This window comes from Urocitellus parryii, unplaced genomic scaffold (assembly GCF_045843805.1).
Source record: "Urocitellus parryii isolate mUroPar1 unplaced genomic scaffold, mUroPar1.hap1 Scaffold_107, whole genome shotgun sequence".
Taxonomy (NCBI): domain Eukaryota; kingdom Metazoa; phylum Chordata; class Mammalia; order Rodentia; family Sciuridae; genus Urocitellus; species Urocitellus parryii.
This window is the reverse complement of record NW_027551836.1, coordinates 203,854-323,764: the sequence shown is the minus strand read 5'-3', so window position 1 is coordinate 323,764 and position 119,911 is coordinate 203,854. Positions and strand designations below refer to the sequence as shown.

The following is a 119,911-nucleotide window of genomic DNA, read 5'->3' as shown; positions in this document are numbered from 1 at the left end:
ATGAATATAAATGACATACCACATCACAACTTATCACTACAATTTTAGGTAAGGCATATGAACCACCTATAATAAAGTTCTAAAACAAAATATTTTCCCTTTTAGTTTGAACTTAAGAGTGCAGGGTTGGATTAATTAGATTAATTAATAGTGTTTTCATAAGCTACTCCCATAACTAGCTCACAAATTATTTCCCTTGTAATTTTTATCTATTTCTTCATAATTATTTACTTATTTTCTACAATGTAATAAACACTTGAGGACCCAACACTCAATATAAGAAGTATACTATTGTTTGTGCTCCTGTTTGACTACTCAATAATAGGGTAGAACATAGACACCTATCACAGCCAGATCTTAGATAATAAAGGGAAGACTCTGCCTTTTGGGTTGTGAGGCTTTTATTTTTTTTTCATTATTTTATTTGCTCTTTTAAGGTATACATGATGTAGAGTGTATTTTAACAAATTATACATACATGGACTATAACATTCTAATTAGAATCCCATTCTTGTAGTTGTGCATGATGTGGAGTTACACTCGTCATGAATTCATAGGAACATAGGAAGCATAGGAGTTATGTTCATAGGAACATAGGAAACATAGGAACATAGGGAAGTTATGTTCAATTTGTTTTATTGTCTTTCCCATTCCTATCCCCCTTCCCCTGTGTCCAATCAGTGAAACTCCACCTCCCCCACCTGTACCTTTGGTCTATTTGAGACTGCCTTATTTCACTCATTATGATAGTTTCCAGTTCCACCCATTTACTGGCAAATGCCATAATTTAATTTTTCTTTAAGGCTCAGTAATATTCCATTGTGTACATGAACCAAATTTTCTTTATCCATTCATCTGTTGAAGGGCATCTAGGTGGGTTCAATATTTTTTATGGTTTTAAAGACCTGTTATTGGTCTTTTATTAGGTATACATGTTAAAAATATCTTTTTTTCACTTTATAACATGTATTTTTCACTTCTTTTAACAAATCTTCTCGTGATTAGCAAGTGGTCTTAATTTTAATATAGATAAACTCAATGATGTTTCTCCACTCATATTGACACATTTTGGATTTTAAGAAATCCTTCTCTACCTTAAGATGAGGAACAAATTCACCTTTATCTTTCACTAAAGTCTTGGCTTTTGAAATCAGTTCTTTGTTTGGAGTCGAATACTGTGGGTGAGGCAGAAATCCAATTATATTTTTTTTCCAATATAGACAACTAATTTATGGTATAATTTCTACTTCATCATCTCTAATCTCTAGGATTTAAGTCGAGTGCTCTACCTAGATGACATCCTCTCTCTACATAGACTACATTACTCTTTCCCTTGGATAAACACTCCATCATTACTCCTGTGGTCTGACATTTGGGTTCCTCAAAGTTCTTGGAGAAACTTAATCACCAGTGTGATGGTTTTAGATCTTGGGCCCAGGGGGTTGCCTTCTACCTTTTACCATGTGAGGAGATGGTGAGAAAGTAATATGTGGTCAGGAAATGGGCCCTCATCAGATACCAGACCTACTAGTGATTTGATCTTGGGTTTCCCAGGTTCTAACACTGGGGAGAAATAAATTTCTGTTGTTTATATACTATGTAGTCCATGATATTCTGTTATATTTTGCCCAAAGAAATTAAGAAAATTACTTTGAGGTAAGAGGGGTCACTCCTTGCCAAAGCTTGCTTTCTTATTTATTTATTTTTTATGTGTCTGAAGATCAGGAAGGATTGTTATATACTTTCATTCTTACATTTTTCTTAGTATTGAAACTATTTATTTCAATTTTCTTTAAGTCATCTCTCTCAAAGAAATTTGGGGAGATTACCCTTCATTGGACACTTACTTTTTGTCCCCAAAATTCTCCTTTGTGATCACAATCTGTGACTGCACATTAAGCCTGTTTTTCATCAAGGATAACCATTTCAAGGGTATATCTTTAAACAATGTAACCAGTCACCCTATTGATGGATCACAAATATGATGGTGGCATGATGTATCATTATATTGCTTGATGACACTATAGCTATAAAAGTTTGGGTAGTACACTCTATTATGTTTGCATAATGGTGAAATTGCCTCACAGTGAATTTCTCAAAATAGTATTCCTGTCGTTAAGTAATGAATGGTTGTGTGGGTTTTAGTGCTCTGCAAAATTGGGGAATGGGATATTTGCTCAAGACCAAAAAAGCTGCTGAGATGTTTTTGTCTGTATGTTATACTTGTCCCTGGGCAGTCCTCAGCAAATGCTGTGGTTTCAATGATGAAATCCAGCTCTGCTGTGGTTAGCAGTAATTCATGGTTTCTCCCCAGGAATAGGTTCATTCTCAAAAATAAATAGAAATACTACTTGATAAAGTTAGCATATAGTCCTGTTTCATTAAACATTTAAACCTTATAAATACTGGTCATTTGTAAAATCCAGGTCCATTCCTACCTATTTTTAAAAATATCATCTTATTCAGTAAGTTTTTTGAGAGAGTTTCCCAGAAACAGAACGGCAAGCTTTCATTTTTGTTTAACAGACTTTCAAAAGTGCCAAATAGAGTTGATCAAACTTTGGATAAGGAAGATGCTATAGAAACCCAGTAACATTGAAAACAAACAATTTTTTTCCTGAGTTTGAGAAGAAAAAAAAACCCACTCCACAGTATTTTCTTCAATTACTCTTTAGTATGTGTTTTTCCATCTGATTCTGCAAATCCATGTTGTTGATTTAGAGTCTGTGGTTAAATTAGAAGCTCAAACAAACAGTGCAGACCACTATAGCTACTTCATGGTGACATACCACGTACAAACATAGGCAGTTGCTTCCGTGCATTTCACTTGTAGATCCTTGCCAGAATTTCTAGTAGCATAGTGTGGCACATAAGTTTTCGAGGACATGTTCGAATGCATTTTGACACATTGTATAGAAATGGAACACAATTTCTCCTTCCTCTGGCTGAACACAGTGCAGAGTCACACTGGTAGTGTAATCATACATATATACAGGGTAATAATGTAATTTAATTCCACTGTCCTTCCCATCCCCACACCCATTGCTCTCCCCTCTCTCCCCTCTGCACAACTCAGAGTTCCTCCACTCACCCCTTCCTTATGGTTAGCAGCCATTTATCAGAGAAAACATTTGGTCCTTGGTTTTTTGGGCTTGGCTTATTCACTTAGCATGATATTCACCAGCTCCATCCATTTACCTGCAAATTTCATAATTCTTCTTTGAGGCTGAGTAATATTCCATTGTGTATATGTACCACATTTTTTTTATCCATTCATCTGTTGGAGCGCATCTAGGTTGGTTCCATAGTTTAGCTATTGTGAACTGAGCTACTGTAAACATTGATGTGTCTGAGTTACTGTAGTATGCTGGTTTTAAGTCCTTTGGGTATAGACTGAGGAGTAGGATAACTGGATCAAATGGTGGTTCCATTCCAAGTTTTTGAGCAATCTCCATACTGCTTTTCATAGTGGTTGCATCAATTTGCAATCCCACTAGCAATGTATGAGTGTACATTTTCCCCCACATCCTTGCCAACACTTATTGTTGCTTATATTCTTTTTTTATCCAATTAGTTATACATGACAGCAGAATGCATTTTGACTCATTTTATACAAGTGGAGTATAACTTTTCATTTCTCTGGTTATACATAATACTGTGTCACACCATTTGTGCAACCATACATGCACATAGGAAAATATGTCCATCTCATTACACCATCTTTTCCCACTCTTATATCCTCTCCTCTCCCCTCACTCCCCTCTGCCTAATCCAGAGTTCCTCCATTCTTCCCTTGCCCCTCACCCCGTCCCATTCTGGATTAGCATCCACATATCAGAGAAAACATTTGGCTTTTGTATTTTGGGGGATTGGCTTTTCACTATTGTTTCTTGTATTCTTGATAATTGTCATTCTGACTGGAATGAGATGAAATCTCGATGTAGTTTTGACTTGCATTTCTCTAAGTACTAGAAATGTTGAAATTTTCTTTATATATTTGTTGCCCATTCATATTTCCTCTTCTGTGAAGTGCCTGTTCAGGTCCTTGCCCATTTATTGATTGGGTTATTTTATTGTTGTTGTTGTTGTTGTTAAGTTTTTGAGTTCTTTATATATCATAAAGATTAGTGCTCTAAAGTGTGTGTGGTAAAGATTTTTTTCCCATTCTGTAAGCTCCTCTTTATGTTCTTGATTGTTTTATTTGATGAGAAGAAGCTTTTTAATTTGAGTCCATTCCATTTATTGATTTTTTTGGGGGGGGCTGGGGTAGGAGTTACTGGGGATTGAACTAGGAGTACTCAACCACTGAGCCACATCCCCAGCTCACTGAGTTGCTTAGCACTTTGCTTTTGCTGAGACTGGCTTTGAACTCAAAATCCTCCTGCCTTACCCTCCCAAACTGCTGGGATTACAGGCATGCACCATCACACCCAGATTATTTATTGACTGTTGATTTAGGAGTCTGGTTAAAAAAAGTCAGTTCCTAAGCCTATATGGTAGAGATTTGTTCCTACTTTTTCTTCTGTTAGGTGCAGGGTCTCTGTTTTAGTGCATAAGTATTTGATCCACTTTGAGTTTATTTTCTTGCAGGGTGAGAGAGAGGCTTAAATTCATTTTGCTACACATGGATTTCCATTTTCCCAGTACCATTTGTTGATTAGGTCATTTTTTTTCTGCAATATTTGTTTTTGGCACTGTTCTCTAGTTAAGATAACCATATTTATATGGGTTTGTCTCTGTATTTTCTATTCTGTAACATTTGTCTTCTTATCTATTTTTGTATAAATACCATGCCATTTTTGTTACTGTTGTTCTGTAGTATAGTTGAAGGTCTGGTATTGTGATGCCTCCTGCTTCACTCTTCTTGCTAAGGATTGCTTTGGCTATTCTGGGTCTCTTATTTTTCCAAATGATTGCTTTTTCTAGTTCTTTGAAGAATATCATTGGAATTTTAATAGGAATTGGATTAAATCTGTATAACAGTATTGGTAGTATGGCCATTTTGATAAGAGCATGGAAGATCTTTCCATCTTCTAAGGTCTTCTTCGATTTCTTTCTTTTGTGATCTGTAGTTTTCATTGTAGAGGCATTTTACCTCCTTCATTAGAATGATTCCCGTTTTTTTTTAGGCTATTGTTAATGGGGTAGTTTTCCTAATTTCTCTTTCAGAGGATTCATAACTGATGTGCAGAATTTGCATTTGATTTATGGGTGTTGATTTTATACCCTGCTACTTTGATGAATTCATTTATTAATTCAAAAAGTTATTTGGTGGAATTTTTTGGATCTTCTAAGTATAGAACCATGTCATTGGCAGATGGTAATAGTGTTGAGTTTTCCTTTTATTATTCACATGACTTAAACTTCTCTCACCTATCTGGTTGTTCTGGCTAGAGTTTCAAGGGATGTATTGAATAGAAGTGGTGAAAGTGGTGAAAGAGGGTATCCCTGTCTTGTTCCAGTTTTTAAAGGGAATGGTTTCAATTTTTCTTCATTTAGAATGTTGTTGGCCTTGGGCTTAGCATAGATAGATTTTATATTGTTGAGGTATGTTTCTACTAACCATAGATTTTCTAGTGTTTTGAACATGAAGAGGTGCAGCATTTTGCCAAATGCTTTTTCTACATCTATTGAGATGATAATATGATTCTTTTTTTAAAAAATGATGTGAATGATGTTTATTGATTTTCATATGTTTTCTTTAACCATACGATTTATTTTATTTTTTTTTAGTCATACATGACAACAGAATGTATTTTGACATATAATCCATACATGGAATGTACATACATCAATCATATTGTCTATTCTATTCTGCTGCCCTTCCTATCCCTCCTACTCCTCCCCTCCTCTTCCATCCTTTCTCTCTATCCAATCTAATGTGACACAATTATTTTTTTTCCTCATCACAATATCATATATGTATTCTGTATAACAATGAGCTTCTCCTTCCATCTTCCCTGCAACTCCCCTTCTACCTCTTTTTCCCTCCCACCTCTCTTCCCTCTTTAGTGATAGTCTTCTTCTCATGCTCTTCCGCCCTATCCCATTTTGAGTCACCCCCCTTATATCAAAGAAGACATTCAGCATTTGTTTTCTAGGGATTGGCTAACTTCACTTAGCATAATTTGCTCTAAAGCCATCCATTTGCCTGCAAATGCCATGATCTTGTTATTTTTAGTGCTGAGTAATCTTCCATTGTGAATAAATACCACATTTTTAAATCCATTCATCTATTGAAGGGCATTGAGGTTTTTTCCACATTCTAGCTATTGTGAATTGTGCTGCTATAAACATTGATGTGGCTATGTCCCTGTAGTATGCTCTTTTTAGGTCTTTTGGGTATAGTTCGAGAAGGGGAATAGCTGGGTCAAATGGTGGTTCCATTCCCAGCTTTCCAAGGAGTCTCCATACTGCTTTCCAAATTGGCTGCACCAATTTGCAGACCCACGAGCGAGTGTACCTTTTTCCCCCACATCCTCGCCAGCACTTATTGTTGTTTGACTTCTTATTGGAGTGAGATAGTATCTTAGAGTGGTTTTAATTTGCAATTCTCTGATTGCTAGAGATGATGAGCATTTTTTCATGTATTTGTTGATTGAATGTATATCCTCTTCTGTTCAAGTCCTTAGCCCATTTGTTGATTGGGTTATTTGCTTTTTTGTTATTTAACTTTATGAGTTCTTTGTATACTCTAGAGCTGTTTGAGGGGTAAATATTTGTTCCCAGGATGTAGGCTCCCTATTCACCTCACATATTATTTCTCTTGCTGAGAAAAACCTCTTAGTTTGAATTCATCCTATTGATTCTTGGTTTTAACTCTTGTGCTATAGGTGTCTTATTAAGAAATTTGGGGCCTGCCCCCATGTGATGAAGATTAGCGCCAACTTTATCTTCTATTAGACGTAGAGTCTCTGGTCTGATTCCTAGCTCCTTGGTCCATTTTGAGTTGACTTTTGTGCATGGTGAGAGAAAGGGATTCAATTTCATTTTGTTGCAAATGGATTTCCAGTTTTCCTAGCACCATTTGTTGAAGATGCTATCCTTTCTCCATTGCATGCTTTTAGCCCGTTTGTCTAATATAAGGTAGTTGTAATTTTGTGGATTTGTCTCTGTGTCCTCTATTTTGTACCATTGGTCTACCAGCCTGTTTTCATGCCAGTACCATGCTGTTTTTGTTACTATTGCTCTATAGTATAGTTTAAAATCTGGAATCGCAATACCACCAATTTCACTCTTCCTGCTTAGAATTACTTTAGCTATTCTGGGTCTCTTATTTTCCCAGATGAATTTCATGATTGCTTTTTCTATTTCTGCAAGGAATATCATTTTGATTTTTATTGGGAATTGCACTGAATCTGTAGTGTTTTTGGTGATATGGCCATCTTAATAATATTAATTCTACCAATCCACAAGGAAGGTAAATCCTTCCATTTTTTAAGGTCTTCTTCTGTTTCTTTGTTCAGGGTTCTGGAGTTTTAATTGTGTAGCTCTTTCACCTCTTTTGTTAAGCTGATTCCCAGTTGATTTATTTATTTATTTATTTATTTATTTATTTATTTATTTATTTATTTTTGAGGAGATTGTGAATGGAGTAGTTGTCCTCATTTCCGTTTCAGAGAATTTGTCACTGATATACAGGAATGCCTTTGATTTATTGGTATTGATTTTATATCCTGCCACTTTGCTGAATTCATTTACTAGTTCTAGAATTTTATTGGTTAGATTTTTCTGGGTCTGCTAGGTATAGGATCATGTCATCGGAAAATAGTGCGAATTTAAATTCTTCATTTTTTATATTTATGCATTTAATTTCTTTCATCTTTCTAATTGCTTTGTCTAGTGTTTCAAGAACTATGTGAATAGAAGTGGTGAGGGAGGGCATCCCTTTCTTGTTCCAGATTTTAAAGGGAATGCCTTCAATTTTTTTCCATTTAGAATGATGCTGGCCTGAGGCTTAGCAAATATAGCTTTTACCGTGTTGATGTAATTTCCTGTTATCCCTAATTTTTCTTGAGTTTTGAATATAAAGGGATGCTGTATTTTGTTGAATGCTTCTTCAGCATCTATCAAGATGATCATATGCTTCTTATCTTTAAATATGTTGATGTGGTGAATTATATTTATTGATTTCCATATATTCAACCAGCCTTGCATCCCAGGGATGAATCCCACTTGGTCATGGTGCATGATCTTTTTCATATGTTTTTGTATTTGATTTGCCAGTATTTTATTGAGTATTTTTGCATCTAAATTCATTAGGGATATTGGTCTGAAGTTTTCTTTCTTTGAAGTATCTTTATCTGGTTTTGGAATCAGGGTGATGTTGGACTCATAGAATGAATTTGGAAGTACTCCCTCTTTTTCTATCTCTTGAAATAGATTGTAGAGTATTGGTATTAGTTCTTGTTTAAAGTTCTTGTAAAACTCTGCTGTAAATCCGTCTGGTCCTGGGCTTTTCTTGGTTGGTAGTCTTTTGATGGCTTCTTCTATTTCCTCACTTGGTATTGGTCTGTTTAGGTTGTTTATATCATCCTGACTCAATCTGGGTAGCTCATATGCCTTAAGGAATTTATCAACGTCTTCACTATCTTCTATTTTATTAGAGTATAGGGTTTCAAAATAATTTCTAATTATCTTCTGTATTTCTGAAGTGTCTGTTGTGATGTTGCCTTTTTCATCCCATAAGCTAGTAATTTGGATTCTCTCTCTTCTTCTCTTTGTTAGTGTGGCTAGTGGTCTATCAATCGTATTTATTTTTTTCAAAGAACCAACTTTTAGTTTTGTCATTTTTTTCAATTGTTTGTTTTGTTTTGATTTCATTGATTTCAGCTCTGATTTTAATTATTTCTTTCTTTCTACTGTATTTGCTGCTGATTTGTTCTTCTTTCTCTAAGGCTTCGAGGTGTAATGTGAGGTTATTTTTTTGTTGGCTTTTCCTTCTTTTAAGGAATGAACTCCATGAAGTGAATTTTCCTCTTATTACTGCTTTCATAGTGTCCCAGAAATTTCGATATGCTGTGTCTGAGTTTTCATTTACCTGTAAGAATTTTTTAATTTCCACTTTGATGTCTTCTGTAACCCTTTGTTCATTCAGTCGCATATTGTTTATTCTCATGTTATGTAGGATTTTTTTCTTTCTTATTTTATTATTGATTTCCAATTTCATTCCATTATGATCAGATAAAGTGCATGGTAGTATCTCTACTCCTTTGTAATTGCTAAGATTTGCCCTGTGACATAATATATGGTCTATTTTTGAGAAGGATCCATGTGCTGCTGAGAAGAAAGTGTATCCACTTGATGTTGGGTTGTGTATTCTGTATATGTCAATTAAGTCTAAGTTATTTATTGTATTATTGAGTTCTATGGTTTCTAAATTCAACTTTTGTTTGGAAGATCTGTTCAGGGGTGAGAGAGGTGTGTTAAAATCTCCCATGATTATTGTGTTGTGGTCTATTTGACTCTTGAACTTGAGAAGAGTTTCTTTGATGAATGTAGCTGCACCATTGTTTGGGGCATATATATTAATGATTAATGAGCAGTATGTAGTGTCCTTGTTTATCCCTTTTGATTAACTTTGGCTTGAAGTCTATTTTATTTGATACAAGTATGGACACCCCTGCTTGCGTCCAAGGTCCATATGAGTGGTGTGATTTTTCCCAGCCTTTCATCTTCAGTCTGTGTATGTCTTTTCCTATCAGATGAGTCACCTGTAGGCAGCATATTGTTGGATCTTTTTTTTTTAAATCTAATTTACTACCCTGTGTCTTTTGATTGGTGCATTTAAGCCATTAACATTTAGGGTTATTATTGAGATATTGTTTGTACTTCCAGCCATATTTGGTTGTTTATGTTACTTAACATGATTTGTTTTTCCTCTTTGATTAGTTTTTCCTTTACTGTACTACCTCCTGCTGTTGGTTTTCATTGTTATTTTTCATTTCTTCTTCCTATAATGTTTTGCCAAGGATGTTTTGAAGAGCTGGTTTTCTAGCTGCAAATTCTTTTAACTTTTGTTTATCGTGGAAGATTTTTATTTCATCTTCAATCCTGAAGCTTAATTTCGCTGAATACATGATTTTTGGTTGGAACCCTTTTCCTTTCAGCATTTGAAATATGTTGTTCCAGGATCTTCTAGCTTTCAGTCTGTGTTGAAAGATCAGCCATTATCCTGATTAGTTTACCCCTAAATGTAATCTGTTTCCTGTATCTTGTGGCTTTTAAGATTCTCTCCTTATTCTGTATGTTGGACATCTTCATTATTATGTGTCTTGGTGTGGATCTTTTATGATTTTGTATATTTGGCGTCTTGTAAGCTTCTAGAATTTGGATTTCTTTTTCATTCTTTAAGTCTGTGAAGTTTTCTAGTATTATTTCATTGAATAGATTGCTCATTCCTTTGGTTTGGACCTCTATAAACTCTTGTATCCCAATAACTCTTAAGTTTGGTCTCTTTATGTTATCCCATAATTCTTGGATGTTCTGCTCATTATTTCTTAGCATTCTCACTGAGCTGTCTATGTTCTTTTCAAGTTGAAAAACTTTGTCTTCGTTGTCTGATGTTCTATCTTCTAAGTGTTCTACTCTGCTGGTAATATTCTCATTTGAGTTTTTAATTTGTTTTATTGTTTCTTGCATTTCCAGGATTTCTGTTTGTTTGTTTGTTTGTTTTTATATCCTCTATCTCCCTGTAGAATTGTTCTTTTGCTTCTTGGATTTGTTTATGTAATTCATTGTCAAAGTGGCCTTTTCTTGTCTGAATTTCTGTATGTCTTCCTTGAGACTCCAGATCATCTGAAGCATGTATATCCTGACTTTTTATCTGACATAACATCAGCTGCAGATATTACCTCATCTAATGTTGAATTGACCTGTATTGTTTGTGGTCTTTTCTTTCCTTGTCTTTTCATACTGCTCATGTTTCTTTCTAGCTTTGTGAAACTGGTATGTTAATGGTTTTCCCCTTATATATTTATATTGTTCTTGTATAGCTCCAAAATCCCTCTTTTGCAGAAATAGACAATGTTAACAGTTCCCAATATCAACAGTACATCATCTAAGCACAGGTTTTCATTATTAATACATTTATAGTTAGAATCTAAGTCTACAGATATTGGTTTCAATTATTATTTTAAAATATAGTCATTAGTTTCATAAAAGGCATACCATATCTGGTGGCATATAGAAAACTGAATTTCAGATGATGGATGATATACTTAGAGGGAAAGGAGTGAGGGTATGAGGTTAAACTAACTTAGCAACTTTGGAGAACTCTAACCAATATACTGGTAATTTATTGAAGAATTATAGACTCAACCTCCTATGTGTATTTAGATAGTTACCATATGTATAGTTAGTAAAAGTTAGGGGGTTGAAAGTGGGATAGAGGGAATATGAATGAAGGAAAGTAAAAAAATAACAAGGAAGAAATACAAAAAAGGAAAAAGAAAGTAAGAAAGGGGGAAAGGTGGGGCATATGCAATTCCTCTATATTATATCATTTTGGTGATTTGGTTGTTCATGCACAGTTCTTGGTTTCACCTATGTTGAGGTTGTGAAAGAGAGAGAAGAAAAGAGAGAGAAAAAAAAAGTCTCTCAGAACAGATACAGGTCTGGAACATGATTGAAGGTATTACCTTATCTAAAGAAAAAAAGTCAGAAGGGGTGGTGTCCAGAAGAAACAGAGATATACAAGCCAGAGAAGATAGGGTTCTGATTAGGTATGTAAACAACCATTTTTCCTAAGCAGATGCATCCTTATCATGGATGCAGAAACAATGATATCATTAAACATTTAAATCACCAGAATTAACTATGAGGCATCCAATTCTTTTCTTCTCAGGCTTTTGATAAGGTGACTTTCACATAGCTTTCATGGAAGGAGATAAGGTGCAACAGAAATACATATTTTTTTTATATATTTAAAAACATATACCCTGCATTATAGACTCATATTAGTATGAGTTATCATTCTGAATAAAATCTACTTTTTAAAATTGTTAAGGTTTAGTTTCTGGAGCAGCCAGGCTGAGGGTCAGAGCCTATATTTTATTGAGTTCATCAAAGTAAATTGTAAAGTGAGAGACATAAATGAACTGGCTAATATTTACTGGCCAAAAATCTACTTCGCTGCCTGTTTTGTCTCAAATGTCTTTATTAGGTAACTTTCTAATAAATGTCTTTATTAGAAACAAGAGTCTCTGAGAAGGGATGGTTGAATGGAAATGTATGGCAGAGGCTTAATGCATCAAATTGCCAGAACAGTCCTTTATACTTGTGTTGTATCTTACAGTTCTCTGAGCACTTCTATATATATCATCTCATTTGATCACTCGGTGATGGAAGCAAGGATTTCAGAACCCTGTTAACAAGTAGGGATGCTGTCATTTAGAGATTATGTGAGTTACAGGTGAGAAGTGCAGAGATAGAACTCTCTCCTACTTACCTGGTTGGTCTTTTCTCATTGGTCTGTTCTTTCTATTCTTCCTTAAGTACAGTGCTGATCATCAATGGATTTCAAAAAACTCATGAGCCTCCAAACAAACTTTTCCTCCACTAAAGTTGTTTTTATGGGATCTTTTAGTCATAGCAGCAAAAAGCTGACTAAAACAGATATACACACACGCGTTTGTAAATATTTGTGAAAATATGTAAAAGTATCAGGAAGACATAAAATTGTTTAATACTACCAAATCCCCCCACATATGTATTATACATGCATACTACATACAGCTGTCACAATTTGGATCTGGAATGTCCCCCAAAAAGCTCGTTGTTGAAAGCATGGTCCACAGTACAGCAAGTTTAGATAGAGGATATTCAGGAAATGATTGGATCACAAGGGCTTGAACCTCAGCAGGGGATTCATTTAAAAGATTAATAATGTGAATGGGCTGCTAGGTGGTAGTAGTAAGCAGGTGGTATGTGACTGAAGGAATAATACCCTTGGGGGATATATCTGATTTAGGCTCCCTCCCTCTCTCTCTGCTTCCTGGCTGCCTTGAGGTGAGAAACTTCCTTGCACCATTCCCTTCTGCTATTGGGTTTCCCTTGGAGCCAGCAGACCATGGGTTATAACTGTGAACACATAAGCAAAAATAAATTTTCTTTTCTCTATGTTGTGCTAGTCAGGTATTTTGGTCACAGCAACCAAAGCTGACTAGTATAACCATCATTGACACTGATATAACTTCTCTTATTTCCTATTTTCGTTTTATACAGTTCTCTTCCTGATTTTCATTTTCTTATCTTCGTGGTTTGGTTTCAAAGGAAGGGTCTTGGCTGCTAGCTCAGTCACTCAGTCACAGCCTCAGAACAATGTGTCTGGTTCTTTTGTTGCTCTGCTCAGATCTCTTCTACTTTCCTCTTTCCCAGCAAGAAAACATTTCATAGGGAGAGGAGACAAAGATCTTTCCCTGTTTCCCCCTCATGAGCTCTTTAGAGCTATTTATATATGTTAAGAAATTTCCAATGGAGAATCTGATTAAAAAATAACAAAATACACTTAGAATTTCCCCTCACATTTAAAAAGAGACTTTTGATTTGTATTTCTCTAATTACTAGAGATGTTGAACACTTTTTCATATATTTGTTGATTGAATGTATATCTTCTTCTGAGAAGTATCTGTTCAGAGCTTTAGCCAATTTATTGATTGGGTTGTTTTTTGGTATTAAGTTTTTTGAGTTCTTTAAATATCCTGGAGATCAGTACTCCCCAAATATAGGCTCTCTGTTCACCTCATTGATTGTTTCTTTTGCTAAGAAGCATTTTAGTTTGAGTCTATCCCATTTATTCATTCATGATTTTATTTCTTGTGCTTTAGGAGTCTTGTTAAGGAAGTCAGGGCCTAATTCAACATGATTAAGATTTGGGCCTACTTTTTCTTCTATTAGATGCAGAGTCTCTGGACTAATTCCTAGGTCCTTGATCCACTCTAAGTTGATTTTTGTACATGGTGAGAGATAGGGTTTATTTTCATTTTGATGCATATAGATTTCCAGTTCACCCAGCACCATTTGTGGAAGAGGCTATCCTTTCTCCAATGTATGTTTTTGGCACCTTTGTTTAGTATGAGATAATTGTGTGTTTGTCTCTGTGTCTTCTATTCTGTATCATTGGTCTACATGTCTATTGTGTTACTATACCATGTCATTTTTGTTACTATAGCTTTGTAGTATAATTTAAGTTCTTGTATTATGATGCCTCCTGCTTCATTCTTCTTGCTAATAATTGCTTTGGCTATTCATGGGGTTTCTTATTTTTTCAAATGAATTTCATGATAGCTTTTTCTATTTCTATAAGGAATGATGTTGGGATTTTAATTGGGATCACATTGAATCTGTATAGCCCTTTGAGTAGTATGACCATTTTGACACACCAGTCAGAAATGGCAATAATCAAGAATACACCAATAAATGTTGGTGAGGATGTGGGAAAAAAGGCACACACATACATTGCTGGTGGGACTGCAAATTGGTACAACCAATATGGAAAGCAGTATGGAGATTCTTTAGAAAACTTGGAATGGAACCAAAATTTGACCCAGTTGTCCTGCTCCTCATCTATAACCAAAGGTCTTAAAATCAGCATACTATAGTAACACAACCACAATATTTATAGCCACTCAATTCACAATAGCTAACTGTGGAAGTAACCTGGATACCCTTCTTTATCCTTCAATAGGTGAATGGATAAAGAAACTGTGGCGTATTTACACAATGGACTATTACTCAGAATTAAAAGAGAATAAAATTATGGCATTTGCAGGTAAATGGATGGAGTTAGAGAATATCATGCTAAGTGAAGTAAACCAATCTCAAAAAACCAAAGGCTGAATGTTCAAGTGAATGCTGATCCACAGTGGGAAGGAGGTAGGCATGGGGAAAATGGAGCAACTTTGATTGGGTAAAGGGGAGGGAGGGTAGAGAGGGTGCACAGGGGCAGGAAAGATGGTGCAATGAAATGGATATCATTCCTTTGGTATATGTATGACTGCACATATGGTGTGACGCTACATTGTGTACAAGCATAGAAATGTAAAATTGTGCTGCAATTGTGTACAATAAATCAAATTGAATTCTTCTGTTATATATACCTAATTAAATAAATTAGTTTAAAAAGAAGAGGTGCTTTTTTTTCAGATTTAGAAGGAAGAGTTTTCCCCTTCTATGTGTCCTTAGCAGTGGCAGACAGAAGACTTTGGTGTCTTCTCTTCTTGAGAAGTTTTGTAATATGTTCTTATAACCCAGGAGTCTCCTTATCTACTTAATTAGTTAAGTAGGTAATTAGTAGATGGATCCTTGGCAGATGGTTCTAAAACCATTTTGAAACAAAAACAGAAACATACTCTGTCATCACAGAAAGTTTAAAATGATATTGTTACTTAAAAGACAAGTAGTCAACTGGACAGTAACTAGAGTTTCCTAACATTCATCCTATACACAGCAGATGCATATTTCATTAAAACAAGCCTTCCTTTCCCTCCCCTCCCTCACCAAGGGAGTTTATAATAATCCTCTTATTAGAAACTATTACAGTAACATCTATTTTCCCTTGCCACATCCATTATAATTGCAACTAATCATCTATTCTCTTACTCTGCAAATATTTATGTGCATTGTATTAACATCTGCTTTGTATCAGGCATTGTTCTAGGCACCAAGGTTATAGCAGGAAACAGTATAAGTAAGGTCTCATCTCTCACAAAGATTTTTCCCACTTAGAAACATGAACAACAGATAAGTAAAAACAGTGATTTTAGGTAATGATAAAAGCCATAAAGAAAATAAAACAGGGTAGTGGGTCTCAGAGGTACAGCGCTTGCCTCACAGGTGTGAGGCACTGTGTTCGATTCTCAGCACCACATATAAATAAATGAATAAAATAAAGATCTATCAACAACTAAAAAAATTTCAAAAAAATAGAATGTATTTTAATGTATTAATGTAGTAGAAAGGGAAATGTGGTGGAGGTCTGTTGCATCCAAATGAACCTCACATTCTGTGGATTAGAAAATGACAATTTATGTTTCTGACAGTTCTTTGATTTGATGTGAATCACCTGGGTGAGTTTTCTGCTCCACATTGTGAAGACTGAGGTCATTCATAAAGCAGCAGTTTGGGAGCCTGGATGGCTTTGTCAGGTCCAACAAGACCTCTGCCTTTCTTGGATCTCAGTGTGTGGGCTCTTCACTCAGCAGTCTAGTCCAACATTTCAACAATCTTCACACTTTGCTGACAAGCATGGACAGAGCAAAAGTGGCCTTTCAGGCTTTTTAAAGCTCAGGTTCATAGCTAACACAGTGTCACCCCTACGACATTCTATTGGTCAAATAGAATGTTGTATTGGTCAAAGCACGCCACAGGCTATCTGGATTCAAAGAAGTACACACCAGCTTTTCATGGATGAAGCAACAAACAATTGAGGCTGTCCTGAATACATTAGAGGTTATTATTCATATATATGATTATTTTCTTAATGATCCCTTTCCTACTCTTTAAGCTCAAGGAGAGCCAGGGTAATATCTATTATTTCCTATTTCCAGAGCAGTGTCTAGCACTGGTGATAAAACTTAATGACACTGTCAATAAAAGTCAGGAAAGGATGAAGAAAGCAAATACTTGGTTCACATAGTGTCTCCTCCTCATCATCATCTAATGACCATGGAAGGCAGTGCTAGTTGATCATAGAATTCTTTCTCACTGAGCCCTGATAAGACTCCCAAATTCTGCTTGACACAGTGATCCAAGGAGTCTTTGCTAATGATTCCATGTATGATATTACCATGAAGAATAGTTCAAGAGAAGGCAGATGAGCTGGGTTTAGAAAGGTGTGCAGTATTTGTAAGTTAGAAAAAAGTACGGAGGTTGTTGCTGGCCTGTGTCATTCCTTCAGATAAATTAGAATAAGGTGTGTTCTTTGGCAGACGAATTTAAAACAAATACACAATGCTACCATTCTGGGTGGATTCATTCTCTTGGTTGTTTCTGGTTTTGTAAGCAGATAGCAATTTGAGTGTGAGGAGAAAAGAGAGACTTCCTCCAGACCTCAATAGCCCTGGTATAGAAAACATAGCCTTGCCCAATGTTCTTATGGATTACACAAATTCCCAGACACATTAGGCAACTTCAAAAGTGTGTTTGAATATGAACAATCACAATGAAATGACTTATACTTGTGATCTTCAATTGAACTCTAGAGCTCTTTTTTTTTTTTTGGTAAGCAATGGTCTTTCAGGTTGAAGATGGGTACCTCTGATTCTTTATTTTAGGATGAGTTGAACCTACCCTGTGATCAGCTGGGTTTACAATGATGACTGGTAAGCATCAACAATGATTATATTCCCTCCACTTCAAAACAACCAAGTAGAAAATGAAAGTGCCAGTCAACCAGATGTTTTGTCTACATCATGCATAACTATTAGTTAGACTAAATTGACTCTCTCTATCCCCTTTAATTGTCTTGCAAAAATTTAGAGGAAGCCCCAATCAATGGAAGGATCAGAAATCAAGATTTTTCTTTTTTCATGCCAATGAGATAAAATTAACCTGTTGATAGATTCTTTCACTTCTCAAGCAGATGTTGGGGCATTATATCCACAAGATGATATAAAAGATGTACACTTGCATGAGGATGCCTAGAACTCTCTATGTTCCAATATATTAGACAAAGCTTTGTAATACAAATTGTCCCCAAATTCTATTTTCTTCATATCTCAAACCTTATAATGCAATCCTGTAATCCTATAATGCATTATCTTTCAGAAGAAATCTTAGCTTGATATTCAAGATCCTCTTATTATCATCTCCCTCTTGTTCCACCACTCCCTTATGTCCTGTGTATTCTGACCAGTGAATCTCAGCTTTGGCACTATTGATATTTTTGGCTAGATAATTTCTCATTATAGGAGAACACTGTAGGAATTGCATAATGCTTAGCAACATCCTGGTTGCTGTGCCTTTCCTTTTATATTATACTCCAACCCTAATGCATGTGCTCCTTCCTCTTTGATAAGCTTTTTCTGAGAAGTGGTGGATAATATATTGGTATAGTATTTTTTCTTCCCACCAAGAACCAGAAGGGACATAGGAATAAGATTAAGGAGTGGGGAAAGGGTATAGACTCAGTATCAATGATTTGATTACAATATGTTAATAGGACAAAGGCTTCTTGTTTTACACCTAATGAGATAGTTCTAAGGTACATACTAGAAACAGAACAAACTGAATTCTTTGCTTTAGTTCTCTTCAAAATCTTATAAGGACCATTATCTGTTTTTTTTATAGTGGAGAAAACTGAGGCCTAAGTAATTTCAGTCGCTTTTCCACAATCTAGATAATAAAGAGAGGAGCCTGAATTCTAGGCAAGGCAGACTATATCCAAATACCCACTTCAAGCTATATTTAATTTCATAATGATTTAGGAGATGTTATCCTTGAGGCAGTTTACTTGGTTTCATCTTCCTGTTATTGAAGGATGGATCACCTGGGAGAAAAATCCGATTGAATTTCCATTTTCCTTGGGTCTTTCCAGGGTTCTCACTTGCCTTTAATGACTTTCTCAGGCCTTTCTCTTGAGGGTAAAACCTTGCAGGACTGAGCTCAGCCCAAACATGAAGGTTTGGGGAATGAGTTAGGAAAGTTTGTTCAGCTATTTTTGTAGAGGAAGGAGAAAGAATATAAAGTACCTTTTCTCCCATTCCCAAAATAACTTAGTATTTGAGCTTTCAAATTTGCATTTGGTTGGATCTTTATGAGAATGTCCAGAGTAGTAGGAAAGGACATGCATTCAAGACTTTTTCTTCCACTCCTGTACTGAACAGAATGCCATATATGAAGCACACTGCTTTCTGGGTGGTTGGTACACTTGGAACAGAAAGAGCTGAGGTGAACTTTGTATAAAATTCATCAACCATGATAGCCCTAAGATCTCATTTGCATCTTTTACGTGCCTTCCTCCTATGCCCATCTTCCCAGCAGGGTCTTCTCCAGGTTTGCTTCTTATTCTACAAAATATCTCAGTGCTGAGTTTAGACAAAGTACCCAACTAGGGTTTCATTCATTCCTCCATTCACATATATATATATATGTTGAATGCCTACAAAGGGGTAAACATGGCACTTAGCATTTTACCTGTATTAGTACATTTATTTACCCCAAGAACCTCAGGAGGTCGGTATCATCTTTATCAATTTATGTAAAAGGAACCCAAAATATGGTCAGATCAAATAAACATTCCTTGGGCATGGATGCGAGTGCAGAACTGAAATTCCACCTAGGGGTTTATCTATTGGCAAAGGCTGTGCTTTTAACTACAACAAATCCTTTCTTCCTGGCAAAAAGCTTACAGATCTGGGTTATTGTTTATGTTATATGAGGAAAAGTTGGAGGAACTAGGGATATTGAGCCTGGCCAAAGGAGCTACTGGATACTTGATTAACTTAGTCTGGAAAAGGCAGGGGTAGGGGCTGTGAGTCCATGAATGATGAAAGATAAGTGAAGAGTGATTTCATCTCAAACTATAAAAACACCAACAACCTCAACAAAATTAAAGAGATTGAAGAGGACACAAGTAAATGGAAAGATACCCCATGTTTGTGAATGGGAAGATTTATTATGTCCATACTACCCCCAAAAAATCCACAGATTGAGTACAATCCCTATAATAAAGCATCAATGACATTCTTTACAGAACTTGGAAAAAATTCCTAAAATTTGTGTGGAACCACAGCAAAACCTGAAACTTGAAAGCCATCTTGAGCAAAAAGAACAGTGCAGGAGGCAGTGTATTACTCAATTAAAAATGTACTAAAAAGCTTAGTAATGTCGGCAACACGTTATTGGCATAAAAACAGACACTTAGAGCACTTAGGACAGAAAGCCTAGACATAAACCTACGTATCAATAGTCAAGTCATTTTAGAAAATGGTGCAGAAAACATCTTACCTCCTGGAGATAGGATGGACTTTTTAACAAATGGTGCTGTGAATATTGGATATCCACATGCAGAAGGATGAAACTAGACCCCCATCGGTCAAAAGGTACAAAAGTCAACTTAAAATGAATTAAAGACTTAAATGTAAGAATGAAACTTCTAAAGAAAACAGGAGAAATGTTTTTGGACATTGGATTGGTTGTTTTGGGGTCTGGGGGTATAGCTCAGTTGGTAGAGTGCTTGCCTTGAATATACAAGTTGATAGAGGAGTGGTGGTTACTGGACTCTGGGGAGAATTATGGGGAAGGAGCTTGGGGAAAAGTTGATCAATGGGTACCAAGTTAGAGTTATACAGGAGTAAATACTTCTGGTATGCTAATGCAGAGTAGGGCAACTGAAGAGAACAAAAATGTACTATGAGTTTCAAAAAGGTATAAGAGAGGATTTTGATTTTTTTTCACCATAAAGAAATGACAAATGTTGGAGGAGATAATTATATTAAATTTATTTAAATATTATATAACATATATGTATCAAAACATTTCAATGTATTTAAATATTATATAACACATGTATGTATTAAAACATTTCACAATACCCCATAAATATGAAAACTTTTCGTATTTTTGTCAGTTATAAATTTGTAATAAAAATGTAAACAATTTCTTATAATTTGAACTTTCCAACACATGAAAGCAGTCTCTGAGAAGAAAAGGAGTGCTTCATAAATTAGGGAATTCATGTCCATGTGTTTGTGAATGGGAAGATTTATTATGTCCATACTATTATTGTTCTTGTGTAATCACATGACAGGGCAGTTGTGTTATAGGAAGGATCAGAAGGAACAAGGTCCACCTGGTCCTCTGTCTGGGTTTGTTGATTCTGTGACACATTTTCCCTGCCCCCCATCCCTCTCCTGTGATATTAGCGATCAAACCCAGGTACACTCTACCACTGAGCTACATCCCAGCAGACCCCCTTTTAACATTTTATTTTGAGACAGGGTCTGGCAACTTGACTCAGACTGGACTCAAACTTGCAATACTCCTGGCTCAGCCCCCCAAGATGCTTAGATTACAAGTATGTACCACTGCACCTGGCCTAATCCTTTTTTCTCCATATTTGTTATTGGTATATTATAGTAGTATATAATTGTGGGATTTGTTGTTATGTATACTGTATTTGTACATGCAATCAATAAAACAGCATAATTTGGTCAATATCATTTGACCTATTCTTTGTAGTAGGGATTTGTAAGAACTGGCATAAGTTTTTCTATCACTTTAGGCCTCAGCTTCTCCATTTGTTGAGGTAATTTCTAACTCTGATGTTCTCAGGTTAGGTAGCTAGCAGGGCCAAAACTGTAGCTAGGTATGTAATTACAAATATGGTCTTATTGCTATTTCAGCCTGTCAGAGGTTAACATAATGTTAAAATTTTCAGTTTCCCTCTCAAGTTGGTTTGCTCAATCCTGGAAACTTGAGTCACTTGCTAATTTTTTTCTTATTTCTTTCTCAGTTTAATTCAAAGTTTGTTTTATTTAGCTCCTGGAATTACTGACAGAAATTGTTTTTTATGTACTCCTGAACTCCTACTTGAAAGATGTTTGGGTCCTTCCGGAATTATGGTTCCATCATAGGGCAAAATGGACCAGATTAGGAGAGGCTAGTAGTGAGAGATGCAATTGTGGCAGGGAAGTAGATCAGGAAGAGCAATAAGGAAGAGTTGATATTCTAGACAGGTTGAGCAGCTTATAAGCAACACTTGAAAAGGATTGCTATGGCCTACCTGTGTTTAATATATGTAACATGCTTAGAAAGTATACCTGACACATATTAAATAGTATATTTTATTGTTCTTGTTTTATCTTCTGCATGACACATGATCATGCAGGTGTGTTATAGGAAGGATCAGAAGGAACAAAGTCCACCTGTACATAGTTGAGCAACTGTACATAGTAGATGTTCAGTGTCTGATGAATGAATAATTCTTTGGAAAAGTAGGTTTTTAAACAGTTATTTAAAGGCAAAAGTGGTAGTTCCATGTTTTGGTAATGGTAAGATTTTTACAGAGGAAATGGGAAAATCTGTAAACCCTGACATCCTGTTAATATTATGCTGTTTTTATGGACTGTATGTTCAGATTTTTCTCCACAATTCTTTTTTTTTTTTGGTTAAACTCTTGGAAATTGGGGGGTTTATGGAAAATGTGATTATGGGATAAGTATTTAACATTAGTATAACCTTTGCCAATTTTTATGCCTGAATAAATTTTTACTTGAGCCAAATAGTTAAAAATTGTTCTGTTTTTGAAGTTTTTAAGTGACTAAGATGCCATTAGTTTAGAAATGAAATATACTTTATTAGTTTCTTATATTTATAGCTAGTTATATGCACATACTACCATTCATTGGGTCAGATTGTCTGTTTTTGTCTTAAAGAGGGTACAGATTCAAATCTTTTCTGGGCATGTTAAAAAGACAATATGCCTTATCCTAAGTCCTCATTCAAATTAGCCAAGCCCTCTTCCTTTGCAGCCCAGGTAGAGGAGGAGGTACATTCAAGAATTGCCAAGGTGACTTTTCTTTTAAGAAATCTGCATGAATACAGGCAGATGTCTCAAGGTACTCTTAGTGAATACCACCATTTATATCAGTCCTGAAACAGGACTTGGATCAGCCCAATCATCTCTGGAAATCTCTTGCTGTGAACTACAGATTTCTACCAGGCAGCTAGGGGCAACAAATCTCATAACAGAAGTGACATAAAGAGTTTCATGTCACCCTAATGCTCTCCATAATGAGATCACTTAAAGACGGTCACCACAATTGAGGTCTGGCCTTTCATTTTATGGGAGAAAATAAAACTGGACATTTTTGTATTTGGATCTAATAAGTGGCTTTTGCTCAATAAATATTAGATATTAATATCCTTATTCTCTTTAACTCATAGGTTTTTGCTAGGTTTGGGGAGTTTTCTATTGTTGCAGTCTATATGCAGAAATTCCTAGTTTCTTCTATGTGTCTCACCCTGTGAAACAATGGTTAACATTTGGAAATGGAGAAAGAGCAAATTTTCTTACTGTTATTGCCTGATGTAGCATTCCCTGTCTTGCTCCAAATAGGGAGAACATGTTTGGGGAGTAAACATGTATGTAGGAACTACTCTGTGTGAATGGGAATGAACACATCTTTGGCTTCTGAGGAACCAGCTGAGAATGGGGAGGTGAAGACTGACTGATTCATAGGAAATACATGGAATATCTAAATTCAAAATATGATATTTCTCATTTCAACTTAAGAACACACAAAATATCTCTTCTTAAAAGAGAATTCTCTTGATGAGCTACATACTGCTACATAGTATGAAAATAGTGATATTTCTGCTACATATTATTGTCAGCCCTTGCCCCACGTGGGCTTATCCAATCCTCATAAGAACCTTGCACATTATGTGTCATATTTACTGCTGTGGGAGTGGAACTGAGACTGAGAGGTTACACAGTTTGATTGCATATCCCACCTAATAAATTGTAGAAGAGCAGTGTGAATTGGGTTCTGCCTGTATTTCCCACACTTCTAAAAGTGAAACCATACTGCAAAGAGAAGAGAGAACAAGAGAGAAAGATCTTGTTGGAGGCAAGGAGATGAGGAAACTGGAGCAGGACTGACATTTGATAGGTAAGTAAAAGTAAAATTCAGAGCAAAGCAAACCCACTAGGTTTTATGCACTTTATAATTTAATCTGTAGTAGAATTTGATGGAAAGAATCCATGGTTGACCCAGTATAGCTGCCAGCAAATAGTACATTTTGAAAACTGAGTGGAGTATTTCTGTTGCTTGGTCTTGGGATGAGAGTTGGGCAAAGATCAAAGCCAGAGAAGACATTCAGGAAACACATTTCTTTAACTGCCTACAGGAGGAAACTTTTCACAACTGGAAAATGCAAGTCATTACTGCCAGCCCTGGAACATGGAGACTTTACTTCATTAATCATAGCTGTCAGGTTCCTTTCCATAAACAGTAAGCTGTTGACATACAAAATATCTTCTGTTCTTCATACAAAAGCAAAAGGGTAGATAGTGAAATATATAGGACACCAAACTAAATGCTAGCTAGAGTCAAAATAGAAAGTTTCATGCCCAGACTGAACCCAAGGTAATGCAAAATTCTAAGGTCACTGGAAATCCTCAAGAGCACAGTTTTGTATTTAAATACAACTCAGGTAGATAAGCTCTTGTGAAAAAAAAAAAACGCAAAATAAATAGAGATACAGTGATGATGTTTGAGATAGTTGATAAAGGGAAGATGTCTAAACTTTTCTGCAATTATAGTTGTTTTCTGGTTATAGCCAAACATGTGAAAAATGCCTGTGGTTGTGTGCACATCTGCCCCTTTTGGGTTCTGTCTGTATGTTAACCCTTCAAGCAGGGAAGCCAGAGCTTCGAGTAGTGGGTCAGAATTGGAGCATAGATTCAGAGGGTCAGCTGGGGTCCACACATTACCTGGTTGCCGATGTCTTGGGGGGCACCAGAATCAGGAGGCACCACAGCTTTGTAGGTTCAAACAGCAATTCTTTATTCCGGATCTCACACCAGCCTCCACACGCGTTCAGGGGCAATTCCCAATATGTCCGTCCCCAAATCCTACTCCACGAGGCTTTTTCCAAATCCCGTTCTAATCTCACGAGAACTCAATGGGAACAAGCAGCAGGAACACCCTAATCCCAGCAGCCATAATCTTCAACCTCAACTTCCCTAAAACCCATATTCTTAAACCGGGAAACCCCTTAAACCGGGAACACCCTAAACCCAAGGACTGGGATACTTCCTCAAACCTGCAGGATACTTCCTCAAACCTGGATCCACCCTCGATCACCTTGAGCAGGGTCATCTTACTAAAGCATACATGCAATGTCCCATCGAATGTCCTAAGCAGCATGGGATACGCTGGCAAGGAGATTTTGATGCAGCGTACCTACTTGGTAATGGACCTCAGCACCTGGTATTATCAGAAAGAGCAGGTATATTCTTTTTTTTGTAAGAGAAAGAGAGGTAGAGAGAGAGAGAGAGAATTTTTTAATATTTATTTTTTTAGTTATCGGCAGGCACAACATCCCCGTTTTTATGTGGTGCTGAGGATCGAACCTGGGCCACACGCATGCCAGGCGAGCACACTAACGCTTGAGCCACATCCCCAGCCCCAGAGCAGGTATATTCTATGCCTGCCTATCCTGATCCTGATCCTCCTGATGAGAGGAAGGTGGTTTGGATTCAGAAGGAGAAAATACTAACATTAAATGCAAATGAGGAGGAAGAGATGGAATCCAGAGTTGGAGAATTAGGTCAGTTGTGAGAGCAGATGGGAAAGTGTTTTTCTGAGACAAAAAGGAAATGTTTGTACAGGATGAAGACAAGTTACTGCTGTCTTCAACACTACCCCCTTGCAGCCTCCATTCTCTGTAATTGATGTGGCCTAGTAACTACCAAAGTGCCTTTCTGCTTCTACTTTGTTGCCCTGCAGTCTGATCTCCTTTTATAGTAGTCTTTTTCTGTAAATCAGATCTTCCCTTTCTCTATTTAGATTCCCCATTGCCTTCCCCTAGAAACTGGGATAATTTCCAAATTTATTATTGTGGCCATTCAATTATTCTATTACCTAACCCTCAGTTCTCCTCTACTCAAAGTCTTTCACTGTTTTTCTGACTTGTTCTGCTATGGTCTCATTGCCTTTTTTCCTTTCTTTTCTTTTTCCCACATAAATTTTCCTCAGCTTGGAGAACTCTGCACTCACTATTCATTTACCAGGAACACTCTTTTGCTCTGACATTTACATTTTGGGCTTCTACTCAAGATTTAAGGTTCTTTTCAAATATCCTTCCTAGTTATTCAAAGAGGTCTTTTAAAACCACCTAATCTAAAATAGTACATAGCACTGCCTAGCATTATATTTTTGAGCTTGGAAAATCTGCCTGAATGAGAAAACATTATATGGAGTCTAGGAAGTACTGACAGAATAATTTACTAGCTGTAAACAAATATTAGGCCACTATCTCCCAGATGGTGAATTTTATGAATGGTCCTTGCCAATTCAGTATCTGTAAAAATTTTCTCATGGTCTAACATGACAATCCATGTGAAAGTGCTCAGAAAAAGTAAGATTTGACATGAAGCCAGCTGTTCCTAGGCAAAGAACCACAGAGTGGCACATGCAGGAATAAGGAATTTATAATTCCCAAAATAAAATCATGCTGAGAAAGAAAAATTTTCTCTGAGGTAACTTGGATTTGAAAATTTTTCAGTTAAGAAATTCATATAAGGGGCTGGAGTTGTGGCTCAGTGGTAGAACCCTCGCCTAGCACGTGCGAGGTGCTGGGTTCGATCCTCAGCATCATGTAACAATAAATAAAATAAAGATATTGTGTCCAACTACAACTAAAAAAATACTTTAAAAAAAGAAATTCATATAAGGGAAATTTTCATTTCATAGGTAATTTATCATAGATCCTAGAATAGAAAATGAGTTAACAAATGATGGGTTCAATCTCCTGCCTTAAGAAACTTGAGAAAGCACCGTTTACATGTTATTGTGGGGGTACAGGGATCAGACTACCTGTGCCAAGTGTGAAATCTTGGACAAATCACAACAAAACCCAATATTGTGTGTACTTATATTCTTTAAACATAAAAATATACTGTCTACCTGAAATGAAATCCTGGGAAGATTTTGTAAGATGACTTACAGAAAATGCTTTGAGTCATGCTTCTTCAATAAATGCTAGCTATTTTTCTCTTCATTTTGCAAACAAGTCACTGGATGTCAGAACATCTAAGATATTTGTTCAAAGTTGCACAGCTGATAGATTGTGGAAAAGATCTAGCACCCAGAACTTCTGACTCTTGAAGCCTCGTGGATACAACTAAGCTTTTTGAAAGGATTGTTGCTGTTAAGCATATTTAATGACTACAGTAAACATTGGCAACAAGCAATGTGTTCTTACCATATCATTTCTTTTTCCTAAAGAAAAAGATACACATAAAGATGCATGAATAGAGCAGAAAGAAAACAGATAGTGGGTGTGCGGCAGAAGGAGTTTGAGAGTATGAATGAGTTTGTTTTCTTTGTGCTCATTATCTTTTCCATGCTATCAACACCCAGAAGTTAAGGCTTTATATTCAGAAGAAAAGTTATTAAAAGATGAAAGACAACATGGACAGCAATACTGAAACTCCTATATCTCTTGAACGTGTGATTATGCCAAATCCTTATTTTACAGAACACTGATTTGCATTTTCCAAACAATTCTAAATTAGACTCCTTCTGAGCTCCCATAGAGGCTTGTCATTCTCCACCTTGCTGTCCTAAATCTTTGTTTAGGTTACACATCTATACAGCTTTCCTGGGTACCTTGTATGGTGGCACATAAAAATCTATTTGATGAATGGCATATCTACTGAGACCCTAACTTTAGAAATTGTATTCATTAAAGACCAGTCCAAATTAAAAATTACTAAATTGCTTTATAGTATCCAATTCCATATACTAGTGAATTATTGTTACATATTTTTGTATTCTATTTCTAATCAAAACTTTAGGCCTCTGAATGTTTTCCTTCTTATATTAAGCCTGTGTAAACCATACATTTAGTGTTCCTATTTTCTACCAAAATAATATTCCATATTAAGATGATTTTAATAATCATCCTCTGAAAAATGCCCTGAAGCTCTTTACACAAATTATTATTAAAGTAGTTTATACTCTAAGATTTAAGGCTTTGTCATAAAGTTTTGAGCCTGTTTTGCTAGCAGAATTATATACAGGTGTTTAAAAAACAATGGAAAATATGTGAACTGTTGAGCAACTTCTTTGTATTGCCATGCATAACATACCTGCAGACTTCTGGAGGATTCTGGTGAAATCCATGGGCCAGGCTTTGATCTTGCAGAGGCCAAAATAGTCTGTTGTCTTTCACCAACAGGCTCTAGATAGATAAATACCTACCAAATGCTTCCACACATGGTCAGATTGAGAGAGTGAGAATTAGTGGTGCAAAACAATGCATCTCACAAATTATCAATGAATTATTATATAAGCACAGAATCCAATCATCTTCTGATGAAAGACAGTTTTGGGCATCTGAACCAGAGAGATAGCATTTGGAACAGATGGCTAGAGGCCCCAGTGGACCCCTATCCTCTATATTCTTTTTTTATTTGATCACATGTCACTCTAAATAAGCATCAATGAAGTACATAAGACATTGCACAGTTTTAACCTTGTTGAAAGTGCCTAGGACTTCTGGGCCACTGCCAAAAAAATAATGACAATAATAAAAGCAGTAATAACAACTAACATTTATTGAGGATCCACTCTATCTTGGGCACTGTTATAAAAAAGTGCTTAAAATGTATTATTGTCTCTTATAAAATTCCTCATACAGTTTGCTATCAGAATTAAGGGAATTAACTCAGGCAAAGTTCTTAGCACTGGGCCTTACCACTATATTGACATACCAGTAAAAATTTGTTGTTACTGTGTTTGGTAATAATGTTCACAACAGAAACAATTGCTTTCGGCACCAAATAAAACACAGATAAAATCCCAAGGCGTTGTAACATCTCCAAATCACCTACGTCTGATGGAGATGAGCATCTGATGGAGATTAAGAGATCAACAAATATTTATGAAAACAGGTGAGAGCCCAAATTATATAGATGTGTTTGTGAGTAGATTTCTCATGGAAGAGAGCATGTGGTTTTGTTCAGACTCTAGATGTTTCATGATCTGAGAAGTAAAAGACCACTGCTATAATGGAGAATGTGTCACTGTCTGAGTAAGGAAGACTAATGAGAATAATGAGGAAGTGGAGAGGAAAGATCTCAGCGGGCAGGCTCTCCACCATCAGAGGGTTAGAAAAGCCTTGTGCTGCCAGCCTCTGGGCTGGCTATTCAGGGCAGGCCCAGCTCCCTCCCAGCACCATGAAGCTCCCATTTACCCTCTGAACTATTTACATAAGACTATGAGGGATTAATGACAACATACACATCTAGCCTTGAATGGAGTAATTTAATGCTGGATAGTTTTGCTCTGGTTTTGTAGGAATCATAAAAGGCTAGCACTGGAAAGAACCTCATACATAATCTATTTCAGGGTTTTCAAATTTGTAGCAGATGTGTGGCCATTCCCCTTCCTGCACCCAGGGAAGATATCCCTAATTGGGGACAGCATTCTTTACTTCTGTGCCTTTTGAATTCTTCTTAATATAATATTCTATGCAACTGTTACTGATTGATTGAATTAGCATATTCAAAGAAACCAATTTTTCAGCCCTATCACATGCCCAAAATCTTCATATTATAGTTGGGAAAGAAAAAAGATGGCATTTGATTTGTCTGTGGATTACATATGAGCACCTTGAAGTGATATGACAATTTTGAGACAGGAAAGGATGCTGTCTTCAATCTATGAACTGTAACTACCAAATATCTTTGTTCTTGCTGTTTTTTTTTCTTGATTTTTTTCCTCACAGAATAAAAAAAGGAAGCCCTTCTAAGTGATGATCATTGAACTCCTTCCCCCACAAAAATCTGCAAGGCAGCTAAAAGCCCTGAATGATGAAACAAAATTATAAATAAAAAGGATTTTAAGTTCTGTTCTATAAGTTGTTCTATTGTATTTAATTAAATAGGTAAGCAAAGGGTTCAGCCTCTAGTCACTTTCTCTTCTCTTTTGGTATCTCTGAGGAAGAACAGTCTAAGAAAGTCCTATACTTAAATCTAGGAGTCCTAGGGCTCTTAGAGCTAACTGAGTGGGGATCACTCAATTACCCTTTTGAGGCCTCAGTTTCCCCTACTGTAGTAGGAAGATATCGGAACTTCATAGAAATAGTTCAAAACTGGTCATAGAAACTGGTTTCCTCACATGAGAGAAAAATAAATGACTTTCTACTCAACAGATGAACAGGAACATTTATTTGTTTTCATGTGATTGTACGGATGTGTGCGTGACAGGGAGGGTTGGGGAGAGAAGCATATTTATGGTGATAGTGAGGATTGGCCAGAGGAAGATATGAAATAAAGTAAATTTTCATCTTTTAAAGCTGTTGATTAAATAACATAGACTCAGCTTTTAAATAATTAAGAATCTACTATGCTTCTAGCAAATTAAAATAAATGCTCCCTCTGCACGATAAGGGTAAATAAAGTATGAGCTTCTTTATGCATTATTCCAATTGAGTCTATGGGAGAAGTTGGAGAAAATGAGTTTTTTTTTTTTTTTAGTGTCTCAAAATCAGTAAAACTTTATTCACTTCCATTCTTTCACCATTAACAGAAAACGGCAGAAAGCAAAATATTTTCTGTTTACAAAGATAAATGGCCTCTTTACCCAGAGATCAAAACCTCAAATGACAATGGGGAAGATAAAAGCGCCCTCCCCCATATCCTCTGAGCTGACCCTTGTCATCTTAGACAAAGCCTTCAGTCCACTGACCAGGGACCCTGAATATGGCCAATTTAAGATGAGGGCCAAGAAATCAGACCAATGCATTCCCGTGATATAAAGTTGAACAGAAGCTACACCAAGGGTCAAATGCCTGTATTCTACAGGACACAGGAACCAGGCGGCTACTTATTAAAAAAAAAAAAAAAACAAGATTCATTTCAGGCACAACTTTTTTATTTATTAATTTTTTCTCATTTTGTTTTAAATCAGCAAAAGAAACTGGGTCCTAGAAGCTGCAGTGATCTAAGTAGCAGCAAGTTTGTGCATTCATCCTTTTTTGTTTGTTTAAATATGTTCAAATTACCACACTGCTGGCACACTTTAATTGTATGAAATTCTGCACCATATATACTAATTGTAGTAAAGTTATTTTCTCCCCATCTCAGGAAAAAAAAAATACTCTGGAAGACAATTTTCACTGAAATCTAACCAAACTTTGTTAAGTGGATTGTGACAAGATTATAAATGATATGAAAAATAACATTTTAACATTTGTCCATCAACTTAAGAAAATGGTTTGCCTATACAAATTTTTGTAGTTTTTAAAAGGTAATATATCCTACCCTCATATGGTCCTCAGAATTAAAGCATAATGAACAGGAAAGAAAAGGAAAAGATTGAAACTGAGTGCTAAGGCAGAACATCTTGCCAGAAGTAATGAAGGTAGAGTATATACTAAATATCAAGTGCAGAATTTCATAGGGCCAACAAGATAACAGTCTGTATTTTTCACTTACACAGGCGAAGTGGATTTTGCAATTACCAGTTGTGTAAAATGCACCAAATAAAGCTCCTATAATTGATACTATAAGGTGCCACCTTAAGTTTTCCAAGCTGCAACTGTGCATAGTTTTAAAATGGTTTCTTAAATTTATTTATTTTTTTAAACATAACACAAGGAAGGTGTTAAAACTGGTGTAATAGCTCAATAGAATAAGTATTCCAGATTTTGGGAGGGATGAAGAGGGAGATATTCAGAACCCTTCACCAGAATCCCCCCAACTTGATCATAGTGGGTTAATGATGTGCTTTATGGATGTGGTTAGTCAATGGCACCAGCTTGACAAATCTTTCTTTCTGCACCAAATCCCGTTGAGTTATCTGGTCCCCTTGGCTGAAGAAGAACCTTTAGGCGAGGAGTACTAGCATCATCCAGGGTGATGTTCTTCAAGAGACTGACCAACCGGTCAGGTCGAGGAGCTGCAACAGCCTTGGGGCCCTCACAGACTCCCCAAACATTACAGGCACTGCACTTGCCAGTACGCTGATTAAGAATCACTGAGAACTCCACTTCATCTCCTGCTTATAGCTCAATGCCATCTTGAACTTCTTTCACATGGAAAAAGAGCTTCTTGCTATCTCCTACTATGTAGTTAATGAAGCCAAACTGATCTTTCACACACTCTACTGTGGCCCTGCACAGGAGCGTGATGTTATAGGCCATAGTCTGTGCATTTTGGCCCAGGAACTTGACACTCTCCCCTTTCTGCAGGCAATCCCCTTTATTGGCCATTCCAACTATGCCAGATGGATACACCTCACCTTTCATATCCCCCTCATCCATGATCTCAATCATTCCTTGAGACTCAATCTGTGTTGGATCAACACTTCTGAGGGGGCGAATGACTTTACCAGAATAGATAGTGGGATCAGCTTCTTCAGAAATGCCATTCACTGAGTGAGTTTTGTTTACTTTTTCAGCACTGACTTTGTTGCCTTTGCCTTTTGACAAGCTGTATTCCACCATGTCCCCCAGCTCCAGGCTATCGACATCACCAGAGAACTCACTGTAATGGAAAAAGATTTCCTTATTATGATTGGCTGTTTCAATAAACCCAAAATTATCTTTCAGAGTTTCCACATAACCCAAAAGCCTTTTGTTGGAATTACGACCTAAAAGTCACACACAAGTTGCAATCTGATGTCCACTGAGAGCTTTCCAATGACATGAAAGTTTCCTGCATGTTATACAAGTCCTCTTAATTCTTTTCTATTTATGGAATCAGAATCCCAGATACCAATATCAGGCATTCCTGCTTAAAACTGAGAGACTCTGAGTAAACTACATTGATTTTTTTTTAATAATTGGTCCCTGTGTCTTCTCTTATTGTAAGATGAAAGATATTTATCTTACATGTCAGAAAGCTCAATACAAAAATATATTATTCTTACACAATTGGAGAAAAAATGCCAGTTAATCCACTGACAGGGGTTAACAAACAGAAATAACCAACTCAAAAAAAAAAACAACAACAACAACAACAACACCAAGCTGGGGTTGTAGCTCAACAGGAGAGCATTCACCTAGCACATGTGAGGCCCTAGGGTTGATCCATAGAACCACATAAAATAAATAAAATAAAGGTATTGTGTCCAGCTACAACAAAAATATAAATATTAAAAAACCCCACCAAACAAAGAAACAACAACAAAACGAAACAAACAAAAAACACCCATTCAATAACTGGGCAAAAGAACTAAACAGAAATTTCTTAAAAAAAACACAAATATCCAAAATATATATGAAAAACTCTTCTACATGTCTAGCAATTAGGTTAATGTGAATAAAAACTACACTAAAACTTTATCTTACTCCAGCCATAATGGTAATGATGAAGAACACAAACAGTGATACATACTGGTAAGAATGTATGGGAAAGGCACACTTGTACACTGCTGGTGGTACTACATACTAGTACAACAACTCTGGAAAACAGTTTGGAGATTTCCCAAAATCTAAGCAGGGAACCACAACAAGAACCAGCTATCTATGCATCAGTAAACAAGTACAATAAAATTCGCCTAGTATAGTAATTCAATCACATGAGTGTTTACAGTAGCACAATACACAATAGGTAAATTATGAAATCAACCCAGGTGCCTGTGATTAGATGAAAGGATTGAGAAATAGTGGTGCACATACATACAATAAAGTTTTACTCAGCCATAAAAATCAATTATGACATCATCTAAGTGAAATAAGTGAAACTAAGAAACTCAAAGGTCAAATGTTTCATATGTGGAAGCTAGAATTAAGTAAAGAAAAAGAAGGGAAGAACAGAATATCAAAAGATTTAGGGAATATCATTCAGTGTAGGAAAAGGAGATTGAGAGGCAGAGCGGGAATGGGAAAGGGAAAGGAATGAAGAAGGAATTCTTTAATATTAATGTTATATGCATATATAAATATACCACAGGGAATTGCAGCTTTATGTATAAGTAAAAAGAAACAATCAAATATAAATAAACAGACAAGTGAAAGGAAGTTCAGGAGAATAGGAGGAGGAGACTGGAGGAGGAGAAGTAGGACAGAATGGAAGAGAGGAAATCATAAATTCAACTGAAATTCCATGCATGTATGATTTTGTTGGGATGAACCCAACTACTATGTATAACTATAACCACTAATAAAAAATAATATTGAAAATGTATTCTCACTTGTAATGACAATCCTGTAACATAATGCTAATCTACTTTCCAAAATTCTTTTTACTTGCATTCCACGTTAATTGCTACTTAATGTTATTTATAATTTTAACCAAAATTCAGAAATTTTGTGATTCAACAAGATTCATGCTGATCTACACAGATTATTTTTAGCATCATGAAAGATACTAAATCATTTGCATTTTTAAGGAACAAAGCTGAATAGTAATACATAGTACAGCTCACAATATTCATGAGTTACTACTTCTAGCAATAATTTACTCAATTCTAGCAATGAGCGACCTAATCTGCCTTTCAAAAATTCCAATGAGAACATGATTTTTATAGGATATAGAAAGAAAATTACTTAAATATCAAATTCTCAATTCAAAAAATTAATCCCATTTGAAAGAGATTGATAATATATTATGTAGGCCATATTCTTGTATATCAGTAAAAATTACCATGAAAACTTTATCAAAATATATTATAAAATAGGAGCTATAACCTCATTTATACAGGAGAAGTAGGTGATCTGAGGGAATGCTGCAGTTGTCAATAGCAAACTAAAGAACATGTGTGCCCAGCATGTGGGAGGCAAACCCTGCACACCACACGACACGGTACTATGACTCAAGGAGGACCACATCAGGTTACTCACAGAAGCTTAAAATTCAGATTTCTACATGAGTCTCTTGAACTCTAGATGTGGACCCAATTCATGGAGGGATAACTCCTAAATATACACATGAGCTACAAAAGAAGGAGGAGGAATATGAGGAGACCTTCCAACATTTGTTACTATTCTAATCGAAAAATTACTGCTTATAATCAGTATTTGTTAACATAAATCACTGTTAATTTCAAAGAAACATTTCAAATATTTTGGAAATAATGATGATTGATGTTTATACCGTGTTTTGACTTCAATATCTGCGTTGATTGAAAGCAGTTTTGTTGTTACTGATGTGTTCCTATAAAAGATAGCATAGTGGAGAGGAGTTTCACACTTGTTGTGAACATTTGGATTGGCACCATGTTCTAGAAGAATAATTGCACATTCCTCTTCCTCATATTAAAAGGCCTGTTGGTTTTAACCAAAAAATAGATTATAAATTTGGAAAATCCAAGAAAAACATTTCACATGTTTTACTCATTAGTTATAACCAACTGGCATTAATCAATTTTTCTTCTAAGCATTGCATCAAATTAATTTTCTGCAAAACCATTGGCTACATCTGCCTTCATCAACGGTATGTTGTCATCACTGTCTCACAGGTCAACGTTGTATTTCATCTTCACTATAAAAGCCAGCACTGCTGGATTGCCACAGGCACAGGCATAATATAGAAGGGTTCTATGCAAGTAAGGAGGCTTTGTTAGGAATTCATAAGGCACCTTTTGAAATATCCAGCTATTAATGCAATTATAAACATTTAATAGTTCATAATTCCTCTATTTTCTTCTGAAGAAGGTACAATATTTACTAGCTGTCATTACTTAATAAACTAATGAATGATCGGCCTATGCCATTGACACTTTCTTTCATGTTTCTTGTTTCTGATATTGTTTGGGATTGTACCCTGGGGTACTCAACTACTGAGTCATATCCTAAGCACTTATTAATTTAGTTTTTAAAAAATTCTGATGCAGGGTTTCACTAAGTTGCCCACCCTGACCTTGTGCTTCCAATGCTCTAGCCTCAGCATCCTTACTCACTGGAATCATGGGTATGTTCCACTGTGCCTGGTTCCATTGATTTTACTTACTTTTGTCTCTTTATTTTCATAGTTCTGGGGATGGAACCCAGGACTGAAGCATTATGGGTAAAGAAGGGCTATACCATAGAACCACATCCCCAGAGCAGAGTGGCCCACTTGCCTAGAAAGAACATGGCCTTAAGATTTAGCTCATCTTCGGTTTGAGTTCTACTTTAGGCTCTGTGATGTACTAGTTATCCTACAGTCATACTCTCCCTCAGTTTCCTAAAAAACACAGGATTAAAATTAGTATCTCCCAGGGTCCTAATTTGATGCTTCATGGAGAATCTATTTAAAACATTTGAAGAGTTTCTAGAACAAGGAACAGCTCCATAATTGGTAGCTACTGGAATCAATACTATTGCTTTTATCAACTAAGAGTATTTCAATTATTAAATTAGTAGCATTATAGTGACTTTTGCAGATATCTTTTAAAAACTATGTATTTCAATGAGTCTTGGATGCTTTTTTCCCCTATCATTTTAATAACACTGACATTGGAATACCACTAAAAATTCAGGCTGCATTACAACTATAATTGGCAGCATTTAATTTTTTTCTTCTTACACAAAATAAAGAACCATCATAATCCATGGTGCCTTACCTTAACTGAAATGTAAGACAAACAATATATTTATGGCAGTTCTAATCACATGGATGACATTTAAATTAAATTCAGTTCTTAAAAGTACTATAGGTAAAGTAGGCTGAATAACAAGAGCAAAAGACCAAACTAAAAGTAAATACTTTCTTATTTTTCCCCAAGTAACTTAATCCCAAGGGAAAAAGAATCCAAATGAATTAGTATGGTTAAATTAATTCAGTGTTTACATACACAGGATATATGTGAATCAGGTGTTTTCAATGATTAGTATTTAATACTGTCTTAATTTTCCACAAGGGGAGTTGACAATTTCTTACCTCCATAAATGCTTGATGGAAAAGGAGGAAGAACTGTTTTACTTGAAACTGAGTCCTATCACTTCAGTTTTAATTAACTGGTCACATAAAGAAAGTTTTTGTGTAAGAGTTCTGTGAGATACTAGAGTATGTCAAATACAAAATAAGTAGCTGTGCAGTTTTTGAGCATAAAAAAAGTATTCAGTTTATGAGTACAAATGAATAGAATTAAAGAATAGATAAGTATAGTTGAGAACTTCAGTATTTTTAAGTGAAACTTTTATAAAGTAAAGCAATACTTTTGCAGTAGCAATAATATTTTATACTTGCTCTCTTCTATTTCCATCAGAATGCAACCAAAACAAAATTATTAACCTATAATTGCATATGTGAAATAAAATATGCATATATAAAAAGTGTATTGTAGTAATATCTACAATAGATGAAAGGCACTATAGGATGTTAATACAGAAATGTACTAGAAGAAAACAAATGCTTCTTCATGTTGGAAAAGGTGTTTAAGAAATAATAAATTGAAAAGAAGACTTCCTTTTTTTCTACCTCTCTTTTTAAAATCTATTATGTTGTTGATGATTACAATGTTGTTGTTGTTGCTGTTGTTGTGCTGAGGATTGAACCCTTACCCTTGATCTTGCTATGCAGGAGGTACTCTAACATTTGAGCTTCGTTTCCAACCCTGGAATTTAATTAAATCAAATAAAGTACTCTTTTACAGATGCTCAAGTTATGGTGATATATGAACATAGAAAATATATTTATTGTCCTTGGTAAGAGAAGAAATTTAAGTCTAACAAATGAGATAAATTTTTCAGCTACAATGATTTGAAGGTGAAGAGTAGTGCTATTGGGCTGTTGATTAAGGTTTGAGATGTTTAATACTCCTCGAATAGATGATTGGATGGTAACTTCTATGCAGCATTTAAAACTGTGCATGCCACTACCTAAAAATTCCATTTCACTCTTTGTACAGATATTTGAGTAATCTTTTTATCTTGTTCCAGTCACTTATCTTTTGGCAACTGGCAAACAAGTAATTTGTGAAAGTTAATAATGTATTTTGATACACAGAATGTCAAATTTTTGTTCATCGCAAACATTTTCTTAGTGTCATCATGACCCTAAAAGACTGCATGTAGAACTCAAAAATGTAATGATTTTTTTATTTGTTTCTTGTGAAATCAATAACCATAGGAAGAGCTCACATTTTGGGTCAGTGAATATTCCTATGCACAAACCACCAGCAGCACCTACCTTTGATACCATTAATCCCCTCAGAACAGGGTAGGGCAAGGTACTGTAGGACAGCTGCAGGTAGCTCTGTGCAGAATAGGCACCCTTGTGTGCTGCTCCCTTGGCACCAGTGACTGAGAGCCTACACTAACTGGATGCTCTCAACCAATGCCCTGCTATCCCTGCTTGAACAGATACAGAGTAATGCATAACTACAGGAAAGGGCAGTGGAATCAGCAATTATGGAATTTTGTGCAAAAAGCTTTTGGCAGATGCTTTTTTTAGTTTAGTCTGCCTAAAAATGGTGACAAAATTGAAAAAAAGCATGTTGTGTTTTGTGTTTTAGAAATTATGAGAGCTGCCTGTGAACTCTAGTGTCCTCTGTGGGGAGGTAACTAAAGTTAATAAAGCTATTTGCAGAAAATTCAGGGCTTGTCAACAACTGTTGTTATGAAGATGGTTGGATGATCAAGATGACAATGAGTTATCCTTAAGAATTTGATGAACTAGTGAGTAAAGCATGTGAGAAATAAGTAAAATCTTTATTTAGGGGTGGAAGACACATCCCTAAATATACCAGTGTGAAGCAGTTTTAAAAATTAAAAAAAAAATAAGAAAGAACATGGAGCCATCTTCCAACTTCAGAGTTCTTGTGAGGCCCTCAGGATACAACAGATAATAGATTGTATCTGAAAACTTTTCAATTCTTTTGAAAATGTGTACATTAAAAGATGCTGTGTGTATTAATTTATTTTTTAAAAATCAGTCACCCTATAAGGAAATTATAATTACTTGGGAAACCAGTTGAAGTTTTGGGTTTATTTAGCTGCCAATTAGAAGTCCTGGGTACTGAACTTCCAAGGTTTGCAGGTCCTGGATATTGAGCACTCCATAGGATATTAAAGTCAAACATCCTGGTGAAAGGAGAACTGGTCTCCCTTCTGCTCTGCCCCCACCGGCACAGCCTGGATGGTGCAGTCTTCCATTCCATCAGGACACTCTTCTAACCTACATAACTGACTCGCACTTTGGCCTCCAGGATTCATTCAAATTTGTGAAATGAGTAAATAGGTGCATGGAGACACTCAGGACCTCTCTGTTTCTCTAGGGCTTTCAGGTCAGGACCTCCACAAATGGCCCACACCAGCCAGTATTCCTGCTCAATCTCCCTTGATAAGCTTCTTCATTGGCAATAATAATTTTGGTAAGTCATTTTTTTAAAGAGATGAGCACTATACCCAGGTTCTCATACATGCTAAATACTCTATAACTAATCCATATACCCAACACCTCTGTCAATGCTTTTAAACAAAATAAGATTACTATAAAATGGTTTGGTGTTGGTGGGGGTTTGAGGAGGTGACAATTGGAGGAAGCCATAGATGGAAGACAGAGTTTGTGGTAGCAGGTGAAAGGCCTTGTGAGAACCACACTCCATGCTCTTCACACTGCTGAGGTTTTGGGAGACCTTTCTGTACCATGCCCATCAAAAAAGGAAACACTGCCAGCCTAGCCTCTTCAGAACTAAATACATAACATTAATCATATAGACTGCATAGACATATGTGGACTATTTAATCCATCAATAATGAATTCATTTGCTTCATCATGAAACAATGAACATTCGTTAAAATAGTTCATACTGCCAGGCATGGTGGAGCACTCCTGTAATCCCAGTGGTGCAGGAAGCTAAAAGAGAAGGATTGGGATGGGTATGTGGCTCAAGAGGTAGCGCGCTCGCCTGGCATGCGTGCGGCCCGGGTTCGATCCTCAGCACCACATACCAACAAAGATGTTGTGTCCGCCGAGAACTGGAAAATAAATATTAAAAATTCTCTCTCTCTCTCTCTCCTCTCTCACTCTCTGTTTAAAAAAAAAAAAAGAGAAGGATTGCAAGTTCAAAGCCAGCCTCAGCAATGGCAAGGTGCTAAGCAATTCAGTGAGAACCTGTATCTAAATAGGGCTGGGGATGTAGTTCAGTTGTCAAGTGCCACTGAGTTCAATCCCTGAAACCAAAAATCATATTTTTTGGTACAAGGTAAATACAAGAAATAGAGATAATTTTTTTGCACCCAATGAGATCCAAAAGAAAGAAATAGCAGGTTAATGATAAGATAAGATAAGAAACCATTTAATGCCTGGAGGCTAAAATATACAACTATGGATTAGGATTGAATTACATATAAAATCAGGGGAGAAAAAATTTCAGAAATAAATGAGAATAGAGATATAATACATCAAAATTGATTGTGTAATTAACAGCCATAAATAAATTACATACCTATATATCAATGGCAGGTGAACTGAAAGAGAAATTATGAAAACTATACCATTCACAATAGCCTAAGAAAACAATAAAATACTTGGGATTATATAGAACAAATGATTTGAAATATTTCTACAATTAAAACTACATAACACTGAAGAAAGAAATTACAGAAGACCATAAAAGATAGAAAATCTCCCATGTCCTTGAAAGGCAGAATTAATATTGTCAAATTAACCATGTGACCAAAAGTGCTATACGGATTCAATGCAATTCCTATAAAAATACCAATGACTTTTTGTAGAACTAGAAAAATCACCCATAAAATTCATTTGCAAATATTAGAGAACCAGAATAGCCAAAGCAGTCATTAGCAAGAAAAGTGATGCAGGAGGCATCACAATCCACAGGCCTTAAACTACACCACCAAGCCATGGTAACAAAAACAGCATGGTACTGGCACCAAAACAGACTCACAGAACAATAGTAAAGAATAGAATAAACAGTAAAAAACCCACATAAATACAGTTAACTAATACTAGAAGATGGGGCCAAAATATACACTGGAGAAAAGATACCATCTTCAATATATTGTGCTGGGAAAACTAGAAATACACATGTAGCAAAATAAAATTAAACCCCTACTTTTCATCCTACACAAAACTCAAAGTGGGTCAAGGACTTAGGCACTTGAACCCTAGAGACCCTGCAACTAACTGAAGAAAATGTAGGCCCAAATCTCCATCATGTCAGCTTAGGAACTTACTTTCTTAGCAAGACCCATAAACCACAAGATGTAAAATCAAGAATAAATAAATGGGATAGAATCAAAGAAGCAGATTTTAAACTTCTTCTCAGCATAAGAAACAATAATATGAAGAGAAAGCCTACTGAATGGGAGAAAATCTTTACCACATGCACCTCAGATACAACATTAATCTCCAGAATATATGAAGAACTAAAAAACCTTACAACAACAACAATAATAATAATAACAACAACAACAACAATGACCCAATCAATAAATGGACTAAGGATCTGAACAGAAACTGAGAAGAAGAAAAAATACAATCAACAAATATATGAAAAAATATTCATCTCTAGTAACTACAAAAATGCAAGTCAAATCTTCATTGAGATTTCATCTCACTCCAGTCAGAATGGCAATTATCAAGGATACAATCAACAATAAATGTTGGTGAGGATGTAGGGAAAAAGGTACAATCATACCTTGCTGGTGGGGAGGCAAATTTCCAAATTATCAGTATGGAAAACAGTATAAAGATTCCTCAGAAAACTTGAAATTTACCCAGTTATCCCTCTTTTCAGTTTATACCCAAAGGATTTAAAATCAGCATACTACAGTGGTGCAGCCACATCAATGTTATAGCCTAACAATGAAACTTAACTAAGTGCATTTCAACAGATGAATTAATAAAGAAAACGTGATATACTTACACAACCAGATATTACCCAGCCTTAAAGAAGAATTAAATTATGGCATTTGGAAGTAAATGAATGGAGCTGGAGAATACCATGCTAAACAAAATTAGCTAAGCCCAAAGAACCGAAGGCCAAATGTTTTCACTGATTTTTAGATGCTAATTGATAATAAGGCTTGGAGTGGGTAGGGAAGAACAGATATACTATCGACCAGGCAGAGGGGAGTGAAGGGAGGGGAAGAGGAATGGAGGTCGGAAGAATCGCAGGATGGATCTGATATAATCACCCTATGTGCATATATGACTACATGACCAGTGTGATTCTACATCATGTACAACCAGAAGAATGAGAAGTTATACACCATTTATGTATGATGTGTCAAAGTGCATTCCACTGCCATGTATAACTAAATAGAATGAATAAAAATGCTTTAGGTGCTCAGGAAAAAAAAGCACATATCAAATAACTGGAAAAGATTAAATGGTGTATCAAATATGAAAGCAGCATTAGAAATCACCTGATGAAATTCACCTATTTCATTGGAAACTTTTAAAAATTCTAACATATTCCCAACCAGAAGAAATAGAAAGTCAAATAATTTATCAAAATTATACTACATATAGAATTATATTAAAAATACTGTGATGCAGACATTTTTCAGGCTTAAAATTGGCACCCATGCTTCCCAAGGATAAAAGTGATGGGCATGGAGTCAAACTAAGGGAGTTCCCTCTATAGCCATCTGTTTACTTCTCTGGCTTAGTATCCTTAATCCTTAGAGCAAGTTATACTACTCCACCACAAAGATGAAAGATCAACCACAAGAATCACGGCAGGCACATGGAAGGAACACCAGAATTGGAGGTGAATGAGAAAGGAGGGCTGCTATTACTATTATCAATATGATGGATTAAAATTAGCTTCCCTGTGTGCCTAACGCTAGGAATCCAAAGAGAGATGAGATAATATGAAAGTTTATTAAATCATAAAAATGAAATTATGTCATTTGCAGAAAAATGGGTGGAGACCATAATATTAAACAAAATAAGTCAAACTCAGAAGGTCAAGGATCATATGCTTTCTCTCATATGTGCAAGCAAGAGAGGAAAAAGAAAAAGAATGGTGTGGGGGATGATCTCTGAAAAATCAAAGGGAGATAACTAGAGAAAAAGACCAAGGGGTGGGAGGTACGCAGGGAGGGCAGAAGTGCTGGGAAGCAATATTGGCCAAATTATATTGTTAAATTGTGTGCATGTATAAATATGTAACAAAAAATCTTGCTATGTACAATTATAATGCACAAATTAAAAAAACTGTAAAGAAAAATAAAAGCCACTGGCACTGATTATGTTTCAGCTAAAAAATGTATAATTATCTATAATCACTTTATGTCCCTCTGTCTCTTGGAAGCCATATTCCATACATATACATGTATCTATAAGTATTTCTGCATATATGTATATTACTAAATATATACATAGATAGATAGATAACAACACTCAAGACTCACAAAAGAACTTAACCTATTCATAAGCAGGATAAGCCTCTGGCCTTCTAAACATACATCCACTTAATTAAAGACAGTATGATTCATGCCCTTTATATAATGGCTTGTGGTTTTCTAACTTAAGTGCTTTTGAGTTGGGTCATTTATTTATTTTAACCCCATTTTGAAATCTCTACACATACATTCATATTTGAAAACAGAAAGGGATAGACATCCTTTCCAATCTTGAAAGTAAAAAATAAAATACCAAATAAAAATGCTATTATATATTTTCCAGCTTCCAAAATAGTTCTAAATGCAAAGTAGGTGCTAAAGAAGAATTTTCTGAATAACAAAGGAATAAGAATCAAAAATAGAAAACCAAAAAAGTAACCTTACCCTTATGTTTTATAAAGTCAAAATAAAACTACTTACTTACATATCATAATATAGAGTTATGGTAGCTTATAGTTATAGGTATCTAATTTTATGAACATTTACTCCCTGATGAAGAACATTTATGGTTTAAGGACAGATCATCCATTTCTACACCAATATCAATCATACTGCCAACCATAGGAAAGTTCATTACTGAATTCTCACTCTGTGCCATATGTTAATGGAGGACAAGGGAATTCCACTCCACTTTAATTCATATGCTCATATAATTTTAAGAGCTGTATTAAAATCATGTCACTCTACTACAATCATTTTTAAAATAATGGTTTATAAGTATGACGAAGGAGTGATTCAAAATCTTATTTTATTACATCTACCATAGAAATGTACCTTGATATTTGTGATTCAACTACATGATCAAATGTTTATATTGCCCATTAGGTAGAGTTATTCAGTTTTCCATACAAATCCATGCAACACTTACTTACTTCACCCTGTCAGGAAATAGATTTAGAGGTAAAAATATCTGTTTATTTAAAAACTGTGTAGTGACTACGACTCTCAAAATATCAGTGAAAAACATACTTATGATTTATCTTGAGAAAAATGTCACTTAATATTAAAATGATAATTGGAAGATAATAATTGGAACAGCTCAGTGAAATTTCCCACAAATGGTTAACAAGTCACAACATATAACCACCATTATAGCTGAGGAGGATATAAGTTGGTTCCAAAATGCATTTATAACTTGAAGCTTTTAATTTAAATTTTCCTTCTCTTCAAATCAAGTAGCCTGGCCTGAAGAACTCTCCAAATCATTTGAGATAAGCTTATGCATATTAAATAATAATATTTCCTGGAGGATCTAATGGATCAAATTTATAATCTCATTCAATTTTTAAAAATTTTACTTTGAAGAGAAACTCACATTGAAGCAAACTGGTATAAATGAAAATGTAAATCTTAATATATAAAATTGAGAAACATTAAGTTACACTTCAAAATAGACTTAAAGCCTAGAAAAGAATAAACTGAAAGAAAACAAAAGCTGAAAATTTAATTAAAAGTATCTCCTTCCCTGTTAATAATTATCTATTAATATGACTAATATATGAGAAAACAATTTTAAGAAGGAAAGTCTATTTTTGCTCACATTTTCAAAACTTTCAGTACATGTTTGGGAAAACCATTGTTTTGGGCTCAAGGTCAAGTAGAAAATCTTGGCAAAAGGTGAAGAAGAACATAGAAATTCAGACTAATGAAATTAAATTTTTTGATCAAATAGCACTAGAAAAAAATTAAACATTAAAAATAAGATAGACATTTACACACACGATCCATACAGAATCCCAAAGCAAAAAAAAAAAAAAAAAAGATTAAGATAAAAAGCAGCTCTGCAAGACATTATAATCAAAGGACCCAGCAATGAAAATAGGGAAAAATAGTAAAAGATACACAAGAAAAACATTAGGTCACATTTGTATAAATTTATATTTGTTTGTATAAATTTAATTATACTTATGTTTATAAGCCTCAGTTCAAACTTCTCATCTCAGACTCTAAAATCAAGGGGGGGGGGTTGGAATGAAATATTCCAAGCTTCGAAAGGAAACACTTTCCAACCAAGACTGCTATATCCAGAAAAGTTATGAATGGAATAAGAAATGACATGATCAATGAAATAATCCAGACACAGAATGCAAAGTGTTGAATGTTTTATCTCCTATGCAAAAGCTAGAGAGAAAAATGAAGAACAAATAGGGGATCACATGTAAATAGAAGATCACACAGTGATGAGCCACCTGACTGGTTACAAAGATGTAAGAGGGTAAAGCAGTAGCTACAAGATGAAATGTACTTTGGAATAAATAAAAATGCCCTGAAGCTTCCGAGAATTCTCTCTCAATGATGTCCAAAATTAAAAACAAAAGTCTATGTCCTAAAAAACATCAGATGATTTAAGTGCCAGAGGAAAGGTACATTGCATATGTATCAACCGAGGCTATGGAGAGAGTTCATTCATAAGTCCCCAGAAGCAGTACAGAGTGCAGTGAGTGAGTGGAGGGCTGCTGGCACACTTCAGAAGAATCCCATAACTCCTTACTTTCTTCATTTCAGTCATGGTTTTCCCATCTGTTGGTAGATTGTTGGGTTTTTACATTTCTATCCCAAGTACAATATCAATATCCATTTTGCTATCTTTGGTTTTGGTCTAATTCTGCAGTATGTCACAGCTTTTTTTTTTCCTCAAATAACCTCAAGTCCATGGTCAAAGGCTGGTTCTCCAATACAGATGCAGGGACACAATCAGCTCTGATCAGCTACTGATGCACCAGGACAAACAACATCATGTCTTGACCAGCAAGCAGTGCTGCAAGAACTTCCACATCTCCAAACAGAGCTACCAAAACAGGCACAAATTGATAATGGCTCATGAGCAGAAAGCCGATGTCACCATCAGCACAGTTGATGCCACGATATGCAATACTCACACACACAGTGATTACCTACCAGGTAATCATCATAAGACCTGTTTCTGGAAAATGGGGTGCATGGTGTTAGCCAAAGACCAATCAACAAACAATTCTACTTTTCCAAAAATACAAAGACCCCATCCATTCACAGCTTCTACTTCCTTGGTGAGAACAACTTCCTGTTCTCTCAAACTCAAACCTCAATATGTGAGTAAGTCAGACTAGCACTATGCATCCGTTTCTTAACAACACTTATCTTTGATACTGGTCTTTCCTTTTTCTCCTTCTCCTGTGACTATGAGAAGGTACACTTCACGGTGCTGATCAATGCATCCACAACCTCACTTGCTTCAGACATACAGCTGAGCTCTCAGAGAAGCAACCTGTGAAAATTTAGGGAGGTTTTTCCACTGATGCGGGGCCTACGCTGCACAGACTGTTAGAAGGTCCAGACACTATTCCCGCTCATGAAGTATCTCGCCTCTCAATTTCTGGGCCTCCCTGATCCAAGCTCAGAAGCCTGCGGCCAGCATTGATGGCTTCTTCTTCCCCTCAAGCAAAAACAGGAAAGAGGCTTTGCTCCTGGAGCTATAGGTCTCAACAAGATATAATCCTCCATTTTGGCATGCTGTGGATGTCCAGGGATTGGGGGTACAAAGTTCAACATGCTGGTATTTACACAGGACACCTGCATATTCAACTTTTCAGTGGCAAGGTAGTTCTTAAGATGGGTGAGCCTTAAAACAAATTGAATGGAACAGACAGCAAAGTTACTGAGTATTCAGCTTGCACAAATTGATGCCAAATGTCAGTGGAAAGACACTGTTTACTGGCAAAGGTAAAATAAACTTCAAAGTACCAGAAGAGATACAAAAAGTGCTTTGGGAAAGGTAAGCTTGTTTTGAATTATAGGACTCATTTGTATACAAAACAATGACACCCTACCAACCAGCAAGAATCCATTGGGGAAAAAGTTACAAGTTTGAAGGAGACTCCGCATTGAGAAAAAAAAAAAAAAGTGCCAAATGATTTTCAGAACCTGGATTTCATATTTGCTATTTTGATATGTTTGATAAGAAAAGAAGTTCCTCTCTAACCAATGCCCACAAGCAGTCACCATGAAACACCTCCCCCACCCTTCACTGACCCTACCTTACTCCCAGGTGCAGGGCCTACATCTTTAAGGACACACATCCCTACTGGGTATGTGTCCCCAAGCTTGGCATTCCCTAACCTCTGCAAAGATCACTCAGCCAATGCCCAGACTTAAACTGCTACTCCTCAGCCAGTAGCCCCTGTGCTGCCTCCCACTGCTTCCCCTCCCTGCACTCCCAACCCACACCAGCCTAACCCCAACATGAACCCTGTCCTGACAGGGCCCTGCATTCTACCTCTTCCACTTTCTGAAAGCTCCACTGCCTCCCACTCTCCTGTTGATCACTAATACATAGGCACACATCCCAGGGCTTCCAGGCAGCCAATACCCTGTATTGCATGTAGAAGGCAGGTGGTCCTCCCAGTAGCAATTTTCAGGAGCACACTTCTCCATCATGTAGGCCACAACTAACCCCCAGTTTTCATCATTCCCCTGGAGTCAAGCATGATCCATATCTGGGGTCTCTCTTCCATCCTCAAGCATTGGTGGTGGTGTCTGCCAAGTTTATGTTGAACCAGAGCCCACACTGCCTTGCTGCTCAAATGCAAACCAGTGCCTCCTAGCTTGCAGCAGGACCTCCAAGGGTCTCCCATCCACTGACTCATGGCCAGCCTCAGAATCTCTCTTGAGGACCTGCAAGATCACACTTGGTTTGAGTGTGAGACCTGATGTTTCTAGGGGTCATTCCCTTAGCATTGGAGCACCATTCTTCCCATTATACTTGGTGTCCCATACCATCAACACAACCTGTCATACACAAAAATGGAAATTAGAGTGAAACATTATCAGGAAATACTCTTCACAAGAAAACAGCTTACTGACTTGAGGCTTGGAAACATTCTCCTACTCAGCAAGCAAGTCCTGAAAACTAACAGGCCAAGGATTGTAGACAATAATGCTGCTATGTCCATACACCTCTAATACCAACCACAATGTTTTACTAAGCATTCAGAAAACAGGAATAAATTTATTAAAACTGAGCATGAACAGAATGACCTAAAATAACCCATGTTAATATTTAACTATTAAAAACATGTACAACTATGGTACATCTAAGTTTCTACTGCTCAAAATATAAACATTGTTTACAACAGAATGTCAGAAAAAACAAGAACTTCACTCCATAAATGACTTTTTTAAAGTTTATATACAGAAGGAAACTGGAAGCAAGAAAGACAGATAAGGAAAGGCAAGACAATGTCCTCCATTATTACTGTAGTAACAGATCAAAGGTAAACTAAAACAATTCCAGATTCTTCCACATAGGAAAGATACACACAAATCTCAATATATAGCTAATTTTTTTTCTCAACATATAATGCTTTTCTGTTCAGAAATACCTTGAAGTATCATACTGAAGAATCCTTTTTTCTTCCTACTTGAGAATGTCATGGTCCCCCTGAGGCTCAAAATAATTTTGAATACTTAATTGCACACTTGTGAATTCTATTTGGACTCAAAGTCAACTCATCACACATTTCAAAAAGCATCTCCTGTGGTCTTTCTAGATGTCTGTATAGACACTGGGGACCATGTTGACTAATACCACTAGACAGAGCTTCTCTACTTATTGGGAAAGACCAAATAAAATAAACATCAAGGAAGAAGTACACAAAATGTTTCTGGCAACATTAAGTTGTGCATGGACATGGAAATCTTTAGCATAAAAAAGATTGGTTTGATACCATTCAGTTGAACTGGGATGAACGACCAGTGAATAAGAAAATAACCACTCCTGAGGAAAATCAGGTGAAATACAGACCTGCACTGAAAACCTACAAGTTCTTCTTCAGAGGAAACAGTACCACTGGCAACTCATGTTCTGAACCTTGACTTCAAATGACACTGCTTGCGGTCACTTATTAATGAAAGAAATCTCTCTTCCATTCCAGTCCAAGTATGCTTCCCACACCCTTAAAGCCCCAAAGATACCCACCCCTCCTGGTTCCTAAGCTTGGCATGCTATCACCTCTGCAAATCTGCTCCCACCAACAAACACCCAGACTCCACATCATCTGCTCTGCAAGGAACCCCTGAACAGGCTCCAATTCTCTCCCCTCCCTGGTTTTCTTCTTACCCCAACTTTCCTCAGAAACATTGTGCTGGTCCCCTGAAACTTCTTTTGACAGGGAATGAAATGCCTTCTCCTCCCCCTGGTCACCCTAGAGCCTTCCCTACCTGCTTCTGAGTTGGGATGGAATTGGCAGGTGATGTCTTCCAGGACAGTACAGAAGTCTCCAGGTACAACAATCTAGCCTCTTGGGAATGCAACCCTGCTCACATGAAGCATTAAGTTTTTAATTCTTACTGAATCTGCTAAATCCCCACTCAGAATCTGCTAAAAGATCACCTCATGTTTTTCCATGAGCTCTTTTTGTCATTAACATTGTTCCTCTTCTATCCATAATAGAGTACATATTTATAAAGATTCATTTTCATGTAATTTCAAAAACTTTGTGGATTTTTTTTAAAAAATTAAAAGTTCTTCTAATCTATATTGTACATTTCATCATATGCTGGCCTGCTCAAGAATTGCCCTTTCATATTCAGTACTTTAGAGGTAAGTTTTGAAACAGGGTGGGATGGTATTCCATGTACATATATTTTTGTCAGTGTTTGACTATTTTAATTAACAATACATTACAAATAAAATAAGGACTGCTTCTGTGTAACAGTGGCCACCCTTATCCAGGTGCTGTGGTGAACACTTTTCAACTCATCTACTCAGTAGGCTGAGACAGGATATCTATACTTTGAGGCCAGTTTCAACAACTTACTGAGAAGACTGGCACAAAAAAAATGTTTTTAAAATTAAAAATATGTAAGTACATTTGTATGGTAAAGTGCCTCTGGATTTATTAACAAAACAGTGAGGAGGACATCTCCATTGGGAGCTGTCCTGGGAAGTTACTTCAACTTTCCTCCCTGTGCACCCCCCCAGTCACACCCTCTCTTCCACTCAGGTTTCTCAATTCTGGATAAAAGCTGTGGCTAACTGATTAAGATGTGAACTGCTGTATAATGTTTCATTAGATTTACAAAACCCAGAACATCTGTTGGTCCTCAGATAAAATCAGAATGTGTCATGCCTCATCTTAATCTTTAGTTATATGTCAACACAAGGCAAGTAAATTTCTGTGACTTTTAACATACAGAAATAAATTTGTCTATTCAAAGAAAGTACAGGTACTAGACCCAGAAAGTCAATCTCCATTGTGATGGTCCATTTAGAAATGAAAAAAAGAAGACACACCCTGGATGACCAAAATCCTGCTAAGAGAAACATTCTCTCCCTCTGCCTCACAATCCCATCTTTCTCTCCCTATAAAAACCTTTTGTGTCCCTGCGATTCCCAAGAGGGAACTATGAGAATGATATCACCCACACCCACACTGTGCTGGAACTTCAGTAAACCTAATTTCTTTCCCACTCATTCTCATTTTCTGACTACTGGTTTTCCATTGATGAGGAGCCTGGACCTGGGTCTGGTAACACCTGGAGTCTGCCAGTCTTCTCTATCACTGATGATGACTCCAAATTCTTAAAAAACAAAACAAAAAAACTCCCTTTTACATCATGGCTACAGGCTCCTGTTTCAACAAATGATTCTCTTGTATTTTCAGAGTAACCCTTTTTATACAGATAGTGCTTTGTGATGAAACACTGATTGTGGAGTGATTACACCCTGTAGCAACTCTTCAGGGTGATAGTGGTCAAAAGGTACACTAAGGCATGTTATTTACTTACAAAATGCTCACACACTATTTACTGAGTGTAAAGAATCATGAGCCCACATAGTTCTTGATGCACCACCTCCAGGGTGTAGAAGCAGACCATCTTTATCTTCTCCCAGAAGCAATAGATCATGATACCAACTAATCTGGAACCTCACACTTCAAAATGAACTCCCAAAATTCTTTATACTTCTATGAGGGTGCTATTTGCCAGCTGTTGGACAAAGGTCAGGTGCCTCCAGGACACAAGCTTTGTTTTCACCACATGATCTGAATGAAGGATGTTGGACAATTCAGATAATGGTATTTTAACCATCTCCTAAGCTCTTATCTTTTTATCTAGAATGCATGACATGTGCCTAAAACTTTTATTGACCTACCCCCTGATTGAGCTCAATTAAATTTAGTGATCATTTGGAAAGTTAATCAGCAGAGAAATTCACAGAAGGGACCTGTCTAGTTATAAACTTGTTACTTTGAAGCACAATAAAATCATTTCTAGATATAAGGTACAGGAACAAAGATCCTTTTTACTTACCTTTTCATATGCTTGTGGTCTTAAGAATTTTGCTTCTCTTATACTGTTCCTGTGTCTTTTTATCCATTTTCTTATTTAATTCTTTCTTCTGAAGTAAAAATGTAAATACAAGGAGGAATAAAGTAAGCACAACAAATAGTCATTTGTATTAATACATTTACATATATATAAATTGAAATGAGAATACAGGCTTATTTCTCACTGAGTTCTTTGAGCTTCTTTCACTGATTGTTCTAACACCCTTCAGCAACATCTGTCAACTTTTGAATGAACTAATTTGTTTTTTTTTATATGATCACAAGCAGAGCCTCTCCCTCTACCTCACCTACCACAAACATCTGCATTTAGAAAATCTGTGATGAATGCTAAACAATATTTTAAATTGTCAACATATAACACATGCTAAAAAATATTTTAAATTTTCAACATCTAACACTGGCAAAGAGGACATAATGTTAAATCATTATATTATCTGGGACAATGGGTTTTAATAAGAATGTCTTATATCTATTCAAACAAACTGAATTAATTAGATTGTTGGGCCTGTTACTGCAGCTTGGCTCAGGGAAAACACAGAAAACAGAGCAGAACTAGGTTTCTATCTATACTCTATGAATTACTGAAATGGGGATTTGGTTATAAAGCCTACATTTTGTGTACCTACATTTATGATTTTAAATAGGATTATCACTGCCTTTATGTCTTGAAAGTATTATGACTCTTTAAATGACCATGACACACATGTAAGTTTTATTTTGGTTTCCATGTATCATTTATCATTGAATTTCTTCAAGAGTTACATGAGTTGCCCATTTAGAAATATTTACAGCAAAGAAAACAATCAAGAGTGTGAAGAGAACCTACAATGGGAGAAAAATTGTTGCCACCTGCACATCAGGTTTAGCATTCATCTCCAGGATATATAAAGAAATAATAAAACTTAACACGGTAAAAACAAGTATTCCAATCACCAAATGGGCAAAGGAACTGAAGAGGAACATCAGAGAAGAAATGCAGATTACCAAAAATATATGAAATAATTGTTCAACATCACTACAAATTAGAGAATTGCAAATTAAAACTACACTGACATTCCGTTTCACTCCAGTTGAAATGGAAATTATCAAGAATACAAGTGATAATAAATGTTGGCAAAGATATGGGCAAAAGGTTCACTAATACATTGCTGGCGGGACTGCAAATTGGTGCAACCAATACTGGAAAGCATTATAAAGATTCCTCAGAAACCTTGTAATGGAACCACCATTTGACCAAGATATCCCACTTCTTAGTCTAAACCCAAAAGACATAAAATCAGCATAATAGACCCAATCTACCAAAGGCCAAATAATCTTTATGATATATGGGTACCTACAAATAATCAGGAGGGAGAGGGAAGAATACAAATTAATTGAATTAGACAAAGGGGAATAAAAGGAGGGTAGGGAAAATGGGTATATAAAAGACAGAATGTATCAAATATAACTTTCCTATGTTCATCTATAAATACACACACAGTGAAACCCCACATTATGTACAACCATAAGAATGGGATCCAAATTAGAAAAAGTTAAATGCTATACTCTATGTATATATAATATTTCCGAATTCACTCTGTCATTTATATAACTAAAAATAGTGAAGAAAAATAATTTAAAAATTCCATACTATAAACCTGCATAGGATGTTCAATGAAATTCTAGTACTATAAATTTAGAAGTGTAATATTATAACTTTGGGGATAATTGATGAGTAAATTTGAGCATTATTATTTTATGCATCTATTCCTGCTCTAAGATACTAAAAGAGGCAGCTACTAAAAGATATGAAGTCCTTTGTAGTACTCTGGGACCATTTCTGGGAAGCAGTCTCACGTCTACAGAGATGCAGGATGTACAGAACTATTCTTTCATGGGACAGGTGGACCCATACTACAGCTGCACTGTGACTACAACCTTGTGTGTTGCATGTACTTTTGGTGGGAGCACAACTTTACTGAGCTTCATATCCTAGTTTATTCAGTGTCAGTGATGCCTGTGTGTACCTTATAGTGCTGCCACAGGAAGTACAGGGAAGAGGGCATAGTAAGTGCTCAGTACATACTCTGAGTTGAATAGGCATGTCCTTCCCAGCACATCAACTTATTACCTCACCTGCAAATGAGGTTTTTGCATATGAAAATGTTATAAGAGGCTATAGTCAATAAGAGTAGGCTAAAATCTAATGACTCATGATCTTAGAAGAGTAAAATTTGGACAAGAATACCTGTACAGAGAGAACACCATGTAATAATGGTGATAGAAAAAGGACAGAAGAATCTACATGTCAAGGTATGCCAAGTATTTCCCACAACCACTGAAAGCTAGATGAGATAGGGAAAATTTCCCCACTAGACATTTCAGAGTAAGTACATTATTATATTCCAGTTTGGACTCCTAGACTTTGGTACAATAAATTTATTTTTAATATACCCAGCAAGTATTATTTTTCAGAATAGTCCTAGGAACCCAAATGGACACATATGTTTGGCTCCTCCTTGACACTAGAGGGGTTACTCCCAGACTGGTAGCTTCTTTTCGTCAAACGGGAAAAGAGGAATCCCAATGTGGTCAGCAACATCCTGTGTCCACAAAGTCCTGGATAAAATATCATGAAAACTCAGTTTGGAATTCTAAGAGCAAATCATAATCTGAAATTCACATGGAAATCAACAATCCAAAAGATGAGATTCTAAAAACTGATATGTAAACAGTGCTTGAAGTACAGATGTAGGGCTTGCAGTCTTCAGGTAAAAGATCTTCAAATGAGGAAGGCCCATGACACTGGAGGATCCTAAGTTCCCCATTTTAACATGGACATATGCAGGTGTAATCTAAGTAGGAGCTACAGATTTTTCTGTAGGGCAGGGAAAGAAGGTGAAGACTGGACCCAAGGAGGACCATATGTCACCTTCATTGCCCCTGAAATTTCTAGACGACTAGGAATATCAGTTGAAAGTTTTAGACCATGAACATTAGCAAACCCTGGAGGCTTGTAAGAAATACAGATGCTCAGGCCCACCCCTGGCACCTGAGTCAGACACTCTGAGTTGAGGACCAGAAGTCTGAGTTTGAGTGAGCTCTCCAAGTGACTTTGATGCACCCTATTTGGGATGGAACGTTCTAGTCTTGAACAAATGGCCTGGGGTACAAGTGTCAATTTTATTCTCCATAAGGATACATGAGAATTGCAGAACCATGCCCATAGCTTTTCTTTTCCAATCTTCTGACCCTTCAACCTAGTCTCTCTTAAAATCATATATCCAAAATAATATGTGATTATATATACAAAATGGAACATGACTCATCCTTAAAGAAAAATAAAATTAAGGCATTTGCCAGTAAATTGATGGAATTAGAGACTATCAAGCTAAGTGAAATAAGTCAGTCCCCAAAACCAAAGGCTAAATATTTTCTTTTATATGTGGATGCTAATACACAATAAGGAGTGGGGAGGGAATAACAGAAGTTCACTGTAGTAGACAAAGGAGAATAAAGGTAAGGGAGCAGCATGAGAATAGGAAAGACATGAGAATGAACTGGACATAAAGTTATGTTTATATATAAATACATGACCAGTGAAATTCCACCCCATGTACAACAACATGAATGGGATCCTAATTAGGATAAGATATATTCTATCCATGTATAATATCTCCAAATGTACTCTACTGTCACATATATCTAAAAAGAAGAAACAAATAAGGAGTAAAAGGACATGGGGAGGGAAGAAAAAAGGAAATGGAGACACTAGGGAATGATATTGCTTATTTTTATATTAGATTAATATGTCAATGTGTAACAATAAATCCCATCATTCTATAATGCATTAACAAAAATGTGGAAAAAATTGAAAAGTGCATAATGGCATATGAACCTAATTTTCAAACTATGCCTTGGTTCAATTCCCAATACCAAAACAATTTTTTTAATTACATATATATGTATGTATACATATGTACACACACACACACACACACACACACACAATTTACTATATAAACAAATTTAAGTACAAAAATTCCATGAGATAATCAATAGATTCAGAAAGGCCTGTTCACAACACTCAGCACCCATTAAGGTTTAAAATACCAGAGGGAGGAGTGATGGAAGTTGATTTCTTCAAAATTATAGAAGCTGTGTGTGATAAGCCAAATGCCAAAAACAAATGAAATTTTAAAAATGAAAGATTTTTTCTAAAAACAAAAAAACAAAACAAAAAAGTAAACGTTCACCACTCATTGAATCTCGATCCAGAGCAAACAGGCAAGAGAAGAAATCTAATGGCATACACATGAGAAAGAAAAAGTCATGTTGCCTCTGTTTACTTATGACATGAACATTTTACTTAGATGATTTAAAATGCTCCATCAGAAAATTTATAGTGCTGATAACAAATCTACTAAATGAGCTGATACAAGAACATAATACATAAATCAATTGCATTCCTATATTACAATAGCAAACCTGCTTCAAAACAATTGGGAAAAATGTCTTATTCAAAAAACCCTAAAAAATACTTGGAAAAATATCTAACCTAGGAGATGTAAAAACTCAACAATGAACATTATAAAATGGTGAAGAAAAACAAATTGAAGACAACCTTAAGAAGTGGAAATACTTCCAATGTTCTTGAATAAGAAAATCAGTATTATCAGAATAATCATACTACCTTAACCAGTGAACAGACTCAGTACAATCGGAATCAAAATATTAATGACATCCTTCACAACACAGACATTTTTTATGACACACAAAAATATATTTCTCAAATTCATTTTAACACAGAAGTGACATAGAAGAGCCAAATGTATCCTGAACCATAAGAGTGATGCTGCGAGTTTCACATTACCAGATATTCAATTATATCACACAGATTTAATTTAAAAAGCAACATTGTATTGGCACAAAAACAGACCTGAATATGAATGGAATAGAAAACACAGACAAATTCAGAAAGATACAGTGACCTGATATGCAACAAAATGCCAAAAATATACGTTGGATAAAAGAGAGACTTTAACAAGTGGTGCTATGAAAACTGAATATTCATATGTAGAAAAACATAAAACTTGATCCCTCTCACCCTGCACAAAAGCCAACTCCAAGTGGATCAAAGACCTAGGAATTAAACCAGAAACTCTACACTTGCTTAAAGAAAATGTGGCCCAAAACTCCAACATATTGACAAAATTATCAACTTAACAAGACTTCTAAAGCACAAGAAATAAAACTAAGCATCAATAAGTGGGATAAATTCAAATTTCAAAACTTCTGCATAACAAAGGAAACAAGAATGTGAACAGAGAGCCTACAAATGTGAGAAAATATTTTTCATCTGATGCTCAGGAAATTAATATTCAGAATAAAAAAAAGACTAAAAAATGAAACCCTCAATTACTAAATGTACACAAAATCTAAATAAGATGTTCAACGTCTCTAGGAATCAGGTAAATTCAAATAAAAACTACAAGGAAGAGAGAGTCTGTATTATTGTGCCCTTGCTCTTTCCCTATACTGCAATAAAACTATTAGATTAAAAAAGAAATACATAAAGATTTTATCTCACTCCACTCAAAATATCAATTATCAAGAATATTGTGGGGGGTGCTGGGGATGTGGCTCAAGTGGTAGCACGCTTGCCTGGCATGCGTGCGGCCCAGGTTCGATTCTCAGCACCACATACAAACAAAGATGTTGTGCCCGCCGATAACTAAAAAATAAATATTAAAAAATTCTCTCTCTCTCTCTCTCTCAAAAAAAAAAAGAATATTGTTTGTGGGGGGATCCACATATCAGAGAGAACATTTTTGGGGAAAGGAAGAATAAAGTTTATTGGATTAGACATAGGAGGATGAAGGGAAAGGAGGAAATGGGAATAGGAAAAACAGTAGAATAAAACAGTATAAGTTTTCTATGTTCTTATATGAATACACACCTGTGTAACTCCACAGTATATATAGCACAAGAATGGGAAGTTATTGTGCATGTATGTATAATATGTCAAAATAGACTTTATTGTACGTACACCTGAAAATAATTTTAAAAGAGAATATGTATTGGGAAATATACACTAATGCAGTGTTGGTAGGGCTGCAAATTAGTACAGCCATCCTGGAAAACTGTATGAATATCCCTTTCGAAACTTGGAATAGAACCACCATCTGACTCACTTGTCCCATTCCTTGGTATATATCCAGTATCTGGAATCAGCATACTATAGAAACACAGGGACATCAGTACTTATAGCAACACAACTCATAATAACCTATTTACAGAACCAGCCCACATGCCCATCTACAGACTAATAGATAAAGAATACATGGTATATATACACAATAAAAGTTTTACTTATTCATTAAGAAGAATTAAGTGATGGCACTAGGTGGAAAATTGATAAAATGAGAACACAATTCTTAGTGAAACAAGCCACACTCAGAAAGCAAAGGGTTGAATGTTTCCCCTCATATGTGAATACTTGACCATATATTGGAAAAAGGGAAATTAAAAAAAAATAGCAGCAATATCTGTGGAGTACAGGAAGGGGTTACAGGGAAGGCAGGAAGGATGAACAGGGGGATGAACAATAGAATGAAAAAAACCAAATTCTTTCTGTACAAATATGAATAAAGCATGGTGAATTTTAATGTTGTGTATGTCTATAATGCACTAATTTAAAAATCTATAAATAAATAGAAAATAAACAAACAGAAGCCAGACTCATTGTTCTCTCTTTCACTCTTCCTCTAATTTTTCCTTTACCTCTATTTATTCTCTTCCCTCCTCGTAAACAATGCACCCTACGTTGTCTATGGATCAGCCCTATTTGAAAATTGCAAATCCATGTCTGCCTGATCTTTTCTTCTTAATTAGTTCTATTTTTAACTTCTCTTACCACTGCTTAGTTTGTAAAATGTCAAACCCCACCACTAATGCTATAGAAGAAGTTAAAACACTGGAAGTCATAGGTAATATCAATTGAGTTTATGATGGACATAATTCATGATTAACTACTATCTTTACTGATAGAAATTGCTGACGCTACAATTTATGTTTATTTTGTCAATCAACATTGTAGATTTCATAATAGAAACTAAATACTTAATTTATTACTATATGTTATATGCATAGGTTTTTTTGCAGTTATTTGACTCCCCTTAATCTCTGAGGTACTGGAAACCTACAAGAAAACTAAAAGCTGGTAGAGTAGAAACCCCATGGATTCAGGTCCATTTTAATAGATGGGTAGACACTAAACAATATGAAAAAAAAAAACACAAGAGAAGAAAACATCCCAAACAAAACAGAATGATTCAAAATAGACTCCACTGACACTGCAGTAAGGAAATGTCAAGGAATGAATTTAGAAAGTTTGTAGATAAGATAATCTAAGAGGTAAAAAATGTTGTAAGGATTGGAATAAGAGAGAAAATATAAGAAGTGAAAGGTCATGTCAAGAATGAGATACATATTTTGAAGAAGAATCAATTGGAAATTCTTGAAATTGAAAATGATAAACCAGATTATAAATTCAATGGAAAGCATTACCAACAGACTAGATCATCTGAAAAATAGATATTGAGGTAACAAAAACAATATACATAATCTTGGCAAAGAAATTTGATCATGGAGAAAAGATGTTAAGAGAATATGAACAGAATTTTCAAGAAATGTGGAGTTATATATATAAGGTCAAATCTAGGATTTATAGGGGCTCTGAGATATAAATTAAAGGAATGCAAAACATTTTCCGTGAAACAAGAAAAGTTCCCAAATCTAAAAAAATAAAACAGAAAATAAAATACAGGAGGCATACAGGACTCCAAATGTAAAAAAAAAAAAAAAAATTACAACAAACCCATTCCAAGGCACATGATTATAAAAATGCCTAACCTTGGTGCTGGGGCTCTAACTCAGTGGTAGAGTGCCTGCCTCACACATTGGAGGACAAGGGTTCAATCTTCAGTACCACATAAAAATAAATAAATAAAGATACTATGTCTAGATAGATAGATAGATAGATAGATAGATAGATAGATAGATAAATAGATAGATAGATATTAATGCCTAATCTGAAAAATGACAGAATTTTAAAAGAGCTAAAAAATGACTGGTTATATTTAGAAGTAAACAAAAATGATTTCAGTTGATTTTTCAAGCCAGACCCTTAAAAACTGGGAGGGCATGAAATAATATATACAAAACTCTGAAAGATAATAAATGCTATCAAAGTTTTTTAAATAACTAAGAATTTTTGTTTTAGAAATGTTGTCTCACTATTCAACTAAGTGAATAAATTTTCTCAAACAAATCTGTTACTTACTTTCTATTTGCTTCACAACTAAAGAAGTTTTAGGAATTCAATGTAAACCAAGACAATGTCCAAACTTTCAGGAATATGCAGATGTGGGGAGCAAGTACTTTTTTGCCAAATCTGTAAATAATGTGTGATTGAATGGTAAAATTTGTTTTAATCTGAATTTTCCAAGAGCTGCACAAGATCAGTTGCCAGTTGGGAACTGGTAATTGCTACGTATAGTTTCACATACTCAAAAGAAAGTACTTATCATTTACCCTGATCCTAACTTCTGTATTACCCTAATCCTGACACTGAATTCTACTCCAATTTTTTTTTTTTTTTTTTTTTTTTTGCTGAGCAATAACATGTCTCCTAGAGAAATTTTGTAGTAAGTTTGTGTAGAACATATTTTTAACATGTTAAGATATATGCATAAACAAATTTAAATTTATGAATATAGGTTTCTGAATTAATCAACTTTTATTTAGCTGCATGATTTTTTTATACTTGCAAAAATAGTTAACACTAGCATCAGTATGTAAGAACATCCCTCAGCTAATTGTTGGTCATAGCTTCAATCATATAACAAAATCATATCTCTCCAGAATAAACTTCAGGGTGGGGCATGTGGGCTTAGGTGATAGAGCATTTACCAAACAAAAAGTCCATGTTCAATTCCCACCACCACATGTAGCAAACAAATAATAAAATTTAAAGCTAAATATTTTATATAGATATTGTAAATACTAGATAATTTTTAAAAAGACATAAAATATATATATATGATAGCAGGAATGCATCTATTAAACAAAATATGAAGTACACAAAACTCAAAGTAATATATGCAATTTAGGTATGTATTATATTGAAATAAAAATATATAATGTAAACATGCTTTTGAAATTTCTGATTGGAAAAATATTTATATTCCTAAATTTTGAAATATGTTTCTGATTTTAGTGTTTTTTTACACAACTATAAAGAGTTTGTTTTCCTATGTGGGAAATATGTATTTTTACACTTAAAATCACGTATCATCAAGAAATTTAAAAGAACACAATTTGCTTATCAACACACTCCTATACATTTTAATGAAAAAAGACATTATATTTCATATTATCAATATTTATTTTGCAATTTTACTCCCTGAATAATTTTGATTTTTTTAGGAATTAGAAAACCAACTACTAACTTCATGGGGTTTAATAAACAAAAATTACTTGTTTTAGTATGGAATTAATCTTCAAATAAAATTCTTGTTGACATTAAAAATGATTATACTACTCCCTGGTTAGAACTTTTTCTACAATATTAGAATTTTTCCTCTCTGTTTATTGTAAAATATTTTGGAACTTTCTTGGTCCACATTTTCAGCAATATTGTTTGTGTATCTTCAATCTTTGGATACTATTATTATATTCTTTATGCAAATTATTTTCTTTTTTCCATCTAAAACAATTAATGAAACATGAATAAAATTTAAAATTTCTTAACTAAGGAAAAAATGTCTTTTAAGATATTTTTTGAATTTTTCATTTTTTTGTTTTACTTTGTGCTTTCAATGTAAGATTGCTACATGAAGAAAATAAAGCTAACTCAAAACCCACTAAAAAAGGGATATCAGTATCATCATCATCATCATCATTATTCTTATCAGAGAGAAGAGATTGCTGGCCAAAAATGTTAATACTTCAGAAGATTCAGAGAATGAGTAGGGGTAAGAACATACATCTGCAAAATAATACTTCTAAAAATCCCAAATATTTGTGACATGAAACAACAGTACACAGTTATTTTTTCTCACAAAAATTCTCATTTTTTTAACCCATTCAGAGATACAAAACCACTTACCTCTTCCCAATAATTCTTTATTGCCAGATTTCTGAGTTTCTAAACATGTAGTCAAACCACTGGTCACACCTCACAAGTCAGAATGTAATCCTATGTCTGCCAAACTAGAAATTCATGCAGGATTTCTGTGTTACAGTACTGGGATAGAATTATTTTCCCAGGAAAACTTGTTATTATTGTTGAGGCTTTTAACTGATTTGATGAGACCCACACACATTAATACACTAATGTCCTTTATTAAAATAAACTGATTGTAGATATTAAGCATATCATAAAATCCCTTCACTTCAACATCTAAAACACTAAGTACCACACTTATGCAAGTTGACACACATAATTTAATTCTCACAATGTGTAGCATATTATCCATAGTTATCGCAATTCATGAGTAGAGAAAAAACATGGAGTAATCTTATAAAATCCTAGTTCAGTGGGCACCTGTCACTGGTTTGCAATCTTCTCAAGTTTCTCAACTCCCTCCCACTCCCACACCTGCCTGTTGATGTGAGAGAAGCTAGAATTCAACCATAAAATGTGTGTGTTATGTACATTGTACAATGAATGTGAAAACATTAAATGTAAAAGGAAGTGATTTATTTCATGAATTCACTAAAAGACCACTTCATAATATGTCAGTATGCTAGAAAAATAAAGATCAATATCTAAATTATATGACAGTTTTAGCTATGAAGAAGAAAAAAATAAGTGAGGAACTATAAATAATGGAGTTTCTATTAAATGGAAAGAATAGGTATAAAATGGCAAAGCTGGTAAGGGGAAAAATAAAAGGAACAAAATGTCAACAAAAGCATCAACAAAAACTTCACCTTTGATCTGATGTTTTGGGAATGTACTGTTATAGTTAAAGCTTCGTCCCAGGGTTTCATAAACTGACTTCCAGACCACTCACATATAATCGAATCAAGCCTTTACTGAAGCACACCAGTGGCGGCTGACCAGAACATAAAGCTGTTCCTGATCAGCCCCAAACAATTGCAAGGGCACTCCTTATAAGCCTGAAAACCCAAAAAGGGATGTTCAGGGGGTCTAGCCAATGCAAGCAAGCCAGGTTACAGAAGCGGGACAGTGCAGTCAAGCAGAGGGAAGCCTAACCAATCACAGTTAGCCCAGTCACCCCAGTTACAGAAAGAGAGCCCCATTACCCTAGTTACAGAAACAATGCCCCAATAGGTAGTTCCGTGTTCTTAAAGGTTTCTATAACAAAAGAAAAAGAACATCTTGCTCCAGTCATGACTCTTCTACTTGGCATGGTTGTTATACAGGATGAAGTCATAAAACAAAATGGAGTCACATTTGCTCCTACTATCACAGTACCAGAAAGCTCTTCTTGTCCTGCCAAGATTCTCAACCTTTATCTTTCCCAAATTTTCATAATTCTATTGATTTCAGATTTGGTTTAGAATTTAACTCCTTAGAATATAAAAACCTTAAATGTACTCATCAGATTCCCTTATTTCAGGGCTCAGAAAAAAATGCTATTTAACTAAACTTTTTTGAGAAAATTGGATTATAAATTTGGAGATTGCATATGACTTTAATTGGATATAATCAGCTATCCATCATTGAAAAATAATTTAAATGTTACATATTTTACAAGAATATTTCAACTTGAAAAACCCAACAGGTTTAGGATACTTAAACAATACCACAAATATCATGATGTTATTATTTATTGTAACTCAATGGGTTACAAGATAAAAGTGGCTGAATGTATTTAAACTTTCCCATAAAATGAATTTTATGCTACAATGTAGCTCACATTTAAGAAATTATACTTAAATTACAGTTACATTATAATATGAGTAACCTAATACTGACTTTTTATTAAAATAAAATGTTTTCATGAGTGGTGTCTGGAATTTTGCAGAGTAGAAAGCCCCAGACCTCACTTCCTCACAAACATTGACATAGCAAGATTATGGTCCATTGATACTGTAAGAACATTTCAGAGCCAGTTATGAAACTGAGGTATTCCACAGAATACACAGTTTCATTTAAAGATGGGGGAAAAGCCACTTCCTTTCACCTGTTTTCAACTCCATGCCCAACCCAGCAGGACAAACATAATTCATGACTACTTTCTTAGGAGGAAGGGTGGATATGCTTCCAATATTCTGGGTGTTGTTTAGGGAGAGACAGGTGTCTGAGGAAATGATTTGTCTCACTTGTCTCAAAGCTCATATGAGAAAATCTCTTACTTTCAATACCTGAGTTGGGCTGAGAACCAGAGAGCGCTCAAAAGGATTGTCTAAGCATCAGACTCTACAGTACTACAGTGATACACCAAGGGGAGGAAGAGTGTACAAGACCTTCCTAAAGAAACCAGCAAACCTGTCTAATTCAGAAATCATATTTCAAGTCCAGAAAAGACACACTCCAATAAAATATTCAAGGGGCTTCCAAAATTTCTGATTAATTTATGAAACGTGTTCCCCAAATAAAACTGATTCACAAGGGCTGGAAGAGATAGCTGTCTTTTCAAATGCAAAAACAACAAAAAATTTATAACAGAAATAACAAGACACATGAAAAAACTCAAATAAATAAAATAAACAAAACAACTCTCCAAAGACCAATCCTAAGACATTGAAGGTCTATGGATAATTTCATGAAATGAAAAATAGTCCTCTTAAAAGTACCTACATGTGTTATGAGAGAATACACACATAAAACTACACAAAGGGGCTGGGATTCTGGCTCAGTGGTAGAGCACTCGCCTAGCACACACGAAGCCCTGGGTGCAATCCTCAGCACTACATAAAAATACATAAATAAAATAAAGATACTGTGTCCAACTACAAGTAAAAAATAAATATTAAAAAGAAAACTACATAAAATCAGGAAAATACATGGAAGATGTAAAAATGCCAACATGACAGTATAAAAAGCTAAATAAAACAATAAATGAAATAAAAAATTCACTAGAAGTGTTCAGTAACAGACTTAATCCAGCACAAGAGTGAGTCATTGAACTCAAATAAAGGCTTTTTGAAATTATTGATAGAAACAAAGAAAAGCAAAAAAAAATTAAATGTGAAGAAACTCTAAGGGACTTATGAGACAACATCACAAAGACCAATATGTGTTTTGCATGTATCTCTAAAGAAGAGAAAGAGAAGGGGAAGCAGAACTCATTTGAAAAAAATAATAGACTTTTTTTCAATTCTGAGAAAGAAAATGGATACCCAAATTCAAGAAGCTCAAAGAACAATAATTAAGATGAATCCACAAAGGACCCACAGTAAGGCAAATTGTAAGTATCAAAATTTAAAAATCAAGATTGTTGATGGGCTGGGGCTGGGGCTGGGGCTCCGCAGTAGCACACTTGCCTGGTATGTATGAGGCAGTGGGTTTGATTCTCAGCACTTCATATAAATAAATAAATAAAGGCTGTTCGATTTATAGTACTGAATATAAATAAACAAATAAATACATAAATAAATAAATAAATAAATAAATAAATAAGTTCCTATCAGTGACTAAAATAAATTAAAATAAAAATACAAAATTCTGAACACAAGAACTGAACAGTGATTTATCTCCTATGATGTAGCTTCCAGAAAATCATCAGTGGATATTATGGAAAAAATTTAGGTCATATATGATATTTAATTTTTCAAAGAAAAACAATGCACACACACAAATTAAAAACAATTTAACAATCAAGAAGAGAGCACTAGCAATACTTTCCTTTAAAAATTAAGAAAAATTAACAACTTTCTAGGAAAAAAAATTGAGTGAGTTAATTATCACTAGACCTAATTTATGGGAATTGCTATAGGGAGTCTTTCAAATGGAAACAAAAAGAATGCTAGGCAATAACAACAAAGCAAATGACCATATAAACATTCTGGGAAAGGAAACTATGCAAATACAGATTATTTTTATTTAACAGAAAACATTACTTTATTTCTCATCACTGACAGCATGGAATGGCATTTTGAATACAAAACCTATATAAAAGTATTTTTTTTCCTATTTTAAATTTGTTTTTCACATACACATGACCTTAGGGTGTATTTTAACATATTATGCATACATGGTGTGCAAGCCATTCCAATTTTTATTCCATTCTTGTGTGGGTACACTGGTCATGTGTTCATATGAACATAGAAAAAAATATGTGCAATTCATTCTACTGTTTTTCCTATTCCCATCCCCCATCCCCTTTTGTCCCTTTTGTCCAATTCAGTGAACTCCTATACTTCCCATACCCTTGTTATGGGTTAGCATCCACATCTCCGAGAGAACATTTGGCCTTTGGTTTTTTTGAGACTTGTTTATATCACTTAGCATGGTAACTTCAGTCCCATCAATAAACAAGCAAATGTCATATGTTCATTCTTCTTAAGGCTGAGTAATATTCCATTGTGTATATATACACCATAATTTCTTCATCGATTCATCTGTTAAAGGGTACCTTGGTTGTCCAAACAATGTGGATTGTTAATATTATTCTATTACACACTTAAAATGTCTGAGATATTATTTTAAAGGAATTATTATTTGATTTTTCTTAAATGTCATTTAAATTAATTCAATCTTACATGAAAATTATAGATTTAAAATGCCAGCATATTTTATACAAAATAACTGTGTATATATCTAACTTAAGAATGTTCAAATGGCATTACAAAATGGGGTACTTAATAGTGCTTGGGCTTGTGAAATAAAACATACAATAAACCTGTCATTCTTGTAAGTTGTTTATTTTAAATTATAATTTGAACAAAATTAATCTGTGAGTTTTAAAAAAAAATGGCCAAGATGGTAAAATCCAATAGGTTTATATCACACAGTAAAAATGAGGGAATTAATGTTGCCCCTTAACTAATATGCTTGAAGGACTATATATAATAAGATAATGGGAAGGGAGGGACCTGTGAGAACAGAAGCAGATTGGAATGATGCAGCTGCAAGCTGACAAAAATAAGGAGGATTAAGGGTTATCACCAAAGCTAGGAAGAGGAAAGGATGGAATTTATCCAGAGTCTCAGAAGGAGCACAGCCTTGCTTACACCTTGATTTCACATTCTGACTGCTAGAATTTTGAGAAATAAATTTCTGTTGTTAGCTACACAGTTTGTGGTATTTTGTTATGTAACTCCCAGGAAATTTACATAGTCCCATTCAGGGCTTCCCTCCCACATATCTCTTAACCTCATGTGGGCAGAAATAATAAATAAACCATAAGAGATTACAAATTGAAAACCTAATTTGGGTAATTAAAAACATTAACATTTACCTACTATTACTATTACTATTACTATTACTACTAGAAAAACTTCTAGTCATTTCCAGGAGTTACCATGGAATAGGGATAGAATAGTTATGTAATTAGTTATTGTGGAAATTTGGTCTCTTAGGTTGTGGATTTAGGTATTTTCATTGTTATTTTGGACTCATGTACAAAAATTAATAGAGCTAAAATATTTAAAAATATATACAGATTTTAATTTGTATTCTAATTTCAGGACCTCACTATCTTTTAACACAATAGGTAGTTGTTAAATTAATTTAAAAATCTTAATTTTCTTTATTTCTATTAGTTTATGTTGTATTGAGAGAAATATATCCATTCCAGCTTGCCAGTTTAGAATTTAGTGTAATGGAATCTGAAAGAATAATAAAAATATTCCAATTTTTATTATTCCAATACTTCTGTGCTAGAACATCAAAACACTGCATTATGTTGCATACATGTGCATATGTATATACTAAAATATTTACATATATGCTTAATTTTTTTTAATGTGTACATACTTCACAGTGTTCTTAGAAAATTGCATAATATACATTGTAGCTAATCAAAAAGTAATTTTAAATACTTTTCACAAAAATCTGCTTTTCTTATAGATGCACATCTGAAAATAAAATGGAAGTATCTATAAATATGCAATTTTTGTTTAAAATGCCATTTTTAGTAAAGAGTATAAACTAGACTGATCTCTATAATGAATTAACATAATATTTATAATAAATATTTTAAGGACTATACTAAATTTATTAAAGTTTTCACTGTGATGAGACAGGAATCATATTTCTGCAAAATAGTTGAAATACTAATATTATGTTTATTATAGGCAAATTATATATTAATTACATTTCTAAAGATGGTAGATGAAAAATTACATAAAAATTACTGGCAGCCTTCATTAATTGTGCATTGATTCTAAACTTTATTGAGATGCTTATGCAGTTCTACTAAAGATACAGGTGATAATGTCACTGAGAAGAATTTACCTACAACTTGTTCTTCTGCTTTAAATTGCTTAATGTCATGCCTGTAGGAACTTGAACACACAATATGTTCTACTGCTTAAATTATAATATATGTGCTCATTATAAAATATCACACTTTTTTAATGTAACTTCAGGCAAGATTTCTAGAAATGAACTTAATACTAAAAAATTTCAAGTTCTACAATTAATTTATCAAATTCATTTTCAAAAGAATTAGAAATTTTCTAGTTATCCAGTGTTATTCTCATATAATAGATCTGCTAGCTTGTGTCCACACTATAATTTTTTTTATACTATCATGATACAGTTTTACTATCATGATACAGTTAAATATTCGGTAGAACTACTCTTATTTTACAGGTATCTCTATTATGATTAGTTATGCTTGATCATACTTATGCATCCTATGCAAATTTTTTCATTAAATTTAATCTATTTAAGTATTATCCATTATAGCTTAACCATAAAAATTATTTTTAATTCACCATATCCTGATATTATGATTTCCTCAAAAACAATAACAGTGCTATTTATTTCAGTGAAGTGTTATAGCTTTTTTTCAAATACCTTAGATCATTTTTTCAAATTATTTCCAGAAATATTGATGCAAATATTAAAAAGATTTTTTTCTTATATCAGACTGCTGATACATAGGGTTTTTAATTATACTATTACCTTAATAAAGATGTAAAACATGACATTTTGATTGTTTTTAGTATTTGTTTTCAGTGCATAAAAGCATGTTAAGTTCTAAGTTTCAAGGAGCAGAAAATCACTGATAGATTCTTCATTAAGTCTCAATAAGAAAGAGAAGATCATGCTGTTAGAACATGATTCATTTTACTTCTAACAGTCTCCTCAGCACTTAAAATTGAGAAAACAATCACTTCTATTGCAGAATCACTGGAAGAACTAAATTAGGAAACTTCTATAGTATGTTTAGCTATTGACTAACAAAAGAAATTCATTATGTTTATGTTAGTTTCTTATTTGTTTTTATTTTTATCTTAAAGGTACATCTGAAGTAATGTGACAAGAGTAAATTTATTTTTAGAAGGAAATTTCTGATGTAACTGAAAATAATAGTAAAAGCTTCACAAGATAGGTGTCATGGAGACAATTCGGGAGGCTGTTAGTAATAACATTTAAAATAACTGCAGCTGAATGCATTCTAAGAATGTCACCCAACAGTGTACGAACAATGAAAAAAATTTGTCAAACATCTGTGCAGGAAATGAACCATTCATCACCAACTGATTTATGACAAACCAGACTCAGAAAGATTATCTGTCACAATTTAGATCACAGAGAATCAATGATACTGTCAGGGATTAAATCTCTATGATCCTCCAGCACTGTTGTAATATGACAACAAAGGACCATGAGATGAATGACAGTGGCAAGAGTCACTGTTATTTTTCTGGGGCACTGTCTGCATATGTCTACAGCTGTCTCCACATCATTTATTTAAAACTATTGGAAAATATCATAAACAAGCTGCTATATTTATTGCTACCTTTGAGATAGAGAAACAGGAACAGAAAGAAAATAAGTAAATTTCCTCAGCTCCAAAATAGCAAATGGTTCAGATCTTGATGACATGACATGAAAGAAAACACATCACATCGGTAACACATCCATTATTTTACATACTGCCATACTAGTGTCTGTTGTATTCTGCTGCCTTTCCTATCCTCTACTATCCCCCCTCCTCTTCCCTCCCCTCCCATCTTCTCTCTATACCCCATCTACTGTAATTCATTTCTCTCTCTTGTTTTTTTCCCCTTACCCCACACTTCCTCTTATATGTAATTTTGTATAACACTGAGTGTCTCCTTCCTTTACCATGCAATCTCCCTTCTCTCTCTTTCCCTCCCCCTTCTCATCCCTGTTTAATGGTGATCTTCTTCTCATGCTCTTCCCCCCTATTCTGTTCTTAGTTGCTCTCCTTATATCAAAGATGCCATGAGCTTTGTAATGTTTTGAACAACTAATAATAAAAAAATGAGAAAATAAATAAATAAATAAATAAAACTTAAAAATATAGATTTTTTTTTAAAAAAAGAAAGAAAACACATCTTCTGGTGCTTCATAGAGGACAAGGGGACTGTTTCCTCTCTTGTCATATAAAAACCAATAATATCAAGTTGCCTTTTCAATAGCCAATCAAATCTGTTTCTAAATAAATGAATAGACATATAGATAGATTCCCACATTAATCAGAGAAAGAGAGAGAAAAAATAAACATTTTCCAAAGTCCTTGTTATTATTTTCATATTCAATATTTTCCACTCACACTCAAGCCTCAGTAAGCCTCCTAAGATTAGGATTCTTAAGCCATATTTATGATTAAATAATTGATATTATCAAAGAATGGTGCAGAACCAAGCCCACTATACACTAGATATAATTAGCTGGAAACTAGTTGTTATTATGATTAAATAATTGATATTGTCAAAGAATGGTGGCAGAACCATGCCCACTATACACTAGATATAACTAGCTGGCAACTAGTTATTAACACAGAGAAATATAAATAATTAAAGTAATATTCCAATTTTTCAATAATATAAAATTATCAAAATAAGTTTTATGAGTTTTATAATATTATCATTAGGACAAAATAACCTCATTCTTTTATTTGTTCCACCTAAATTAAAAAAAAAAAAAAAAACCTTTAATAGGTTACCTCAGAGAATACATGTTTATTTCATGAAACTGTTATCAACTCATTCGTTCTTTTTTCATTTATTTTTATTCATTTCTTCTCTAACACTGGACACTGAACCCAGGGTAGCTATACCACTGGTTAGATCCACAACATTTTATTTCAGTGATACAGATGGAACAATTTTTGATAAAGGGTCTCACAGAGTTGCTGATGCTGCTCTTGAACTTGCAATCCTCCTGTTTAATTGTCATTATGTTCTATCTTTTCAAATTACTATTATTATTTGGTATGTATATAGCTCTGTATTACAACAAGTACTATGATTAAGACCTTTAAATTTTTCAACATTGAAATATAGAGATATTACCTCCCATTACATGTGTTCTAATTAAAAATGAAAAAATCACAGATATGTAAATAACATAAAAACAGTTGAAAACATTTTTCTCAAACGTTTAAGATCATGTAACCTATTGAAGAATATGAATTGTCTAAACAAATTATTTTGGCAGCTATACTAGATGAGAAAAGGAGGTTGTGATAGTTTTTACTTTGCAAAGAGTGAAAAAAACTAAGATTAAAAGAATAAAAGGAAAACACAGCTGATAATCTGAATTTCTTAAATACATTTCATAGTGATGGTCTTGCCACATCATCAGTCTCACTGTGTTACTGATATTATCTGATAAATATCTGATATTCAAAGTTCAGTTACAGAATAATTAGTGTAGCAGAAGACCATACATTCCCAACTTTCATTTTTTGGTTTATTTCATTTTTCTGTTTATTAACTATTTAATATCAGATACTTCATTTTTAAGTTCAAATTTTATAGCAAAAACACACCAGAGTACCCATACAAATACAAATTAATTTACCTAAGATAAAAATAGTCTTTCTGTACTTCTCTCTCTCTCTCTCTCTCTCTCTCTCTCTCTATATATATATATATATATATATATATATATATATATATATATATATATATTATACATAATATATACATATATATGCACACACATAGTCATGCATGTATATGTATACAAACAGACACATAGAGAAATATTCAGAAAATTCCACTTTAGCTGGAAAACATTACAAATGATGAAGTGAAAAAAAAACATTTTTTCTGACTATAACTGGTTGTATGAACAAAAATTGACATGAAATATGTTATTACAAAGACATATTATTATAAATGCATGTCTCAACAGAGCAAAATGTCATCAGAAGACATCAGAAAAATGCCTTAAAAAACTGACTATTTCAGGTACAGTTTATTTTCCATTTTAAGACAAAACCAACTGATAATCAAGTTTCCATGAGGCATGAGTAAGACACACTGGACAACATACACCTCAAAGCATTTCACCAAGCTCCTATCTGACTTAGCTCTGGTCCCCCAATGCCTCTCCAGCCAGGGCTTCACCCCTAGAGGCCTAAGCACAAGCATACACTCTAGGCATTACCTCACAGGGAAAGGCACAGTGTGCGCCTTCCTCATAAAGTACCCCCTCCAGCACCTGGTGCCCTGACACCTCTCCAGTGAGGGCTTTGCACCCCCAGGCCTCAGCAAGAGCATTCTCTCCAAGCATAGCCTCAGAGGTACAAGCACAGTGCGGCCCCTCCCCACAAACTACCCTACCCAGCTCCTACCCCACCTTGAATCTCCAGTCCCCTGAAGCCTATTCAGCCAGGTCAGTGCCCCCACAGCCTCAGCATGAGCACCCTCTCCAGGCACCACCTCACAGCAACTGCAAATTGTGCCCCCTCCTCACACACTCCCTCACCTAGCACCTACCCCATCAATTTCGGTTCCCCAACACATCTCCAACCAGGGTCATACATCACATACCACTGAGGATACTGAAGCCCTCCCTACCTGAGGCTCTCCTCCAGGGTCCAGCAGGAAGGATCTCCAGGACTTGAAGGAACATGCTTCTTCATGGTCTGCTGGCGACTTCTGCATACCTGGAAACACACACATGGCACAGAAGCAGTTTGTGATATGCCCACCCAGGCTTGTGTGAGTCATGCATGCACCTGTGCATGAGGGCAGGGCTTTGCGCAGAGACATTAGGAGGCAATGCTTAGCAGCAACAGGCACAGTGCACCTCCTCCCAAGGCACTACCCCACCCAGCTCAGGTCCCCTAAAATCTCCAGCAAGGGCCCTTGCCCCACAAGCCTCAGCATGGTCACCCCTTCAGTCACTGCCTCCCAGGACAGGCACAGTATGTCCCCTCCCCTGCTCTACCCTACCAAGCTCCTACCCCATGGGGTTCCTACTTCAACCACTTCCTTCCCCACTGAGTCCCTACCCAACTCTACTCCTGGTTCCCTAAGAACTCTTCAGCCAGGGTCCCATCCCCCACAGGCCTAAGCAGGTCACCCCTCCATGAACGACCTTGCAGGGAGAGACACAGTTCGCCTCCTCCCCATGTACTACCCCAGCCAGCTCTGGTCCCAGGATGCCACTGCAGCAGGGGTTGCACCCCACAAGCTGCTGAACACACTGGCACTCTCCCTACTTGAGGCTCTCCTCCCAGATCCACAATGGCCAACAGGAGTGCAGTGGTGAGCACCAGGCTGCCCTTATGGGAGGCCCCACATCCTCACTAGGAACTGGGATGTGGAAAGGATGGCAGGGACATTTTCTCAGATGGCGACAAAGTTGCATGGCCAGGAGCAGAGAAGCCCAAGCATCCTATAGCAGGAAGGACCTCAACAAATTGAAGACATGTGCTTCTCCACCATCTGCCAGACACTTCTAGGCTGCGGAAAACCCACTCTGCAGAAGCAGTTTGCGGTGCATCTCTGCATGCGTGCATCTGTGCTTGTGTCTGTGCGTGTGTGCTGCGTGCAACTGTGACTCGAGGGTGGGGCTGTGCTCAGCGATATTGGGGCTGGGCCACGTGGTGGGTAGTGGGGCAGAACAGAAAAGAGAGCACCCTGGAGATAGAAGGATGGCTCGTGTTGCAGGAGCTGCTTTCACTGCAGGGAGGTGCAGCAGAACTTGCCCAGGTGGCGGTCCTGTTGGAAGCATTCCCTGTCTAGGCCAGAGCACAGGAGGCAGCCCTGCAGTCCCCTGGAGGAAGCGGTTGGGGTTGATGCACACCTTTGTTTGGAGCCTAGAGAGTGCTCACAGTCCTCCTGGCTTCAACTCGTGGGAGGACTGCAGTTCTGGCCAATGCATTGCTGGGTACTAAATAACTCATGCCAAAAATGGCAGGGGCAAAGCTGCAGGCTTTGTCTTTTTAACTGGTTGTCATTTCTTATTTAGTTCCCTTACCTATTACTGGCATATTATATTTCTTCATACTTCAATATTGGTAAGTTGCATGTTTTTAAAAAATTGACATTTTCTTCTAGGTCATCTGTTTTATTGCATAATTTTCCATAATCTGGTAGTGGCAATGTGATCATTTGCCTCCATGACTGATGAGGTCCCCTGCCATTTACAATTATAGGAATGAACTCCGAAGATATTGTGCTAAATAAAAGAAGCCATGTCACCACTTAGCAATTAAGTCCTTTTTTTATAATATTCTTTCAACAAACTTTGAGTACGGTCATATTTTTGACTGTCAAATAATGTTTCTTGTGGTGAAAATAATCATTCTATTTGCTCTTGTGATGAGGTTTAAAACACAAAATTCAAGAAACTTAATGTGGTATTAGTTTCAAGTTCGTTTCAATTCTTCCCATGCTTTAATTCTCACCCTGACCCTTAGAATATTGCAACCCTGGACAAGGTAGCCTATGGAAGGATGAGAACATGTGAAGCTCAAGCAGTCTAAATTGAAGTTATCCTCAAGAATAGTCTAAAAGTCTTAAGCAAAAAAAATATGCTGGAGGAATTCAAATATTCATTTCAAATTACACTGAAGAGACATAAAACAACAACAATAAGAAGCATGGTAATTGCTAAAGTGTACACAGAAATCAATGGACTAGAATTCAAGACACAGAGAAAAACCAACATGTATATATTCATTTGATTCTTGACAAAGGGGCCAAAAGCATAGGTTGGAAAATAAAAGAGCTTGGCACATGTTTTAATTGAGTGGTTGTTATTCTTACTGTAGAATTTTTAAAATATATTTTAGATATTAATCCTTTATTGGGTATGTGTTTTGAAGTTATTTTCTTTAATTCTGTAATTTCATTTTCATTGTTTTGATTGTTTCCTCTGCTGTGTAGAAGCTTTTTAGTTCCACGTCTCCATTTTAGTTTTTGTTGTCTGTGGTTTGGTTTTATAACCAAGAAATCATATCCAAGAAAAGTTACTGATAAAAAGCTCCTAATTTCTACAGTGGATCTGGGTGCTTGTCTCAAAAATTTTGAAGAAAAAAAATCTATTTAAGAAGAAATAGAATGACCACCATGTGGTATGAGGAATAATACCAGAAAACAAACAAACAAACTCATTTTTGTGTACCATCTTAGAAGTTTACAGATGGTTTTGGGCAGAACATGGAACATAATGCATTTAGAACAGGCTTTGGAAAAGGCATCCTGACTACCATATGGATTCACTTTCATTCTTTCTGTGACCCATCCTTTTTTCTTCAAATCCAATCAGGAATAACCCCTGGGACAAAGGACGTTGTTGAATGTGTTCCCACAAGTCAGCTTCAAGGCCTTTTACATTTAAAATAGGCCTTAATGGTGCTCATTAACATCTTTCAGTTAGCCACCAGGTGTGTTTGAGTGAGGCCCATTATTCACATTACATGGTCATTATACTACCTATTCTACTTATTCTCTGTGTACAGAGAACCCTAGATTTGTGTCAGGGGCTAAAAGGAAATTCTCCTTCAAAGAATAGCCTGACATTTACAAGAAACAGCCCCCTGGGAGACATCCTGCATGGGAGACATCCCACAGCTACCTATCTTCCTGAAACATCCATCAGGATCATCAGAAATCCTGCAGCTGGCAGTTTTACCAACTGAGAAATTTTGGTTCATCTCAAAACTCCACTTTCAGCATTATTGATCATTATTTTCCCATGTTTTATTTCAAATGTATGCATCATTTATAATGTTTTTCTTCAAGAACTGGAGGGAATTTTTAAAAGATTTTAATTTATCATTCTGAAATTTTCACATGAGAAGAAAGCAGAATAAAATTAGGTGACATGAAAAAGAATAAATCTCTCCTAAATGAAGTTTATGTGTCTCAATTAAGGATTTTTTAAAAGTGTAATGGGTCATCAATTGAGGGTTTATTTATTTATTAATTTGTTTGTTTGTTTATTTATTTATGGTCAGACAATCTGGGGTTGTGGCTCAGTGATAGAGCACTCACCTAGCAGATGCAAGGTCCTACATCTACATCACAAAGTTGCTTAGCCTATGTTGATGTTGAAATTATTTTACCTTTTCTTTTTAAGTATATGGTCTTTTAGCATCATATACTACTAAATACAGTGTTTAAATACCTTATTAAAAACACTTTGGCATATCTTCTGTTTTTCATTCATATTAACATATTTGTTTACAGTGAATGGTTTATACATCATATCAGTAAAGGATACAATGACATTTTTTATTAGGCAGATACCCCACTGTTTCAGCAGTTTTTTAAAGCACTCTTTTATTCATTTTTAATACAGTGCAGTTTTCTTTCCTTTTTTTTTCTTTTTTCATTGCCTAAATGACCAGATTCTTTTAGATCATTTTGTCTTTAGTTCCACAGTGCTAATTATTCATCACATTATGAGGTCTATATTCATTGCTATAATGTTGAATCCTATAGTCATATATGCAACAATGTTTTTTATTAATAATGGACTTTATGTACACTAATGTCTAAATTATAACCTAGGTATGACACCTAAGAATGTATCAGCATGCTGTATCACTTTTAAAATAACAGAATCACCTTATGATGCATTTTCCAGAATGTATCTGCATCATTAACTGAGGCATCATTATATATATACCTTACAAGTTACAATTATGTAATGCCTAAAATAATTTAAAATTTTTACTTTTGAATTTTATCAGAGCTCTTTTAATTTAATTTCTGTTCTAAATCCTACATCTGGTATTACTGATAATTTCTATGCTCTGTTTACTGTAAATGTTTTCAATTTTGCTCCTTTGGTTAGTATTTATTCTCTATTTATAAAAATTGCCTTTCCCAAAATATTGAGATTGATATTTAGCTAGCGAATCCTTACTTTTATTTATCATTTAATAGTGTATTTTATTTTTAATCTCAATTTAGACACAGTTTTTTTCAGGTTTATTGATATAATTATATACATTTTTGTCTCTGGTCCTGGGGATTGAACCCAAGGCCTTGTGTTATGTGAGTCAAGCACTTGACTGAGTAAGCTATATCCCAAGCTCTATTTAAGGTGTATATTTTTATTTTTCAACATATGAACACATCCAAATAACCAGATCAATAATCAGTTAATTTGGGCATTACACCCAAAGTATTATCTAGTACCATTTTTTTTAGTTGTAGATAAAACACAGTATCTTTATTTATTTTTATGTGGTGCTGAGGTTCAAACCCAGTGCCTCACATTTGCAAGGCAAGTGCTTTACCACTGAGGTACAGACCCAGTTTACTGAGCTACAGCCTCAGCCCTCTAGTACCCTTTTATAATCTCTGAGTTATGCTCTTCCCCATCACATTTCATGAAATAAATTTAATATTATTTAACAAGGCTAACACTAAATCAGAATTGAAATTATACAGATCAATGAAGTATTACAATGGGAACATAACACATAACTACTATTTCTATCAAGAAATAGAACATTAATGATGTTACAAAAAACCCATCAAGTCATCTTGATTTCTCCCTAGTGGAAACTTCAACTATTTTTTTCAACTTGCTTTTTAAAAGTATTATTAAAAAAATAAAATAATAAAAAAAAACAGAACAGAGATCACTTATTTATTTAATTATATTTAAAATGGTAGCATTAGGTAGCCCACTGTGTAGGAAACCAGACCTAAAAACAATCATGCTTCATGCACTTTTGGTGGAGCAAATCTGAGGGTGATCCAGAAATCAGAAGACAGAGGTGCATCTCAAAATGCCAGGGATGGGGCATTAAAGTTTAGTTATGAGAAAATATCTAAGGATATAAATTGGTTGGATAGTTTGAAGAAAAAAAATGTGGTTACAAGTTACTGGAGAAAATCTGAGGGAGCTCAGATAGACCAGGTCAGGAAGTAGAGCAACAGCACATTTAAGCTGTATAAACTGTGTCTGGAGAGGAAGAATTTAGAAGTTTTGAGGGGAGAAAAGTGTGGCATCTCTGCTAGAGCTTGAGGAGCAGAGAGTCTTGTGTGTGGCATACTTGTTTGATTATATCATGAATTCCTTGTTTTTAGGAATTATCAAAAATGAGGCCCCTTGCATAAGTATGATGCTGTCGTAATATTTCTTTTTTTCTCCCACATAGGATCCAACTTTTTCCCATCTCTGCATCTTATATATTCTCAACAGTTTCTTCTTACTTCTGAGATCTATTTTCCTACCCCCTCACTAATTTTTTCTGCTCTTTTTACTTTTTCTTTCCTTACCCTGTTTACTAATTAAGATCTTGAATCTCAACTATGTCACTTTATCTATGCTTTTCTCTAAAATTATTGTGGGACTGGGAATAGGCTCATTGGAATATGCAAGGGGAGACACCATGGAGAGCCGTGTGGAGGTTCCTTGTGAAAGGGTAAAGTTTCTAAGCTGGAAAGCTTGAATGTAAAAGATTAGGTATTATTAAGTTCCTCTGTTACACCCAGATTCCTGAGATAGTTAAAACAATGCCCTACTGGCCGTTTAGCCTAGGGCAGTTCCTCACAGGGCCCGAACCAATCAGTTTGAAAGTGTAACCCGCTTACGAATGACCAATCACCGCCGCCCAGCCGGTTCCCGCCAATGAATGTGCCAATCATATCTCAGAGTTGTTGTTCAATTTCCCCGCGCCTCATGATGATTTGTTCTGATGTATGCAAAGCCTCCCGCCCTCCCCAAAAAGTGTACTTAAGCTCTGTTTGAACCTCTGCTCAGGGCTCTGAGCTGCGCTCCCTTCTTGAGTTGGCACAGAGTCCCAGCGCGCTGGAATGGATCCCCAATAAATCCCCTTTTGCCAATTGCATGGAGTAAGTCTCTTGTGTGTGGTCTCTTCCTCCGACGTTCCGCCAGACCCCCCCTTACATTTGGTGCGTTGGCCGGGAACAGCGCATCGCCGGACAGGGAGACCCTAACAACGGACTACTTCGGGGGGTAAGTAAGGCGCCTTATCTTCTTCTTCTCCTCCTCCTTCTTCTCCTTCTTGTTTTTCCTTTGCGATCGCTCAGAGTCTGGTCTGGTTTTGGGCTGGAGAGCATGAGCTCTCAGAGCCTTCTGGTTTTGGGCTGGAGAACGTAAGCTCTCAGAGCCTTCTGGTGCTCAATGGCGGGTGTGAACCCCCAGAGGGCGTGAGCCCTCAGAGCCTTTCTGGTTTTGGGTTGGTAGCGTATGGTTCCCAGTGGAAAACGTGAGTTTTCCCTGGCTGTGGCTGGCTGTGGCGGACAGACGTGTCTTTAGCCAGCCACGTTCCCCAGAGGGACGCCTTGGGGAACTCGGGGGAGGGGCGAAGGTCCCTCATCAGGGGGGGGCGAAAACGCCCCCATCGGTGCTGCCAACCCGTCTGGTTTTGCCGGCAATTCTGTTTACTGTCTGGGTTGAGTTTATTGTCTGTCTTTAATCTTTGCCTCTGAACTCATGTTAAACGTTTATTGTGTGTGTGTCAGTTGTCTCCTCTCTCTGCTCGGTCCAGGCCGCGGGCTCCGCGGGCTCCGCGGGTGGCGGTCTGAGCGGTTCCTTCGGTGGCAAGGGCTTCGCTTTGCCCGGTCTGGGTCAGCTGCCGGTACTTCTGTCTTTTTCTCCGCTTCATTCCGTGTTTGTGTCACGTTTGTATTGTCTCTCTGCGCTTCAGAGCAGAGTGGCCCACCCTTGGAGTTGAATGGCCCCCAGGAGAGTCCCTCCATCTCTCTCTCTAATCTGCAAAGTCAGAGATATTGTCTTTCAGCTGGGGCCGCATGGCCATCCAGATCATGGCTTCTAACCTTTCAGGACCTCTGCGAATCTCTTCCTGCATGGGTGGGGTCCGCGCAGTTTGCTGGGAGGATTCCACCCGATGGTAGGGCGGATCTGTCCTGTCCTTGTTCCTCCTGGCCCCTCCACCCACCTGTCCTTTCCGCCCCTTCGCTGTTTCCCCTCCCCCTCCCCGGAAGTGGGGGGGTGCTCCAGTGGGCGGGGTCGAAGGTAAGGTCAGCTGGGGGACCGCCCCGCCCCCTCCTCTGCCTGCGACCGGTTGCCATCAGACGCATTTCCACCACAGTGGGGCGGGCAGGTCAGAGATGGGAGTCGGCGAGGGACTGCCCCCTCCCTCCGACCACCTGGCGAACGGAGGAAGGTGGCTAGGGGCACCCGGCCCTTTCCCTCCCTGGTGGAGGCAGAAGGGACCAGGTCCCCAGAGTCTGAGTTGTTGCTTAGGAATGCAGCCCCAAAGCGGGTGGTAAACTTTGCTCCCCTTTGTTAAGCAAAAATTAGGAAAACAATGTTTTCTTTCCCTCCCTTAGTCGGCTTGAGTGCAAATAGAGATGCCTGCCGATTAAATTGGTGTTAATTGGCTTTGGGGGATGGGAACCAAATTTTCAGTCACAAATTTTGACACTCCCAAGGGGGCTTTTAAGAAATCCCCACTTTGCTTTCTTGGGGAAGCCTAGCACTCAAAATAACTGCAAGCAGAGGATGAGCATTTTGGGAGCTGGCTACTAAAAAGTTAGGAAAAAAAAATGCCTAGTGTCAAACCAAACTGGAGGAGCTGATCCTGCGGGTGAGAGATAAGATTAAGGGACTCCCAGCAGCTGCCAGAGCCATTTAGCTCTGGGGAGTGTCCTCAGTCCTTATCTACATCTTAAGGATTAAGCCACCTCTGTTTACTTAAAAAGAAGGGACACTGAATGCAGTAAGTCAGTCACACTGAGAATTTGCTGTGACCTTGCATGTGTGTTTGAGAAAGGTGACCCTGCTCAATGACCAGGGTGGATCCAGGATTAGGGTGTATCCTGCAGGTTTTAGGAAGTATTCGGGTTTAAGATAATTTGAGTTTAGGGCGTTCCTGGTTTACAATAGGGGTTTTAGGAAAGTTGGAAGTTGAAGATTATTGCTGCGGGATTAGAGTGCTCCTGCCTGCTTGTTCCCGTTGAGTTCTCGTGAGATTAAAATGGGATCGGGGGAAAAAGCCTCATGGAGTAGGTGTGTGGTGGCTCGTGATTCTGTGCAAAGCCGAGACATTGGCAGCCCCTAAGTGAGGACATCTTGTCCACTCATGGGAAATCTAAGGTGCCACTGATAAGAGTCATAATTAAATGGAAGTTCAAAACCTGGAGAGATTTTTTTTTTTTCTTATCTGGCCTGTTTTAAAGGTTTTTATAGATTGTTTCTTAACATCTGGTATCTAGATGAGTTTGAAGCATTGTATAATCTTGCAGTTAATAGTTAGGGTTAGGTAATTGTTTAGTTTGTGGTTTCAGACAATTCATGCCAGAGAACTTATAGATACTTAGGATAGAAAATTAAAAGAACTCTACTTCCAAGTTGGCAAGTAACTCCCAATCATTCAGTTTTATTTTCTCATCAATTTTTGAACTGGGAAGCCTAAGGAGATTTCACTAGGTATACAGTGCATTGATTTGGGCAAGGATAGTAAATTACGATTTGGTATCTGTTTCTCTCAGTGTGTAAGATTTAACAAAAAGTGTTAAATTAAAACGTTGGTCTGGCTTATTGAAATGACATTAATTAGCAACAGTCTTGGGAATTTTCAAAGCTTAATTTTGGATATACATGGTAGTGTGTGGTTCTCTTTTAAAATTTTTCAGGCAATTTAGTACTACTTTAGGAACTTCAGAACAAAGAAAGTGGCTTAATGACCTTGAAGGAACTTCTTCTGATGATGGCTTTGTATTATCTAGAAAGATCCTATTTTCAGTTTTGTGTGAGCAAGTTTTTCTAGCATAGGAAGATAAAAATGTGACTTATGGTTAAAATGCCTTAGGCATAAAGTTTCTGTTCAGAATTCTGGTCTTCCCAGGTCCTTCCAGAATTCAGCCAGGACTTGAGTTGATATGAAAATAGAAGAAGCCTGAGGCTCAATAGGAGACAGATCTGAGGCCCAAGGGAAAAAAAAAAAAAGGAGTAAAGATGTCTTACCTGAACTCAAACTAGATTAAACCAAAAAGTAAATTGAATGGCATTTACTAATTACTGGCCGGTTAATTTTTTAGGACTTTTGCTTTTTTTCTTAGATTCTGTATCTTTATTTTTGAGCTCATGATTTTGTTCCTACAGACAAGTTAATGTTTTTCTGATAAGTTCTATTTTTGATCAACTGGAGTTTTTTGAAACATTGCAATGGAGATTTCATCTGCGAAAAGCTACAAGGCCTTCACTATTATGTGTGCACACTCTTCTTATGTGTTGTATGTCGGTATGTCTGTATGTGTGTATGTCCATATATCCTGCAGTGATATGACAAATGACAGATGAGGAGCGCTCATGAAAAATTAAAAATGGATCCAAATATCTTTAATTCACGTGATTCAAATGGTTCAATTTAAATTGGGTAAACAGATAAAAATAAAGATGTCTTTAAAATTAAGCTTATAAGTTTTTCTAGGTGTTCAAAAAGGCCCTAATAAAATGTTGATGTCTATGAAATAATCTGCTTAGATTCAAAAGTTTACAAGTATTGTTTCAAAATGTGAACAGAAGGAGGTTAACAGATAAAAAAGAGAAACTAGAAGGTTCTAGGTATGGATTTAATAGAGGGAAAATGTGTTTCTGGATAAGAGAGTCTATGTGATTAAGTAATTAAGAGGGTTTAAGTAAGTGATAAAAAAGGTCTGTGCAAGTTGGTTATAAGTAAGTTTTTGAGCAAGTAATCTTAGGAATTAAACAGCTGGTTAAACGAGTGCTGTTGTTTTAGAGAATTGTGCTATGTTATTTCTTTAAAAACCCAAACTCGGTTAGCATAAAATCATCAATGCAATTCTGATGTTACTAATGTGTTCATATCCTCCAGGTATACAAGTCTGTAAGGTAGAAGCTTTACAAGCTGGTGTTCTAAAGTTGTATGGTAATTTTAGGTTCAAAGAGAAAAACATGCTGGAAATTTATTTATCATGTGTGTTCTGTAACTGGACTTGTTATCAGTGAGATATGTAAAGTTCTATGTTGCTTTCTACACTGAGACACAATTTAAATGTATTGTTAATGAGAGCCTAATCTGGGTAAAGGTTTTATTGTAAAACACAAAAGTACTTTGCTACTTTCCTACAAGAGGTTAAAAGTTTTCAGCCTTTCTTTAATTCATGTTTTAGATGTGATATTATATTGTGTTAGCTAATATTCATGTAAGATTGAGCAACAATTTATGTAGACTTTGTAAAATGATGTCTAAAAAGCAAAGATCAGCTTCAGAACTATAGTATTTAAGACTTATGATGAGCCCCGCCTTACTTGAGATAAGGCTCTATGTTCCATCTCATGTGAAAGTGACTATGAAAGAAGTAGGCCAGATTTCAGTGCATTTAAGGTTGTGTCCAAAAGTTGGTTTTGACACGATTGCCAGGACCTCAAACAGGGGATTATAATGTATAACTCAGCCAGAATTCAAGGTAGCTATTACATAAACTAAATATGTTTTTATCCTAGTTAGTTTTGTTTTGTAGTTTGCTTTTAGATGGTCTAAAGATTGCCTGTTAATGTTTTAAAGAAGTACTGCTTTAAGAACTCACAAGCTGGGTTAACTTAAGATAAGGAGTTATCACCTACAGGATAGAGAGATAGGTACTAAAGCCCAGTACTTAATATAAGGCTGTTGAAGTTTATTTGCTAGGTGTTTAAGATTAAGTTTTAAAAATTAAAGTTAAATTAAAGGGCCAAGAAAACCAATATTTGGCTCTTGCCCTCTGAGTCAGTCTGAATCAGGGATAGGGGACTTCTCCAAAGGGCTTTGCAACTCTAGGCCACATAACCTCCTGATCAGGGAGATTAATGAGACCAGTGGAGGACAGAAAGCCAATCAGTGCATTTGCTGTGAAGAGGAGGGTCATCAGAAAAGGGAGACATCCCTGATGCTTCTGAGGGAAGCCGTATAGTCAAGCAAGGCCTGGACCCATCCCAGCGCAAATGGCACTAGCAGAACTGAGAAGCTGCTGTGAAGTTCCCGAGGACTCCCAGGATAATTCAGCTGTTACCAATAGATGGAAACAAAGTCAGTTTGACTTGCTTCATCTTAAACACTTAGCAAAGACAGTCAAAGCCAAAGCACAGCTGTTCCTGGACATCTTAAATGATAATAATAGTTAAATGTAACCTCCAACAATAAGTAAACTGGAGGCTGCAAAAGAGATTTTTAGACAGAAATGCCTGATAACTGTCAAAGGGACTATTAGAGTAGTTTTAGTCTAAGGCCTTTATTTCTAACCAACGCAGGTAGGCTTGATGTTTGCCAGTATGGTTATCCAGCCCAGAGTAGCAGAATTAAAGATTTCTCTATTAGACACAGAGGTCAGTAAAAGGATTTTGCAGGATCAGATGGCATTAAATTATTAGACTATATCTTAAGGGAAAAGACATCTGTAACCCTAAATGTTAGTTGTTGTGTTGACATCCCTGACATTTCTGACAATGTGACAAACATCCTTAAAGAATTACATGCTCAGAAGCCATGTCCTCAGCAACACTGTCGTGGAAACAGTATCTTAACTCCTAGTTCCTGGTATTGCCTGATAGGAAACATTGTTGATCTTTGTCTTGGCCATTATACTCATTGGCATATTTCTGTGCTGTGGCATTTCTTGCTGCATCAATCTGGTTCCAGTACTAATGAATTCTTGTTTCTCTTATAGACCACCTATCACTCGAATGGCCCTCCAGCCTATTACTTCTCAATTGGACTTTTAGCATGGACCACTCAATAGACCCGATATTTTTAAGGGGGACTCCAAACTGCTTGCCCCACACCGTCCCTTTTCAGCCTGAAGAAGCCAGAAAGATCATCTTCGTCCCCCTTCCTCACAGCAGTAAGGAGTTCCCAAATTAGAGGGGGGAATGAAGCCAGATTTAAAGTTAGGTAGTCAGTGTAGTTAGATAAATCGGGGTCTAATACCGAGTGAAATCTAAAATGGAGGCCATGCTAAAAATTATTCCAGGAAACACAGGACAACTCGTGGTAATCGGAAGGCAGTATGCTCCACTGACAGAGATGAAAAATGAGACTCCCCAATAATTATGATTCATTACTTTTAAGATTAAAAGTAGTCAGAAAAAGGAGTGGGGAATGAAAGGGTAAAGTTTCTAAGCTGGAAAGCTTGAATGTAAAAGATTAGGTATTATTAAGTTCCTCTGTTACACCCAGATTCCTGAGATAGTTAAAACAATGCCCTACTGGCCGTTTAGCCTAGGGCAGTTCCTCACAGGGCCCGAACCAATCAGTTTGAAAGTGTAACCCGCTTACGAATGACCAATCACCACCGCCCAGCCGGTTCCCGCCAATGAATGTGCCAATCATATCTCAGAGTTGTTGTTCAATTTCCCCGCGCCTCATGATGATTTGTTCTGATGTATGCAAAGCCTCCCGCCCTCCCCAAAAAGTGTACTTAAGCTCTGTTTGAACCTCTGCTCAGGGCTCTGAGCTGCGCTCCCTTCTTGAGTGGGCACAGAGTCCCAGCGCGCTGGAATGGATCCCCAATAAATCCCCTTTTGCCAATTGCATGGAGTAAGTCTCTTGTGTGGTCTCTTCCTCCGACGTTCCGCCGGACCCCCCCTTAAGAATAAAAATAGAATGACCATATGGCCCAGCAAGCCCTCTTCTGCATATATTCAAAAGAAATAAAATCAGCATGTGGATGAGATGTGTGTACTTATGGGTTTGCTGAATACCCTTCAAAATAGCTAGGGACAGAATCCATTTTAATGTCCTCTGGATGGATGGATAAGTAAATTGGTGGTTTTATAGTGAAATATTATTCAACCTGAAAAGAAAGGCGATGCTGACACTTGCAAAAACTTGGATGGACCTAGAGGATGTTGTGCTGAATTCCATAAGCCTGACACAGAGAAATCTGGCATGACCTCACTTACATAGGAAACCTAAAAATGTGAACTTACAGAGGTTGAGAAATGATGGTCACCAGGGGGAGAGTGGTGAGGAATAGGTGTTGGTCAAAGCTCCATGCTCACATGTGTGCCATGTGAGTGAGACCTAGAGATCTCCTGCATCTGAACTGCCCATAGTTCAGAATGTGGTAAATTTGGCATCTTGCCCTTTAGCTCTCAGGTTAAGTATTCTTGCAAAACAAAGCAAAGCACACAGGGGAGTAAGAGAAAGGCAGGAGACCTGTGCCTCACTAGGATATTCCAGGAGTATGCATGTGTCCAGCCCACAGAGCTGTGCCATCAGATATGAGCAATTGTTTCTGTTTCATCTGTGCCTCTGATCTAGGAGAAAAGGCTCTGTGTTCAAGAGTCTCTACTGCACATTGGATGGAGTTGGAGCCACAGGGCAGGGGTCATGATGTGTCAGTGCAGGTGGCTTCTCCCTGGGCCAGGAGGAATCAATTTGGCCTGAGTTCTGAAGTGGATGCAGCTGCTCAAGCTGGAGCCTTTTCACTTGGCCACCCCTTACACACACTGACTGTAGCTGTGGGAGATGTGAAGCGCAGGTGCATATGGGCAAGGGCTGGGAATTCAGCGCTGCCCTGCTCCCCAGGCCCCTCTATAAGATGCAAGAAGGGTCCAGAGGCTGGCTGCCTCTCTTCCTGTTCACCTCTGCTTCCTGTTTTCAACTTCTTTTCATGGTAAGTAGATTAGTTACAAATCCCTCTGATTTTTTTCTTTTTTTTTGGGGGGGGGGGGTTGCTACTGAGGATTGAAGCCAGAGGTTCCTAAACCCTTAGACACATACCAGCCTTTTTATTTATTTATTTATTTATTTATTTATTTATTTATTTATTTATTTATTAAATTTTGAGACAGGGTCTCACTAAGTTGCTCAAGCCCTTGCCAAGTTGCTAAGGCTGGCTTTATAATTGTGATCCTTCAACCTCAGCCTCATGAGTCTCTGGCCTTACTCTTTTTCATAAAGAGGGGTAAGAAAATAATTTGTGGCTTTCCTTTTTATTTGTATCTTCACTATCAAGGTTTCTCTCTCTTTATACCAGAAGCTATTTTTTCCAAGACACCCGCACTGGGGATATTCATGAATCAGACACTTGGGTACTTTGGGGATGGCAAGGAAAGCCCAAGGGTGTTTCTTCAGAGCTGTGAGTTCCACACCCTTCCACACAAGAAGCAAAACTAGATAGGGGGATGTGACAACCAGGGCAACCGCACAGAGTTCCAGGTGTATCTGCCTATTAGGAGGGCATGGCCACAGGTGCTTGGCCTGGATTTACCCTGCAGATAGCTAGGCCTTGGTCACTGTGCAGTGGGTGGCTGCACTGGAGGGGCAGTGGAACAAGGCATCTGCTGGTCCTGACAGAATTGTGACTCCTACTGCAGCACACACAGATGACATGTTGGCTGGATGGGGCAGCTGGCCAGGGCAAGAAGAAGTGAGTAGTATGAGGTTCTGCTCTTCTGCCAGGAACAGATTCCAAGAAAATAGGAGCAGAAAGGAGGAGCGATGGCCTTCTCTGAACAAGGCTGTGCTGTTTGGACCAAATGCTCACTAGAGAGTCAGCTTTGCACACCTGTCAGGACCTCTGAGAGTGAACTATGAACCATGGAACATTGGTGCTGATCAGGTGAGACCCACTGCTTCCCTGACCACCCTGGGGTCAGTCAGTTTGGTTAGGACCCTAGAGGCAGGAGAAAAACTGCTTAAGGTGGGAGACAGAAAATTTGGAATCTGACCCCTTCCATTGTTGAGCTCGTGAAGACAGCCAGCCCCAACAAGTCCTCATGCTGTATAAGAAGGGACTGTGTGTCAAATCAATGTGAATTTTTAGGATAGAGGCTATTGTATTTAAGAAATAGAACTTCCACCATGTGGTATGAGGAATGATACCAGAAAAAAAAAAAAAAAAAAAAACTAATTTTGTGTGTCATCTTGGAAGTCATAATGCATTTAGAATAGGCTTTGGAAAAGGCATCGTGACTACCATATGGGTTAACTTTTATTCCTTTGGTGACCAATCCTTTTTTCTTCCAATTCAATCAGGAATAACCCCTGGACAAAAGACTTTGTTAAAGTCTTTTAAATGGGCTACAAGGTCTTTTACATTTGAAATAGGCTTTAATGGTGCTCATTAACATATCTTTCAGTTAGCTGTGTGGTTGAGTGAGGCCCATTATCCTGATTACATGGTCATTATACTATCTATTCTATTTTATACTAAGTCACTGTGAACAGAAAACAATAGTTTTGGATATGTGAACAGAGAGCTAGAAAACTAGGGGTTTATTCTGAGACCTATGGAGAGCTACACTGAAGTTCTGGATTTCAGATTTTTGTTCTGGATTTGAGATACTGCTTCCTCTACATTCAAAAATCTCAGGACTCATGAAGAGAATGAGTTAAAAGCCAGCATCATCAAATTTGTTAGGCCCAAAGAAATTCAAAGGGACCCTGTATCTAAATACAAATATTTAAAAAAGGGGGTGGGAATGTGAATCAGTGGATGAATGCCTCTGGGTTGAATTTCTGGCACCAAAAAAGAAAACAACACACACCCACCCACCCCACACACACACAAAATAAAACAAACAAACCAACCCTCAAGAGTAACAAGCCCTAAAATCAACAGCCTCTCTCATGCATGAATACAATAAATGGATTTGTAGTTCTCTCCTGGTAATTATCTCAGTCTTCACCATGCAATCTGGAGACATGCTGGACTCATGGCATATGGAAGCCCATAAAGGGCTTTAGAAAGAAGCTGAAAACACCATACAATTATGGAAAAAAAATGCCCAGGTTTTCAACTGCCAATCTAAGCCTCACTAGACTAGTCAGAGGCAAGTGAAGGCTAAGCTGCCCAACAGAGACCTTCTGGCCACAAGATTCTGGAGAGGACCATGAGGAGTCTGTAGACACGATTGCCAGTTTCCACCATTGCCACTCCTGTCAGCTTTAAGCCACCTTCCTACCCAGTCTCAAGATAGCAAGGCACACTTACCATTTTCTGGTTTTCAGGGTTCTCAGCATTCTCCCTGTGATTTGTTTTCAGATTTTGCATAGCACAGATACCTGGGCTCTGGATCCAGGACAGAAAGCCTACAAAAGATTGAAAAAATGGCGGGCTCCAGACAGGAAGGGAACTGAAGATTATGGAAACCCGCTCCCTCATCACCAGCTGCGTGAGGATTGGAGAGTTATCACCTAAGAGACTGATTAGTCAAGGATTCAGGTCATGCCTCCAACCTGAGTCAAGTGGGTGCAGAATCAAAGTCTGAATTATAGGCTTCTCCATTGTCATTGTTAAAAGACTAGAGATCAGGCTTGAGAATATAGCTTAGTCAGTAGAGTGCTTGTTTTGCTTATATAAGGCCATGGATTCAATTCCCTGCACTAAACACACACACTCCTGCCAAAAAAAATTAAGTAAAGGACTTTGGGGACTAGGGTTATGGATCAGTGGTAGAGTGCTTCCCAAGCATGCGTGAGACACTGGGTTGAACACCCAGCACCACATTAAAAAGCCAACCAACAAACAAACTACTAATGGTATTGTGTCCATCTACAACAAAAAATATTCAAGAAAAAATAAAGACTGTGTATTGGACTTGTGCACCCTCACTACAGAACTCATAAACACTTTTTATATATAATTTATACATATATGTCTTCAGATAGTGTATAAAATTTTTTAAAAGTGTAATGGGTCATCAATTGAGGGTTTATTTATTTATTAATTTGTTTGTTTGTTTATTTATTTATGGTCAGACAAGTAACTTATATTACAGGTATGCTTCACAATTCTTAAATCATCCTCACCTCTCTTCTTCTTCTTCTTCTTCTTCTTCTTCTTCTTATTATTATTATTATTATTATTATTATTATTAGAGGGTCTGTGAATGCAGTTATTTTAAGGCAAAGTTTTCTTCCAATACTAGGACCTATCCCAGAAGAAAGTGCATAGACATTCATAACTGCTTATAAGGTTAAAGCAATTTGTGAATAAATATGTCTATATTTATGAAAATGATATCACAATTTATTTAATTTTTTTCAACTTCTCTGTTCTTTGTCTCATAAAAAACAGTTTGAGCTTTAAATTCATTAGCAATGTCCCCATATCCCTTCCCCCCAAAAAAGTGACTCACAGTTATAATTCAAATTATTGACACTCATAAATTTTGGATCCTTTATTTTAACTAGTGAAGTCTATAGATTTTCTTTTTATTTTCACCCTTAAATGAAGCCCAATTTTTATAGCTTTCTTGTTGTGTAACTGATCCCTAATATTCTGCATATTTTCCCCTGAAATCTGATCACTTTGGACTATTGATGTTTTGATGGAGGGGATCTCAATGTGGTCATGCACAAGGCAGAAAATGGATATAGTAAGATGTAAGACTGGAGATTGCTGAGTATGTAGAATTTGCATTACAAATAAGTATCGGTGGACTATATGAAAGTAGGGAGAAAAAGAGCAATGAAAAAAAATAGAAAAACTTGAGCAGTAGACAGGTTCATATGCTACAAGTCTACAATGGTGGGATGAATGTAGAGGAGTAGTGTTCTTGGAAGCAGCAATAAAATTTGGAGGGAAAGAAAAGGTAATTTTTTGCACAGTTCCCAATTGAGAGAGCCAGGTGAATGGGTTCTGTGTTCAACTCTTCCCACCTAGGAGTGGAATTTATAGTTCATAGAGTGTATCTCAGTAAGCAGGAAAACACCATTTCCATGTACCTTTACATTTTTCATTTTCCATTATTTATTTGTTCCTTTATTAATTCACTTTTTCTTTAGTAGTAATTGTTTTTACATTACTGGTGATTATATAATTGCATAAATATTCTGAATGTTAACTTTTTCTTAAATATTGTTTTATGTGTTTATTCATATACTGACTTTTCATTTAAATGTTTTTTTTTTCTTTGCCAAGCCTGATTTATATTAGACTTTAATCTTTGTTTTTGAAGACTAGATAAAATCACATCATTCCAAATGACTCAAGGATCTATCATCTTGGCAGAACCCTAATAACCCACTAAAGTTGACCCAGTCTGGATCAGCTAAAAGCTGTGTTAAAACTCCTTTTTTACTTATATAAACTTTAATAAAGAATTCATCTCTCACTTTTATATGATGGAGAGCAGACTAACTTTCCAAAGCAGCAGTTAATAACCTAGATGTGTTTTCCAACTAGCTCATTATTATTTTTAAATTGTTTACATCCTTGACACTAAGAGTGTCACTGATTACTTTTTTAAATTTTGCAAGATATCTCTCTTTCTTTCTCTCTCTCTCTCATATTACAAATTGAAATCAGATATGCTTTTTTTGCTAGGAAACACTCTCAGCCTTTAATAAAATTTTCTATAAAGAAAAATGATTTGCTGATTTTCTTACAACCTCACTAAGATGCTGCAGCTGGCTGACATAAATGTTTTAGGAAATAATGTTATAGATGTTAGCATTATATATATATACCATTGTGTGTGTTTGTGTGTGTGTGTGTGTGTGTGTGTGTGTATCATTGAATACTCAGCAGTTGTATATACACAATAACAGTAAAGCAAAAGTGAATGAAAAAATGTAATGAATGAATGAATAAATAAATAAATAAATAAATAAAACAGATAAAAAGTACAAAGATTTTATGTGACTGGAATTGTCAAATGTTGATTGTGGCCACAGAAATTTGTAAAGCTACTTGGAAATGGTTTTATACTACCTATTTAAATATACTCTGTGAATTATCAATTCCACTCCAAAGTGGGAAGAAATAAACACATAATCCATTCATCTGACTCTTTATTTTGAGTACTGTGACAGAGTTACCTTCTTCTTTTGCTTCAACCTTATTTCTGCCTCCAAAGAAACTACTCCATACCCTCATGCTACTATTGATCCACCACTAGACTTTTTAAATCTGAACCCTTGAGCTTGTCATTCTTCCCCTCTTTCCTTCACAGCACTTTTTTTCTCTACCCTTATCTACTCCACCAATACTTTTTCATGAATACTCACTATTACATACTCAGCATCCACCAATCTCACATCCTGACCCATTCCAATCCTGCCTTTTCCATGGATCACTTGAGATCCCCTCCACTCAGATATCAATAGTCCAGAGTAATGTCAGATTAGGGTGTTATATCTACAGGTTCTTGGAAGTCATTTACATAACAATAAGCCTATAAAAAGTGGGATGTATTTTAGCTGAGGTTAAAAAGAAAATCTACAGACTGCACTGTTAAACTGAAGGGTCTGAAATTCACTAATCTCAATAATTTGGAAAAAGAAATTCTATAAAAAGGAGAGTAAAGAAAAGAACATAATACATAAAGTGACAAATTTGAAGACACAACAAGTATATATATCCAAAGAGTGTCATATATTGGTGCTTTCAAAAGACAAATTAATCTGAAATAAATGTGGTTAATGTGAGATGTAGTAATCATTTATTAATTATATATAATGGTACTATATATGTGTGTATATATATATATATATATATATATATATATATAAAATGCATGTCATATAATCATGAGTATATGTTGCAAGAAAAGAACTCTACAGATTTTTTTTTTAATTTTGCTAAAACACTAGAAATACCTAAATCTGGGTTTATGTATTACCAATTATTCAGGATACTTTTTATACTTTATAAAGTTTATCACCAACCAACAGACTTTTTTTTACGTTTTAAAAGGAATAGTATTTATTTCCAATTAGAACATAATGCCATCATTTATTTTTCATTTTAATTACTTTTTAATTTTATATGACAGCAGAATTCATTGCAATTCTAATTAAACATAGAGAACACAATTATTCATTACTCTGGTCTTATACAAAGAATATTTACATGAATACACTTCTTTATACATGTACTTTATATAATAATATACATCATATTCCACCATCATTTTTAATAGAGTTTTTTTTTTAGAGAGGGAGAGAGAGAGAGAATCTTTTTTTTTTGTAGACGCACACAACACAATGCCTTTTTTAAAATGTGGTACTGAGAATTGAACTCAAGTTTCACCCATGATAAGTGAGCATTCTACCAGTAAACCACAATCCCAGCCCTCCACCATCATTTCTAACCCCAATAACCCTCCCCTCCCAACCCCCAACAGTCATTTTGATATACACTGAAGTATGCTATGAAGTTATAGAAAAGAGTATATACCTTATAATAATATGAACAGATAAACTTTTGTAACTAATACATAGCTTAATAATAATAATAATAAACAACTTTCCATTTAGAAAGCAATAACATTTAGAAAACATTTAGAAAACAATACATCTGGTAATACTGATATCTTTTTAAAAAAATGACATCTTTTCCAGAAGAAAAAAGAGGTCTATTTGTGGGGAAAAAATGATATTCTATGCTTTCTTAGTATCAAGAATAAATGATTTTCAGAAGTAATATATATTTCAATATAAGAATAAAATAGAGCAAGGTTCCATGGCACACACCTCTAATCCCATTGGATTGGGAGGCTAAGGCAAGATAATCCTGAGTTCAAAACCAGCCTCAGAAACTTAGCAAAGCCCTAAGCAACTATGTATGACACAGTCTATGTGTGCCCCTGATTTAAATTTCCAGTAAGAAACAACAGCAACCAAAAGAATACAGAGTATTGATGAGGACACAAAACAAATTCTCATGAAGTAAAGATGGAGTAGAAATTGCTGTTGTTTCTTCATGAAAACTGTTTATGTATATATGAAGTATACTCCTCACCAAGCAGCATAGACCTGTAGAAGTTATAGTGAAGCCAGATTTAAAGTTAGGTAGTCAGTGTAGTTAGCTAAATCGGGTCTAATACCGAGTGAAATCTAAAATGGAGGCCATGCTGGGAATGACTCAGGGAAAACAGGACAACTCATGGAATGTTAATGAAGTCCTGAAGAGGCCCTAGGCCAAAGTCCACCTGGAAGAAGTATTAATGAATAGCCCCCAGCAGATTTGGAGATAGCCCATCACCAAGAAGTGATAATGAAGTCCTTCCTGCTCAGACTACTTCTTTGGCCCACCTGTGTCCACCCCTCAGGCCTTCCAACCTACATTCCATCACTGAAAGAACTATAAAAAGGGGAGACAACTGCACTTCCACGGATTCCACCTTTTGGGTCCCCTTCTTCCTCCGGGAGAAGTCTTTTCTTCTGTCCTTTAATAAATTTCTAATTTCTACTCTGACCTTGCCTCGGCGTGCTTCTTTGGTGTTATTCTTCAACATCGGGGAGCAAGAACTCGTCACCGGTCAACAGCGGTAACATATATTGGAGGTCCCACCGAGATTCTACACCGAGGTAAGCGCCTCTCTATGCACCCCATGTCTGTTTGAGGTGCATCTTTCTCTCTTTCTTTCTGGAGGGTAAGGTGGGCACCCGTCGGCTACTTAAATGCAACTAGTGCAGCCGCCACTCTACAAGACTCGGGTGAGAGGTTTCTCGGTCTAGGCAGCTCTCAATCACCTGTTTGGTACAGAGCAGGCATGTTGGGTTCTGCCAAAGCCGTTTCAAACTTTTCTGTCTGGGCCTGGAGAGCAATTGGCGTGAGTACACAGTGTCCGGAATCCTGATCTGCCTCGGATGCGTGGAGGTGGAGGAAGGAGTTTGGAACAACTGCGGAATCCCGGTCTGGGCTACTCTCAGACGTTTCCAAAGGTTCCTCTCTCTTGAGCCCCCTTCCGACAGCCCCCAGGGGTATCTAGGGTGATCGGTAGATGAACGGCATTGAGGGAAAGCCCCAATCACATTTGCCTCCGTATGGGCCATGCAACACTCCCAACCCCGCATCCAATCCCTCCTGGATGCTTCCCTTCCTTCATGGGTCAGAAATGTTAGCAATTCAGGTTGTAAGGCTGAGAAAAAGGCATGGGATAATTAGTAAGATCTGCCCAGGTTCCCTAAGGTGCATAGGTAACTTTCAATAGTCTGTTTTACCACCCAATGTTTAAAATGTGCTGTGGTCCTTAAGCTGCTAAGAGAAGCATTTTTTAGAATCAACTCCTCCGGTAATCTGCTAGTCTACAGAGCACAGGCAACAAAGAGCACATGATTCAAAGGGATTTTAGTGGTTGGGAGGAAAGCAGTAAGGCCCTTAAGTCTGAATCCTCCCAGGGTCTCTGGCACAGGGCAAACTGAGACCCTAGCACTTTGCTAAAGGGGACCAGAAACCCCTTGGCAAAGCCAGGTGAGAGATGGGTTTTCTGGACCGTTTAGGAAGCTCAAGGTTAGGGAGACGTCCCTAAGGAGAACAGTTTTCTCCGGCGCAGCGTGGGCGCCTGAATCCTGTTTTCTTCTCACTCAGACAGGAGCTTCTCTCTCTAATACGCCAGGTGCACCACTAGCCTGCGTATTGAAAAATTGGGATAAATTTGAACCTCAGGCGCTCAAGAACAAGCGCCTCATTTTCTTGGCCTGGCCTCAATACAAACTCTCTGATGGAGAAACCTGGCCACCAGAGGAAGATATCTTTTTACAGTTTGATAAAATTTTACAAAAAGGAAATGGTGTGAGGTGCTGTATGTTCAGATTTTTTTGCTCTAAGGGAAAACCCTAAATTTTGCCAACAATGTAAAGTAGACTTAGCTATGATATCTGCCATGAAGAAAAGAAATCTTGGACTCACTGAGGAAAAGAATCAAGAGAAAAATTGGGGCCGATCAAAGTACATACACCCTTCCCCCTTCAAGACCTAAGGCAGATAAAAACTGACTCTACTCGAGTGTTAGGAGATATGCAGATTGCCTAGGATTGGATTTATCCAAAGGAGCTAATCTTGCAAGTGAAAGGGAAACTGAGGAATTCCCAGCAGCTGCCAAAGCCTTTTTCGCTTTGGGGAAATTTCCTCATTTCCCTGCACTGTAAGGATTACTCCACCCAAATGCAGTAAAGTCAGTCACACTGAGACCTTTGATTTTATACTTATAGTTGCCCCTATGTGAGAACATCTGGTCCACTCATGGGAAATCTAAGGTGCCACTGATAAGAGTCATAATTAAATAGAAGTTCAAAACCTGGAGAGATTTTTTCTTATCTGGTCTGTTTTAAAGGTTATTATAGATTGTTTCTTGGGGATAATCTAGGCTAAATGTGTGTCTAAAAGATATTTCATCTGGTATCTAAATGAGTTTAAAGCATTGCATAATCTTGCAGCTAAAAGTTAGGGTTAGGTAACTGTTTAGTTTGTGACGTCAGATAATTCATGCCAGAGAACTTAAATACTTAGAATAGAAAATTAAAAGAACTCTACTTCCAAGTCGGCAAGTAACTCCCAGTCATTCAGTTTTATTTTTTTCATCAATTTTTGAACTGGGTAGTCTAAGGAGATTTCACTAGGTATACAGTGCATTGATTTGGACAAGGATAGTAAATTATGATTTGGTATCTATTTCTCTCAGTGTGTAAGATTTAGAAAAAAAAAGTGTTGAATCAAAACGTTGGTCTGGCTTATTGAAATGACATTAACTAGCAACAGTCTTGGGAATTTTCAAAGCTTAATTTTGGATATACATGGTAGTGTGTGGTTCTCATTTTTCAGGTGATTTAATGTAACTTAATACTACTTTAGGAACTTCAGAACAAAGAAAGTAGCTTAATGATCCTGAAGGAACTTCTAATGATGGTGGCTTTTATATTATCAAGAAGGATCCTATTTTCAGTTTTGTGTGAGCAAGTTTTTCTAGCATAGGAAGATAAATTGTGACTTATGGTTAAAGTGCCTCAGGCATGTGGTTTCTGGTCAGAATTCCGGTTTCTCCAGGTCCTTCCAGACCTCAGCCAGGACTTAAGTTTGTATGCAAACAGAAGCAGCTTGGAGCTCAGGCCCAAGGAAAAAAGTGTAAATGTTAATGAAGTCCTGAAGAGGCCCTAGGCCAAAGTCCACCTGGAAGAAGTATTAATGAATAGCCCCCAGCAGATTTGGAGATAGCCCATCACCAAGAAGTGATAATGAAGTCCTTCCTGCTCAGACTACTTCTTTGGCCCACCTGTGTCCTACCCCTCGGGCCTTCCAACCTACATTCCATCACTGAAAGAACTATAAAAAGGGGAGACAACTGCACTTCCACGGATTCCACCTTTTGGGTCCCCTTCTTCCTCCGGGAGAAGTCTTTTCTTCTGTCCTTTAATAAATTTCTAATTTCTACTCTGACCTTGCCTCGGCGTGCTTCTTTGGTGTTATTCTTCAACATCGGGGAGCAAGAACTCGTCACCGGTCAACAGCGGTAACAATAGTATGTGTTTACCATGACAGTGTACAGTTACATAATAGCATAAGGCTAGAGCTGTACTTGTCATAACAGTGGAAATCTGGGGCCTTGGAGGAAAGAGGAGGTATATTCAAAAACATAAAAATAATAAAGCTTGAGAAAAGTTGGTAAATAGAGCCCAGAAATATTTTTGATTTAATTAGAGTACAAAATACCACATAAATGTATTATACTGAAGTTACATCTGTTCAATACATTACATGTATAATGGCTTTCAAGGAAAATATATAGAACTTATCACAAACTAAATAAAAATTACAAAACACATAAAATACCATGTGTAAATAAAACTAATCATTACAAAGACAATTATTTTAATTCAATTTAATATATAAAATTTTCCCATAAAAATTTTAGCATGTATTTTTTAATAAAATAAGAGAGCTGGATGTGCACAATTGTAATCCCAAAACCTTGGGAGACTGAGACAGGTGTATTGTGAACTCAAAGCCAGCATCAGCAAAAGTGAGGCCTTAAGCAACTCAGTGAGACACCATCTCTAAATGTCTTACAAAATAGGTCTTGGAATGTGGCTCAATGGCTAAGTTCCCCTGAGCTGAATTGCCAGTACCAAATAAAAGAAAAGAAAGGATCAAAAAAATTCAACTTGGAAATAAAATATGTAAAATACTTCAAAACCTTTAATAAAAAAACAAATAAAATAGTTATTTTTATGTGATACATTTAATTATATTGCAATAATACAGAAGAATAAATCATAACATGAATCAAATCTGAAACCATATGTATATCAATAGTACTGTTAGGACAAATAGAAAGGCATATGGAAAACCAGCCATATGAAAAATAACATTAGATTGAATGAATGAGTCAATCCAACCTAAAGTTAGAATTGGGACCTAGTGGCAAAATTCATTGAAAGAGTGTGTGTGTGTGCACAATGTGCAAGGTAGTCAGTTCCAACCTTTGCAACACTATAAATGGCAAATGTTAAGAAGGAATGATGTTGAAAATAAAGCAGAATATTAAAATGAGACACTCTCTCTCCATCTATAGATATATTTTAGAAAAAACTGCTATGAGTGTCTCTTTGGCAAAATTATAATGAATAGGGAGATTTATATATACTGGATATTAGTCATGTCTTGAGCAATGTATCACATTTAAGACATAATTCCCAATTACCATCATCACTTATAGTAAACACAAATGTGAGAGACGGGCTGAGGATGTAGCTCAGTTTTTAGAGTGCTTGCCTTTTATACACAAGGCCCTGGATTCTATCTCTAGCATCACAAAAAAGAAAGAAAGAAAGAAAGAAAGAAAGAAAGAAAGAAAGAAAGAAAGAAAGAAAGAAAGAAAGAAGAAAATATGGGAGAAGTGATACAAAAAAAATGTGGTGATAGCTAGGAGCCATAAAAGTTTTTTTATGTGTTTCATCAGCTGTGATCAAGACACAGAAATACCCAAATATCAAAGCTGTCAATTTATCTCAAAAAAACATCTGCAAGCATATTTTCCCAATTGCTGTTGCTGACAGATGAAGTTCACTCGAGCTTGAATTTTAGGGGAAATAGGGAGGAATCCAGTAATCTACTCTTAGCTTGAGTGACATTTTAGCACTTCCTGAATCTTGCCCCAACCCTGACACACTAGCAATAATGCCAGAACTACCAATTGCTCCTAGAAAAAGTTGTGTGTGTGTGTGTGTGTGTGTGTATATGTGTACTGAATGTCTCAACTTTAACATACTGTTTACATTACTATGTCTCTGATACACTAGTAATAATTCCAGAATTACCAATTGCTTCTAGAAAAAGATTGTGTGTGTTTGTGTGTGTGTGTGTGTGTGTGTGTGTGTATGTGTGTACTGAATGTTTCAACTTTCACATATTTTATGTTACTATGTCCTGAAGTTCCAAGCTCTGGAACAAAAGGTGACTGAGCTTGTGTAAATCTCTGTAGATTTCAAACAAATGAATTTACATCCTTTCCCAGCACTTTTATGAACTATGATACCAAAGATTAATTCAGAAAGGTTAAAAACCAATGATCCCTGTTTATTCCAACAAATCTTTACTGAATAGTCCTACATTGGCTACTTCATATAAACTTTCCTCAGAGATAAATTGCATCAGTCAAAGAGATTTTTTGTAGCCTGATCAGTGTTGTTGAATAGGTTATTATAATAATCTCAAAGAGCTAGGTGTGGTGGAAAATATACTAGTGGCTGGAGAGGCTGAGTCAGGAGAATTGTAATTTTAAAGACAGCCTTAACAGCATAGCAAGGCTATAAGCAACTTAGTGAGATATTAGTGATATATCACCTGTCTCAAAAAAAAAAAAAAAAAAAAGGACTGGGGACATAAGTCAGTGGTTAGCACCCCCGGAGTTTAATTCCTAGCACCAAACCACACCAAACCAAACAAATATCTGAAAGATAATAGGGACTCCAGAGTATATGTTTATATGTATAGATAAAAAGTTTGGTTAAAATATAAAATGAATACAGATACTTGTGAAAAAACTATCATGGTTCTTAAAAGCTCAAAATACAAATTTCATATAAACCACTAATAGTAATATTTTGAAGAAGAGTATTATTGTGAATGTCTGTACTCCCAGTGGCTTTGGAGGATGAAATAGGAGGAACTTAAGTACAAGACCAGCCTCAGAAACTTGGCAATGGCTTAAGTGACTCAATGATACACTGTCTCATTAAAAAATGAATGTAACACAGTGGTAAAGTGCATAAATAAATAAAAATAAACAACAATTCTTGGGTAAAAAATGCCCTATAACCAAATAATTATAATTCTGGATATATATCAAAAGAAATTGGAACATTTTTGTTAAAGAAATTTCTTTATTTCCATTTTCATTGTAGGTTTATTCACAGTATCTAATAAAAGGAATCAAATGAAGTGCATTTCATATACAAGGTATTGATGAAAAGGGTCCTTTTATCTACTTGCCTTAAAGGCTGCATACTTATAATTCAAACTGCTCCCTAAAAGGCAAAACTGAGATACTGATTTTTCTGAATACTCTAAGAGATTTTGGTACCTCTGGGCAAATTGTGTAAGACTTTTCTAAAACTAAGGAATAGGTAAATATTGGGTTTGGAAGGTGGACAACACACAGTAAATTCCTTAAGAGGGAATCTTAACTCAGACACTGTGATAAGGTTTCTGAGTCTGTAGAAGAAAGAGGAAGTAAAATAAGACTTTGAGATAAAACTAGGCTCTCAGCCTCACTGATTTCTAGTGAAGAAATTTAATCCAAATAGATATTGGAAAAGGGTTAATGCTACTAATTAAAATTTATATAAAACAGGTATTTAAAAAGTACCAGGAAAGAACTGAAGGTGTGGCTCAGTGGGACAGTGCTCCCCTAGCATATATGAGGCCTTTAGTTTAATTCTCAGCACCACAGATAAATAAATAAAATATAAGTAAATATTTTTATAAACAGGGTAAGAGTCCAGGGTTGTGGCTCAGTGGTAGAGTGCTTGACTAGTATGCATGAGGAAGTGTGTTAGATACTGGATCCACATTAAAATAATAATAATAATAATAATAATAATAATAATAATAATAATAATATTTTGTTCATCTACAACTATAAAAAATTACTTTAAAAAAGTACAATAGTGCCATGGCCTTTGACCTTCTAATTAACTGTGTTCTAATTAAGCCTTTGCAATTGAACTTGCTTGTAATTTAAATTAAAGTCCAGTTCCGCTTTTATTTCCAGCCACACCAGGACAAAGAATTTTCTTGAATATTAGGAATCCTTCTAAATGTCATTTTAATAAACTTGTCTTACATATTTAAAAACTCACTTAAAAGCAAACTTGGTAGAACAGGCCATAACCCCTGTGGCTCAGGAAAATTATACATGGGTATCATGAGTTCAAAGCCACCCTCAGTAAAAGCAAGGCACTAAGCCACTAATTGAAACCTTCTCTCTAAATAAATACAAAAAAATTAATGGGCTGAGGTGGTGTCTCTGTGCCGCTGAGTTAAATAGTATTAATGATAGACCCAACCTGATCTTTTCTCAAAATTGGGAGCCATTTCGCCACAAAGCCATGAAAAGATAATTTCAGCTTTACTATAAATTACTGCAAATTCTGAACCTGCTTGGAATGCCTGCCTGTAACTTCAACTCATCCATGCCTGGCTCTCTGACCAGATAGCAGCCCTCTCTGAAACTTTAGTGACGCCTCACAAATCTTGGCCTTCCCTGGACAGAACATGACCTTCTCTGAGGCTCTAATGACCTTCATAAATTCTGATGTCGGGGCCAGCAAAAATGTAAACTACCATTAGTGTTATGCTCATCAGAGTTCTGTTATCTGTAACCCCGCTTTGTGTAACTTTCTGGGCTATAAAGCTGGTCTTCAGGAAAGCTGTTGCTGCTGTCTTGTTCCTGTGGTTTTGGGTGGGAGAGGCACCCCAGCCAGTTGAAACAATAAGCTTGCTTTAATTTGATTTTAATTGGAGTCAGTGGTCTTTTCTTGCATCCTGGTCTAATATTTTGGAGTTCCCCAGCGAGATGACCCTGCCAGACCAGACCACAAGACCAGACTGCTGGAAATTCTGGACCCGGCCTTTGCTTTAGGTCTCCAGGCTGGAGAGCCACTCTAGGGTGTGGGAACCTTGAGACCTTCCAAGGCCTCAGAGTGAGCCTCAGTCCCTGGAGAACTGCAGTGAACTGCTGCACTAAAAGTATTAGCAAGCACCTGGTGGAGGAGGCCTCCATAGGTAAGTGGTGCCTTTATAACATCTGGTATCTGGTTAAGGGAGATCTCTTCTGAAGACAGAGTGGTGGCCTGGTGAGGCTCACATATACTCCTGCCTGGAACAGTAATGAGAAATCGTTCTGTCCTCTGTTCTGTTCTGTAGGGAATTCCTCTGGAAGGGTGCTGAAAGGCATGCACGTACTCCTACTCCGGGAGCTTTAGCAAGACATTGCATTGCTCCTCTGTTTTTCTGTTTCGGCACCAGGTTTCTGTTTTCTTGTGTTTTGTTCTGTGTTCTATATGGGTTTTGTTTGTTTGTTTGTTTGTTTGTTTTTGTGCCTTTTGTTGTGTGACTTCTATGGTAAAAACTTAAGGATATTGGACATGAAAATGGGTAATAAAGCAAGTAAGCCTGACACCCCTTTGGACTGTGTTTTAAGGAACTGTGATGAACTTTACCCCCCTTTGTTTAAGCAGGATGAGAGAAGCCCCTAGCTGGCTGCCTGGAGCACCCCCCCACTGCAGAGGGCAATGCCTGCTGGGATCTAAGAACTGAGTATCTCCCAGATTAACAAGTGAAACTCCTTTAAAACCCCTTGTTCCTCCATATCGAGAGAGTCACAACCTTTGGGGCAGAGTCCCTTGTGTTTCTCCTTTGTTAGCAAAGCAATAAAACTCCCTTTTTCTTTTTCTAAAAACCCTGTCCTCATTATTAAATTGGCATTTATTGGCACCCCATTTTCTATTCTTTGTAAGAAATTATGATCCCCCCAACACAGAGCCTCTAGAAGCACAGAGGTCAGCCTGGAGAGGGGTCCTGGTCCCTCCATTCCGTCGGCTCTGTGCTTTGGGAAAATTTCCTCCTTCTCTGAGCCTCAGTTTCCTCATCTGTAAAATGTACCTAATCTTCCTTATAGACCACCTCAGTGAAATTAGGACTGAATCAAGTTGTCAGGTCTTGTACCAGCCTGAGTCTCGGTCAGCATGTAACACCTGATCCACAGACTCATGATCATTTTCTTTTTTTTTTTTTTAAAGAGAGAGTGAGATAGGAGAGAGAGAGAATTTTTAATATTTATTTTTTAGTTCTCGGCGGACACAACATCTTTGTTGGTATGTGGTGCTGAGGATCGAACCCCGGCCGCACGCATGCCAGGTGAGCGCGCTACCGCCTGAGCCACATTCCCAGCCCCAATGATCATTTTCTAAAATTAGACAATTCTTGTCTGTCCTTGGCTTTCTGTTACTGTAACAATCCCCAAGACAATCAGCTTATAAAGACAGGAGGTTGATTTGGCCTCATGGTTTTCAGGTTGCAGTGCATGCCCAGTTGGCCCTGTTACACATCATGGTGGGGAGCCTGTGGTGGAGCAAGCTGGACAACTGGTGGCTAGGATGGGAAAGAGGGCAGCAGGCTGAACATGGGCCACACAACTGTCATTCCAGCAGCCTGGGAGGCTGAGGCAGGAGGATCATAACTTTGAGGCCAGCCTCAGCACCTTGGCAACATCATGTCTCAACATAAAATAAATAAATAAAAAGGCTGCGGAATGTGGCTCAATGTTAGGAAGACTTGGGTTCAATTCCCAACACCACAAAAACAAAATAGAGACCAGGGTCCCAGCAGGGCACAGCCCCAGTGACATGGGACCTCCCAGTAGGTTCCACCTCCCAAGAGCTCTATGAGGTGGGGACCAGGCCTGTAATCTTGGGCCTTTGGGGACCTTAGCCCAAACACAGCACTCATTCAATTGTGCACATTAAAAAATGATAAGAACAAATGTTCCTTAAGTGTCCAGAGACTCGCAGGGGAGCCTCCCTGGTACTTGGTGTCCCCTCCCCGCCTCTCCAGGCCCCCCACAGGCTCCTAGAGGACCCATCTTCTCCTGCAGCATGTCCTGAAGAAGCCCTGGAGAGTCAGGCCTGGGGCCTGGGGCAAGGGGGTATGGAGGGGCAGCTGGAAATCCTCGGGGTCAGTGACACCAGGTCGAGACCAAGGCCCTCAGCTTCCTGACCTGCAAAATGGGCACCTGGGTCCAGGTCAGCCTTCCCAGGCCTGATGCCCTGATTCAAGTCACTGTCCCCAGCCGAATTCCACCCCTCCTGAAATAAATCAGTTCATGACTAACTATCTCTGGGTATGGAGGGGACCCAACGGCACCCTCACTGCTGTCCCTGTGTGACAATGATCAGGACCAACCTGCACAACACCTGGAAGGACAGGAGTGAGGACATCGGGTTGGTCCCACCCCATCCATGGAGCACCCTGTGTGGACCAGGCTGTGTGCCAGGTGCAGAGGGGACAGTCAGGAGACAGACAGTCAGGCGAAAGTTCCGGCTTTGGAGAAAGTGGACAAGAATCAACAGCGTTAATATCTTTAAAGGAGACTTTCTAAAATATTCTATTTTTAGTTGTGGTCAGACACAAGGACTTTATTCTATTTATTTATTTTTGTGTGGTCCTGAGACTTGAACCCAGGGCCTTGCACATGCTACACGAGCACTCTACCACTGAGCCATGACCCCAGCCCCTTAAAAGGAGACTTTTCTAAAAATAAGGTCTGATAGGAAATGAAGGGTGCTGTAGAGAGAAGAGCTAGGAGAATGAGGGCGAGGGCCTGTGGTTTTCTATACAGTCCTGAGGTGCCTATTGGAGAATGTGACATTTGGGCAACACCTTCATGAGAAGTGGATGATTCCACGACTATTTCTGGAGAAAGTGGTTCAGGCCATGGGAAAGAGCCGTGCAAAGGCCCTGAGGCAGGGGCTGCCTGGCTGTTGAGACGCTGGAAGATGGAGCTGAAACTGGGCAGGAGAGGAGAGGAGAAGAGGTGAGGACAGGATGGTGTCCGGGTCTCAGTAAGGATTGCTGATATCTTATAACCCAAACTCTATTAATAATATCCCTAGCCATCTTTGTCCCCTACATGTATCAGTGAAGTGCCACCACACCAAAGCCCAGGTGGGCAGGGAAGCCCCTTCTCCTCCAGACCCTCCCATGGTCCCTCAGTAGAGTCCCCATGTCCTGCATGACTGGGGTCCTCGTTCCTGGATGTGGGGGAGCAAACGGAGGCCTGGCCAACTGAGGTCTCCTGGGCAAAACCTCACGCCCAGGATGCAGGGAGAGGTTCAGGGAGGTCCATGCTCCAGGGTGGGGCTGACCACGTACCCTAGGCACCCCTGCCACCCCCCAGGGAGGTGGAGGCTCTGAGAGGAGGCAGGTGATGAGAGCCAGACAGGCCTCTCTCCTCTCCCCGTACCTCCCCGGACACTCAGCGGCATTTGGGAAAATCAAAGTGCTCAGTCCTTTACTCAGCGGGGAGTCAACTCATGAGGGTCACCATCCCCAGGGTGGCCCAGGCTAAAAGGACGCACTGCACTGGTTCTCCAGGGTTCCATTAAGAGCAGGGATCCTGGATTCAGACACAACCATGCAGGAAGGCAGGCCCCAGGGAGGCTCAGGGCCTGGGGCTATGCACAGAAGTACTGGAACCCAGCAAATGTGGGTTTTGCCCCTCTCTGACCTCAGGCCCTTCTTCTGGGACATAGGGTGCGCAGTGAACCTTGCTTCATGGGACCAACATGGCAGCCAGGTGAGACAGCACGGGGTGACGGGGCCTGGGACTTCTCAGCCACTCTCTCCGGAGCACAGGGTCAGTGTGTCTGTCCAGGCTGGCTCACACAGAAGGTGCCTGGCATATGTGTAGGCCTTCCTATCAGCTTTCTGCCTGGCCTCAGGCTCCCACTCAGCCCTGGACCAGCCCCTGCTGCCTCCTTGGGCCACCCCAGCAGTCCTGTAAAGTCTCCCCAGCCTTGGGTGCCAAGAGCAGGCTTCACTCCATTGGGGTCTTACCCAGTCAACTCGTATGGTCAACATCAGGCCCCAGCAAGGGGAAGAATCTAGGGACCTACCTCAGAGCCTCAGAATGACCCCAGTCTAGAAAGATGTCACCTTAACTGCCCGGACCCCCGTGAGGACACGGTGGGTGGGTTCCAGAAGGGGGGGGCTTAAAACTGTCATTAGTGGCAAGAATTCCTTGATCTCCTTACTTCAACATCATTCGCTTCAGTGGGAGGAGAATGTTCTCTCCTTTCTAAAGTCAGAGAACAGACCAGAGGACAAAAGCAGCCACAAACCAAAGGCTAAGGCTGGACAGATACTTCCATGCTGACCAGGATGGACATCTTCAAATTCAAGAGCCGTCCTGTCCAGGAGGAAAGGGTGAAAGCCACACACAGGCACTTTCTGAATTTTCTAAAAGCAACATTAAAAAAAAAAAAAAAAAAAAAAAACTTGGCATTTACTTATTTAGGGGTCAGGAGCGCGTACCAGGAATTGAATTCAGGAGCACTCGAACACTGAGCCCCATCGCCAGCCCCATTTTGGGTTTTCTGTAGAGACAGGGTCTCACTGAGCTGCTCAGGGCCTCACTGTGGCTGAGGCTGGCTTTGAGCTGGCGCTTCTCCTGCCTCAGCCTCCCGAGCCTCTGGGATGACAGGCGGCCCTACTTCATCCTGCCCATGAAATTATTTTAATATAATTTAACAAAACTCAGACATCTCCTCTCCAGTCGCCCAGGGCTCTGGGTGCAGAAAGCAGGTCTTGGAGTGCAACCTCCAAGGCCCCTGGGGGGCTGGAGGGCGCCCCCTGCCTGTCCCCTTCCAGAGTCTGGCATCCCCTTGCCCTGCCCCCCATCTCCACACTGGCAGCCCCCCCCCAGGTGCCATGTTTTTCTGGTCCAAGGTGGGAGGAGGGGTGCAGGGAGTGACAGGAGCTGGCACCAGCGGGAGCTCTGCAGGAGGGAGAAAGGGACAGGCCAACAGAGGGTCCAGGGACAGAGAGGGCCAAGGCCAGTGAGTGCTGATGTAGGGAAATGGGCTGCAGTCTCTCTGGCCCAGGGAAGCCCAAAGAGCCATCCCCAAATGCCACTGTGCCTAACCTTCCTCTCTCTACACCCTAATGTTTTACCCTAAGGCCACCTCTGTCACCTCTCCTGGTGCTTTTCAGCAAAGAAAATTGCAAACAATTTGCGTGACTTTCAGTGAGCATGAGGGTTCCCACACCCACCTCCCCTTCATCTCCCTCATGCTCCTCCTTCCCGGGGAATCTCGAGCAGCCCTGCCCGGGGGTGCCAATTCCCAGTCCCCAAACAGAATTAGAAGGGGACAGTGGGGTAAAGACATCGTCTCCCTGAAGGAAGCTGTTTGACCTGAGGTAGGCAATTGACCTCTCTGAGCTTTAATTTCCCACCACACTGGGGAGCTCAGCGTCACACACCTGCCATCATTTTATTCGTCCCTCACAGTGGCTCTGAGAGGGAAGTGTCCTGAGTGCCCTGACCACCATGTCCACCGTGCAGTTTAGAGACACTGGGGTGTGTGCCTGAGTCACACAGCTCCAACTTGGCAGAGCCAGCATTTGAAACCTGGTTGACTTGGGACTCGTGCCTCAGCTTCCGGGTGAGCTCCCTAGGTGGCTGCTCTGGTGACAGTCCCCTTTCTAACTGCTACATTCTCTCCAAACACCACCATGCACTTGGCCCAAGAAGCTCCAGGAGAGGACGGTGGCCAGGTTCCCGTCCCTGTCACAGCTGGGCACTCACCCAGCAGCCGCCCCCTCCCCTCATGAGGTCACTCTCTGGTACCCAGGCCTTCCCCACACCATGTCCCCACTCAGCCTGTGGGCACCTTCCACTGCCTGGACAGTCCCCAAATCCCATGGCTTGAAATATCTCCAGATCCAGGCACCAGGTGATTTTCTCCCCCTTAACCTCAGAATGTGCCCCTTGGGTGGCCTGATGTCAAACCAAACTGCCTTTCCATTTTCTGGGTTAAGTGGGACAGTTGTCCAGGCCTGTAATTCTTCTCTTTCAAGTTGAAGTTAAAATTTGCTGGGTAGAAAGTTTTTTTTTCCCACATCAAACTAAAAACACAGAGGAGCCAGGCGCAGAGGCGCAGGCCTGCCATCCCAGTGGCTCAGGAGGCTGAGGCAGGAGGATGGCAAATTGGAGGCCAGCCTCAGCCACTAAGCAAGGCCCTAAGAAACTCAGCAATACCCTGACTCTAAATAAAATATAGAAAGGGCTGGGGACGTGGCTCAGGGGTCCAGCCTCCCCTGGGTTCAATCCCCGGCAATAAAAATAAACAAGTAAATAAATAAGAATGCAGAGGGGGATGAGGAAGGAGAAGAAAAAGAAAGACTCTGTCAGACTCAGAGCTTTGCCCCACATGCTCCGTGGCCTCCAGGATCTCCCAGGACTCAGCTCCCGCTCATTGGCACCAGGACACTCACAAGAAGACAGGCAGGAATCGAAGTTCCTCTAAATGCCACAGAAAGCTGTGCCTCTGACGGTCCCCACTCCACAGGCACCAAGCAAAGATCTGTGGTCGCCTTTGGCAGGAGAGGCAGAAATGAGCATTCTGGGATTTTCAAAGATAAAGATAATAAAAGTAATTAAGGTAATCAACCACCCTGAAGAGAGAAGGATTCACAGCTGCGAATTCTGTATTTTGCTCTGTCTGCCATGTCGCAGCTGCCATGGGGCCTGATCCACAGCGCAGTGTCTGGGCCCCTCTGCGTCCAAAAGCATATGACAAAAAGCTGTGAGGGGCGGGTCTCCCTGGCACCCAGCCCCTGGAGCCTCCCTCTGCTTGGTCTCCCAGGTCCCCAGCGGGGATCAGCCCTTGCTGGGTCCTTCCTGGCCTGCCGGCTGGTCCTGCTCTTCCATCTCCAACAGGCAGGGACAGACAGCCCAGGGTCACCATGGCAGGTGTCACATGCTGAGGAGCATCCATAATGAGGCCATCCCCAGCGAGAAGAGCAAGACAGGAGCAGATCCTCAGAAAGGGCCGCAGGAGCCACCCAAGAAATAAGCAATGAGCCTCCAGGCCCGGTGCCGCCCACCTGGAGTCCCAGCGGCTGCAGACGGTGAGGCTGGAGGATTCTGAGTTTGAGGCCAGCCTCAGCAGTTTAGTGAGATCCTAAGCAACTTGGTGAGACCCTGTCTCTAAATAAAAGTCAAGAGGATGGGGAGGCGGGGAGGTGGCTGAGCTCCCCTGGGCTCGATCCCCCAGGACCAAAAAGAGAAAGGAAGTGAGAGAGGAGAAATGAAGTGCTCCTGGGGGATGCAGTGTGCCCCAAGGGAGATGCCTACCAAGGAGCCTCTGCAGGGCCCAACGAGGTGGGCGCTGCACATCTCCCCATCATGAGGCTTCAAGTGCCCCCATAACTCAGCCTGGCCCTGCAGGGGACCAGCCCATCTCCCTGGCAGAGTGGCTCATAAACCCCCTTGAAGCCCGTGGATTTACTGTGTTTATTTGTTGGGATTTGGAGAAATATACCTGGCACTCAGAGGCCTCGGGACACAGGGACATGATTTTGAAACACAGATTGTTGGAGGGAAGGAGAATTATAAGGCAGAGTCGAAGCTCAGTTCTCCCAGAGAGCAGGAGAGACACCACAGTCATTAATGACCGGAGTCAACATGATATCACAGGAGCCACGTGGAGAAGTCCCCAGCAGAGGCTGGCAAGGTCCCCAACCCCAGTTCCATGTCCCCAGCAGGCTGACTCCATCACCACCTTTGGAACTCACTGTTCCCTCTGCCTGGTCCTCTGTTCCCTGCAGCCCTGGCACCAGGCTCATCTCCTGATGGGGTCAGTGCTGAGACCAAGCAGCATGTCCTCCTGGAGGGCTGTCCCCTCTGCCCTCCTGCCGCTGACCCCTTCTCATAGAAGTTTTGTCACCACACCATCACTGAACTTAAGTGTGGACTTGGCTACTATTTTCTCCCCAGAGAGTAGAAGCCTTTGTCCCCTCTGTGTTCCCAACGCTGAGCTCCAGGCAGGCACACAGTAGGTGAATGCAGGGCACACAGTGTTTGTTGAATGAGTGAGTGACCGGGGTCACCGAGGGCTGTGGCGACCCCTGGCTCCTGTTCTCCCCTCTTCTTCTGCCGTCAGCCCCAGAAACTGTGCAGGCCACTCTCAGGACATACGGGGACACTGAGGTTCCGCGTGTCCTGGGGCCACACTGTGTACGGTGGCAGGGCAGAAACCAGGACCCAAGTGGCAGAGCGGAGACAAGTGGAATTTAGAGTCCCACTCTCTGGTCTGGGGCCTGGGCTCTGTCCCGTCACTTGGCCTCTCAGAGACTTGATCCCCTCCTCTGTAGAATGGGGACAGTTCCATCAGAACTGGGGAACACATAGTAGGTGCTCACCAAACTGTGCCACAGGCCAGACCCACCTTGAGCGCTGTGTTGTTCATAGCCTGTCATTTCCCCTGACCACAGGTGCCAAGAAGGATCGCCTCACAGAGAGCAGGCTCCGCAGAGGCCCTGGTCACCCCGAGGCAGGGCAGCCAACAGGGGTCCTGACGGTGACCCTGAGCTCTCTTTCATTTCTCCTGCGATGGAGGCTCCTCCACCTGTAAAATGGGACAGCCAGGGCTGTGGTCACCTTGCAAACCCCGGGGTGGCCGGGGAAGATGGCTGGGAACGGCATGGTGGGCAGATGAGAGAGGAGAGAAGGTGGACGGCTGAGTGGATAAATGGGTGGGTAGATGGATGGATGGGTGGATTGACAGACAGATGGACTGATGGATGGCCAGATGGATGAGGGTGAGTGGGTGAAGCAGTGGGTGTGTGACTGGGTCGATGTGGGTGGCATGAAAGGTTGGACCTGGGGATGGACAAGAGGACAGGTGAGGGGCGGTGGCTGGGTCTTCAGAGTGGTGAGTGGGACTTGGTGACCTGGGGGCGGGCGCAGGAAGGCGGTGGTGAGTTCCCCTCAAGGCCATCTCTCCCTCCCACTGCAGTGGCCCCATTTTTCAGAAGAGAAAATCAAGGGCGGTGAGGGAGTCTGCTGTCCAGGGTCTCCACTGCGGTCCCCACAGGGCCGGAAACTGCATATTGGTCAGGCTGGCTGTGATGGGTTCTCTGACTCACCATGAACAAGGTTTGTAATTCTCTACTTGGTTAAGTTTGCAGGCATTCTAGGGTAGTCTCTAAGGAATGTTTGGGGTAACTTGTCACATATTCCTTATCCTTCAGTAATTTTGAGTCTTGATATACAGGGATATAAATATTTAAACAAAAGTTGTAGCTACAGTTCTTCTTTAATTGACTTCCTCTTTGGATTCTTATTTGCTTTATTTTCAAGTTGTTGGTATAAAAATAAAAAACATTACAGTTTGGAGGATAGACAGGTTTTAAGATGAGAGGACATAAGCTTTATGCCGCTGGCAATATAAGTGGGCACAGGATTTATTTTATTTTAAATTTTATTTCCCCATTTTATTGTCTGTTAAGTAAATTTTCTAGTTCTTTTATTTGTAAGGTCATTGCCAAAATCAAATGTGGTTTGGTACCTGCATGTGCTGTATCCAAAGCTCTCTGTAATCGCTGGCTGCCACTTTGTATAGTTTCTAGTCAGATGTGTTAAGAGTCCAGTAGTGTCTGGGGACACTTCAAGGATTTGTGGAGACTTCTTTGGTGTCTTCCAAACTCTGTCCCTGCTTTGATTTTTAAGCAGCTGCTGCTGCCTGTGCTTTTTTTATTTTAGTTGCAAACATGTCTTTGTTCTCGTCTAGTGTCTCCCACCCTCACATGTGCTGGAGTCCAAGGATGTACAACCTGCCTCCCCTTGTTCACCCTGCTCCCATCTTTTTTCTGTCACACCCTTCTTAGCTGTGTGCTTGTGGGCCACCTCAATGGCACTGACTTGCATTTAGGAGCTCATCCATGGAGGAGCTCCTTTTTAGTACAAATTTCATTTAGTTTAACATTTATTCAGTGCCTTGTATCAGGCATTTGGTTGGCCCAGGTATCTAAAATTCTGGGGAAGAAATTCTTCTTGCCCTGGCAGAGAAGGACAGAAACCTGTGGTTAACCTGTGTCAGAATGCATTTTGTGACAGAAATACACATACGCTGCTATTGGTACCAGTGGGGAAGGTGGCAGTTTTGGGTGTGAGCTGTTTGGATATGCCTCCTCCTGCCATGCCTTCCTTTATTCTCTAATCATTCTTTTATCTAAGGGAGTGGAACTAGCCAGGCAGTAAGGGATTGTGTACCATGAACTTTGTAGAGAAGGTCACCATCAGCTAGTCTATGTAAAGAGGCCTGGTATCTGATTTTCAGTTTGGAAGTTGAAGTCACCACACCCGAACAGGAGAGAATAAATTGCATTGCAATTATCATGAAATACTGGCCAGGTTTGTTTTGCAGGCAGGGGAGCAGTTATGGGATCCATACCACGAGTTGAGTCCTGGGGTCCACAGTGACCTGATGCCAACCTTGGCCCCTATCTGCAGTCTGTTGCTCAGCCAATCCTGTTTACCTCCAGCCCCCACTAGGGTTTTTTGTGTCTCACAAAATGGGACTGGTATTCATAGGGCACCCACTATGTGTCATGCACCACCCTAGGGAGCTGCAGGGAGGGTAGGAAAGAGAGGTCCAAATGCCCTATTCCCTAGGAACTCCTCTTACTGAGGAGGACACATATACTTGAGTCATGGAATAGACAACTCCAGAGAGACCAAGAATCAGGACCAGAGGAGGCTGAGGCCTGAAAGGTTGAGGGACTCTGTCCAGGCACTTTAGAAAATTGTTCCTTCTGTGAAACCCCAGTGAATCCATTCCCCTCCCTGCCCCAAAAGGCTCTTGCTGCAAGGTCTCCTCCCTCCTCCTTGCTATCTGCCTTTCTCTGGTCCAGCCCTGGGGATAGAGCAGTGGAATGAAAACAGGTCACCCTTACCCTCAGGAACTCATGCCATGTACATTCAGTCATAAATAAGTAAATTTGGTAGCATAGCTCACTTGGGGAAGTGCTGGGGTTGGACTGTGGCTTTCAGCAGGGCTTTCAGGTATTCAGGCCCCTCTGAGCAGGTGCCACTGGAAGACAGAGCTGAAAGGATCTGGGCTGGATGAAGCCCACATGGCTCAAGTGAAGAGAGGAAGAGACATGACCAGGAGCATCACAGGTCAAATTAGACTGCTCTGGAAGTTTCTGACCTTGATGCAGAGTCAGGACTTGTGAGTTTCCAGTGCAGATTCATTTGCTGGGACTGAAGTGACCTGGTGCCCAATGCTTGTTGCAAGATTGCTATTGTGACATGGTAGCAGGAAGCATCCTGTGTAACCACAGCATAAATATGAAAGGCAGTGACTAGAGTCAAGACACCACACTCCTCTGCCCCATAGTCTCCGGCATCACTGAAGAAAACCACTCTGTTCCTCACTCCTGAGCTCCCCACTTACCTTCAAAACACATGGGATGATTTGCCGGTGATATCCCTGATGTGGACCTCGGAGGATAACATGTCTAGTGTGCTGGACTGGGCACAGCCAGGTTAGAAGTCTTGGCAGAAAAGCCTGCAAGTAAGTCTTCTTTTTCTCTTTCAGATGGCCTTCTTGAGGATACCAGCCCCAAGGACTCATATCTAATCTCAAGAAACATCATGGCTGAGCCAGACTACATGGAAGATGACAATCCATGACTCATTAGGCCCCAGAAATTGATCAATCCTGTCAAAACATCCCAGAACCATCAAGGTCTTCACAGAGAACTCCTTATGAATCTAAAAAGCTACCATAGTTTCTGGAGCATGGCTTCTTTACAGGGATTTTAAGATAACCAGATTTATCAATGATTGTTTCTACAGAGGCTTTGAAGAGTTTTTTTTTTTTTTTCTTGACAATTCTCAAGGCTTCCCTTCTCGCACCGTCAAGCCAGGTCATCCCTCTCTGAAGTAAAACCCCTGCTGCAGCTCAGTTTTTGTTCCTTCTAAAATGCACACACATTCTTAAATTTGGGTGCAAAGGGCTAGTGCAAAGACATAAGAGAGGGAACCAAGTAAAAGATAAATGTGTTATTTCTTAAATTTGAAATCTCTGAATTTCCCCCTTGCTTTGGGGGAAGTATTAGAATCAAATGTAAATCCTGCGTGCATTAGCAATCGGTAAGTGGCAAGGAGAAGTCTCCAGAGCCTTATTAGAGTGAATAGATTAGAGTGATTCTTCCTTATGTTTATGTTTGTTTTTAAGTTGTATTTTAAATAATTATCAATATTTTTATTAACTTTTTAGAAGGGAGCAGAATATATACAAATTTGTATTTTTACCATGTTTATCTCTACAGATTGCCTTAAATTCTATTTTTATTTCCATCCCTGTTGTGTCATCCTGAGAAATTTAAAAAATTTTAAATTTAAATATTATATTTTTAAATTTTAAATTAAAAAAAAATCAAACACAAGGGTTCGGAGCATTTTCATGGCAGTTCTTCCGAGTTCACTCCTGCCTACCAGAACTAATGACTCCTGTTCCTGGATGTCTTTCTAGATATCTTTCTCCTCCTGGATTATTGGATTGTGACTCCTTCATTTTTGTCTCTGACATGTGCTATGGAGCTGTTAGATAAAAGTTTATTAAATTGAACACAAGCTTGATCATTTTTAGTAAGTGCTTACCTTCTGCCTGTCTTTGCTGCACAATCAAAATGGAAAATATGAATTTAGTACTCTCATGCCCAGAGCAAAACATAACTATATACATTTCTAAATAAACCACAGAATTTGGAAGCAGGCCTGCCTGGGAAATTTTGTATGTATTTTATTGGAAGATCATCAGGTTAGTGGGCTTCAAAACAGAGTAGCATTTTGTCACCTACTGGTCTTCTGATCTGAAGTTGGAGATTAGTTGAATTCTTAATAAATATTGTAGCTCAAATTATTTTGTTTTATTTTCATTGCAAGTCTATAGAAAGGCTCTAAGTCAGAATAAAGGAAAAGTAAACCTAACTTTGTAAAATAGATCTTCTCTGGATTAGAGGCTGCAAATTACTCTGTAAAAATATACTTAGTGGGGCTGGGGTTGTGATTCAGTGGTAGAGTGCTTGCCTAGCATGTGTGAGTCCCTGGTTCAATTCTCAGCAGCACAAAAAGGAATCAAATAAAAGCTATAAAAATATATAATTAGTAGTGTGATACACATCACTGCAGAACATATGGATTTAAGCAGTTGAGTCTTTCTAAATTTTCTAGAAAATGGACCTCCTTTATGTCTGCCTTTGACCCATTCTTCCTTTCCCTGTTTACATAGCTGACTCTTTAGCAGGCCCAGTGCAACTAATTTGGAAGAATGATGACTTTTGCTGAAGCACTGAGGTGTAGCGAGGACATTTGAGATCAGAGGTCATGAATCCTGAGCTTTCACCATTCGACTTGATGTACCTTATGATCTTGACCAAGAAACCTCTCTTGATATCTTTTTTTCACCTATAAAGTGGGGAATAATAATATATTTCTTTAAAAATTAAATAGTAGCATGTATTACAATACCTATTAAAATATATGGCATATAAATGGTCAGCTAGTCCCATCCATCTTCTCCCCATGTGGCATGGGAGAAGAAATTCCTATTTCTTTTTCCTTTTTTCTTTGAAAGATTCCAATCTAATGGAATGTATTTAAGAAAAAAAGGCATATTTCAAAGTCAAAAAAGATGAATATATCTTGTCATATGTTGAAGATATAAACAGATTTTTTAAGATAAAATATTTGTTTAGTAGCGTCTTTTTAAGAAACATAGTCAGTTTTAGGGTGAAAACTTCTCAAGCTCAGAAGAAAACTTTCCTTTTATTTTTCTTCCATATCATGAACCCTTTGGAGACAGTGGGGTTTTTATTTCTATTTTAGTACCAAATAATAGGAAGCATCATATCAATAATTACTACCAGGCATGATTACTGGTTTGTACTAATGAAAACCTGTTTCATTTTCTACAATTTATAAAGGGCCTTCCTTTATTTTATCTTACCCAGTGATCTTTCCAATAAACCAGCATGTTACCTTGCGATTGTCCCACTTTGACACATTAGAAAGAATTGTTTCTTGTTGAGGATTCTCTCAAGATCATGCACTAGATTTTTAGAATAAAAAAGGATAGAAATAAGCATGGAATTTAGGACAGTTTCTAGAGATAATTATAGTAATTATATAAACTAGAGAAAAGATTGAGTAAATGAAAAGACCAGAGAATGAAATCAGCAAAAAACAAACTTTACCTGTAGCATTGACCTTGGCTTGCATAACTACAAATTTTGCTCAAAGCTCTGCAGCAGTTAGTTTAATTTTTTTTTTTACAATTTACTTTTAGAGATTATAAGATAAAAACAGTTACTGCTTAGGAGAATAAGTATTCAGAGATCTTCTAGCTCTGAAAATGTGCTTCTCTATTTTATCATCTTTTTAGATTTGGCTCAATTTCCATTAGCAGTCTTTAAATTTCCACCTGGTCACAGTCTGCTTCTAGGTCTGATGGTTATGACCTTTTGTCAGGTTCTTGGGTTCCATAGGCCTTTATCAGTAGTGCAAAAGGCAGTATTCAGAAGGCATTATAAAGCATTATATTTTCAGTAGTTGAAATGTCAATATTGGAAACATCTTTTAAAAAAATAAGAATGACACAATGGAATATTATTCAGTGTTAAAAGAGAATAAAATCATGGCATTTGCAGGTAAATGGATGGAGTTGGAGAATATAATGCTAAGTGAAGTAAGCCAATCCCAGAAAACCAAATCCCAAATGTTTTCTCTAAGGAGGCTGATTCATTATGAGGATTGAGGGGGGAGTATGGGAGGAAAAGTTGAACTCTAGTTATGGCAAAGGGGAGGGAGAGGCAGAGAGGGGATGTGGGAGTAGAAAAGGCAGTGGAATGAGATGGACTTCATTACCCTAAGTGTGTGTATGAAGACATAAATGGTGTGACTCTACATTGTGTACAACCAGAAACATGAAAAATTGTTCTCTGTATGTGTAATATGAATTGAATTGCATTCTGCTGTCATAACAAATTAGACTAATTTTTAAGAAAAGAAAAAAAATAAGATGATTTCTAACACATTAAGAGATTCAATTTTCTATAGAGTAAATTTTGGACAAATAAACCAGTTAATTTGAGCATGCCCCTAATGGTTCTTTGTCTTGTACATTTCTAAGTGAGTGGTTTGTAGCTCCCTGAGTTTTCAGCTGAACTTTAGAGATGCTTTACCAGACAAATAATTTCTCAATGAATACTTTGATGCTCTACAGCCTGGAACAAGATAGGGGAGGTTGTAGCAATAACAGAGAAAAGTATACTTGAATCCAGGCAGGTGAAAATGGCTAAGCCAAGAATATAGATGAGGCAGGACAAACCAGAGAATTCCAAGATTCACCATCACGCTGAAATCCAAATGCAGCCATCCCTTTCAACAAAAAACAAAAACCTAATAGACCCAGAGCAGTTTGGCTTGGGGGGTCAGGCACATGTGCTCTCTGATAGTTTGCTCCCCAGCTTCCTGCTCTGGCTGGTGATGTGTTCCTATTGAGGAGTTGACTTCATTCATAGCTTGCAAGCATGCTTGGGTTGAGATGAAGATGCAGTGCATATGGGCTTTTCAAGTTTGCCTCTCAATATTTAGGAGCAGGAACTACCTTATATACTTCTCAGGGACACCACTGTGTAGAATACAGTGCAGATGGTCCTCCCTTGATTTGTTTAATGGGGCGAGTTTGGGGTGTGCTTTTACTTATTTTTTTTAATGGATCTGGATAAATTGCCTGACTTTTTTTTGGCAAAGACTCAAAGTGCACCTATTAAGTTCACAATTTTGAAACTAGGCTTTGCCCACTGAGATAGTCACAGCTAGCTCCATGACCAGGAAGCAGACTTGAGAATTCCTTGATCTTGGGTAGTATGAAGCCACTAGCTCTTGACTCCCTGTCAGTCATGAAGGGATTGAAAGTACTTGTTATGTGTATGTCAGAATTGATTGAAGAGAATCAAGTGTTCTTATGCAAGGGGTAATATTGTTATTTACAAAATTTGGAGGTGCTCATTTCTGCCCCTCCACAGTCTCTGCATTCTGATCCACTTAGAGAAACAGACAGGCAGTGCTTAATGTCTCCCATTTGGCACAGAAAGTTAAGTGACCCACTATGATAAAATATTAACTGAAGGTCTATGACTACTTCTTGAGTGTTACAAGTGCAGAATTTTTATTAGATGAGCACCACTTTCCGGAATTGTCTGTTACTAAATATTTTATCTTATTGTCACCATCATATAAAATCTTTGAGCAGAAAATGAATACTATAGAATAGTTAAACCCATTTTTAAGCTGCAATGGAAAATCAGCTTAAAGTGTCATATATCAAAGTCCTTTCAGTGAGTTTTGCAGAAGAATGTAACAATAATTTAATTGAATTTTGCTGGTGGAATACAGCGAAAGAAAAATCTTTGAAATCTAAATTATTCAGATAACTAAATTCTTAATCCTAAAATTTAATTCTCTTAATTCTGTCTATAGTGTCAAATCAAGACTTTCTATTAGTCATGAAATTAAGAAGCTACTTAGTCTTTTTTTGGATTATTTTAAGAAAGGTTTTCCAGTGATTAATGACTCTTCTAACTGAACAGCAAGAGTGCTCAAAAGCAACCTTTAATGTGCCGATTAAAGATTTGATTTCTAGAATATTCTGTCTGTATTTTCATACCTCTGTTCAGTCTTGATAACTGTGAGACAAACTATAATTAAATCAGAAACATGACCTGCTTCTTGTTTCTTTGGAAATTTGACCAAATTAATTTTTTAATTAAGATTTCTGCTAATATTTGAAATTTGAGAAAGTAGGACATATATACTATTTTGTCTTTTTGTCCTTATCATCAAAGACAGTTCATACTCATCTTTACTCTGTAAACAACTACATTGAAAAATTTTATTGAGATTTTTTAAAAAGGAAGTAGGAAAGTTGCCAGTTGTACCACATGAAAATGATGCCTTGTAGACTGGTGGGCAGTGGGCCTTATTACTTTTCGGTAGAGAGATTGTTTGTTGACATTTTTTTCTCAGGTAACTTTTCTACTGCTACATTCCCCAATGACTGAAAACATAATAGAGCAGCCTGGTAGAGAGGGACCCCTGAGAGTTTGGATGTGATATCTTGAGTTGAAGAGTTCTCCTTGAGTATATCCCAAGAACTATTTATCAGTTTTGAAAAATTGGAATTTGACATTTAGAAATGTATCATTCAGAATACTGCTCAACAGGAGTGGATATTCAAAGGAGTAGGCAGGCTAGATAACAGAGGCCACAGGTGATATGGCTATGACTCAGGGAGGGGAAGGAAACTTGGAAATAAGTTGTCCCTTATTTACATGGCAAACTCTCTTCTTTTTTTTTCCACCTCCCTAAAGTAGTTGCAGAAGAAGATGGGAGAGAAGGTAAGAAGGAAGTTTTTCAATGTTCATGCCCTTCCCTTTCCCATAGTTAATGGCATGTGCAAAGGTTAAGAAGGAAGAGGATCAGCAGGGAGGAAGTGTAGGTAAATTATATTGAATTTTACACCCACACAAAAAGAAGCAAGTGAGGGAAACTAAAAACATTGACATTTTAAGGAAAAAGAAGAGATTGTTTTAAGTCATTAAAAAAAAAAAGAGGAAGACATACCCCAAATTACAAGTTCCTGGTACTAGAAATACATTCTATGTGACTAGTCATTTGCAGTGGCTAAATAACAGAATAAGAAAATTTTAAGATGAATTTGATCACATAAAATAAACCTTTTAACCATTTAGAAATCCATAAAATTTCCCAACTTTGGGTTTTAAGTGTATATTGCTTGCTTATTCACTGAATGCACCTTATGAACCTGTGTTAAACAGATTTAATGTATAGTTTACATGAATTTACTCAAGAAAAAAGTAGATGCATTCTAAAGTGTGAATGTAAGATATAATTGTATAAAATGTAATAACTGCTGCACTAATTGATAATCACATCTATTACAGGAGTCATTTCTAAATGTTCAGATTTTTGATAGATGAATTTTATTTCTTGAGTTGAAATCCTGTTGAAAGTCTACTTTCTTTACAAAATAAATTTCCCAAGAACAGATTAGGGCCTGAGAAATTAACACATTAAAACAGGTAGTGGTGAAAATTAAACATAAAGATGGATAGGAGCCTCTATATAAAATTCACCTATAATTTATAAAGATCCTTAAAACAGCTAATGATCATGTATTTAATTGAAAACTTCACTAAGAACTATTTAATACACAAAAATGGAAGTTTCTTTGGAAAACTATTATGATAATAATGGAGTCTTAGAGGTAGGCTAGACTTTTTCTTTTGTGCTCCAGAAATATAATGTGAGAGTATGAGTTGGTTTTTCACTTCCCTCTCACACCTATTCTCCCTAAATTAATTGCACTCCTCTTGCTGTGATCTGAGGAAGATGTTTTGAATTAAATTCTCATGTGATT

General features: G+C 37.6%; 1 pseudogene; it reads right to left on the bottom strand.

The window, feature by feature from the left end:
- Positions 1-31,341: 31,341 nt before the first annotated feature.
- LOC144251556 (cold shock domain-containing protein E1 pseudogene) lies at positions 31,342-73,440 on the bottom strand (annotated as a pseudogene).
- Between the last annotated feature and the right edge of the window lie 46,471 nt (positions 73,441-119,911).